The following is a 105,558-nucleotide window of genomic DNA, read 5'->3' as shown; positions in this document are numbered from 1 at the left end:
ACGTGTGAGCTCACACCTCAGTGGCACTCGGCACAGTCACCCTGCTGCGCAGCCACCACTGCTCTCTACTCTGAAGTCTTTGGGTCGCCCAGAAAAGAAACGGGCCTTTTCACGGCTCGCAGTGTCCGCTGTGTGGCTGGGCCGCCGCTTGTTTCTCCGCTCAGCAGCTGGTGGGCACACCAGCTGTTTCCACCCTTCAGCCAGCGTGAACGGAGCTGCGGTGTCCTGGAGTGTCGCACGCATCTCACATTCCTGCGAGCTCAGCATGACTATCCGCATCTTAGCCGGGTCAGGGTAAAGCTCACAGAGGACCTGGGACGTGGGTATAGGTCAGGTGACGGGAACGAATGGACAAGCCCTGGTGGGTGCATGGACGGTGCCCAGGGATGGAGTGGGCATGCATGCTTCATTTCCACCCAGTCCCAGGGGGTGGGTGATTTTCTGAGCCTCACAAGCTCCCACACCACCCATCTGGGACCTGGGGACGTGGCTGGAGGTGGGAGATCGTGGGTTGGGCTCTCAGGCATCTGGCCCAGGGCTCTCAGCTGGTGACAGCCAGGGCTGCCCTTCCTGTCCCCTCAGATGGGCGGCACTCTGCCTGCCAGTCCCTGGGGCAGAAGGAATAAGACACCACAGCCCCTATCATCGCCTGGGGCTGCTTCCTTAGCTGGAGAAGGCCTAGCAGTTTCTCTTCCGACACCTCCTCCTGAGTCACCCCTGAGTCATCGAAGGCTTACTTACCCCTTGTGCCGCAGTCAGTGGCCAGCCATGCGGACTTCACTCTCTGTACCACAGGAGCTCCGACTTGCAGTTCAGGGACCGGAGCAAACGGGCTTCCCTGAGCTCACCCCGCAGCAAGCAATGGACCCCAGAGCCCCGGGTCCTCCTTGTCTCCTGGGAACACATGTTCCTGGGGCTTTTTAGTCCCATGGGGACTCCTTGCCAGCACCAGCTCCAAGCCCCAGCCGGTTTGGGGCTCAGGGACCCCCTATGGTGGCTCTGGTGGTGTTTTGCCAGAGCCATATGAGTGGCTCCCTCCTTTTCTCCACCTGCACCCCTTTATTACCGTTCCTTGTGGACCCCTTAGGAAAGGCCTCACTGACCGGGCACATTGTGAGTGTTAGTGGTGAGCTCCTTTGCTATTCGACAGCCCAGCTGAGCTCTCACCCAGGGAACCAGGTGAGTCAGGACAGGCCCTTGAGAAGCCACTGCCCAGAGCTGTCCCTGCCCACAAGAGCCCATCCTGGCCCAGCCTGCTGTGGGGGCTGCAGGAGCTGCGGGGGGGAGGCACTGTCTGCTCTCGGAGCCGGCTGAGCCAGGGCGCAGGTGTGAAAACCCATTTCTCAGAACCCAGGAGGTCCAGAAATAATTACCCAGGACACTGAGGAGGCAGAGAGCCAAAAGGACATACCTCCAGGTCCCGAGTGCTGAGAAAGGGGTGCAGCAAGGCCAAGCACCCACAGTGCTGCCAGCCTCTTCTGTCCTCAGGGCTCCATCTTCCCTTCACGAGAAAGAAGACGCCCTGGAAGGAAGGGTGGCCATGTGGCACTATGCCCGAGGGTGCCAGGCTTCCTCTTAGGTCTGGACCAAAGACAAAACCTTTCCCAATTGGAAGGCCAGGTGGGATCCAATCTCACCCAAGAGTAGCTTGGGTCCCCTTTACTGGGTCACACTTCTGTTACCAGTGAGGCAACAAGACCTGGGTTCCTCAGTCAGGTGACCAAGTGCAGTCAAGCAAGAATTTATCATCAGCAGCAAAAACCCCTCAGGACAGTGAAACAGGGAAGAACTCAGAGAAGCAACAGGAGGGCCTAGGCGGGGCTGCTTGAGCTCCTTGGGAAGCCAGAGATGAGGGGTCCTTGGAGACAGGGTCGGGGGTCTGTCAAGGACTGGCTGCCACTGCCCACTGCTCTCCTGGTTTCAAGTCTGGTGGGGTCCCGTAAAGTTGAGGAGGTGCGTGCCTGTGGCGGAAGGAGTGAGGGAAAAAGGAAAGGCGGGGCCCTGCATGCCGCCAGAGGGGGAGTGTGCTGGGCCCTTCGTCCTGAGGGTTTCTTTCTCTCTCTTGCAGGTGGGGAAGCTTAGGGAGGCTTCCAGGGAGGGTTCAGTAGAATATGGACCAGTTCTTCAGGCGAGCCCTTTTGGAGTCCTGGTCTTAGCTGATTGGTCGGAGCCTGGCATGGGGTCATTAGTCAGTGAAGCTGGTCCTGAGACAGCTATGGGGCCGCTTGTCTGGTTTTGCTGCTTTTCTGGGCCTGGAGCTGAAGTGCAAGGGAGGCCTCACTGTTATCCCTAGGGGTCACTGTGTAAGGGAGTGAACCCAAGCGAAGGCCTCATGGGATCACGTGACTCCATGCTTCAGCCCCTTGTTCCTCCCCCAAGGGGGTCTACCGTAGGACTAGCGACAGGTCAGGGGAGGAAAGGTTACTCTGGGGCACAAGGGCCTTATTGTTCCAGTTTTGCCCCTTGCTAGGCACCCTGGTGACCTTCTGTACCTGGCCCACTGTCCTTGCTCTGCTCATGTCAAATTGCCTATCATACTTTGAGCACTTTACACGCATTGTTGTTCCCTTTTACAGACGAGGACATTGATGCACAGAGAGGTTAAGTCTCTTGCCTAAGGTCACACAGCTGTAGGTAAGCATGCCAGGGTCTGAATCCAGATCATCCTTATTTTCCAGACAGGCCACTGGGTCCATTGCTGCGGGCCCCCACCAGCCTAGCCGCGCCAGGCCGACCCCCAGAGAAACTTAATGAATGGGCAATGGTGGAAACGACGAGTGACAGCCTCGGTGAGGTGCAGCCAGCGCTCGGACCCTGGCCTGGTTTGCAGAAAGGGACAGGGCACGGATCCTCCTGGCTTCCCCTGCCTAGCGCCCCTCGGCCGGAGGGCGGAGCCACTGGTGGGCGGAGCTTTACCCAATGTACCAATGGCGGCGCTGGGCGGAGTTAGATAGCGGGGTGGGGCTAGTTGGAGCGGTGGGGTCTTCGGGTAACAGGCCAATGGCAATTTGGGGGCGGGGCGAAAGCGGGCGGGGGCGCGCGGAGGCGGTGGCGGCGGTGAACAAAGAGGCGGCGGGCACGGGCCACCGAGAGAAGCCGAGCGCAGCCGAGCGCAGCCGAGCTGGGCCGATCCGGGCCGGGCCGGGCCCAGGAGCGCGCGGGCTATGCGGGCTGCCAGGCCGGGGTCGACGGGCCCCTGAACCCGGCGCCCCGGACCAGCGAGGAGCCCAGCCGCGGCCGCGCGCCCGAGGCGGCCGGCCCGCCATGGCCGGGGTCAGCTACACGGCGCCCTGGTGGGTAACCCTCCTGCACCGGCTGCCGCACTTGAACCTGCGCTGGGAGACCACCAGCAGCCAGTTCCGACCCGAGGACACAGACTACCAGCAGGTGACGCGGGCCGGGTCGAGGGTCAGGGTCCCAGGTCATGGCCCTTTTTTTCAAAGGTCTAAAGACACCCCTCCCCCATCGAGGGTCACAGCCCTCCTCCTTGTGGGTTGCCTGCCCCCTCCACGAGGGTCGCTGTCTCCCTCCCTTTTGAGGGTCTTAAGACGCCCCACTTTTCATCACGAGTCATTGCGGCCCCCCCCCTTCTTGAGGGTCTTCTCCTGGGTCATGGCTCTCCTCTTTCAGGGTGGTAAGGACACTGGCTCCCCTATTGAGGGTCCACCGCCCTCCTGCCTGTTCTAGCCTCCTTCTGGTGCTGCTTAAGGCCCTCTTTTCTGGGGTCCTGTGGAGCCACCTCCCTCCCCTCTGTGGAGCCCGCTCTGCCAGCTGTCAGCTCCTGCCCAGGCCCCTGTCCATCACAGGGGCTGTGTGGGGGCTGGGAATGGGGTGGGGGGTAGGAGGTTGTTGCCAGACAGAGCCCCCTGCCCATAAGGCCCTGCAGACCTGCTTGGCTGCCAGGCTGCCAGGCTGTGGGAGGCACACACAGTGCAGTGTGCCTCTGGTGATACCTGGCCTGCCTGGGACTGTCTGCCAGGATCCCCTGAGGGACACAAGGGACACAAGGTAGGCCACCACCTGGAAGGCTGGAGGGGGCTGAGCCTGTGCAGAACCAGGGGTGGCCGGGCCCTTCATAGCCCTCTCCCCAGTGACTAGGCTGTCCCTGAGGAGCCCTCAGCCTGGGGTCATGCCCAACCCCAACGCCAGCCCTGTCACTGAGCCACCGCTGTTTGAGTGGCAGTGGAACCAGGCTGTGGGCTTTTCCCTTCCTGCCTGGGGGTTCAGATTCCAGCATCCTCACGACTTGGGCACCTGGTCACCTGGCCATTGGAACCCCTCAGGGCCTCTCTATCTGACAGTCGCTGCACAGCCACCAGGGTGGTGGGGAAACAGCTTTGCTTGTTGAGATGGCCTGGGAGTCCAGTGTTTCATGGCCCATGTCACACTGCTCACCTGTTCACAGCTCCTCTGTTCCCTGTGGTCTCCTTCATTCAGGGGAAGAGAGCCAGAAGCAGAGGGTGCTATGGGCACCCCAGCTCTGCAGGGGAGCCCCAGGCTCCCAGTCCCAGCGCTCACCTGGCGCCTGCACCCCCATCCCGCAGATCTGTGTCTGAGCAGATTAGAGAGGGGCAAGGGACTGGCCCAGGCACACCCAGAGACAGCAGGATTTTACAAAACCCCACATACGTGCGTTCTAGAGGCCAAGCCCTGGGGGGCAACCAGTGTGGGGGCACCAGCTCTGGGCTCCCCAGGACCTCCGTGTGCTGGCTCTGCCACCTCTGTCCCAGGGGCTCTGCTTCCACAGGCCGGAGGCTGGGGCACCCTTATGGAGGTTCCTTGTCAGCTCTGCAGCTCCAGGCAGCCCCGGGGGGCTCCAGGGGTGTCCAGCCGCACTGGGCACTCCTGCTGGCCCGTCCCTGCAGCCCACCACACTTGGGCTGGTGGCCTCACTCCTGCCCTCCAGGTGCCGTCCTTCTTGGGTCTCCTAGCTGGGGTTCCAGGACACCTGGTTGGGAGTGAGCAAGGGGCAGGCCCCTGAAGGCAGAGAGGCCTTGGGGTGGCGGCCAGGTGTCCCTCAGTGCAGCCTGTCCTCCTACAGGGCTCTTTGCTCCTGAGAGGAGCTTGGTTCCTGCCCGAGCCCTGTTTCCTCGTTGCTGTGGGAGGCTCTGACTCACTCTCTCTCCTGCCTCCTCTCTGAGGAGCAGAAAGAACCACTGAATAATTCACGGGGTGGAAACCGGCCTGTCTCCATCCCCCGCCACCAGTGCTCCTTGCGGGGGGATGTGGGGTGAGCCAGTCCTGGGCCTGTGGCCCACCTCTACCCTCTTTGCTGGTGCTTTTGAGCAAGCGTGTGACCTCTCTGAGGCATCATACCTCCTCCCAGACCCTGGGCTGGTGCACCTTGTCTCCAAGGTCACAGCGGAGATGCAAGGGCCCGGGCTCCTGCTCCCTGCTGGGCAGGCAGCAGAGGGAGCTCCCTCCCCGGGGGGTGGGCTCATGGGGCACCATGGGCCATGGCTAGGGCCCCTTCCGGTCTTCCCTGGTGAATCAGTCCTTGCTGTGGGGGGCTACTGCCCTGTCCCACTGGCGGGTGGTGGACTCTTCATCTCCTGCTATGTGGGCTGGGTGCTTCCAGCTCCTGAGCCATCCAGGGGAAGGGGGGCCCTGGTGCAGACTTGGGGTAGATGGGAGACCAGTCTCCAGCCTTCTTGTCTGTTTCCTGCCCCCCATCCACTGTTGGGAGCCCTGGTGAAACCCACTGGAAAGCCCCATGGGCCACCCTGTTTCAGGGCTGTGTGTGGACATTTATCACTAGCCCTTTGTCACACGAACCTGAAGATGAGGAGGACCGTGTTCATTATAGAGATGAGCAAGCTGAGGCTCAGAGGGAGAGGGGACTGGCCCAGAATCACAGAGTGAGTGGGGGTCAGGCCAGAACCCTGCTGTCGATCTCTGGCTCCTGATTCAGGAGCCAGACTCAGCTGGGCAGCAGGTGGCTGGGGGCCTCCTGGGTGAGGGCTGTCCTGAGGCCTCCCAGAGCCCTGCGGGCCCCTCTGCAGGGGTGCAGGTATATTTCACATCCTGAAGGTTGTGATTTCTCTTGGCTGAGGGTCTCAGGCTCCCAGATTCCCACCCAGGCCTCCATCCTGGAGAGGAGGGACTCCCTGGCCTTGGGTGCATCTCTTGGGGGCCTATGGAGTCTGTTGGACGGACAGATGGTGGGGGTGTGCGGTGCTGGTTCTGTGAGGCTGATGGGATCTGTGATGGGAGAAGGAGGCCAAGGAGTTTGGGGGGCTGCCTGTGCCGTATCCCCACCTGACGCCCAGGAGGGGCGGCTGGCCTGGCCCCCCTGGGGCTGAGCTGCCCCACCATGCCTGGAGCTCCCACACACAGGGAAGCAGAGAGGTGCTGCCTGCCTTTCCATGGGGGCCATGAGCCAGGCCGTGAACACCCAGCAGGCCAGTTCCTTCCTGGAGCCTGGCCTGGAGCGGGCACACCGGCCCACGCACCAGGACAGATGGCAGCAATCGCCTTGGGTTTTCCCCGTGGAGGGGCCTGTTTCTTATTAGAGATGTGAGTGCTCGCATGTTGCTGGCATGACCCCAAAGGTGAGAGGCTGAAGTAGCCATGCGGAAACCTTGGGGAAGAGGGTCCCAGGCAGCGGGAACAAGCACATGCCAAGGCCCTGAGGCAGGGAGGAGCCTGACCTCAGCCCAGGATTAGAGTTGCTCTGGTCTGAACATGCTGCCTTGGGAGGTGGTGAGTGCTTTGTGCCCGGAGGTGTGCGAGCCCAGGCTGCTGGCCACTTACAGGGGATGTGAGACCACAGCACCTTAGTTTGATGCTATGGGGGCCAGGTCAGCCTGTGCCCATCAGCGGGTGGCAGAGCAGCCCCGTCTGGTGGGTAAGGGTGGCCCCGTCGCCACTCTCACCTCTGATGGGAAGGACATCCGCGCTGGTACGGGTGCTCTTCTAGTTCACGAAAGGCGTGCACACGCAGGGGCCGTTTGGCAAACAGGAAAGAGCGTGGGGACAGGAACAGAGCCTCTCCGGCCAGAGTCCATCCGAGCGCCTGTGCTGGGCAGGGAGGGGCACTCAGCCCTAGAACCCCGCTGTGCGCCCTTCTGGTTGCCTGCATTTTATCGCCTGGTGTTCAGGCCTGCATCCCTGGTCCCGGTGCTTGACACCTGGCTTCAGGCGTCACCCTGTGTAGCGGTCCAGCTTCTGAGGCTGCAAGTAACAAAACGTGCCACACGGCAGAGCATACGGGGAGCTGGGTGGCAGCCTCCGCAGCAGCCCCTGCACGGACGGAGCTCGGGGCTGGGCTTCGGGGTGCAGGGCTCACCCGTGGGTGGGCAGGGAAGCCCCTGCAGGGCTGCATTGACTTTGGCTGTTTCCCTCTTGGCCAGTGTCAAAGTCCAGGGGCAGAATCCAATCGGCAGCGCTGAGGTCACATGCCTGCCTTTGGCCGGCGGGTAGCTGGCCTGCTGGTGGCCTCTGCCGCAAGTGCACACCTGAGGAGGGGCAGGCGTTGGTGCCCGACTCTGGGTCCTTGTCTGGCATTGTGGGCTGTGCATCACCAGGCTCTGTTGCTAGACTGTCGGCTCCTGGTTTTCAAGGGTCTAAAGATACAGTGACAAGTTCTAGGGGACATGCAGGAAGGGACATTGCTCCTTTGTCCCTGGCTAGGGGGTCTCGGTCAGGGTCTGGGTAGGCAGTTCTGACCCCCAGGCCATATCCACTCTGCCCAAGAGGCTTGTGTTATTTTTTTCATAAATGGTTTTCTGGGCAGCCACACACTGGCCCTGGGGGTAGGTGCCATCAGCCCCATGCCAGCCAGTGAGCGCCTGTGAGTGAAAGACGTGGCCAGGCTCCACCCCCGGCCAACCCCCTGCCCCCAGTGGTTTCTGGGCCCCCAGCCAGCAGCAGGACCTGACCTCCTCCCGCCACAGACACTCTGCTGAGTCCTCAGTTGGAGAAGAGGAACCGAATCTGCAGGCACAGACAGGTCATTGATATGGGAAGTGCCCCATGTGGCCCCTGAGGGATTGGGGCACGTGACGGAGGCAGAAGCAGGACCCTGGTAGCACCCAGTTGCACTGCCTCCTGAGGTCTGTGGGAGTCTTGCCCTTGGCTCTGCGCTGGGCCAGGACATGCAGCCCTCAGATACCTCTGGGGCTCCCCATAGCCTCAGGGTGGGCAGCACCCTCAGTGGGGTGAGGCTCCAAAGGGCACATACTAGGCACTGCCACCCAGAGCAGGGCGGACCACTTCCCAGAGGACGTCCCCAAGCTAAGATCCTAAGGAGGGGCATGGGCCTGCCCTGGGGACTCTCCGGGAGACAGGATGACAGGCCAATAAGATTGGGCCTGCTACCTGCCCAGCAGGCCTCCTGACGGGTCTGCAGCACGGCCGATGTCTGCTGAGGCAGTGGGGGTCCACGCCACCGACAGGATAGAAGGGCTACAGTGGGCTCCGTCAAGGCCGAGCCGCCAGCCCAGTGCCAGAGCTGGGGTGGGCTTGGTGCCAGCCAGCCATGAGGCCACTCTTGTTCTTGTCTGGAGCCAGGACAGGCCCCTGGGTGTAGGGTGTGCCCCCAGGGAGCAAGGTCAGGTAGAGCTGGGTGACCACCGTGGGCCCCCACGAGTCTCCTTTTCCACTGCCCTCCTCTGAGGGCCGTGCTGTCTGTGCGCCCCTCCTCTCCCCCACCCATAGAAGGGGCAGCGGGGCTGGGAGGGACAGGGGTGCCAAAGAGGCTGTTTCCTCCCAAAGCCACCACTGTGGCCAGGCCTGTCCTTCACCGGCCAAGGGCTCCCCAAAACCTAGGTGACCACTTCTGCCTTGGAGAAGGGTGGCTGCCACCGTGCACCTGCCTGGCTGCCCGCTCTGGCCCTGCACACCCCAAGCTGGGTTCCCAACCGCCACGAGGGGCTCTCAGTCCAGGCTGGGCCATACCCCCCCAGGTCACCTGTCCCTGGTAGAAGCAAGTCTGGTGGTACAGGTGGCCTCTGGCTGCATCTGTGGCCTGTGGCTGGGGTCCCCAGACGTGGCCAGTGGAAAGGCACTTGCACACAGTCCTAGTGAAGAGCAGAGGAATTTTTTGGGTGTCACACTGGGAGGGACATTAGATCAGTGGGACGGAAATAGACCAGGCTGGCTGCCGGGCTCTCTGATGTCCATTCACACTGTGAGCAGGCAGTGGGGGCAGGGGGAGCTGGGCCTCAGCACTTCCTACACACTGGCCCCAGGCTGTGGGGGTGGGGGGTGGGGGTGCTGGGCCCAGGGTCGGTCGATCTGCCCTGTATCTCAGGTGCAGGGTGGGGCGGGGAGGGCATCCACACGGTTCCTGGAGGGCAAGTCCAGTGTGGTGTGCGCCACCTGCTGGCCTGGACATGGGACCTCAGACCCTGGTGGGGGGGCTTGAACAGAAATTTGGGCCCCTCCCAGGCTCCTGCCCAGCCGGCCGCTGGCTGCGCTCTCTGAGGCAGGACCACGAGCTCACCGGCATGGAATTCACAAAACCCAAGCCCAGCTCAGTGGAAATCTGTTTTTAATTTCTGGCCGGGATCTGGCCGCCACAGCCAGGCGTGCTGGAGGGGCCGGGGGCTGCGGCTGCACATCCAGCTCAGCACCCAGCTTGGCCCAGTGGCCCGGGCCCTCAGCATGCACTCGGTCTGGCCCAGGAGGCGAGGGGGCCTTTTCTGGAGCTTTCCTTGGGAGGCCTGTGCCGCCCTGCCCCTGCCCCTGTCATTTAAGTGTGGGCTGTGGGGGTCTCTTCTGGCCTCAGGTCCCTGGCCTGGGAAGAGGGTGCCCCACTGCCTAAGCGGCCTGGGGACCAGTGAGTCTGTGGCTGAGGCTGGGTCTCAGTGAGGTGGGGCAGCTGTGGGGTGTGCACCTTCCCAGCAACGGCCCAGAAGCAGGGTTCAGCCCAGTGCCCCCTCCCGGACCCTCCTCCACACTCAGGCACCAGCCCAGACACAGGGGAGGGGGTCCCCCAAGGTATCTCCTGGACACCCTGTCCCGGTCTCGTCCTCTGAAGGAGGCAGTTCAGGGGCTGGGGTGGGATGCCCCTTCAGATACGATCCAGGGCCCACTGCTCCCCTGCCCTCCTGCCCTACCCTGCCCACCACCAGCCTCTAGCTCTGCCCCTGGCGCTGCGGGCCCAGGCCTGAGCCTGGCCTGCTCTCAGCTGCCGGCTGTCCCCACCCCTCACAGTGCCCTGCTGGCACCCACTGACCCCGGAGGACAGTTTAGGGGACACCACCTGGTGCTTCGGTGCCCTCCCGAGGGCTCCCCCCATCTCTAAGCCTCTAGGCCAGCCCAGCAGGGCTGTGTCTTTGGTGCCCCAGTGCCAGGCCCGGAGCTGAGTCCACATGCCACAGGTGCTGCTGTTCTCTTTCTCCAGCTGGCATGGGGCCAGGGCCCTTTTGTGGGCCACTCGGCCTTCCTGCCCCGGGGGGGCAGGGGTCACCACCTTGAGGATGGTGGCACACCCTGCCCTTTGCCTCCTGGTGGGCCTGCCTTCAGGGAAGGCTAGCGAGGGCCGAGCCCAGGTGGGCTGGCGTGCAGGCCCGGGGCCTTGCCAGCTCCCAGCCTGGCTGGGCTGCTGCTCCACTGGGCGGGGATCCTGCCTCCTCCCTGCCAGCTGTGTGCCCTCGAGGAAATCCCGGTGACTTCCACAGTGAGGCGGGCAATGGGGTCAAGCTGCTGAGCCCAGGCAGCAGGGTGTTGGTCAGGTCACTCGTGGCGCCCCCCAGCCTGGTGGCCTGGGGCATGTAGGGGTGGCCTGCGTGGCCACGCTGAGCCTGCCGTTGCGCACACTCGTGCACTGACCGGCCTCAGTCGGGGCGGCCAGCAGGGGATGGAGAGGAGGCGTGGCAGGAACTGGCAGGAGGCCCACAAATCCCTCTCGTTCTCCCATCTGTGGGGTGGAGCTGAGCCTCCCGCTGTGAAGCTTTTAGGCAGATTGGGTGGCTGGCCACAGCCCTTGTGGGGTGGGCCTGGGGCCTAGGCCCCTTGCAGTCAGAATGCCGGCAAGGCTGGGGCCGAGCCAGGAATCCCCCCACCCCTTTAGGGTGCCCCCCCCCTCGCGTCTCCCTGCCCAGGCTGAGAGGACCTGCTGGGGGCCGGGGCTTGTCAGATTGCCTGACCAGCCTGGGCCTGGGCCTGGGCTGGGGTGGAGAGAGGCTTCCGAGCTCCAGCTCCAGCTCTTCAGTGCTTCCCAAGTGGGTGGGCTTCGGGGGGTCTCCGGGCACCAGAGGGGGTTGCATGGGCACAGGCCAGGGCATTCTGCTGGGCACGCTCTGTGGCAGGGGCTGCAGGGCCCTGGAGGAGGACGGGTGGGCATTCAGGGCTGAGAAATGACCCGGGAGGCCAGGAAGGCTTCCCAGGAGTCGGGGGCTGGGGGCCCTGGGTCCTCACCACTCTGCCCTGACTGAGCCCAGTACACTCCTGGGGCTTGAGGTGGCTGGTTGCCAGCGCCGGGGCCGGCAGTCGGGACGTGGGCCTAAGCATCTCGCCTTGCCCCACCGAGTGCTGACATCCCTTCCGTCACAGACGGAAAATTCCGTTTGGTCAGAGCCCAGATGCTGATCAGACAGTTCCCATTCTCTTTCTGAATGGAATGGGCCCAGGCAGAAGCCCAGACGCCAGCCGGAGGGAAGGGGAGGTGGGCCCATGGGAATGCCTGCGGAAGCCGGGTCCCTGGGAGCCCGTGCTCCGGAGACTGGGGCAGAGGTCAGGTGTGGCACTGGGCCTGGGGGCTGGAGGAGGCGGCCTCCCAGCCTGATGCTGCCTCCCAGTGCCGGCGCCCCCAACCTGGGCTCCCCCGTGTGACCGGAAGGTCGCTGTTGCCTCCCTGTGTGGGCCCTGCAAGGCTGTCCTGGCACAGAGCCTGCAGCCCACCCAGTGGGGTTGCCATTTAACGTTCCTTGGGAAGGAGCCATCCTGGTCGTGACAGAGAGGAAGGGGCCCAGCCTCTTGGAGCTTGGGGTGGGGGTCAGGGGCCCCCGTGTTCCTGAGCACCCACTCTGTGCCAGGCCTTGGGCCCACAGAGCACCACCCCTGCCAATGAATGAGCCTGTGGAGGCCTTTCTGGCGCCCCATGGAGGAGGTGTGTGCGGACGGACACCCGAAGTGGGCTCCTGTCCTGGAAGCAGAGGATGGCTGCGCCCTGTGTGCAGGGCTGTGGAGGCCATGTCGGGCCCCGGGGCCTCCACCTGCCACTGCCTCCTGGGCTTGAGGTGCGCATGCCCTTGGGTGCCATGCTGTGATCCCAGGTCCCATCGTCATCCCCAAGGGCCTGGCCTGGGGGTACCGGCCCCACCCAGACTCGGCTCCCCGAGGCAGGGCTGCCTGGGAGTGTCCTGTGTGTGAGGCTGCCGGCCCCTTGTGCCCCTTCCAGTCTCTGGCGAGTGTCTGGTGCCCTGGGCTTGGGGCCCCTCCACCCACCACCCACAACCCCTGGAAGTTTGTAGCCACTGCTGGGGAGCTCATGGGGCAGCCCCTTCATGTACATGTGTGAACGTGGGTATGTGTGGGTGTAAATTTGTGTGCTGTGCATGTGTGGGTGTGAACATGTATGTGAATGCATGGTGGTGGGTGTGCATGTGTGTGGATGTGTGAGCATGCATGTATGAACATGTGGGTGTGGATATGCACACGCTCACCTTGCCTGTGAGCAGCCCTGGGCTGGGCCGCCAGCAGCAGGGCCCCCACCAGCCATCTGCCCCCCACCCAGGCCGCATGCCCGAGGCCCCTGACTCCTTCCAGAGGCTCCTTGGGGAGGGGCTGCTCCAGGCTTCCGCACACAGCCACTCATCTAATCTAGGCAACCATCCAGGAGAGTGATGTGTGTGCCTGCCTTCATTTTACACATGGAGAAACTGAGGCACAGAGTTTAAAGTAGCCGGCTCAAGGCCCCATGGAGAACCAGGCAGAGTAGCAGCTGAACGGTGGCACTCCCTGGGACTCCCTGGGAGCTGGGCACCCCGGGGTGGGAGCCTGGCAGGAGGCCCTCCCCAGGGCCTCTGTCCAGCCGTGAGCAAGGCAGTTCTCAGCCTCCTGCTGGGGACACCCAGGGAGTCTCTCCTCTTGATCTGAGCTCCTGGGCACAGGGCTCTGGCAAGGGCCATGGCATAGCACCGCAAACTGAGAGGGGCCCAAACTTGGCCTCATGGCTGCCAGGGCCCTTCGCCCGTGTGAGAGCCCGGGGATGGGGGGCGGGGGCGGGAAGCGCCCATCCCCTCTTGCACAGCCAGAGGGCTGACCGGAGGCCGAACAGGACTGCACGTGGACGAGCTGGGCTCAGGCCAGCAGCTGCCCACGCCCAGCTGGAGAGAGCTGCTCCCAGGTTTCTGGTTTTGTGTTTTAATTATAAAGGTAGTACATGTTCGTGGCTTTTTAAAAAAAATAGAAAAACAAACCAACAAAAAGAATCCAGCAACAGAAAACTAACCCATTCAAAGCTGTAGAAGAAGGTTCAGGAGCACTGCTCACCCGCCCACCTCCAGGCCGGGCCCTGGCGCCTCCCAGCTTACCTCGCCCCAGGCACTAGGGGCCAGCTGGGCCTGTGATGCTTATCTTGCCTCAGCTTTCTCATCTGGTCAATGGGAGTGGGTGGTCCTGGCGCCACCAAGGCGCCTGATCCAGATGGGTGAGCTCTCTGCCTCCTGGCACAGGTCGGTGGGAACTGCTCACCGCCAGGCTGAACTCCAAGCCCTGTGCCCCGACCTCACCCCCTTGCCCAGGAGGGCCCACGGAACCTGGATCCTGGGCAGGCAGGGCTTTGAAGGGGACTCAGGGGGTGCAGGTTTCTAGGGAGGGATGTGGGGGGCCTGATGGAGGGGTTGGGGAGGAGCCGCAGTGGCAAGGACTGGTGACAGACTGGGGGCTGGCAGGTGGCTTTGGTTCTGGAAGTGCAGATATTCCCTGGAGCCAAGGCCCCGGGTGGTGGACTGTGCCGCACTTTGCTTCTGATCTGTGGGGACAGGTCAGAGAGGCCCTGTGGCACCCCTGGTCGGAGTCCAGCCTGTGCACATGCACGCAGACCCAGGGAACCCACAAGAGGGCGCTCTTCCAAGTACCTTGATGTTTATTGACTCCCCAAGTTGGGCAGTGTTGGGTAGGGTAGAGCTGGTGCCAGATGCCAAGCCCCTTAAGGTACACGTGTCCCCCACCACAACTGGGTCCTGGCCCTTGTCTCAGGACCTCGAGGGAGCCTTGGGCTGAGAGGTGGCTCTGGTGCCAGCCCCATGAGGCCTGCTCCCTAGCCCCACCACTGGTGAGCCGAGGCAGTCAGCTCTCCTGTTGGTGCAAACCCGGGCCCAGATTGCTTAGTGAGCAGCGCGGGGCAGCCAGTGGGAAGGGCTGGAGCAGCGTGTGACTGCAGCCTCCCAGTGGTGCCCTGGCCTTCCCCTGGAGGATGCCTTCCTCCCACACTGCCTGGCAACCGTCTCCAGGGAGAGAGCTGCTGGGTGGGGGGGCGGCGGGGGGTGGGGTGGAGCTGAGATGTGGTCACAGTGCCTCTGGCCCAGCCTGTTGTCCCAGGGAGCCCGGAGGGGCACTAGGCCCCGGTGTTCCACCCCCAGCAGCTCCCCAGCTCAGGCCGACGGAAGGCTGGGTTGCTGAGTGCTCAGACATGGGGAGGGGGCTGTTTGAGGGTCCTCCTGGGGTCCAGGCCTTGGGGCCAGTGAGGGCAGATGAAAGGTGCTGGTGGTCCCACCACAACTGCGATGGGCCCTTGGGGTGGGCACCTCCACATGTCGACCTTCGAGTGTACTTCCTGTGCTGCTCCCAAGAGGTGCACGTGGCCCCTCTATCCCCCACCCTAAAGCCTGTGCTGAGGGTCCCAGAGGGCCAGTGGCGCGGGCACGTGCCCCCTTCCTCCATGCCTCCTCCGGAGCCGTTTATCTATGAAATGGGGTGAAGCAAACTGACCTGGGGCTGGGCTGGTGCCCTGTCTCACCAAGGGAGGCCCTGTGCTAGGTCTGACTCTCCACCCTATGAGCGCCCGCTGGGGCGGGGTGGGGGGGGAGGCCAGCCTCAGGGATGGGTTCCTCCCCGGACATGGCGGGGAGTTCTAGGCCCTTCAGGCTTCGGCGGCTAAGGGTCCTGGGAAGGTGGCCAGGCCCAGGGCAGCCTGAGCACAATGGTGAGGATGGGGGCTCCACTGCCAACAGCCCCAGCAGGGCCTCTACTGGGGTGGAGCCTACCTCTGCTCCAAGGCCACACCCCATGCATCCCCTCGAAGGGAGAACCCTGCTCAAACATATCCCACCTTGGGCTCTGGAGCCCAGGAGGTGACAGCTCCCATGGGGAGGGGCCCGGGGCAGGTAGAGAAGTAGACCATGTAGCCTCCCCCTCCTGGCCCCACACAGTGGAGCTTGGGTTGGGTCCTGGTGTGTCGTGGTGCAGGGTTGAGGACCAGACTCTGGGTGACCACAGGCACCGCACGCAGGTGTCAGGGAGCCATGACCCCAGAGGTGGGGAGGGCTCTTTGGGAGTGAGTGCCCAGTGCCTCATTCTGGAGCTCAGGTGGGACGTGCTGATCTGGGACCCCACCTCCAGCGCCGCTGCCCCGCCCACAGGCCCTTCTGCTGCTGGGCGCCGCCGCGCTGGCCTGCCTGGCCCTGGACCTCCTCTTCCTGCTCTTCTACTCCTTCTGGCTGTGCTGCCGCCAGCGCAAGAGCGAGGAGCACCTGGACGCTGACTGCTGCTGCACCGCCTGGTGCGTCATCATCGCCACGCTGGTGTGTAGGTGAGTGGGACGGGGCGGGGCCTGGCCTGTTGGCGGGGGCGGGGCCACGGCCTAATGGCTGCGTCCTCACTGCTCTTCGCCCTGTCCTAGCGCCGGCATTGCCGTGGGGTTCTATGGCAACGGGGAGACCAGCGACGGCGTCCATCGGGCCACTTACTCGCTCCGCCACGCGAACCGAACGGTGGCAGGGGTCCAGGACCGTGTGAGTGGCTGCCGAAATGGCAGGGGGCTCTCCCGCTGCTAAACTCCATGCCTGTGCGTGTGCCTGAGCTACTGGGAAGAGGCCGGGTGGAGCGACCGAGGGGTGGGCATGTGTGGGGTGGTCGAGCGCCGGCTCACCCGCCTGCCTGGCGCAGGTGTGGGACACGGCCGCCGCCCTGAACCGCACGGCGGAGCCCAGTCTGCAGAGCCTGGAGCGGCAGCTGGCCACACGGCCTGAGCCCCTGCGGGCGGTGCAGCGGCTGCAGGGGCTGCTGGACGCACTGCTGGGCTACACAGCTGCCATCCCGTTCTGGAGGAACCTGGCCGTGTCCCTGGAGATGCTAGCCGAGCAGGTGGACCTCTATGACTGGTACAGGTACTGTATGCTCCTTATGGTCTGCCCCACCTGGCCTTGCTGCCCCGGGGTTAGGTTTTACCTCCCAAGGGCCAGCTGGCTGCCAGCGCCCAGTGCCTGAGGTTCTATGGGTGGGTGGGTCTGGGCCTCCAGCAGTCACTGGGACTGATTCCAGCCCAAACAGCCCAGAACCACCCATGGGTGCCCCTCTGGGTCCCCAGCTGTTGCCTTGACTCTGCCGGCCGGAGTCCAGACACCTGACCTGCCCCAGCACCTGCACCCTCCCCCAGCCCCCCGGGGCCCACATGCCCTGTGCCCGCAGGTGGCTGGGCTACTTGGGCCTGCTTCTGCTCGACGTTGCCATCTGCCTGCTGGTGCTGGTGGGTCTCATCCGCAGCTCCAAGGGCATCCTGGTTGGGTGAGTCTGTGTCCTGGCCTCCCCTCCCCCATTGGTGGGTCAAGCTCAGGGTTTGCCCCGGGGGTGAGGGGAGAGCCATAGGCCCTGTGTGGGCAGAGCCGCACCTGTGCAGTGGGAGCTGGCCTGCAGCCTGCCTGGTGGCACGACTCCCGCCGTCTCCCCTCCGCACCTCATCTGGGGGTGCTGACTGCCTCTCGTTGTCCCAAGGGTCTGCCTGCTGGGCGTCCTGGCCCTGGTCATCAGCTGGGGTGCACTGGGCGTGGAGCTGGCTGCGTCTGTGGTGAGTGGCAGCTGGGGAGGGTGTCCTTGTCAGCAGGGCCTGTCATGGGGGTGGGGAGGGAGCCTCAGTCCTTGCCCCTCCTGACTCCCATGGGACACCGAGGGTCCGAGGGTGGGCCCTGCCCTGGGGCACACAGCCTGTCCTGCCATCCCTCCTCCCACCCTTCGAAGGGTACCTTCCCCAGTGAAAGTAGACCCTGGGGGCTCAGGCTCCACCCCTGAGAGGCGGGGGAGCCCAGCTTGGTTGCCCCGTCTTCCTTGCCCGCATCCATTCCAGGGTTCCAGCGACTTCTGTGTGGACCCCGACACCTATGTGACCAGGATGGTGGAGGAGCACTCGGTGCTGAGTGGGGGTGAGTGTGCACGCCTGTGGCTGGGCTGCGCAGGCCCTGCTGAGTGAGGCCGAGGCACCCAGGCGGGGCACCAGGGTCAGGGTCATGGGGAGGCCGCCAATGACGGGAGGGGCAGATGACATGGGGGGCAAGGACGGGTGCAAGTGGTGGGGAGAGGTGACAAACGGCTGCTTAGAGCAAGCAGCCAGGGCAGCTGCCAAAGATGGGCATTGAGTGAGAATAGAGAGGGCTGTGCCCCGTGTGTAAAGGCCCTGAGGCAGAGACACACAGGGGTGTTGGTGAGGCAGGAAACACCTGTGGCAAGAGGAGAGGGTGGGAGGCATCAGGGCCTGGGGTGCTCAGGACTTTGGACTTCACGGGTGGGGAGCGGGGGAGATGTGTGGGGAGCGAGTGTCTTCCTCAAGCTTCTCTGGGCGGTTGGAGCAGCAGGGGGTCAAGGAGGGAGCTGGCAGGAGACGGGACGGCTTGAGCCCACCGGCGAGAGAAGAGGACAGCGAAGTGGCCAGGCCAGAGGGCAGGCGGAGCTGACGGGACTTCCCCAGAAGTTCGGGTGTAGAGGGAGGCGGGTGGCTCCAGGCTGTGCGCTGAGTGCAGTACAGGGCGCAAGGGTGCTGACCAGCCCTCAGCGGACTGTCCCCCACTTTGCCCAAGAAAGCCCCAGGGGCGAGCACATGGGGCTGGGTTTAGCCCATTTTGTTAAGGAATCATTTCCACCTAAGCCCGAGGAGCTGCACCGTGGAGGCAGGGGAGCCTGCTGTGCCAGGGGCTGGCCAGGCTGGAGATGATTGTCCCCGCCATTGTCCCAGGCCTTGGTGCCCTCGGCTCTGCCCCCCCAGGCCCTTACTGGTCCTGCGTGAGGCCCGCACACCAGCCCCGTTTACAGCGGCTGACGTGAAGTGGGGTCTTCGTGATGTTTCCACACGGGCTTGGAGGGGCCCCAGACCTGAGGGGCTGGGTGTGGGTGGGGCCAGCCCTGCCCCACCCTCTGGCCCCTGTCCCCGTGCTCATCGTGCTCTGGGCCCCCAAGGGCCCCCAGCAAGGAAGCCGTGTGGAGCTGCAAAGCTAGTATCCTATTCAGGGGGGGTCTCTGACCTCCCGGGGGGACCCAGAGGCCAGAGAGCAAGGAGGGCAGGGGGCAGGTGGTCAGGGTCTCCTAGGGTTTCCAGAGTCAGAACTGTGAGTGGATCCCTGTCTTTAGATGCTGGGGGCTGAACTGACCCTGTTTCAGTGGGTGGGGACAGACAGGACAGCTGTGTCCTGCCCGGGCCCTCCGGGCCGCACCTCCTTCTCTTGGAGACGACACCCCAGCCTCACTCAGGGTGTTCTGCCCAGGCGGCCCATGAGTGGGGTGCTTCCTGGGGGTCTTCTGACCCTGCAACCACCCCCGGCCCCCCTGAGTACCCCATCTGCTGCTGACAAGGGAGGGCAGGTAGGAGGCTGCCCCCTGAGAGAGTTGTTCCCCACGGTGGGGACACAGAGAAGAAGGGCCTGGGCCCGGCCCAGCTCCCTGGGGGCCAAGTCCACCCCACATGTGACCGTAGACACACACATGTGCACACAGGCAGGCACACAGACACACCCACGTGGCCTGTGTGCACATGTGCATACAGATGTGCACATACCCACACAGGTGGGCACATGCAGGCCCACACATGTGCCATGTAGGTGCATGTGGACACACAGGTGTGTGCACACGTGTGCCTGTGGGAGCACGCACAGCCTCGCTCACGCTTGCTGCCCTCTCTCCGCAGACATCCTGCAGTACTACCTGGCCTGCTCGCCCCGCGCCTCCAACCCCTTCCAGCAGGTGAGAGCTCGGGCTGCTCCGGCCCCTGGGTCGCAGGGAGGGGCCCAGGTAGAAGCCCCCCACAGGCCCTGGCCCCTCATCTGGGGTGTCCACAGCCCCTTAGGCCCACTGTCAGGGCACAGAATGGTGGGGAGACACCACATTCAGGTCACTGACTGCCCCCCTGGGTTACGGCCCTGGTGCCCCCGTGCCCCCCAAATCCCTGGGGCCCCCTCTCATTTCCTGGGCTGCCCTTGGCCAGCCCTGCAAGGCAAAGCCAGTGGGTGGGCACGGAGGAGCCCAGGGGCACCTCGCAGTGCGGAGGTCCTGTGCCGACTCCAGAATAAGTGGGCAGGTGTGGCCATGGTGGGTTCGGAGGGAAACCCTCAGCCCGCTTGCTGCCCGTCGCTCCCCGTGGCTGCCTGGCCCTCGGGGTCCTGAGGACCATCTATCTGCTTGAAAGACCCTGCACCTCCAACAGTCTGCATCCTCTGGGTGTGTGGTGCCTGGGGGCCAGGATGCCCTGTGTGAGGCAGGGCCTGGGGGGGCATAGTGGGCTGCTGGCCTCACCACCCTCAGCTGGCCTTTCTGTGGAGCAGAAGCTGTCGGGCAGCCACAAGGCGCTGGTGGAGATGCAGGACATCGTGGCCGAGCTGCTGAAGACCGCGCCCCGGGAGGCCCCGGCCACCAAGGTGAGGGGCGGGCACGAGGTGGCCAGGTGGTGCCACTGCGCAGGGGCCTCCTGCCCATTCTTCCACACAGGTTCCTCTGTCCCTCTCCTCCATCCTTCCCTCTGTGTCTCTGGGGATGTTTGGTGCCTTCTTTAAAAAATTCTGCCCTTTGGGTTTTGTTTTTTTTTTAAGATTTTATTTCTTTAGTTTTAGAGAGAGGAGAAGGGAAGAAGAGAGGGAGAGAAATATCAGCGTGTGGTTGCCTATCACATGCCCCCTACTGGAGACATGGCCTGCAACCCAGGCCTGTGCCCTGACTGGGAATTGAACCTGTGACCCTTTGGTTCACAGACCGGTACTCAATCCACTGAGACACACCAGCCAGGGCTCTACCCTACATTTTAAAAGTTGCACAAACTTCTTATATTAAAAGAATAGGGAGACTGGGAGCAGGTGCAAGAGCAGAATGAAGACCTGCCTGGCTGTGATTCCTGCGCAGGTGCGCCCCCTGGGGGCGTCCTGGGGACCTGCGGCAGGGACTGTGCGCGCCCCGATGCTGGGCGTCTCTCTCTCTCCCACATGCACACACGGCACTGTTACTGCCACTGCCGCCGCCAGGCCCCCTGGAGGCCCACGCACTGCCCCGTGCTCTAGGTTAATGTTACTCCCTTTCATTTCTCATTTCTGCCAGGGCACCCTTGGTGCTTTGCAGCCTGAGTGGGCAGGTAGGTGTGTTGGCAGCTTGGGTGCCTCACAGTGCCACATGGGTGGCTTAGGCATATGTCTCTCATGCTTGGTGGCTGGAAGTCAGAGACGCAGGGGTGGACAGGGCAGGCTCCCTGAGGCCTCTCTCCCGGGCATGTGGCTGGCTGGCTGTCTCCTCCCTGTGTCCTATGTCCCGATCTCTTCCCCCGGGGGCCCCAGTGAGACCAGCTTAGGGCCCCACCCACATGGCCATATTTTACCTCCATCATGTCCTCACAGAGCCTTCTTCCACCTACGGGTGCGTGCCGAGGAGCTGGCGTGAGGGCTTCAGCAGGCGGGTTCTGGGGGGGCAACAGTCAGGCCATAGCAGTAAGTCACGTTCCAAGACCCAGTTCAGGTTGCAAGGGGTCCTTAGAAACCGCACCACGGTAGGTCAGGTCCAGTGGCTCATCCAGAGGGACCACTTCACCCCTGGGGTGTGTCTGCTCGGCTTCTTTCCTTGGAGATGTAGGTGGATGTGTCCGTGTGCCCGGGCACACACGGTGAACACACACCCAACAACACGGACATGTGAACACACAGGGCGTAGACACACCCAACAACACGCACACATGAACACACACGACACAAACACCCGTGATCGGGCTCACTCTACACAGTGTTTTCAGGAATCTTCTGTCGCTTTAAAAGTCATGGAAATTTTCCTTTGTCTTTAGCTATTTCTTAAAATATGGCGTTTAGAAGAACCAGGCCCGCCCTGGCTGGTGTGGCTCAGTTGGTGGGATAATAGTCCTGTCACCAAAGGGTTGTGGGTTCAGTTTCAGTTTCCAGTTGGGATATGTGCCTGGGTTTTGAGTTCGATCCCCCGTCGGGGTACGTACGGGAGGTGGCCAGTGCCTCTCACATAGGCGTTTCTCTGCATTCCTCCCTCCCTCCCTCCCTCCCTCCCTCCCTCCCTCTCTCTCTTAAAAAAAAAGGAATGAAAACAGTGTCTTCAGGTGAGGATAAAAAAAGACCCAGGCCCCGTGTCAGGAGACACGAGGGTACATCTGTCCCTTCTGTGACGATGAAGGGACCACATAGTGGTGTCTACTGGACAGGCATTTGTGGGTCCTGCTGTTCTCCTCTCACCTCATGTTCTCAGCTGTCCCCCTGAAGCCAGGCCAGACTCTGGGGGTGCTGTTCGTAAAAGCTGGGGATCCTCAAGGCCTGAGTGGAGATGGCAGGGTGGGGGGACGGAGACCTGGGAGAGTCCCAGGCACCAACCTGGTGCCGACCTGCCGTGGTGTGTGTCCCCAGGATCCTCTGCTTCGTGTCCAGGAGGTGCTGAACGGCACAGAGGTGAACCTGCAGCACCTCACGGCCCTGGTGGACTGCCGCAGCCTGCACCTGGTGAGACCGGCTTCCAGGGCTGGGGCTGCGGCGGAGAGAGGGCGGCGGCCGGGGGCCGTGGTGGGGACCCAGCCCAGCCTCCAGGCTGGAGCGAGGGACGGTCCAGACTTCTGTGAGCTGGGCTGCAACCCCAGCATGTCCGTCTCACCCTGCCGTCCCCCCTCTTCCCGTCCCTGTGGGCCCTGCCATCTCCGTCCCTGCCGGACTCAGGACTACGTGCAGGCCTTGACTGGCTTCTGCTATGATGGCGTTGAGGGCCTCATCTACCTGGCGCTGTTCTCCTTCGTCACCGCCCTCATGTTCAGCTCCATTGTCTGCAGCGTCCCACACACCTGGCAGCAGAGGAGGTGAGGGGCTCGGAGACGCCCTCGAGCTTCCCCGGCCATGGTGTGCTGGGTGCTTTGGGGACCTGCCTTCCGGACACCCCCTTCCTGGTCCCTGCCACCAAGCCCTGCAATCTCTGTGAAGCTGGCAGGTCCTAGAGGAGTCCCGTGTCACAGGCGGGACACTGAGCCTCAGGAGCTCCCAGCAGGGAGAAGCCCCTCTTGTGGGGCTGGCTCCCTGCCCACACCCTCCGCGCCTCCGGCTGGTCTCACGGCACCTCGTCCGTCCCCCGACCCTGTGCGGGTGTGCAGGGCTGTGGTGGGGTAGAGCAGCTGGCTGGCTGGGGAGGGCCCCAGGTGGCTGTGGCTCCCGCGGCCCGGCTGACCTGAGTCCTGAGTGACAGCTCTTCCCTTCGTCTGCATTTGTACTTCATTGTTCTCCGATGTGATGGAGATGCCGCTGCTGCCGATGGAGGCGGTGATGATGATGAGGATGGTGGTGGTGATGGTGGTGCTGACGGTGAATTCAGGGCCTGATCTTGTGCCTGGTGCTGCTCCCCACAGAGGCCCAGACGAGGACGGGGAGGAGGAGGCCGGCCCGGGGCCACGGCAGGCGCATGACAGCCTCTACCGCGTCCACATGCCCAGCCTGTACAGCTGCGGTAGCAGCTACGGCAGCGAGGCCAGCATCCCAGCCGCGGCCCACACCGTCAGCAACGCCCCGGTCACCGAGTACATGTGAGTCCCATGGAGGCTGGGGCAGCCCGGCAGGGGCAGGCGGAGCCAAGCCGGGCCGGCTGCAGGAGCTCTGTGCGGCCACCGGCACACCTGCCCGGCCACGGCTGAGAGGGCAGGCCTAGCCCGTGCGGTGAGCAGGACAGGGTGTTGGAGAAAGGGGCAGAGCCAGAGACGGGGGGGCTGCTGGGCAGAGGCCCACAGGAGGCCACGCGAGGGGAGAAGGGACCATCCCACAGTGGGGCCATGTTAGGTTTCGGCCTGCCCCCTGCAGGGGCCACCAGGGTGTGGGGTGGGCTTGGCCTTCTGTGCCCAGGCAAACCTGGGTGGAGGCCACAGGGAGGCCACTGGGTCAGACGCAGGGTCTGTGTCTACCTGGTTGTCGGGATGCTGTGGCCCAGGGCCAAGGCCGGGCACGAGGTGGACAGGCGGCCAGGTGAGGGCAGGCCCTGGTGGGGCTGAGGCGGACACCCTTGGGCCCACTCTGAGCCCGGGGTTACTGTGCCGGGTGCTTGCCAGGAGGTAGCACCCAGGGACAGTGAGAAGGCCCAGGGTGCACCGCCCCTGCCGGGGCTGTGGTTAGGGTGCCGGGCAGAGCAGGGTGACACAGGGTTTGCCTGGCTCCAGACCTGGGGCCTCCACAGACCATGACCATTCACAGCCCCTCTCTCCTTGCTCCTCAGGAGCCAGAATGCCAATTTCCAGAACCCCCGCTGTGAGAACACCCCCCTCATTGGGCGAGAGTCCCCACCACCCTCAGTAAGTCAGGGCTGGAGGGTGGGCGGGGGCGTCACCCTGCCTCCTGGGTGGTCTGCTGTGGTCCTCTGTGAACCTGCAGCCGGGTCAATGGGGCTGGGTGGGCTTGCAAGCTGGCCTTGAGGTACCCTGGGGCCTGAGTGGACAGCAGAGGCCAGTGGCCTGGCCACTAGTTCAGCCCCGAGGGTCCCTGGCTGCTTCTTTCCAGCCGACTTACTTCCTCCTCTTTTTCTTCTTCCGGCACCTTGAGCTGAACCCAGGCCTTGGCCCCTGGCTGCTCCAGACTGGCCTGGTGTCCCCTCAGCCATCAGGGCTGAAGCATGGGGAAGGGGGGACAGAGCGTTTTCGTGCCAAAGAGAAGGAGCGTACAGAGAGCCAGGGCCCCAGGAGGGCCTCCTGTAGGCGGTGGGCTGCAAAGGACAGGTTGGCCAAAGGGGCTGAAGGTCACCTTGCTTCAGAACAAGTGCTCTGGTGTGCAGTTGCCCCACGGTGCCCTGCAGCAGAGCCGGCCGGGACCTCCTGGACCCGGGGTGCCATGGGCTCCCCGGCTATCACCCAGCCTGCACTGTGCTCCAGCCCCCACAGCCGCCCCCGGCTGGGCCCTCACCCTGGCGTTGAGGCCACTCTCTCTTTCTCTCTCTCCTGCACCCCTCCCACCCTGGGCCCTCCTAGCGGTATCTGGCTGCCCTGGACTCTGGCAGCCACACGGGCTGGCAGTTTAAGCCCCTGGACAGTGCCCGAGCGCGGTGGTGGCCGTGCCCTCAGAGTGACAGGTACTGACCCACCTGGCCCCTGCCCTGTGCAGTGCCTGCCTGCCTCGCCTCCTCACCTCACGCCCTCTGCTCACTGCTGCCCGCAGCAGGGCTGGCCAGGGCCCAACAGAGGTGCCCCGGGGCCACCCCAGTCGGTGCTACGGGGCGGGCACAGGCCTGTGAGCCTCGTGGCTTCCAGCACAGCCACAGAGACCTCCGGGGCCGGCCCTGGGCCGTCACCCCCACATCAGGGGCAGCAAGACCTGCCCCCCAGCCCAGCTGCAGGCAGCCGCAGCTGCCCTAGTCACCTCCCAGCCAGGAGACCGTCTGTCCAGGCCCCCGGCGAGCCTGGCCCTTGCGGCACGGCCCTGCATGTCCAGAAGTGCACACAGGTGGCGCCGATGAGCGTGTGGGCTGCGCCCGGCCATCCCCATAGTGCTGTGCACCTGCATGGGCTCCCTCAGCGGTCTGGGCTGCTGCCCCTGCCCCCTCCGCATGTCCACGGAATGCCACGGCCCCTGGTGCCCGCTGCTGCTCCTCCTGTGTCCTTCCCGGCCCCCAGTGGGCAGGACAGACCCTCCCCACCAGGAGTTCCGGGAGGGCTCTCAAGGACAGGGGACCGTAGGGGGGTCTAGCATGTGGCTGGGGGGTCAGTCTGCCAGACTCCCTGACCGCTGCCGACCTGTGGCACAGGTCTCGGCCTTTGTCCCCATCCCTATGGGTGTGGGACCCTTTGCACATGGACCATAGCACTCGCCTCCTCCACATGTGTTCGTGGGCACACACGTGTACTCACACACAAGTCCCACACACACATGTGCACTGAGCAAAGCCCTTGTGCCCAGGTTGGAGGAGTTCAGTGAGATGTGCAGCCCTCCCCTCCCCCACTTGCCTGTCCCTGCATCTGGGACCTGGGAGGAGCCCACAGCTGGTCCCCCAGCTAAGTGGCTGCAGCATCGTCTCAACCTGAGGGCCCCACGCAGCTTCAGGGGCCCTCCTTTTCCGGGGTGATAGGCTCTGAGTCCTTGTGGACCACCTGACTCTTCCTGGAACATGCCCCACCCCCATCCTTGCACAGCACCCCACAGCGGGAGGAAGGCCTGTGTGTGGCCTTCAGGTCCTGGGCTTGGGGGGCCTTTGAACTCTGGCTTTTCTGGGTGGGCAGGGTGCTTATCTCATTGGGACAGGCCCTCAGGGCTTTCAGTCCCTGCACTGGGCCAGCTGGCCCCTCCCAAACCCTCCCCCAGGGCTGCCAGCCACGCGCCCTGCCCCCAGGAGTGCTTGCAGCTGGCTGAGGCTGTGCCCACCCCCTGCTCACCGACGCCTCCCTGTCTCCCCGCAGTACACGTCCAGCATGAGAGCCAAATACCTCGCCACGAGCCAGCCTCGCCCCGACTCCAGCGGCAGCGGCCACTAGACCACCAGGCCGGCCACCGCCCCACGTGCCAATCACCCTGTGGTCCCCAGGCCAGCACTGACGCTCCCACCTCCCTCTGGGCCGCCTGCCAGGCCCTCCCCTCCCCTTCCTGCAGGAGCCTGGAGTTCCCAGCAGGGACCCCAGCCACACGTCCCGGACACCTGCGAGCGCTGCCAGGGGACATCCCAGCCCCACGCCCTCTGTCCTCCCGGGGTTCAGGTTCACAGAGCCCTGCTCCAGACACCCCTGGCCTGCTCCTGCAGCACGGGGACCCTCAAATCTGCAGCTTCCACCTCGCCATGCCCTCCTTCCCTCTGCAGCCCTGGGTCGCTTCTGTGCCCTGGTGCCGGCACCTCCTTGCTCCGCTCTGTGGTGTGTCCCTTCTCTCCCACCCAGCGCAGGCCCCTCCCACCAGTGGCCAAAAGCCTCCCGAGGGGCGACCTTTTCTGCCTCCGCCCAGCATCGCTTTCTCCCTCAGCAGCCGCAGCACCAGGCCCTCCACACCGCAGGAGGCCCCAGGTGTCACGGCCAGTGTAAGCCGCCCACCCAGTGCTGGCCGCCTTCTTGGTGCCAAACCCCCTCCCTCTCTCCCCAGACTTGGCAGCTGGTTCCAGTTCCCTCTTGCACTAACCACACTCATCATCTCTAGGGCAGGCAGGCCACGGGGCTGCTGGTGAGCGCACTTCCTCCCGTCCCCCTTCCATCCAGGACAGGTGCAGTGTCCCGGAGCCCAGGCTTGGGGATTGGACCCGAGCCTCCTGTGAATGAGCCCCAGCCCCTGCCGCCCCTGGGGACTAACCACTAACCTCACCCCAGTCACCCACCGGGGTTCCCCGGCCAGGCTGGCGAGTGTAACCCCGAGTCCAGGACAGCCGGCCGGGAGTCAGGCCGGCACCGCCAGTTCTTCTTGGGTGCTGCTGTGGGGGGCACAGGCAGCCTGCCCAGGCCCCGGAGAGGCCTCCCCAGAATGGTGTCGCCCCAGGCAGACTGAGGGCTGCAGGACCGAGGTCCCTGTGGCCTTGGTCTCCCTACCTGTGAAGTGGGAGCAAGGCTCCCTTGGGTGCTTTTGGCTTCAGTGTACAATGTTTGCCATTTCCTGCCGTGGGCGGGCCAACCCCATGTCAGGACAGGAAGGCCCCTGCCAGCCCCAGCCCTGGCTTGGCCGGCCTCACACAGAGGGGCTGGTGCTGGCTGTGGCCTGTGAGGCCCCTGGCCGGGGTCCCACAGAGGGAGCCAGGCAGCTGGCTGGGCAGTTTACAGATCAGGGGGCGGCAGGGACGCTAACTCCCAGAGCGAGGGCAGCACCCCTTCCTGGGCCTGCTTCAGAGAGGCCGCCTCCCTCCCACTGGGACCTTCTTTCTTTGTGCTGGTGTCTGGGACCAAAAGGGCAGGGACCAAGCCACATCTGCCCCACCAGGGGTCAGCCTCTGCCCTGGGAAGGGAGGGGGCACTAGAGGACCCACCCTGGGCTCCTGGCATGGCCAGACCTTGCCCTCGCTGCACTGTGGGGCCCTCCAGGGGCCGGGCCACAGCCCGTCTGCCCACTGGTGCCCTGGGCTCCGCCCCATGGCCATGGTGGGAGCATTCAGACCTCCCGTCAGGAGAGCCCCGCAGTCTTGCGGTGCCCGCCATGTGCTCCCCACAGCCCTGGCAAGGCCGCCTCAGGTGAATGTGGGTCTCAAGGGCAGCAGCCCTGCCCACGACCTGTGACGACTTGGTGCCCCCTGTGCGGGCAGGCTGTGCCCACTTGCCTGTGAGGACCCCCTGTTTCTTCACTCACCGACGCTGGACACAGGAGGAGGAGGAATCCAGGGGGTTCAAAGATGAGCTTCAGCCATGGGGCGGGGTCCCGTATTGGTTTTCCTTTTGTTCTGTGTTGGGGCCTCTTCCTGGCCATCCCCCACCCTGCTAGCCTGCCCACACCCCTGCACCAGTCCCCCACCCCACTAACCTCTCCACACATCCCCACCCCTGCACCAGTGGGCCTTGGGCCCCTCTGGCCCTGCAGCATCCTGGGGGCTGGGTCCTCGACCATGTGGGGGGCAGGGAGCCTACAAAGCCCCCCACAGGGCTCAGGCCCCACAAGCCGGGTGAGCAGGAGGCGGGGTCCAGCTGGAACACCTGGCCAGCGGGCCCCGGCTGCTGCCCCAGGCGGGGGTAGTGAGCGGGAGGCCTGGTCGGAAGCCCCGGACCCTTCTCCCAGCCCCACCCACCCCATCTCACTATGCAATTCCCATCCAAGGACCTGCCCCTGCCCACCCCAGATCCTGCCCAGCCTAGGAGGAGAGTGGGTGGCAGCCCCCTGGGGTCCCGGTGGGGGCAGCCGGGGGAAGTTTTGGTTCAGCCATCACACGCTCATGTTTGCTACACACGGTCTCCAGATAATTTCGTTGAGACTCCACCCCTCCTGGCCCCCTCCCACCAGATTTAATGTCCGAGCTGACTGGGGACAGAGGCCTGAGCCACGGGTCACTGACCTCTGACCTCCCCAGGGCCATGGCTGGATATGCTGTCGCTGTGTTTGTTTTTTCTTTATTTTTCCCCCCAAACTGGACTTGGGGTTTAATTTTTATATCTTTGGGGCTTTATTTTTCTTGGCAAATACTAAAATCTCATCAATATAATTTCCGTGGTTTCTATTCAGCTTGGGTTTCATGTTTTAAAATAAACAAATTTTAAAAAAACAGGCCTCCCTTCCTGAGTTGTTCTGGCTCCCACCCAAATCCATGGGCAGGGTGGCCATGAGCGGGGACCCTGGGGCTGGGGAAGCACCGTGGGGGGGGCGGGGCATCGTCGGACGCAGGGTTTGGGGGCGGGGCTTCCGCTCCACCTGGCAGCTGCTCCCGCAGGGCGTGTGGCAGGGAGCTGCGCTCTTGAGGGCTGTACGAAAGCCTGCTTTGTGCTCTGGATCTGCAGCGGAGGGGACTGGGTGGCGGGGCGGAGACACCGCCACCACCTGGAGAGTTGAGAGGCCAGGTGGGAAAATGGTGGGTGCTGTCTCCCGGGACTGTGGGAGAGCCACGGCGCAGGGAAGGGCCTGAGGCTCTCAGGTCTGGAGCCCAGAGTAAGGCTGGGGGGAGCAGCTTCCTGCTCCGGGTGGCTGCTGAGCAGGGGGAGGGCGGGGCAGGAGTAAGGCCAGAGGCCTGGCCCAGGGAAGTCGTGGACATGACCCGAGGCCGAGGGAGGGGAGGGGAGAGCAGGTGAGGTCAAGGGCATGGCTGTCCTGGGACTTCAGCTAGGGGATGGTTTGAAGGCAGGGGATTGGAAGTCCACTGAACAGAGAGGAGGGAGGTAAAGTGGACCCTGCTGCCGTGGGGCGGTGCAGTCCAGGGAGTGGCCTGGAGTTGGGCCCGATTGGGGGCGGCGGCCTCCAAGGACCCGGTCAGGGTAGGGCTGGTGCACTGTCAGGGCCGCCGCGTGGTTCCCTGGGGGCTGGGGGCTGAGTCCACCAAGCTGCTGGTCTGGGCTTGGCTGTCAGTGCCGCGTCGGAGCAGGGAGTGAGAGGTCCATCGGCTGAGGTTGAGGACCCAGGGGTTCTGCTGGGCTGGGCCATTAGGAGAGATGGCGACCAGCCCTGTCCCAGGGCTGTGGCTCCAACAGTGGCAGGAATGGCCTCTGGACATTACACATGTTACTCAAACCAAATATTGGTAATGACCTTAAGATTCACACCCTGGCCCTGGCTGGTGTAGCTCAGTGGTTGAGTGCAGGCCTGCAAACCAGAGGATCGCGGGTTTGATTCCCAGTCAGGGCACATGCCTGGGTTGCAGGCCAGTTCCCAGCAGGGGACGCACAAGAGGCCACCATACATTGCTATTTCCTTCCCTCTCTCCTTCCCTTTTCCTCTAAAGATAAATAAAATATTTTTTTAAAAAAGATTCGCACCCTGGCTGGTGTGGCTTAGCAGACTGAGCACCGGCCTGAGAACCAAAGAGTAACAGGTTCGATTCCCAGGCAGGGCACAGGCCTGGGTTGAGGGCCAGTCCCCAATAGGGGGTGCGTGACAGGCAACGACACATCAATATGTCTATCCCTCTCTTTTTTCTTCCCTTCCCCTCTCTCTAAAAGTAAATAAAATCATTTAAAAAAAGAACTCTTTTAAAAATAAAACAAATAATAAAGGTCTTAGGAACCCGAGTTGAGGCAACAGGAGAGGAAGATGTAGGTCCCACTCTAAGGGTGGGAATGGACCTGAACTTCACTGATGAAATGGGGGGTGATGAGGAGAGAACCCCGGCCTCCAGAAGCAGCACAGCAACTGGCTGTCCACGCGAGGCTGAGTGGAGCAAGACTGACCTTTGAGGCCATTCCACACCCAGACAGCTATGTGAGAGAAAGAAAAAGCACATGTCCACAAATTTAACCAAAAAACAGAAGGGCTCTTTCTGAGAAGCTGAAAACCACCGTCCGAGAACAGCAGCCTGGATGACGCACTGCTGTGGTGTCACCCAGTGAGATGCCCGCTGCAGTGACAGCACTCAGCATGCCCACAGGGACACTGGGAAGCGGGGTGCTGCTGTAACGAACCCCGAAGCGTGGGGCTGGTGTTGGGATTGAGGACTGGAAGCATTCTCAGAGGTGTGCCAGAGGAAGCCCAGGTTGCCTGGAATAGCTTGTTCCTGGACACGTGGATGCTAACCGCCCACCGGTGAGGTCATCTTAGTGGACACACCTGCTGTCAGCATGCCGCAAGGGACTGTGGGTAGATCCACAGGCCGTAAAGGCGCCGCCTCCAGTGGGGCTGCGGAGGAAACGAGGAGCAAGGCTGGAGCCTGGAGAGACGGTGGAAAGGAGCCCAGCACAGTGGAGTCCGCCAGTCACCCAGAAAAGAACCTGTGCCGCCAGCAGGAGGCAATAAAATCAGAAGACTTGCATCGATCAGCACGGAGCTACCAGGAGAAAGCCTGGGGCAGCTGGGCAGCCATTTCCCGGTGCCTGGAAGGAAACAAAGGTCCCAGTGTCCAGTCCCAGGAAGGGCACAGGTGTGCGCCAGGTCAGCAGAAGCAAAAACAGAGAGGGAACAAACAACTCAGCGCGGCCTTGCGGACGGACCGGGGAGGCTCTGCTACGATGTCAGCAGAGTCCCTGCCAGCTGGGACACAGAAGGAGGAAACAAGAGGCCTCCTCGGGCCTCAGCATCTGCAGGCAGGGACCAGGCTCACAGGAGCCACCACACAGGAGCCACTGCTGGGGACAGGGAAGGAGGTCAGTGTGGAACCACAGCCCCTGGGGCGTTGGGGGGCAGGGAGCAGAACCTTGAGCCTCAGAGGATAATCCCGAGGCCTCCATCCCTAACTGCCCCTGCTCCCTGGATCCCAAAGTTGCTTGGACTGAGGACTCGATCTCTTTTCCTTCCCTGCTCTCCCTTTGGAAGGGGATTGTCCACACCAGTCACACACACCGTTGTGTCTGGGGATTAGGGCACCTGTTTTCTAAGTGCCGGAGGGAAAGGCACCTCCCTCGTACAAGGGGTTCTACCCAACCCTGGCTGACGTTACTCGATGGCCGGGTTTGGGACTTTGGCTCCTCTGAGATTTAGATGAGATTTCGTACTCTCAAATGCTGCCGTAACTTGAGACTTTGGGGATGCAGGGATAGGAGGGTGAATGTGTTTTGCTTATTGGATGGGTGGGGATCTTTGCGGGCCTGAGGGTGGCCTGTGGGAGAAGAGGTCCGAATCCCCAGAGCCTGTGAGCGTGTGACACGGGAAAGGACTTTGCAGATGTGAAAAGTGAAGGATCGTGAGACGGGAAGAGAATCTGGAACCGTCTGGGCAGGCGGATGCCGTGGCAAGAGTGCGAGTCGGAGAGGGGCAGGGAGCAGGCCAGGGGACCACCCTGGAGGCAGAGGCTGGAGCCCTGAGCCCCTGGAAGCCAGAGGAGGTGGGACTGGATTCCCTGCGGAGCCTCCAAGGAACTGGCCAACGCCTACAGTTCAACCCCGAGAGACTGACCCATTTCTGACCCGCGCCCACCCTCCGGAAGCCTGAGGCCATCACTCCTGCGGTACCGAGCTGCTCCCTGTTGGGACTGACTTGGTGCCACTGAACTGCACCCTTATGAATCAGCTACGGTGGCTCGTTTGTGTTATGTGGCCTTTATCACACCATAAAACACAAACAAGAACCTCCCGCACGAAGCAGACCCCTGGCCCGGGTGGCTTCCCTAGGAAGGAGCGTGCAGGGCGGCCTCACGGAGGCAGAGCTGCTTCCAGGGTGTCGTGCGGGTGTGATCACTTGGAAAATCAGTGTAACTCACTGTCTGAGCAGAAGAGCCACAGGACCACCTCATGGGCAGAAAATGTAAAATTCAGGGGAAAATAATGCAAAAAAAAAAAGCCAAAAATTTCAACAAAATTCAACATCCATTCACGATTGTAACTGTCGGTGAACTGGGACTTGTGAGGACATTTCTTCACCCTGATAAAGAGCAGCTGTTACACTCGGAAGCTGATTTCATACATCATAGTGAAAAACTAAATATTTTTCCCCAAGACTAGCAACAAAGCAAGATGTTCACGCCCACCCCTACTCAACACTGACTGGAGGTACTAGCCTGTGAAATAGGCCAAAAAAAAAAGTGTATACATTGGAAAGGAAGGTGTATATGGAAGTATGGAAGTATGTGTGTATATACGTATACATATACATACATACATACATATATACATATATATGTGTATATATATATATATATATATGTGTGTGTGTGTGTGTGTGTGTGTATATATATATATATATATATCCTAACCAGAATTAGAATGAGCGAATTTCCCGAGCTGGTGGGGTGCAAGACTGATACACAAGAATCAACTGTATTTCCACGTAGTAGCAACAAACAAATGTTAAATAAAAGGAAGACCAAAGCCCTTTGCGCAGTCTGTCCAAGCCTACACAGTAAGTACTGCGTGAAGCGGGAGCCCGGAAGCCAGCTGAGGACTTGAAGGGGGGGCACCAGCGCCGGTCCCTCCCTGCCAGCCCGGCCCACTCCGACTCCGGCGGGAGGTGCTGGTAAACGGAAGGGGCGGGCACAGGGGAGGTGTGGGCTCCTCCCTCCCAATCGTGATGGGGACCTTAAACTGCTCTGTAAGAAAGTATTTTTTTAAAGATTTATTTATTTATTTATTTATTTTTAAATTTTATTTAGTTATTTTTCAAGCACAGTTTTTTGTCTATTTCTCCCATCCCAGCCCCCCCCCCCCCGTTAAGATTTTATTTATTTATCTTTAGAGGAGAAGGGAAGGAGAGAGGGAGAGAAACATCAATGTATCGTTGCCTTTCGTGCGTCCCCTGCTGGGAAATGGCCTGCAGGGAACCAGCCTGCAACCCAGGCATGTGTCCTGAATGGGAATCGAACCGCAATTGTCTGGTTCTCAGGCCCAGGCTCAATGAGGGATGGGATATATATATATATATATATATATATATATATATATATATATATATATATATATATATATATATATATATATACATTTTATGGGGGCTGGGGGAGGAGACACACAGCCCCACCCCGAACACCGCATCGATAGAACAAAGGAGGAAATCTGGGCGATCATTTCAGTAGATGCACAGGAAGCATTTGAATTGCTTAGCCTTTTGGCTGAGATGAAGGGTGAAAGCATTTGGAGACGCCAGCCCTCCGAGCGGGGATGAGGCGATGCTGAACACCTGGGGGCAAGGCCCACGGCACACTCGTGCTCCCCCCTGCTGGGAGCCGATGGGGGCTGTCTGAGCCGTGAGTTAGAAGGCCATCTCGGCAGGGAATCCAAGCAGCCTTCGCCAAGGGCAGAAGTGTCCTTGGTCAGGTGTGAAGCGGGGGTTCGGAGGCTTAGGGACCACCGTGGACCCTTTGGGTCCATCTGTCCCTGTTCTCTCCCTGCTCTGTGACCCTAGCAACAGCCCTGTCCAGGCAAAACATCCAGGAGAAATAATCGAGAAGCTCCTCTGAGAGCTTCCTACTCCTGAGGTTAGGAGGGAGGAGAAACCTGCTCAGCTCTGTATCTGCTGTGGCTGGACCGGGAGCGCCGCCTGCAGGCAGGTCCTTTCTTCTCGTTCATTCATTCCCGATCTCATACTCCAAGGGGACCGCTGGCCCGGGGAAAGACTAAGGCCCCATCAATTCAGCATCCTTCTGGAGGTTACCAGCCAGCCAGCAGGACAACCACCACCAGAAAGGCAATGTTTGCAACATTGTTTTTTCTTTTAAAAACATTGTGGCAAAATGTGCACAAGATAAACAACATCTACTGTTTAAACCACTGGTTAAGTGTGGGTTCAGTGACAGGAAGCAAGTTCACCCTGTGGTGCAGCGGCCGCCACCTCCAGAAATTTCTCACCTTCCCAAGGTAGACTCTGTCTGCATGCAACACTCAGCCTGTCCCCCAGCCCCTGGAACCTACCATCTACTTGCCGTCTCTGTGGACTTGACTATGCCGGTAGTCACTACTTTGTATGACTCATATACTACCTTGTATGAGTGGGGTCGCACACCATCTGTCCTTTCTACACAAAATTTCATTTGAAACAATTTTGTTAGATTGTATCGCAACACACAATGTCCTCAGGGGGGTAGCAGGGGCCAGAGTCTCCTTTCTGTCCAGGCCCAGTGGTGTCTCTGGTCTAGAGGCCCCCAGTCTCAAGGCCCCATGTTGTTCAGCCATTCTCCCGCTGACTGGCACAGGTTTGCACCCCCACCCCCACCCCGTTGCTTATCTTGAAAAACACTGCCGTAGACCTGAGGTGCACAAGCATACTTGAGTCTCAGGAGTTTTTAACAAACTTTAAGATTTTATTTATTTTATTTTTTAGAGAGGGGAAGGGAGAAATACAGGGAGGGAAATCAATGTGTGGTTGCCTCTCCCACACCCCCTACTGGGGACCTGGCCTGCAATGCTGGCCTGAACCCTGACTGGGAATTGAACCGGCAATTCACAGGCCGCACTCAACCACTGAGCCACACCAGCCAGGGCTTACCAAACTTTTTATTTGGAATAAATTAAAACCTGAAAAAATGTTGTGAAGGGAGTTCAGAAAGCTCTCGGGGCCCCTCGTGTTAACATCTCACAGGTCACAGCCAAGAAAAGAAAGTCGGCCCTGGACGGGGAGGTTCACCTGTCTGTCCTGTTTCTGTCTCAGGACCCAGCCCCCATGGGCACTTCTTCAGTTGTTTTCAAAGGGTCATTACAAACACATAATAATGTTACAAACATGACATCACAGTGCTGAAAAACACTGACGACACTGTTGAGTGAGAAACAGTAAATGAGATCGTATATGAGCAGACATTATTGAAACTTTTTTTCATCTTCACCCAAGGACAGTTTTAGATTGCCTTTTTTTTTTTTTTTTTTAGACAGAGGTCAGTGTGTGAGAAACATCGATTGCCCCCCCCCATATGCATCCAGCCTGGAGATCAAACCTGCAACCCAGGCCTGTGCCCTGACTGGGGATGGAGCCCCACAGCCTTTTGCTTTATGGAATGATACTCTACCCAGCTGCGCCAGCCGGCTGGGCCGAAACGTTTTCTATGCAGTGTGTGGTAACAATGTTGGGAGGCAGGGAGCACAATTACCTTTACCTCCCTTTTGCCGATGGAGAGGGCGAACCCTGGAAATTCATGGAGGAAAGAAGAGCACCAGAAATGGTAAATCCATGAGGATGCTATTTTCTCCTATTAAGTTCTCCCAAATAAATGTGACTATTAGAAGCAAAAATGATCACATTGTCATGTCGGGTTTTCAGTGTATATTTTTCATTCTTTTTTTCCCATGTATGATGGTGGTAGGAATTAGTAGTTATCTTCAATTTCATTTGAAACAATTTTGTTAGATTGTATTTCGACAGCTGTCCTATCAGTGTGCATTTAAAAAAACAAAAACTGGTGAATTTTTAGGTCACCACTTTAACATTAAAGATGGAAGAAAATACACAACATTTTCAGCATACTACGCTTTATTATTTCAAGAGAAGTAAAAACACAACTGAAATGCATAAAGAAATTTGTGCAGTTTATGGAGAAGGAGCTGTGAGTGGTCTGACAAATTTCGTGTTGGGGATTCCTGTTGGTTGAAGTTGATAGCGATCAAATGGACGCAGATAGCCGACATACTCTAAATATCCAAATCGATCAAGTTATTAGCAAAAATGAAAAATGTGTCTTTTATGGAAAAAACCACATGGACTTTCTGGCCAACCCAATATATATTTTTTGCATCACGAGCGCATCCATCATTCCCCTGCACTAAAGAACGTGACACTAAACCGGGTTTATCTTCACCGGGGAACAGCAATGCCTTGGAGGGTCTCCCGGGCAAGGCCAAACCAACCTCCGCTGTTCCCAAGCTTCCATCATTGATTTGTCACTCTTAGCACGTTGTAGAAGAAAAGGGCTGGCGGAGCCCAGTTACCTACAAAAAGTGCAGCTGGAACTAAAAGTGAAACCTTTGATCTCCAGAAGAGGTTAATTTGCCTTTAGGAAACCGGTCCAACATCGACTCAAGAACTTGCTCCTTTTCCCCAACCAGGCTCTTTCTCCATTAAACTCTAACTTCCTGTTTCACGCCCCCACCCCCGCACCGAGTTCCGTTTTTAGGATGATTCAAACACCCCCAATCAGCACTTGTCTTCACGCCTAGCATTAAGCGAAGCACGACACAAATACGCGACGCCCTTCCAGAGAGTGCAAACAGAAGCCAAAGAGCGCCGCTTTCCAGTTTTAGCTGCACCTTGCAGCGCGGCCCCACCCCTGCGCTGGGCCCGCCCGCTACGCTGGGCCCGCCCTCCCACGTGACCCGCGCTGGCCCTCTCCCCGGGCGGACGCTCCGGCAGGTCGAACCACCGGGAACTGAGGACACGGGAACTGAGGAAGGCGGGATTAGCTACCACGCGGTGCGCTGGGGCGTGTTTGATTAAAGCAACTCTCATTTTTTGGGTATTGAGCCGGGAAGTCGTCTTTCCAGTAGCGTTGGCCATCTCTGGCTCGGCAGGAATTCCTTTAATGTTTTGGAATAGTCCATTCTTTTGCCCAGTCAGTAGACGAGTCTAAACACTGACATGTGAGAGGGGAACTTAGTAATATAAGGGAAGCTGCAATTTGGTGAAAGGCTAATACATCACAGCTAAAGCAGTTCGTTGAAGTTACAGGTTTTTCTAGTATTAATTTGTGAGTTATGTTTTTACCCAATTCCAACTATTGAGCTGACTTCTGGGACCTTACTATCCCTGTAGCGTCACAAATGGTTTAGCCCTTCGCCGCAGCGCCCGACGGGAGAAGGCCGCCACGTTGGGTAAAACCATTCTCTTCCAAGAGCAGGGGGCTGCAATTCGCATTGAGTTTGTGTACTGAAACGAGAAGCTCTGTAATTGCTGTCGAGTGCATACTCGTTGTGGAAGCGCCGTAGTAATCGCTGATAGACACGCCGATGCCCTCTGAGTTTCCCCGTTTGCGCTGGGAGGCATAGGGGCCTGGGCTCATTTACCCCGCCCTTGTGGGACGCCCCGCCGCACGCACATGGCCCGGTCGTAGGCGCGGTGCGGCCTGGGAGAGTCGGAAGCGCGGCGAGGCGGCAGCGGCGAGCCCATGCAGGACGCGGAGAACGTGGCGGCGCCCGAGGCGGGCGAGGAGCGGGCAGAGCCCGAACAGCAGCAGCCGGCCGCCGAGCCGCCGCAGGAGGAGCCGCTACGGCCCGCGGGACCCGGCGCGCAAGAGGCGGCGGACGGCGAGGACGAGGAGTCGGAGGCCGGGCCCGGGCCTGAAGTGCCGGCTGAGCCCGCGGCCAACGGAGAGGAGGCGGCCGGTGCGACCCCCGGCCCGTCCCCGCCCCCGCCCGAGGAGCTCCCCACTCCGGCCGCGGACGAGTCTCCAGGAGAGCAGGCCCGGGACGCGGCAGCCGAAGGCCGGTCTGACGGGCCGGGCGGGGAGCTTGGCGGCGCGGCTGAGAACGGTGACGCGGACGAGCCCTCCTTCAGCGACCCGGAGGACTTCGTGGACGACGTGAGCGAGGAAGGTGAGGCGGCGGGGCGCCCAACGTGGGCGGGGTCAGCAGGCACCTCGGGAGTCAGCGTCGGGGGGTGGCCCCCATTTTCCATCTGGCTCCTGCGCAGAGGCAAGGTTTGCTGGGAGATTCTGGACCCTCTCCTTTCCTCCTGTAAAGGAGGGGCAGGGTGAAGATGACCTGGCTACCCAGCCGTTCCTACCCCAGGTGTTTGGAGGCTGGGGCAACCACACTGGAGCCTGGCCGGGGGTTTCAGCAGAGCAGGACACACTGCACGCGCCGCCCGGGCTCCGGTGACAGTTGTCAGCTACAGGTGTGGGTGGCTGAGTGTCCAGCCACACCTGTCAAAGGTGAAACCGACCCAGTGCGGATTCCTCGGGGGGGTGGGCCGCTGTCCCTTGGACCTCGCAGTGGCAGAGCTCCCTGCAGGGAGAGAAGGCTCCCCACTGGGACAGTGCCAGGCATAATCTCCGAATCCCTGCCTGGGTGTCTGTCTGTAATTGGGAAGGCCGGCCACCGTCCTGTCGCAGATAATTGATTGTTCCAGGTTTCCTGTTGATTACAGCTTGCTTTACTCTTTTTTCTGCACGATTCGATCGACAGGTGTTATTTCTGCTTCCTGCCCCAGAGGGACAGTTCAGCTCCTAATCTCAGCAGATTTTGTTGGCTTCTGTTTAGTTTTTAGCGATTTAATCTACAGTCTCGAAGCATATCTGCAGCCCCCTGTGCATTGACCACGTTTCCGTGCACTGGGGGCGTGAGCATGGCTCCACTCCAGCAGCCAGCGCTGCACCAGGAAAACGTGGCCTTGCTGTGCCCAGGTGCAGACTGTCTGCTGAGGTGGTATGTGTGAGTTCACTGACAGTCAGAATCCTAACAAACCTCCAGTAAAATGTGAAAGCTTAGAAAACCGAAATAGAGTTATCAGCTCTTAAATGAGATTTTAAAGGGCTGCTTTGTGTTGTTCTTACTTACTGTGTCTTACTTTGTTTCATAAGATACAAATATTGCTGGGTGTGAAGCAGGGAAGGCTGCACAGCTCGCTGGTGCAGTGGGAGGGCAGTGGACCTTCACCACCGACAGGCCCCCATGAACCAGACCCCCACCCTGGGGCCACACTGCTGCAGCCTCTGCTGCCCAGATCTGGGTCTTTCTACCACACCGGCTTTTGTTACTTTAAAATCTGAGTGTTCGTTTTAGGGCCTGTTTTCATCCTTTCACTATTTATTCTACATCTCACTTTTTAAAAAGATTTTATTTGTTTTTAGAGAGAAGGAAAGGGACCTGGCCCACAACCCGAGCCTGTGCCCTGACTGTGAATGGAACTGGTGGCCTTTTGGTTGACAGGCCAGCCCTCAACGCACTGACCCTCACCAGCCGGTGCTTGACTTCTTTTTTAAGCATTTTTTGAGCATGCTGTATTCACACAAGATTTTTAACGCATAAACTGTGTCTAGATTTGCCCAGTGTGGCGGTCAGATTCTGTCATGAGCAGGCCTTGGGGAGCATGTGGTCCCCAGAGTGACATGAGACCCCAGTCCTGGAGACTGGCATTGAGCCGGCCTGCAGCTTTCCGAGGGTCCTTGGTTGTGTCTGGTGCTCATGAGTGTTTCGTGAGAACTGTCCTGTGTATAGGGAGCAGTGAGTGGTGCACAGGAGCCTCGTCTCTGGAACATACAGAGTGGTGTGCATTGCCACTCACTCCGGGGCCATCGCTGCAGCGTGGGCTGCAGGGCAGCCTGGGCCCCTCCTGCTGAGACACCAGCCACAGACCCACGCTCAGCCCCACTTCTCAGCTGCTGGTGGGCTCTGCCAGACTTGATGGAGGTGCTAACTCTTAGACGTGCCTTCCTTGGCTCATTAAGTATTGTTTATATATGTATTTACTTTTGAGAATTGCTTCTTTCTGTTTCTCTTGGAGCCAGATGGGGACTCTGAGCCAGGAGTAACCAGAAGTGTGGGCCGGAAACATGTTTCTCCGTGTGTGGGTGTCACCCTCGCTCCTTGCTGTGTGCGGCAGACTCCCATAAAGAACTGGCATTCCCACTTGGAACCCTTGTACGTTCAGATCAGGCTTCGCAGGCCACTTAATTGCACGGTCAGGGAGCGGCAGAAGGAACCCCAGGACCCCATGGAGCTTCGGGAGGGCAGCATCTTCAGGGTGTGGCTTGGACCTGACTCTTTCCCTTTTTTCTCTTTGGTCTCAGTTTTTGTTTCTTTGAAATTTAAGTGGCAGTTTTTTTTTCTTTTTGGAAAGAGTTTAATTTTTAGAGAAGGGAGGGAGAAAGGGAGAGAAATTTTGATGTGTGGTTGCCTCTTGTGTGCCCCGCTGCTGAGGACCCTGCCCACAACCCAGGCATGTGTCCTGACTGTGAATCGAACCAGCAACTCTTTGGTTTGCTGGTGGCGCTCAATCCACTGAGCCATACCAGCCAGGGCGTGAAATTTAAGTGGCAGTTCTTTTTTTAAGATAACGTTTTCAGTGTCACTTATAAAGGTTGAAATTAATTAGAAATCATTTCTAACAGGGCATGACTCTTTTAATTAAAGGGCTTCTTTTTTTTTTTTTTAAAATAGATTTTTATTTATTTATTTTTAGAGAGGGGAAGGGAGGGAGAAAGAGAAAAACATCAATGTGTGGTTGCCTCTCATGTGGCCCCCACTGGGGACCTGGCCCACAACCCAGGCATGTGCCCTGACCGGGAATCGAACCAGCAACCCTTTGGTTTGCAGCCCGCGCTCCATCCACTGAGCTATGCCAGCCAGGGTCAATGGACTTCTTTTTGAAAGACCTTTCAGCTTATGATGGAGCATCTCAGACACCAAAGTGGGGAGAAGAGGATGCAGCAAGGGGTGTTTTCTGATGTGTCCTGTTTGGCACATTGGAATTCTTAAAAGTGTGATAAAGAAGGTAGGGTGGCACTTGGTTCCAGAGCCCGGAGACGCGTGGTGCAGAGCCACTGGCCCCAGCCGGGCCTGTAGGTGGCTGGCGCTGGCTGGCGGCCTGGCCAGTCTTGCCAGTCTCACTTTGATGGTGGCTCTGAAGGCGTCTGTATTCTCTCCCAGCTCAGCGCCTTGGTGTGTGTCACCTCTTTCCAGACCAGCCAGTTTGAAAGGGAGGGCAAGACTTGCTCTATTTCCTCTGACGCTGTGACCTCCGAATGCCCGTCTCTGGCAGCTGAGTGGCATTTACCAGTTCTGGAGCCTTGTGGTCGAGGGACCAGAGTATGGGATCCACCCCAGGCAGGATGGCATCGGGCAGGTAGCCCGAAGCGCCCAGCAAACCAGCGGGCCCCGTCTGCTTCCCAGACATGTGCTGGCTGGTTCCTCTCGTTTTACACCTGCCTTTCCTTCTTCCTCCTGCTCCCACCTTCCAGCTTACGGAGACGAAGCAGGTCTAGGAGTTTCGAACACTCGAGTTGGGTACCTTAACTTTCAAAGCAGATACACAAGCATAACACACTTTGTCTTTGCATGTAGTTAAGAAAATAACAGCACATACCACTCACCGTGCTCCTAGCACCGTCCCAGTGTGTAGGGTGTGATACCTGTAAACAGCAGGGGGCTCCCAGTGGCCCCATGAGATGCTTTGTCCAGCGGGAGGACCCACCCATCGGTGGTCGCAGTGTTTGTGCACATGCTCCCCTGAGCTTGCAAGTTCTCTGGTCTCCTCGTGTACACACCCAGCTCGCCCCTCCCTGTCCTCAGACAGAAGGGATTTGGGGAAGAGACGCCTGGCAGCGGGCTGGGGAAGGCTTCCTGGGTCGTCCCAGCCGCCCTGGGCTCCTCTGGTTGCTGGTGCAAGGTCTCCCTCTTGATCTGTGTTCTGCGTTATTTGCAGTCTGTTTTGAATACTCTTCACGACCTTTCCTGGCTGCCAGGGCTTGTCCTGGGTCCTGATTGTTGACGAGAGTGGGAGGGGTCCAGTCTTCCTGACTCTCCCAGGTGTAGCTTTGCAGGCAGCCAGGACCAAGACCTCCGTCCTTCCCAGTGCAGGTGTTGGATGGCTCCCCTTCCTGCTCCTGGGAGGGGAGTTTGGGGCGCCGAGGTGCTGCGTGGGCTTGTGGTCGGGCCCTTCGGTCACTGGGCACGTCTCTCCCTGCACAGAACTGCTCGGGGATGTGCTCAAAGACCGGCCCCAGGAGGCAGATGGGATCGACTCGGTCATCGTCGTCGACAATGTCCCTCAGGTGGGGCCAGACCGGCTAGAGAAGCTCAAGAACGTCATCCACAAGATCTTCTCCAAGTTCGGGAAGATCACCAACGACTTCTACCCAGAGGAGGATGGAAAGACAAAAGGGTGAGTCGTGGGTGCTCTCACCGCCAGTGTCGTCGGTGTCTCTTGGTGTCAGACGCCTGCGGCAGTCACCACATGGCAGTGCTCTGTCGCTGGCCTCTCGCCTCACTGGGGCGCTGGGCAGCGCGGGCCCTTGTTCCAGGCTGGCGCACAGAGGCAGCAGCAGGTCTGCTGCTTGCTGGGGGTGCGGGATGCTGGCTACTGAGTGCTCAGGAGATCGGCGCTCAGTGTTCCACTCTGCTGTCAGGGTGGTGGGCACGAGGGACGTCCTGGGCAGACGGCCCGTGGATCTGGAAGCTGGCAGGGTTTCAGGCAAACTGTGCATGTGGGTTTATTGAATTTAAGATGACACCTGTCCCCCCCACACACATTTTGATCTCTGAATGGGGGCGTTCTCACAGTCTGGGTGAGAGCACCCGGGCACTGCCTAGTCAGCAGCTTTCTCCCAGAGCTGCCTGAGGTAGTGCCTCTTTTAAATGTGGTAGCGGGAGGTATTGTGCACCCCTGCAGTTTGCTTTTAAAGTTCCCCGCGGGTCCTCTGTGCTGCTAAGTGTGATTCTGCGCCTTCACCTTGCGCATGGGGGCGTCTGTCCCGCCACCGCCTTGCTTCCCTGCCAGTCGACTTGCAGTGAGTCGCAGCTGCAGGTGCGGCGTGTGTCCCCTTGGTGGCAGTGTGGTCGTTTCTTTGCTCTGGAGCCAGGTGTGGAGTCGGGGGTGGCGTGTAGCCCCGCAGTGCTGCTGGGCAGAGTCTGCCCATGATGAGTCGGTGACTGACTCACGCTGCACCGGCCGGGGCACTCGAGCATTTTGCATCTCGCTGCACTGTCCTGTCGGCCTTCCTCCCTTCGCGTTCCCTGGAGGTGCCAGCCTCCGAGAGGACAGCACTGGGAGGTGACCATGCGTTTTAACTCAGGTTTGCAAACCAGCTGGGTAGCTTTGATTTCTTTTTAGAAATTAAGTGACCAAGTGCAGGTAATGCGTATAACGTTTTCTGTTTGGAACTGGGTGGAAGGGTCCCTGGAGTTCTATTTTCTTTATAATGAAACGTTCTTGAATTTCTGTGGCTGTAATACAACATGGTGTATAACATTTGCGACTTTGTGACTGCTTTATTGGAATAATTGACACAGTAAACTGGCCCAGTTCTAAATATGCGGCTTTAGAGGTTTTGACGTGAAGTCGCACTGTAGTCCAGGTAAGGGCATTTTGATGGGTGCGCTTGTGATGGTGGGGTGGGAGACTCAGGGTTGCTGAGGGTGTCTTTCATGCTGAGGAAGCTTCGCTGCCGCCACCACCACCATGACTACTGTCTGCACCCGGCAGGGACGCGACCCAGTTGCCGGCCGTGACCCCAGTCATAAGTCCACACGTGTGCAAACGGCCCTCCTCCTCGCTGCAGGTACATCTTCCTGGAGTACGCATCCCCTGCCCACGCCACGGATGCTGTAAAGAACGCCGATGGCTACAAGCTCGACAAGCAGCACACGTTCAGAGTCAACCTCTTCACTGACTTTGACAAGTGAGTTCAGGCTCGGGCCGTGAGGTCCTGGACATCCCCCTGCTGAGTGACCAGGTTCCGGAGGCCATGTCCCGGCCTTCCGGGTGGTTCCATCCTCTGGTCAGACCCTGCAGGACCATTCACACCCCTGGCCCCTTGCACTGGCCAGTAGCGCAACCCCCACTAGCCTCCCCCACCAGATGTTACCAGTAGAAGCTCACCCTCTCCCCTGCCCCGGGATGGACAGGCAGGGGCTTGGAGTGGCGGGTCCCTGGACACCGTCCCTTTGTGATCACATTGCGGAGCTGCCATAGGAACTGACTGCGGTCATGTGGCTGAGCCAGTGCTCAGTGAGGGCTGGCTGCGGACTGACTGCCTGGGCGGGCGGGGACCGGGAGTGGCCGCCACTGTCCCTGTGTCACCAGCTTGTTTCCTCTTCTCCTCCAGGTACATGACCATCAGTGATGAGTGGGACATTCCAGAAAAGCAGCCTTTCAAAGACTTGGTACGTTGTGTCGGATGGACAGCTGGGTGTTGGAGAGAAGTGTGGGTCGGCTGCCCGGCTTGAGGTGGCAGAGTCCTTGGGAGTTGGAGAGGCCGATGGACTCGTCAGCCTCTGTGAGGAGGAGTCACAGGTAAGTTTTCTGAAGTGTAAATTTACGAAGGAAGTGGCGTCCTTTGCCCTCGGTTCTCTTTTAGGGAAACTTACGGTACTGGCTGGAGGAGGCGGAGTGCAGAGACCAGTACAGCGTGATCTTTGAGAGTGGGGACCGCACATCCATATTCTGGAATGATGTCAAGGACCCTGTCTCCATTGAGGAGAGAGCGGTGAGTGTTTGCTGCTACGTGGGGCAGGCGAGGGGTTCCATCCTCCCAGGTGTGGTCTGTGAGAACGGCTCTGGTCGTCCCCCAGCTGTGACATGAGTTGGGGGACGGGCAGGGGGCTCCTGGTGTGTGCTGGGTCGGAATGCCTGGGCTGGTCCTTGGGTGGGGCGGAGCGGGGCCATGGCTGTTGAGGTCACGTTGGCCTGGCTTTCTCCACAGCGGTGGACGGAGACTTATGTGCGCTGGTCTCCTAAGGGCACCTACTTGGCCACCTTCCATCAGCGTGGCATTGCGCTCTGGGGGGGTGAGAAGTTCAAGCAGATTCAGAGGTTCAGCCACCAGGGTGTTCAGCTCATCGACTTCTCACCTTGTGAAAGGTAGGCCTGTGGGGTCTGCTCCTCTCAGAGCCGGCCCGACCTCTGCGGCTCATCCTGCGCCTTCTCGGGGTGCTGGGGGTGCTGTCGTTTCACGCTCAGACTACACAGGGTGCGGAGAGCTCCTGTGTGCTCTCCCTGAGGGACTGTGTCGCTCCCCCACCGCCTCTCCCCCAGCGTTCGGGCCGAGTGTTCCAGGAGCCGTGTTCAGGGGTGAGGTGGAGGGGCAGCCCTCCCCCAGCAGGAGGCCCTGCGCAGCCACGCACCATCACCAGCTGCAGTGAGGGGACTGCTGGCTTACGTCCAGTTTTGTCCCTCTGTCCAGGGGCATTCTTTGTACTGTTTTCTCTTCGGCTCAGGATCTAGTGCAAGGGACGTTTCAGGGACGGTTGTTTCAGGGACGGTTTTCTTGTGACTAGACGCCCTCCAGTGTGTGCTGCTCCAAGCAGCCCTGCTCTGGGTGGGCCGACCAGGGGGAGCTTGACGTTCACGCCACACAGTGTCCTGTCTGCCCTGGCCTCAGTCCTGGCTCACCCGCCTTCAGAGCACGCACTGCTGCCGCCTCTGTGCCCCTGGGCTGCTTCGCGGGCTGCAGCTCCGCCTCTGGCCACGCAGGCCGTCCTCGGTGGGGCCCCCGGAAGGCCCCGCACAGGCCCCTGCAGCCTCCGCACGTGCTGTGTCTCCTGAACTTTCCAGTGTGTTTTCAGCTTTCCCCACGTCCCACGTTGCTCTGACTCCCGGCTGGTTGGTTCAGACCTGCGCCCAGGCCAGGGCGCGTGTGGCGTCCAGGCCCTCGTGTGTCAGAACACTCTCGCCTGCAGTTGCGTGCCCTCCCCGGCTGGGACCGGGTCAGCGGCCTGTGAGTCGTCTCACCTCCCTGACTTGGCCGAGGGCTTCCTTCGAGGCGTTTCGGCTTTCACCTTGGTCCTTGTGTTTTCTGTAGCCCTAGGTTCTATTTGACGGGGGTTTCCTAATTTGATGGAGTAGTTAGTTTTTACACTGTTATTTTGCATGTTTTCAGTAGGGAATAGTGCACGTCTTGTGTGGCAGCAGAACATGTAGTTGGGGCGGAGTGACATATGACTCGAGGCTGGGGCCACAAGCAGGGTCAGGATGCTGCCTCATCTTTCTCATCCCCATGACCCTGTCTCAGCCTCTAGGCGGTTGGGGCCACCACAGTGTGGGCCATTCTGCTCCTGTTCCATTGGGGTGTCCTCTTGGGAGATTGGCCAGGGAACCTGGGGCTGAGGCCGTGCCAGCAAGGCGTCATGGGCCTGTCCCCCAGCCTCCCAGGCCACAGGTCAGACGCCACCTGCAGAGGCGTGACCTCAGTGAGAGGGCGGGAGGCTGAGTGTCCCCTGTGTTGCAGATACCTGGTGACTTTCAGCCCCCTGATGGACACGCAGGACGACCCTCAGGCCATCATCATCTGGGACATCCTTACCGGACAGAAGAAGAGAGGCTTTCACTGCGAGAGCTCGGCCCACTGGCCGATCTTTAAGTAAGGAGGCGGGGCCGGGCTAGGCGCCTTCCTGTGGTGGCTTGTGGGCGGGGCCTGGCACTGTTGCTGTTCTTCACAGGTGGAGCCACGATGGCAAATTCTTCGCCAGAATGACGCTCGACACCCTCAGCATCTATGAAACGCCTGTGAGTGGCCTCGGTACTGAGACCTGAGTGGGGCTGGCATGGGGTGCAGGGTGCCCCCCCAACCTGGCAATGGGGGGTAGGGCTGCTTGTGCAGGATGGAGGCCGTGAGGCGCCCCGTCAGGGTCTTGCGTCCTGGGACAGTGTGGTGGCTGGGAAACAGAAGCTCTTTCCGTGTTTGTGGTTCACCCCCACTTCTTGAGGCCCCCTTGGCAAGCTCCCATTGGGATCTGGGGTTGCCTTCGGGCAAAAAAAATGACGTTGTTGAGACACGGGGCTAATGTGAGTGCACTGTGACCCCGTTTTCCCGGCAGTCTATGGGTCTTCTGGACAAGAAGAGTCTGAAGATCTCGGGCATAAAGTAAGTGATTGTCCTTCCACGAGTCCTGGGCTCCACACTGTCCTTGTTCCAGGCATGAATATGGCCCCAGGCTGCTGCTGGGTGCCACCTGGCCCGCTTGTCCCCTTCCCTGCACAGGCACCTCCTGAGGGCCCCATGGTGGAGCCGGGGCTCTGCCTAGTAGCTGGTGTTCTCTGTTACTCAGGTGACTGCACAGTGGGGTCAGGTGGCCTTTGGTAGGTCCAGCTCCTGTCTGTCAGGGGCCCCTTCCCTGACTCGGAAGCCCCTGGTTAGGCCAGTGTCTCCGCAGTGCAGTGTCCGCTCTGCAGGGGCAGCCATGTTTCCTGTTCCCTTGTTCTTGGGCAGCATCGGGGCCCATAGTGAGGATGAAAGCAGCGCCGGTCCGCCTGGATGGCTGCGTGCACCTCCGGGGCGCTCACAGGGCGGGGCGCTGCCCCGACTCCCCAGGCCTCCTCGCCCTGCTGCGGTGGGGTTTCCCCAGCACCCTCAGCAGCCTGGTGGCCGGTCCCTCTGCCTGGAGCGGTCTCACCTGCCGATAGCTGCAGTGAGGAGCGTGCCGGGTGCTGCCTGGAGGCCCGTGGTGCGGGGGTTGGCGTGGTCAGCAGCCCCTGCCCCCGCCCCGGCAGGGTGGGTTAGTGCCATGCTGTCCCAGGGTGGGGTGACTGACGCAGTCCTCACACGGCACCTGGCGGTTACCTCTGTACACCCAGTGCACTGTGACGTTGGGGTCCCTCGGCCTGACCTTGGGTGACACTGCGTCCTCGGCTCCGCAGAGACTTTTCCTGGTCTCCCGGGGGCAACATCATAGCCTTCTGGGTGCCTGAGGACAAAGACATCCCGGCGAGGGTCACCCTGATGCAGCTGCCTAGCAGGCAGGAGATCCGAGTTAGGAACCTGTTCAACGTCGTGGACTGCAAGCTGCACTGGCAGAAGAACGGGGACTACCTGTGCGTCAAAGTGGACAGGACGCCTAAGGGCACCCAGGTGCGTGGCGCCAGGGCCGCTCCAGGCCAGCTTCTGTGTGCAGGGTGCTGACGGGTTTGCGGTTTGTGTGGGGCGGTCGTTTTCAGACCCACTTGACGCCGGAAGTGGTGAGCTGGCATGTCACACTCTGGCTGAGGAGTGTCCTTTGAGCGGGTGGCACACGGTGCAGAGTCAGCAGGGAAAGCAGCTGCCTGTGGACAGCGCAGGTCTGAGCTGTGTGGGACACCTGGATGTGGGTTTTTTCCTAGAGCAGTAGCACCGGCCCTCTGAGTCCTGGGCTCCGTGTCTGCAGTCCAGCCAGCCTCAGGCGGGGAGAGGTGTGGAGGGCCGGCCGTGTGCAGTGGTGCACGCTGCTCACATCAGGCCTGGGCGCCCATGGGGCCTGGTGTCCGGCCATGGTGCTGCTGGGAAGCCCCGGCAGAAGGGCTCGGACCCGCCCACAGGCGGACCTTTCTGCCCTGGGGGAGTTCTGCGGATGGGCTGCAGTGCCGGCTGTGGGCGTCTGTGCAGGACCAGGGCCTGCAGGGCAGTTCCTTGAAGTCGAGCCTACCTGGTGTCTGTGCAGCTGCTCTGCAGAGCCTACGTCGCTGCGTCCCGCGCCCGTGGGCCCCGTGTCACGATGAGGGGCAGGATCCGAGTCCTTCTCGTATTAGCATTTTTCACGCTGTTGTCCTTCTTTCTTTTCCTTTTTTACCAGGGTGTTGTCACAAACTTTGAAATTTTCCGAATGAGGGAGAAACAGGTACCTGTCGACGTGGTCGAGATGAAAGGCAAGTCCACGGGGCCCTCCTGTGGTCAGGTCGTCCTTACGCACCGTGCACACCTGGCCTTGGAAACCCGTGGGGGTGCTGTGCGGGCAGAGCGCTGGGACTCAGCCCTTGTTCCCGGTGGGCGGCTGTTTGCAAGGTGGCCAAGTTCAGTCTCCTCACTCCCCCATCAGCCAGGGGAAGTAGGGGAGCAGTGGGGGGTGGGGGCGACTGCACAGGGCGGGGCCTGGCCTCCGAGCCCTGTCACCGCCTCAGTGCAGGCTCTGGGTCCAGGTGGCCTGTTTGGGCCCTGAACCGCTGTGCCACTGCCAGGGTTTGGTCCTAGGTGGCAGCGTTGGTTTGCGTGTTTTGTTTTGCTGGAGGGAGGAGAAAGAGCAGAGATATAGAGGAGGCCAGCCCTTCACGGGCCACAGGCTCTCTGTGCCACGGCCAGTGTAGGGGAAGGTCAGTCAGCGTAGGGAAGAGCAAGTGCTGGGGCCACAGAGCCCGGGGCAGGTGGCCTGGTGGGGCCTCCGCTGAGGGTGTCCCTGCCCTGCCTGGAGTGGCTGCTGTGGGGCCCCAGATGCCCTGCTCCTCCACCTGTGCTGAGTGCCCTTGAGTGGACGAGTGGGGGGACTGACCGGGACCCCTCTCCCGGCTGCAGAGACTATCATCGCCTTTGCCTGGGAGCCGAACGGGAGCAAGTTCGCGGTGCTGCACGGAGAGGCCCCACGCATATCCGTGTCCTTCTACCACGTGAAGAGCAACGGGAAGATCGAGCTCATCAGTGGGTGGCCTCACCATCCTGTGTTGCGTGGGGGGCGCCAGCCAGGGCAGCCACGGGAAGGCCGGGCTATTGTGGCTCATGTAGGCACATCCCATCCACAGAGAGGCGGGCCCCCTCCCCCCACGGCGGTGTCTGCACTTGAGCTTCCTGCCCTGTGGGTGGAGCTGCCATCTTGGGGACACACACCCCACCCCTGCTCTATGTAGGTGCCCACTCCTCACCCTGCCTCAGCCCTGCCTGGGAGGGGCTGGCCCATTCCCCCAGGGCAGACAGGGCTCCTCTTCTGGGTCCTCAGTGCTCAGCACACAGTAGGTCTTCGGTGAGTGCTGTGGTGCAGGGGGAGAGGTTGCTTGTGGCACCGCCCACCCTGGTCAGACCCCGGTCCCCTGGGGCTCCTCTGGGTCCGCATAGGCAGTGGGCAGGGACGGCTTTGAAAGGTGACATGAGTGTGGAATTCAGGAGAACATGGGAGTCAGAACCTGGTGGAACCTGGAGTCGGGCCTCCTTGTAAACGTGATTCCTCTGTCTAATTGTGTCACCGAGCAAAGTTCTCTGAACGTGAGATGTTGCTCAGAGTGGTGCCACAGCTTTCAACCCGTCCCTGTGTTCAGTGCAGGCCAGCACTTCAGTGCATGTCTGTGGCTAGTCGCTGGTGGTTCTCATAAGCACAGTGTGCAGGGGGGTGGCAAAAGCCCATTTGCAATGCCCATGAGGGCAGTGGGACCCCGTGGCCAGCCCCCCTGTCCTGGCTGCAGGCCGGCCCCAGAGCCCACAGTGTGAGCTCTCACAGGCGCTCCCCTCCCTTCCAGAAGCGTTCGATAAGCAGCAGGCGAACACCATCTTCTGGAGCCCCCAGGGCCAGTTTGTGGTGCTGGCTGGCCTCAGGAGGTGGGTGTCTGCTGTCCTGTCCTTGACCTTGTCTTCTGCACTGGGTTCCGAGTGATGTCACTGCTGAGTCCTCTAGAACCTAAGTGTTCTCTCACTGGAGGGTCACCCCAGCTTCGGTCGATGGGACAGACGTGGGGCGGGAGGACTGTGCTCCCCAGATGTGGGTCAGGACCAGGTGGAGGAAAGTGGGCACTTGCTGGGCTCACCTCGCAGGCCCTGGGAGAGGAGGTCAGGCAGGACCACCTCCAATGAACTTGTGTCCCAGGTCAAGCCCATGTCTTAAAGTGGACAGTGCCCTCAGGTGCCATCAGACAGGGCGAGCCTCCCTGGGGGGTGGAGGGCATGACCACAAGGGTGCAAACACAGCCCCTCCCTTGCCCGATGGCCCTGCCCAGCTGCTCCTCTCACAGCGTTGGGCAGTGAGGGCCCTGCAGCCGCCCAGCCCTGTTTGGTTGGAGATGCTTCCTGTAGTCTCGGGTCCTGTAGGCACAGAGAGCCTGTCCCTGGAGACAGTGTCACCACGGCCTCTCATTCCCACATCAACAGCGGGGGTGGTCAGCGGTGCCTGGGCCCTCCCCCAGGGCCGGGCCGGCATGGGGGTGGGAGAACCACCCACAGTGGGGCTCCCACCGAGGCCCGTCTGTCTGCGTCCGCAGCATGAACGGCGCTCTGGCGTTTGTGGACGCCTCGGACTGCACCGTCATGAACATCGCCGAGCACTACATGGCCTCCGACGTGGAGTGGGACCCGACTGGCCGCTACGTCATCACCTCTGTGTCCTGGTGGAGCCATAAGGTACGGGGCCCAGCCACCTCGCTCTTTGGAAGCCGGGCGCGGCCAGGCTCGAAGCTTCCTCGTTGCCTTGGAAGGAACCCCCAGTGCAGCACCGCCTGCTCGCCCCGTGGCCGCGGGCAGTGGGCAGGCAGGTGCTGCTGTTGCCCCTGTTCAGGGACTCTCCGTGCCCAGCCTAGGCCGCCTCAGTACGGGCGCTCCTCAGTGCGAGGGACACACGTCCCCATAACCACTGAGAGGATGGGCTTTGTAGCGCTGGTCTGGGGCGAGAGCCAAAACTCAAAATCCGAAGTGTGGTTTCCACTATGTGCGTGTTGATTTCCCACCATCGCAACCCCATCCTCCTGTGCTTGTGGCCCGAGCTCCTGAGGGAGCTTCAGCCTTGTGCACAGGTCGGGCCTTCCTGTGTCAGGCCGCGTGCGTCTCGGCCCACAGTGGCCAGGCTGCTCGGGTTCCCCATCTGCAGCCCGCCCTGCAGTTCCAGATGAATCCACACCGCGTGTTCTGCGCCAGAGCATGGAGTGTGTGTGTGGAGGGGAAGTGCTTCCTGGTTTGCTCATGTGGTCCTGGCGTGACACCTCCTCTCAAGCGGGGAGGTCAAAGTCACGGACAGGTGTTGTCCAGTGGAGTGAAGCTGCAGAGATACACTTGCTGACAATGTTTTGAGTCAAACCTTGGCACTGCAACCAGGACCGGCGGGCCCTGCCTGCGTCTGGGCTTTAGGGGAGGCCTCCCGCAGCGCTCATGGCAGCAGCCACCGCAGTGCTGGTCTGAGACGGGGGTCACAGCGGGGAAAGGAGGGCACTGCTTCCTTCTCCAAGAACTTCTTGTCACAGATGGCGTCAGCCGAGTGCGGCTGGGTTTGGTGGCCGCACTGCTTCCCGCTGTGGCTCCATGAGAGCCTGTGGGTGGTCAGCACTGTCGGAGCTGCTGCGTGTGCAGCGCCCTGGGGTCTAGGACCCTGGCGGTGGGTCTCCTTGGTTTACTGCTGTCCTCCGCTGGGTATGGCTGGGTGCTAAGGCGGAGGTCTTTGGGTGTTTCTCTGGTCCCGCTGTTGCCGCAGGTTACGGTCCCTGGCGTGGGCCAGGGCCAGTGCTGTGAGCGCCGCCTCCGACCTCTGTCCCTTGCAGGTGGACAATGCCTACTGGCTGTGGACCTTCCAGGGGCGCCTCCTGCAGAAGAACAACAAGGACCGCTTCTGCCAGCTACTGTGGCGGCCCCGGCCCCCGACGCTCCTCAGCCAGGAACAGATAAAGGTCTGGCAAAAAAAAAAAAAAAAAACACCCCCCACCCCAGCTTACGGTGACAACAGGGTGGTAATGAGTGAGCAGTGGAAAGGTGACATTTTGGTGGTTCTTTGAAGAGGTACTCGAACAACAGTAACCCAATGGAAAAGAACAGTTTGGGGACAGGCCCCAGGGATTTCAGGTAGTCTCAGGTCACGCTGGCCTCATTTCTAGGAAGTTTGTGTGAACGGGGCATTGGGACTAGAAGACCCCCCCTTTGGGTCTGCTGGGAGCCTGGGGACTTACCAGCAGGGCTCCCAGGAGGCTGTGTCATGTCATGTGGGTCACGTGTCCGTGGTCGGGCTCAAGGGGCTGGCCTGTGCGTGCAAGTCCTGAGTGGCCTGTCTTGGTTTCAGCAAATCCGAAAAGACCTGAAGAAGTACTCCAAGATCTTTGAACAGAAGGATCGTCTGAGCCAGTCCAAAGCCTCGAAGGTCAGCCTTGTCTCCGCCCTGGGGACGTGCCACAGAGAGTCCCTGCCACCCCTGGCAGAGAGGGGCGCGTCCGGTGGGGGCATGACTGTCCACAGAACGTGCTCATGCACAGGGAGGGGCTGTGGCAGCTGGGCCATAACTGGGCTCTTCAGACACAGCGCTGGGGGTGGGGCAGTGAGGGGAAGAAAAATGAGAAAGGCCCCCCGCCCCTGCCGGTTCCTCCGTGGTGGCCTTGCGGAAGGGGTGTCCTCAGGCCGTCCTGTGTGGGGTGGCTGCTGACAGGTTTCCGTGTTGGTTGCGAGACATGGTGAGGGTGAGAGTTAGGTGTCACCCTGTGACCCCTGCCCTGTGCCAGGAACTGGTGGAGAGGAGACGGACCATGATGGAGGACTTCCGGAAGTACCGGCAGATGGCCCAGGAGCGGTACCTGCAGCAGAAGAGCGAGCGCCTGGAGCTGCGCGGAGGTAACGTGTGAGCCTGCGCAGAGGGAGACTCGGGGCGTGTGCGAGACAGCGCTTTGCTTCCTGTGCGTCCGCGTGTGGGTTTCCCGGCGAGCATCCGTGCCATGTGACGGTTCTCCGCTGATGAGAGACGCCCCGCACTGCCTGCACACGGGTGTCCCTGGTGCCGGAGCCAGGGGCATCGCGCCACCCCACCGCCCACTGGAGCCCCTCCTACCTTTCCAGGCGTGGACACAGATGAGCTGGACAGCAACGTGGAGGACTGGGAGGAGGAGACCATCGAGTTTTTCGTCACTGAAGAAGTCATCCCTCTCGGCAGTCAGGAGTGACCGAGAGCACTGTGGTGAGGTGCCTTCCAGGGGGGTGGGGGGAGCAGGCGCCCTGTGGCTGACCCACAAGCTGGAACACGTCCTGTTTGAGGTGGTTCGAGGAAGCCGAGGTCTTATTCTCAAGGTTACAACATCCTCACATGTGAGCTGTGATGTCTGGGGCAGGACTGGCACCCCCTCACCGGGGGACTCGGGGGTGGAGGGAGCAGGGTCAGGTGAGAAGGCGAGAGCCTGTGACGGCTAGTCCCTGTGGCCAGGGCTCCAGCACTGCCCAGGTGACAGGGCAGGGCCCAGAGGGTCGCTCCTTCTCGGCGCAGGCGGCTGTGGGGATGAGGGGTCACTGAGTGTCCAGGCAGGACAGGTGACTCCTGTCGTCCTTGGCTATGGTGCTCCTCAACCTCAGACTGAGTGGCTGGGGGCTGCCTCCACCGCCAGGAGGGGCTGGTTTGGGGATGCCTGCCTGTGGGGCCCCCGGTGTGCCAGGCTGGGGCCCAGTGCCGGACACACAGCCGTGTTCCCTTGTTGCAGTGTCACCGAGTGCCGGAGCTGGGGTGTCCCTGCAGACGGCCTGTGCCGGCCCGAGTGCCCGTGCTTCCCGCTCCGCACTGACCGCCCCGGGAGGCCCCGTCTCCAGTCGTGCCTTCACCCCGGGCCCCGGGGGCGGTGTCCAGGCGCTGCTTGCGGTCTCTTGTTTGGTTTTTGAGTCACACCACCAGTGTTTGTTACTGAGACGCCTGTGTGGTACGGCGGCACAGCTGCCCCCTGCAACCACGAGGCCTGCCTGTGGCACCTGCTGTCCTGTGGGCGTGGGCCCCAGCCAGGGAGCAGCGCCCGGTGGTGTCCCTGCTCCAGGCACTGCAGCACCTGGTCCTCGCCTACAGGCAGTGCAGACGCCCGGGGGCCAAACGCAGAAATAAAAGCAGACCTGACTGAACACATCTATCCTCCTGTCTTTAAGCATGAGTGGGGCCTGGGTGGGGCGCCTTCCTCCCTGCCCCGTAGGGCTGGCTTCGGTGGGGCTTTTACACACACACACACACTCTCTCTCTCTCTCTCTCTCCCTCCCCTCCCCCTCTCCCCTGACCTGTCCCCAGAGCTCCCCCCACCCACCTCAGCTCCTGCCCCTGTCCTTGGGTTGCAGAGACTGTTGGGGCTGTGGGCTGTGGGCCACAGGCCCATCCCCCACAGCCCGCTGGCGCCAGGTCCCCTGAGCCCTAAGTGTCTGCTCCTGGCTGTGCCTGGCTGGTCAGCACGCTGCTGTGGCCACTCCTTTGCAGTTCTGCAGGCCTGGTGTGCCGAGACCTGGTGCTCCCAGCCTGGTGCCAGTGAGCAGGAGGGCACAGACTTCCAGCAGTGTCCTCAGACCCATGTCTCAAGCACAACCTGGCACCTGCTCCTTGTGACGTGGGACACTGAGCAGGAGACTCCTGAGATGCCGTTAGCGGGAGCTCTTCTGTGCTGCAGGGATGGGCTTCCTGGGGCTGGCCCCCTGGGGTGTGTGTAACCTGTGGGGGTGGGGTGGATGCTGGGTGCCAGGGGTCTGCTCACGTGGAGCCAGGGGGTCCAGGGCTGGGGACAGCGCCATCTTCCCTCCCTGCTCTTGGTCGCCTGGCGAGGAGTCCTGGGGCCCAACGTGAGGCAGCCCCCGCCCACCGAGCCACCACCCCTATGGTCTCAGCCACCTGGCCGGTGGGCCTCAGAGTGCTCTGGGCACTCTAGCAGCCCCAGCCTGAGGCTGCACTGCAGGGGTGCAGGCCTCTGCTGCCCTCGGCCCCACAGTGGGGACCTGTCTCCGACTCATATCCAAGTGTCACCAGGACGTCACCCGCTCTCGCGGGGTGTTGAGAAGTTGGGCTCAGGCCCTGGCAGGGTGGTGGTGTGGGCAAGGGGGCGGTGGCCACACTCTCACTGTCAGAACCAAAGGTCATTGCAAGGTTGCTTTAGAAATTCGTCTGGGCAAGTGATCACAGCTGAAAATGTTTCTTTGAGCATCACCCTCCTTCGTGGTGAAAAGCCCCGTGGCTGTGGCCCAGACAGGTCTCAGGCAGGCTCACCTGTAGAGCAGGCGAGGTGGTGAAAGGGGAGGTAGTGGGGAGGAGCCCAAGGGTTGCTATGGCGTCAGATTAGTGCAGAGACACACAGGCTGGACCGTGTCTGGGGCTGTAACTAGGTGCCAGGTGTGCAGCCAGCCGGAGCCCATCTGGCCCGGGCCACCCAGCTGTTCAGGGCTCACCCAAAGCACCTGGGCAGTGCTGGCGTCCCTGAGGCAGTTAAAGGACCTGTGGGACTCCTGGGGCCGCTGACGTCAGCGGGGCGGGGCTGCTGCCAGCCAGGCAGGCCTCCACGGGCTGGCTGCTGGCCGGTAGAGAGCCTGGAGCTGTGACCGGACCCTCCCTCCCCACCACCAGCCCCGCCCCAGCCTGGGACAGCCCCGCCAGTGAAGGAGATGGAACCCAGGGACCAGCAGCTTGTGGTGAGGGTCCCTCTGGTTGCGTGGTGGCCTCGGCAGGGCTCTGTGTGCCCAAGGCTGCCCTCCCTGCCCCGAGCTGCCTCCAGGCCCACTGCCCCCAGTGCCCAGTTTGTGCAGGACCCTCCCTGTCTTTTCTCAGGACGAAGTGACCCCTTCCCAGACACCTCCTTCACCCCCTGCCCCCGACTCTCCCTTCCCAGACGACTGACTCAGGCCTAGACCAGGACCCCTGGTGGGGTGGGGTAGGCCCCACCCCCTGGCCCCCTCTGGGCCCTGCGAGGCCTGACGAGACCCACCTGCTGGGTGACAGTGGGCGGGGCCTCGGCCTTGCCCCAAACCAGAGGCCGCTCCCAGGGAGGAGCTGTCGGCATCTCACAGAAGGGGTCCATCAGGGAGGGCAGGGGGCAGCAGGAAGGCCCTGGGGCCCTTGTGTCTACTCTGAGGGCAGTGGGGCAAGGGGAGGGGTGGGACACTCAGCAGCCGGTGGGCCATGGGTGAGCGAGTGCCCAGTCTCCCCAGGTGAGACTCAACGCCGTGATGACTAGTCACGGCACTCTGAGTGTCCCATGGGACTTGAGCTGCTGATTCAGAAGTGAGGGCCCAGAGCAGTGGGGGCTTCCCTGACCTTCAGCTCTCTGAGAGTTGGGGGGCGAAGCGGGGAAGGGAAGGGACGAGAAGCCGAGGCCTGGATGCAGCCTCAAGGTGTCTTCACAGGTGGCACTCCGGATCCGCCCACTCAGTGAGGCCGAACTGGAGCAGGGAGCCACTGTCATCGCCCACAAGGTGGGCGACCAGGTGAGGCCGGGGACCACGGGGCGTGGCCACAGAGTTCAAAGCCCAGCCTTCCCAGGCGTGCAAACTTCCCCTGCTGCACTCCTTCCCTCACACTTGTGAATTCACCTGTTTGCTCATCCACTAACTCGTGCCGTCACGGTTTAGTTCACAGAAATGTCTGGGTCATGCTCACCACGGGGGAGGCAAGGGCCTGCCCCCAGCTCGCTCTCCGGTGGGGGTCCGGCAGCCAGCAGAGGGATGTGCGGTGTCGGGAACAGGGAGGAGGGTGGTGGCAGCCAGGTGGCAGCCATGGGTGGCCTCTCTGATAAGATACCTTCGTGGAGCGGGGGGAGTGGGTAGCGTGGGCCCCCATGTGGGAGCCAGTGGAGTGCGCCACTGCGCAGTCAGCAGGCCTGGTGACGGCAGCAGGGTCGTGGGCTGAGGATCGGGGACCTGCACCTGCCTGGCTGCCAGGGATCCTCGAAGCTAAGCGCTCAGCGTTGTTAGGAAATGGTGGTGGTCACTTGCCAGAATAATTGCCAAATTCGGGTGAAACAAAACTTTGTCAGGTGAACTGGATCCCTCACTGGTCTTTAGAAAGGTGTGAGGGGCACGTCACAGCCACGGGCAGAGGACCCGGGGCGCGGGCCCAGGTCTGCAGGGAAGGATTGGCTGTGCCGTGACACGTCCCTGCGTCTCAGTGAGGGAACAGCTGTGGGGGAACCAGCTGCCCGAGGAAACCCTGGGAGTCGGGCGGGAGCCTGGAGCTGACCCACCAGGTGAAGCAGAGGGTGACAGACCGGACCCGGCACCTGTGTGAACCCGCCGGCAGTCAGCGGCCAGGCAGGGACACCACACGTGGCAGGAATGACAGGAAGAAGGGAGCGTCCTCCCACCTGACTTGCAAGGCTCATGTAATGAGCTGCTGGGATTGGTAGACTCACCTGTTCCAATGTGGGGACTGGCTGGCCTCCCTGGGAGCCCACTGCCCCTGGGTGACTTCTGGTCCAAACTGATGCTGGAGGCTCTGGCTGCACCCACGGGTGGGTCAAATGCCCTCTTTGCCACACACCTCGGAGGCAACCAAATCCCACCCTAAGGGAGTGTCATCTTGGTGATGGCCCGCTGGCCCGGGCTTGTGCCCAGTGCCCTTCCACTCAGGTGTGTTGCTGTGGGGAGCCCTCCACCACCAGGCCCGCCCCCTGGGGCTGGGCCGGGGGGGGGGTCGGGGGGTGGGGGGTCAGGTGGCCTGGCCAGCGCCCCGCCGACTCCTCTTCCAGCAAAGGCTGGGGGAGCTGCCCAGGGCCCTCCGTCCCTTGGGCCCGGGACTCAGCTGATGCGCCACAGGGATTTTTAAAACACGCAGCCTCTGCCCAGTCGGGGGGCAGCGCCCTCTCGTTCCTTGGACCTGCGAGTGAACCAATGACAGTGGCCGCTGGGTGCGAGGGCCCTGTCGTGAACTGCAAACCGATAGGCCATGTACCATCTTACTGTGCACGCGTAGCAAGGCTGCCTCTGATTGGCTAGGTATTTGTACCTGAATTTCTCCTGGATGTGTACAGGCGCCTGATGTTTTAGGGTTTTTTGGTTTGTCGGTTGGTTTGTTTATAGAGAGAGCAGAAAGAGAGGCAGACACTGATTGGTTGCCTCCCGGGGACCAAGCCCACATCCCAGGCTTGTGCCTTTACCAGGGACTGAACTGACAACCTTTTGCTTTGTGGGATGACGCCCAGCCTCCTGAGCCTCACCTGTCTGGGCAGCACCTGGTTTTTTTCAAAAACCATTTTTAGCCCTGGCTGGTGTGGCTCAGTGGACTGAGCACTGGCCTGCAGACCAAAGGGTCACCGGTTTGATTCCCAGTCAGGGCACACACCTGGGTTGCAGGCCAGGTCCCCAGTTGGGGGTGTCTGAGAGGCAACCACACACTGATGTTTCTTTCCCTCCCTTCCTATTTCTCTAAGTAAGTAAATTAAAAAAAAATTTTTTAAAGACTTTATTTACTTACTCTTAGAGGAATAGAGGGAGAAAGAGGGAGAGAAACATCAGTGTGTAGTTGCCTCTCAGACACCCCCAACTGGGGACCCGGCCTGCAACCCAGGTGTGTGCCCTGACGGGAAATCAAACCATGAGCTTCTCAGGCTGGAGCTCAATCTACTGAGCCACACCAGCCAGGGAGGCACCTGCTGTTTTGAGAAGTCACTTTAGAGAAAAAAGGGTAGCTATTTACTATAATTATTTTTTGGAAACCAATCAAAATTGCACATACTTTTTGCCAGACTGGCAGAACGTATATTTTTGGCGTTCTGCCCAATTTCAGCGATTTGTTTCTGTGTGCCACGAGGTGGAAAAGGTCGAGAGCATCGTCAGGAGAAGAAAGTTGCCTCGTGTCACTGAGAAGTTTCTGGCCAGAAGCCAGGGCAGCCTGGGGGCTGCTCCGCACCGCCTCCCTCCCGGGAGCCCCGGGCCGCCCTCACCCTCACCTCCTGGGCCTGTTTCCAAAGCCGTGGACTGAGGAGGGGGCAGGCCAGTGGCCAGGTGGCAGGGCTTTGGCCTGCGGTTGTGCCCCTGACACTGTGGGGTTCCTCCCCAGTGCCTGGCCAGCAGGGCTTCGGAGTCACCCTTCAGCCCCGAGTAAACAGCCTGATTGCTAATTGCCCTGCCCCCACCCCGGCCCCCCTGGGGAAGGCGCCTTTGCACCTCCCCTGGGGTCCCCAGAGGTCCTCGCTCCATAATGACGCGTTTACGTCAGGTAGGAGAGGCCCCCAGGGATGCAGAGCTCAGGGGGGTCCCTCTCCAGGTACCTGTGAACCCCATGCCTCGACTCCCCCTTTTCTTTGGGGGTGCCCAGCCCCTGAGCAAGAAGATGTAATCCCTGGAGATGGATGTGCTCAGGGTCACAGGGGGGAGAACTCAGGGGCCCAGGGGCCGGCCCAGCACTTCCTGGCTTACAAAGCCCCTGTCCTGACTCCAGGTGGCCCCTCTGCTGACCCCCCCTGCTCCTTGCTCTCAGATGGTGGTGCTCATGGACCCCGGCGAGGACCCCGAGGACACACTGCGCACACACCGGTCCCGGGAGAAGACCTTTACCTTTGACAGTGTTTTCGACCAGCATGCCACACAGGTACCCCCCCCACCCCTGCCCTGTCTCACCTCTCCACTGGGCCAGGCCTGCTCTGAGTGTCCTGGACCTGCCCTTGAGAGCACAAGACGGCTGTGAAACCGGGCCCACCCCGGACTGTGTGAGTCCAGAGCCAGAGGGAGCAGCGCTGGCTTTGGTGTCTGCCCTTCCCCCGGGGAAGCTGCTGCCTCTGCCCTCCATGAGCTGTGTGTCCAGCCAGGGGCTGTCGGGACAGCCACAGGAGCTGGAGAGCAGGACCCTGAGTGGGCACCAGGGAAGGCAGGGGAAGGGGGACGGTCACTTCTATCCAGTCCAGCCAAGTCTGCACACCCTCCTACATCAGCCCTGGGGGAGTCCTTTCTTGAATACCTCTAGGGACAGGGAGCTCACTACCGACACACTCCTACAGCTACCTACTGCTGCCTCAATTAAATTCTGCCAGTGGGAAGCTTCACTTCCAGGTCCTGGTTTTGTCCCATAAGGGCAGGTTTCCAGCCCCTGTTGAGATCTTCCAGAGCCTTTGCGTTCTTTCTGGTTCCTCTCGGTTCTCCCAGAAGCCCTGGCTAGGGCTCCCGGGTGTTTGGCATCGAGTGTGCCAGGCCTCAGGGTAGGAGTGTCACACGCGATCTCCTGTGGTCTCCCTCACAGCCCCGTGCTGGGCCGGCCTTGTCTCACCCTGTGCGGCTGGGTGCAGGTGAGGCCTCGGGGTGGCGTGGACACGGGGCTGCGTCCCTGGGAGAGGACAGTGGCCCGTGTCCCCTCCAATAGCCGAGCACCCGATGGCAGCTGGGTGTCCTGCACAGTGTCCTTCTTCTGTCTGCAGGGAGACGTGTACCATGCCACCACCCAGCACCTTGTGGCTGGCGTCCTGTGTGGATACAATGCAACGGTGTTTGCCTACGGCCCCTCAGGTACTGCCGGGCAGCTCCCCAGGAGGGCAGGGCAGGTGGCAGGGGACTCACCCCACAGCATGGGGCCCCACCTGTGTGCCGGCCCCACCCCGGCCCCCACATCCATCAGTCAACCCCTTTCTTGTAGCACCTGGGAAGGCAGGCAGCACAACCCCGTCCGATGAGAAAACCAAGCCTCAGAGAGGGACAGTAGCTTCCCCAAGGCCACACAGCCGCGGTCAGCAAACGTTCGCAGACTAAGCTGCTCTCTGAAAACTAGAATCACCGGGGGTCAGGGCTGGGCGGGCCCGACCCCTCACTGGACTGAGGGGGAAACGGAGGCGCTTTCAGTCAAAAAGCATTCCTGAGCACCTACTGTGTGCCGGGCTCTCACAAGACAGACAAGCAGCTGGGTCCTCACCTGTCAGCGCACAGGAAAGGGGTGGCCAAGGGCCGCCGAGCAAAAGACCCTCTCAAAGGGCCATGCAGTGATTCTGTCATCTGACAGCTCAGAGGAGAGTTAGGAGAGAGGACAGTGGCCCGTGTCCCCTCCTCGGACACCCTCCGAATCTCCTCTGTATCGGCCCAGGGCTCTTTCCCCCAGGCGGCCCTGAGACCGTTCAGCCCTTCCCCTTGTTTCCCAAATAGAAAGCGAGTGTGTCGGAGCAGTGGGCGGGCACGCGTGGTCTCGGGCACGGGCGAGTTCCCAGGGGCTCTGAGCCCTGCTCAGGTGCCCACACGATGGTCCCACAGGTGCCGGGAAGACCCACACGATGCTGGGCATGGACACAGAGCCCGGCATCTACCTGCGGACGCTGACCGACCTCTTCCAGGCCATCGAGGGGACGTGTGACAATGCGGACTACAGCGTGTCCATGTCTTACCTCGAGGTGAGCATGCCCGCCCACCTCAGGTGCCTCACCTGCTGGGCGGGCCCATGGCGTTTGCAGACCTCAGGCTCCAAGCTGCCGAGTCTCTGCGGGTGCCAGGGCTCGACGCGGGTGTACCCTGCACGGACCGGTGCGGCTGCTCCTTCCAGCTTCTCTGCACCACCCCAGGTTTACAACGAAGTCCTCCGGGACCTCCTGAACCCGTCCTCAGGGTTCCTGGACCTGCGGGAAGATGCCAGGGGCGCCGTCCAGATCGCGGGCATCACGGAGGTGTCCACATCCAATGCCCAGGAGGTGAGGGTCAGGGTGGCCACGCCCACCGGAGCCCACAGCATCCTCCTCATTCACGCCCACAGTGCAAGCCGATCCACAGCCCTGCGGTTGTTTCTTGGCTCAGAGAGGTACAACACCTGCTCCCCCACCCGGCTCTCCCAGCCTGCACTCTGGGAGGCCTCACTAACAGATCCAGGCCAGAACCCCCTTCTCTGGACTGCACCCTAGGCGGTCGAGACCAGTCTGAGTCCGCCTCCAGCCTGACCCCCTCTGGCCTGAGTGCTGCTTCTGCCACGAGGGCCAGCGGAGCAGGGAGCCTTTTTGCCACCCTGTCTCCTTTCTCCACCACCAGCCTTTCCCTGGGCCACCCGCAGGACCGTGGCCTTGCAGTGTGCCTCCCACCTGCTCAGAAACCCTATAGGGCTCCCCCTCGCCCCAGAATTAGCAGACTCCTCAGCACCCCGCCCCTGAGGCCCGAGCACCCCAGCCGCGCTGGTGGCTGGTGTCCAAGGGCTCTGCATTCTCCCTGTGGTGTCCAAGGGCTCTGCATTCTCCCTGTGGGGTTGGGGCAGGGGCATGAGCCATCCTGCCAATTCTGTGCCAAGGACTGGATCTGTCTTCCTGCTCCGTAGCCATAGCATGGTGTGCACACAGTAGGTGCTCAGCAGTGGCTCGTGGGCCTGATTTCCATAGCCGCTTGCTCACAGATGGGTTCCAGCCCACCTGCCCCTCCACATGCCTGCTTTGATGTCTCCGCAGTCTCCGCCCCCAGCTTGGTGGGGAAGAGATGGGTAATCCATCGGTGATGTCTGCCTCGGCAGAGGATGGGAAAGGTCCTGCTCCATGTCCCACCACGGGGACCAGCCACAGGTGCCCCGAGACGCTCGGGGGCCCACCTCCCTCTCTTTCTGGGCAACACTGGAGGGGGCACGCAGCCCCTTGGGCCCTGACCGCCCAGCCTTGCCGCTTCTGTCCCCAGATCATGCAGCTCCTCACCAGAGGCAACCGGCAGCGCACGCAGGAGCCCACGGCCACCAACCGGACGTCCTCACGCTCCCACGCCGTGCTTCAGGTCACCGTGCGCCAGCAGAGCCGCAGCCCCGAGGTGGCCGGGGAAGTGTGCGTCGGCAGGCTCTTCATGGTGGACCTGGCGGGCTCGGAGCGGGCGTCCCAGGTGCCCCTCTCATCCCTCCCTACTGTTCCTCACCCGTGGGTCTGTGAGCAGGACCCTGTCTGGCAGCACCTTCAGCACCCAGAACAGTGCCAGGCCCTGTGAGGTGCCCACTCACCCACCGCCTGCTGGTTGTGTGAATGAATCCTCAGCCAGCACTGCGTGGGCAGCCCGTGGGGGCCCCGTTCACGGAAGGCTCCTGCGTGGCGGGCCCTCTGAGGTCAGAGACCCGGACCCGCCCTTGGGCCCTGGAGCCTCAGGGACTCGGGGGAGACAGAGCGGGAGCAATACAGCATGGGGGGCCTGTGCTTTGAGGTTTGGGGTCCACACGGAGGCTGTGACAGCACAGAAGAGGGTGGTGGCAGTGGAGGCGCCTCAGGGCTGAGCCTGAGGGGTCATTAGGAGCTCAGAGGAGTGTGAGGAAGAGCGTGGCAGGTGGAGGGGACAGTGCGTGCAAAGCCTGGCTGCAGGGAGGTTGGATGGTGTACGCTTTCCAAGGCCAGACATGGCTGCGTCCTGACCCTGCCGGCCCCGAGCCCCTGATGTACCCACCCCTTGCTGTGCCTGTAGCTGGGACTGGGGCTTGTGCCCGCTGCCCTTGTGGCCTGAGCTTTTCGTGTGGGCAGGACCCAGCCCAGGACCGGGGCAGAGACACTGCTTGGCCGAGGTGGTGTCAGAGGACATCATCAGCGATACCTCTTTCCATCCTTCTGGGGTGCCAGGCACTTAGCAGTCGTAACCTGGCCTGTGCCCAACGCAGCATAAGGCAGGCGGCGTAGGGCCCCCCACCCCTCTAGTGGCTGCATAGCACTTCCTGTGGGGCTCTGTCCTGGACGTCGCCAGCCCGGGTTTCAGGGACAGGCAGTACACGCAGGGCCAGAGCCCCCAGGGAGACGGGTTCTGGCCCCCAGACCTCAGGCCCCTCGCCGGGGACCAGCCGTAGGGAGAGGGCGTGCAGCAGAGACCGCCTCCCCGCCAGCCCGACCTCTCCCCATTCAGACCCAGAACCGCGGCAAAAGGCTGCAGGAGGGCGCACACATCAACCGCTCGCTGCTGGCGCTGGGCAACTGCATCGCTGCGCTCAGCGAGAGGGGCGGCCGCGCGCAGTTCGTGAACTTCCGGGACAGCAAGCTCACACGCCTGCTGAAGGTATGTGTGGCGGGCCGGCCGGGCATATGCATGTGAGCACATGTGTGTGCACATATGCTCACCTGTGTGTGCAGAGGTGTGTGCCGTGTGCTGCTGCCGCCACTGACTGCATCTCTTAGGACTTAGCTGCTAGGAACGAGGCCGCGACCAGGGTCAGGGGACCCTACCAGGAGGGTTTCCCGGGAACCCTGCAGGCAGGAAACCCTGTAGAAACCACCTCCAGTCCCTGCCTGCGACCCCAGCCTCTGGCCCCTCTGAGTGTGGCACAGCCTGTGCTTCCGGGACAGGGGGCTCGTCGCCGTATCCAGGCAGCGTGTCCTGTTGTGGACAGCAGGCTGCGAGGAGAGTCCCCTTTCACCAGGCCGTCCCCTCTGTCCTGCAGCAAGGAGGGCTCTGCACAAACAGGCCCAGCCGCAGGCGTGTCCCTGCAACTTTGGCCTCCTGGCCGATCTGCTCGCACGCGGGTGGGAGTCAGATGGGTGGGCTGGGAGCAGGCGCCACCTCGCCCCGAGTGGCAGCTCCCTTGGAGCACGGGCCCTGGGTCCTGGCACCAGCTGCCCCTGTCAGGGTTTGGAGCAGGAACCCTGGGGGCTGGTACAGACAGGCCTGGCATGGGCTGGGAGCAGGCAGCACCACGGTGCGGGTGAGGGTGAGGGCCTGTTCCTGTCACCCCCATCCCATGCTGCCCCCACCCCCGGAGCAGGATGCCCTGGGAGGGAACAGCCGCACGGTGATGATTGCCCACATCAGCCCGGCCAGCACGCACTTCGAGGAGTCTCGGAGCACCCTGCTGTACGCGCACAGAGCCAGGAACATCAAGACCAGGGTGAGCCGCCACCTGCTTGCACACACACGCTCTCCTGCGCTCTTGCCCTCCAAAGGCTCTGGTGCAGGGAGTCCTTGCTCATCCCTTTCTGCCTCAGTGACTCCAGGAGTGCCTTGGCCAGGACCGCACCCCCAGCTGTGAGTCCTTACAGGGCCTCTGCTCCCCTCTGTGTCTGCCCCCTCCTCTCCGACAGGAGCACTGGCCCTGGTTCTTGGGCCCTGGTCCAGAATGTCCTCACCTCCTTGTAATCTGCAGAGATGCTTTTCCACATACAGCGCATTCACAGGGCTCAGGGGGCCAGTGCGTGGACTTACCCCTGAGCCTGGCTGGCTGCGAGTTCTCCGCGAGCATTCATGTGCTCTGCTCCGAGCAGCCCTGTCCCTGGGAGCAGGGTCCTAGGTCACCCTGGTTCACAGCCTGGGCAGCTGACATGTGGAGAGAGAAAGTGTCACCAGCTTCCACAGTGGAGCGGAGCAGGTACGGAGCCCAGTGCCCGGCTCCCAGTCCTCGCCTCGCACCACTGTGCTGGTCTGTCCACACCGTCCCCCTGCCCCTGCCCCTGGCCTTCAGTGAGATGGTACACTTGGCCCCCTTAGTTCCCGGCGCCTGGGGGCCGCTGCGTTGGGTGCCCTGCTCTGTGATGGGTGCGGTCGTTGGCATCACCTGTCCGCAAACACGAGGGAAGCCTCCCCGGTGTCCAGCTCAGAGCCGGGCACTGTGATAATGTGAGACAGAGGATGGGCTTCATGCTTGCCCAGACCCCACACTTGGCCACGGGGCACCGGCAGGCACAAGGCCTGGACTCACCAGGATGCAGGTGCCGCCCCAGCTGTGGAACGTGCCCGAGTGGGGGCCGCAGGGCACTGCTGGGGTGAAAGGCTCCCAGAGTGTGTCTCTGGAGACCCCCCCCACCCCGTGCCCGTCAGAGGGGAAGGGACAAGCCACTCTGCTGCCGTCGGAGTGGGCAGACCCAGCCCCGCCTATGCCGACGGCCACCTCCAGGACACCTTGTCGCTCGGGGGAGTCCTTGGGGAAGAGTAGCTGCATCTGAGATGATTCATGTAAAACCCAACGCTGGGCCTGCAGCACAGAAACCGCTCCTGTGCCTGCAGGTCCGCAGTGTGCACAGATCCGCGCAGGACGTGTGAGAGGCCCACGGCCGCACGGTGGTGGCGGGTTCCTCGGGGGTGGGGTTCTACAAGATGATGGGTTGTTTTCATTGTTTTTTTTAATTTTAATTTTTATTTATTTTTAGAGAGAGGGGACGGGAAGGAGAAAGAGAGGGAGAGAAACATCAGTGTGTGGTTGCCTCTTGCACGTTCCCTACTGGGTACCTGGCCCACAACCCAGGCACGTGCCCGGACTGGTTATCAAACCAGCGACCCTTTGGTTTGCAGGCCTGCACTCAGTCCACTGAGCCACACCAGCCAGGGCTGTTTTTGTTTTTCTGTTGTGGCAAAACACGCAGGACGTGAAATCCACCATTTTAACCACGTCCGGTGCGGCAGCTTCAGGCACACCCACACCGTCCTGCCGCCGGCACCACCGACCTCTCCAGAACTTGCCATCTTCCCACACGGAGGCTCTGCCCCACTAGACACCCTGCACCCCTCTGCCAGCCCCTGACCCCCCCACCTGCTTTCCATCTGCGAACCTGACCCTGCAGGCCCTCCTATGCGTGGACTCACCAGGGAGTGCCCTTCCGTGTCTGTCCTGTCACGTGATGTCCTCGAGGTTCTTCTGTGTTTGGTGTGTCAGAATCTCCTTCTCTTTGAGGCCGAGTTGCGCTGATTTGAATTTTCCCAACAAGACGGTCTTCATGTTTCTGGTGCAAACGTGTGGCGGCGGTTAGGACGTTTCCTTCACTGGGCAGCCCGCTGGCCTTGACCCCAGGCGTGTCCTGCCCCGCCAGGTCAAGCGCAACCTGCTGAACGTGTCCGACCACAGTGACCAGTACACGGGTGTCATCTCCGACCTGCGCAGGCAGATTGAGCACCTCAAGTCCAAAATGGAGAGGCAGGACCCGGGGAAGAGGAGTGAACCCGGGGCCCGGGACGCCCAAGGTAGAGCCGGGCACCGACCTGAGGCCGCCCCGGGGTGGGGAGGGGTTTGTTCGAGGGGCAGAAGGCGCCCCCATGGTGGGAGGTGAGGCGGGGAGGCCAATGACCAGGGGCCAGGTGCGTTCTGAGCGCAAGGTGAGGGCTGGCCCCGTGTGGAGAGCCACCAGGAGGCGCCCAGTCTACGGTGGGGTCAGACCGCCGGCAGCTCCGTGTCTGTTCGGTCTATGATGGTGACGCACACGTGGAGGGGTGTCCTGGGTGTGGCTTTGCCTGGAGAACTGGCAGGTGTTGAGGGAGGAGCCCAGGGGTGACCTCGGGGGTGCACTGTAGCCACCGAGGGCCCTGGACGCACTTACGGATCCTGCTCAGGGGAATCCAGACACTGACGGAGGAGGAGTGAGAGGACGGCACAGCAGACCCCCAGGGCCCCCGCCGATCCCCATTCTGGTGTCCACGCACCCACCCTGTCCTGAGTCTCTGAGCTGATTGCGGTGGGTCTCGAGCAGGATCCCAATGACCCCCACGCACCGAATGTGGTGGATGCGTCTCCGAAGCTGCTTCTGTCCCCTGAGCTTCCCGCCCTCTTTCTCTGGCTCCCCTTGGACTCCCGCGGGAGGCCCTGGGTCACACGTCCCGTGGAGTTCCTCACCTCCCGCCGAGTGTTCCTCTGCACTCTGTACTTCCTGTGCAATGGTAGTTGAGTCTAAAGTCTTGAGGTGGGCTTTTTAAAAATATCCTTATAAAAATGACATTGAGAGCACCCTGCATTTGGGGGGTGGACTCGGTGGGCGGAGGGAGCGGGAGGCTGGAGGCTGCAGGTGGGCCCGGGCCAGGCCTCGGGGCAGCCGTGCGGCAGGGGGCGCAGGCAGCAGAGGGCAGACCCTCAGAGGACAGGGGCTCAGGAATGAAGGCCCTCGGGTGGTGGCCAGAGGAGGGTCAGTGAGGATTCTGGAGATACCAGCGGGGACGGAAGAGCCGAGGTGGGGAGGAACCGGGAGCTGGGGTGGGAAACCGTCGTCCCTGGTGGTTTTCTGCTGCCGGGCGCTCCACGGAGCTGGGACGGGATGCGGGAGAGGATGACGCCCAGCACGGGGATGGCGGTTGGCATGTGGCCACCCTGCGTCACTGTGCCTCCCAGCTGACTGAGTGCAGCCAACACAGCACGCCTCGGAAGGCCCGGGGCACCTGGACCATCTGGTGGCAGGGGTCACTGGCGAAATGGTCCCCCTCCCCGCTGACCGCACAAGGTTGGCTTGCATCCTTCTCTCGGAAAATGTCCATGTGGCTGCGGTGAGAACATTGCAGCTGCTCTCTGAGCGGCTTCGGGGAGCACAGCAGTGTCGCTGCCCATGGGACCCCCAAACTCACTGAGCCACGGCCGCCCCCTGCCCCCTCCGCCCGCCGTCTGCTCCGTTTCTGTGGGTTCAGCATCTTTGGACGCCACTCAAAGGGAGATGGCACAGCGTCTGTCCCCGTCTGACGGCCTCCTCCCAGCACGGTGCCCCCCGAGGTCCCTCCGGGTTGTCAACAGGGGCAGGGGCTCCTTCTCTCTTGGGGCCAAGAAACACCAGTGTTTCGTTACATCGCATACACACGTTATATCTTCTATCACGTGTGTGACTTTCTTACCCAGTCGTGCCTCTGGGACACCCAGCTTGTGTCCCTGTCTTGGCTGTTGGGAGTGGCACTGCCCTGAGCCCAGGGCATGGCCACCACTCTGAGATAGTGACATCATTTCCTTCACACAGGCGCCCAGTGGTGGGATTGCTAGATCTTACGCTCGTCCTATTTTTAACTTTTCAAGGAGTCTCTGTACTGTTCTCCACGGTGGCTGCAGCGATTTGCATTCCTACCGCCAGTGCACCAGGGCTCCCGTCGCCGGGTCCTCGCCAGCACTTGTCCTTGCTTGTCTTTTTGCCGGTCGCCATCCCGACAGCCACCAGGCGACAGCTTGTGCTTGCCCTGTGGAGAATGACATCAGCACCTTTCCATGCACTTGTCATTTGCATGTATTCTTTGGAAAGATGTCTGTTGAGGTCCTTTGCCCATTTTTTACATTGGATTCTTTGGTTTTTGCTATTAAGTTGTATGCATTTCTTATATATTTTGAGTATTAATTCTTTGGCAGATATGCGGTTTGCAAATATTTTCTTGCATCCATCCATCCACCCATCCACCAATCCATCCATCCATCCATCTATCCATCCACCCATCTACCCACCCATCCACCAATCCATCCATCCATCCAACCACCCATCCACCCACCCATCCACCAATCCATCCATCCAACCATCCATCTACCCATCCATCCATCCGTCCATCCATCATCTATCTAATTATCCACCCACCCATTCATCCACCTACCCATCCAATCATCTATCCATCCATCCATGCATCCATCCATCCATCTACCTAATCATCTATCCATCCATCCAGTCATCCCCCCACCACCCCACCTCTCCATCACCTACCCACCCATGCACGTGTATGGAGCTCCTCTGTGGACCCGACCTAGTTTGGGGGCAAGCATGGAGTTCAGCCTGGCTCAGGCGGCTTTACTCTCGGTACAGCTAGCTCTCTGTGGCCCCCAGTTACGACGCCCACCCAGGACACAGAGGACGACAGCCGCCTGCAGATGAGCAGGATCCGGGCCCAGCTGGTGGGGGCCTTTGAGGAGCAGCTGGAGATGCGGCGCAACCTGCTGGAGCTGGAGAACACCAGCGTGGAGCTGCACGTGGCCGTGTCCCGCCACCTGCTGGCCATCGCGGAGTGAGTGTGCCACCCGCCGGCCCCGGGGCCGCCCACCCGAAGGGCCAGGGAGGCCAGGAAGGGCCAATGGGGCCACTGGCAGGAACTCCTCCTTTTGCTACTGTCCAGCCTCCTCCCCCACTGCCCGCAGGTCCCCACAGGGAAGTTTATTTTTGAATTTTTATTTTAGAGGGAGAGGAGGGGAGAAAGACATAGAAACATTGATTTGTTGCACTTATGTATGCATTCTTTGGTTGCTTCTTGTGTATGTGCCCTGACTGGGGATTGAACCTGCCACCTTGGTGTATCAGGTTGATGCTCCACCCAATTGAGCTACCTGGCCGAGGCTTCCCCTCTTCCAGGTGGACCCGTGGCCCAATCCTTCCCGTGCTGCCCACCCTGCAACGAGGCTAGAGCTGGTGGAGGAAGCCCCCGACCCTGACCCCACCGCTTTGGTCTCTCTCTCATAGGCTGGGTGCAGGGCCAGCCTCTCTGGCTGGTGTCAGCCATGAGCCAGAAGCAGACACTGAGGCTCAGAGGGGCGGGGTCAGCCAGAGGTTGCACGTCCACTGGCCAGGGCTCTTTCGACTGCCCGCACTCACTCCGTGTGCACCCTTCTGTGAACAGGCTGACCCGGGGCAGGGGACCGGCTGTGTGGCTTGTCACCCATATGGGACGTGTGGGAGGCTGAGGGCCTTGTGAGCAACAACACAGGGTCACCACACTGCCCTGGATGAGCTGGCTGCCCAGGCACGCTCCGCTTTCAGTCCCTTCTTCCCCTCCTCCTCCTCCTCCTCCTCCTCCTTTCTGGGTGTTTGCCAAATCACACAGGGCACCCGCATCCTGGGGATTCCACTAAAAGAGCCCCTGAACCCCCCTCGGTTTCCAGCCCATGTCCTGTGCTTCAGATGCAGTCTGTCGCTGTGGCAGGTTCTGCCCTGAGATCACAGGGCCCCAGGGGGCGCTGTTGTCACCCAAGTTTTACAGCTGAGGGACGGGGCTCAGGGAGGTGGCCCTGGGGAGGTGGCCTTGGGGAGGTCAGGTGGGAGGGGCGGGGCTGCTGCAGCGTCCTTAATCATCCGGTGAGCCTGCGCAAACCTTTGCCGCTTCTTTATTTTTTAAAATTTTTCCTTGTAACTTCTGTTTTTTACAAACATAGAAGAGATCATATAGCAGACCCAGTTCCCTCCCATTTTCATGCCCTCACCTCTGAGTCAACCAGCTGGTGCCCACAGGGACTCCCAGCCCAGGCGAAGCTTGCACTCTGACCCCGACCCCTGTCACGGCTGCAGCTGGGAGCGGGAGAAGACCCACCACCATGCCCAGGATGAGTCCCTCGAGAGGGAAGAGCGGCAGGAGGCAGAGGCGGCCGACGCAGATGGGGATGGGGACGAGGACGTGTCCGCGGAGCCCCACGAGGTGACCCTGGCCAGAGAGGAGGTCAACATGCTGCTGGCCGAGCAGCGGAAGACCGTGGCCCTCAAGGTGGGGAGAAGGCCCAGGCGGGCCCGTGTGATGCGGTGCTGATGAGTCACCAGCATTCACTGCGGTTGCCAGGCACGACCCGATCACTGTACCCCCATGTCGTAGGGCCGTGCATAGGGCCCTCTGTGGGAGAGAATACCGGGGTTCAGAGAGGTTGTCCCCAACCCCTAGAGAGGTCACAGGTCCAAGGGCAAATCCATGCCCCTGCATGCCAGAGTTACGGCCACATCAGGGGTTGCAGGGCCAGCATGCAGGGCAGGGGCCCAGCGGCAGCAGGACAGGAGTGGCCGTGGGGTGTCCCCTGAGACCTCTGCTGCCTCTGTGTGTGGATGACAGCAAGCTCCATGCAGGACTGGCAGAGCCGTAGCTGCACCAGCACCTCGCTCAGTCTCCCGAGTCCAGCCCTGAGAGTACAGCGGAGACCTCGGTGGGTGCCTGTGATGCTGACTGCAGCCCAGCCCACCAGTGAAACGCGTGCCAGTGTAGTTTCAGGCGGGGGGAGGATGCATCTGGTGACGTCACGTGGCCCATGGCAGGCGGCGTTTACTCCACTTGAAAGCTGTGCAGCCAAACCGAGAACCTCTCGGTATCATGGCATCTGCTGCCGCGGTTTGGACATGGTGCACTCTCCAGTCAGAAGTCTTCCAACACTTAGAGAGGGGGCTGTGCCTCTGGCTGAGACTGGTCCTGTGTGTTGGCTGGGAGCGTGACTGTCACAGGTGCTGGGACTTGGAGCAGTCTGCCCACCCCGTCCTCCCCCCTCCCCATGAGATAGGGAGCCATTCTGTCTGCCAGTCCCAGTCTTTTATTTATTTATTTATTTATTTTTATTGATTATGCCATTACAGTTCTATTCCCCCCTTCATTCCCCTCCACCCTACCCCCATCCCCACCATTACCCCCCTTTAGTTTATGACCATGTGTCTCAAGTTCTTTAGGTTCTGTATTTCCCATACTATTCTTGACCCCCCCATCTATTTTCTATCTACTGTCTATGCTACTTATTTTCTGTACCTTCTCCCCCCTTCTCCTCCTCCCACTCCCCTGTTGCTAACCCTCCTTGAGATCTTCATTTCTATGTTTCCACTCCTGATCTAGCTGTCCTTTTAGTTTGCTTTTGTTTTAGGTGTGGTTGTTAATAACTGTGAGTTTGTTGTCCTTTCACTGTTCATGTTTCTTTAACTTTTTTTCTTAGATAAGTCCCTTTAACATTTCATATAATAAGGGCTTGGTGATGATGAACTCCTTGAATCTGATCTTATCTGAGAAGCACTTTAATCTGTCCTTCCATTCTAAATGAAAGTTTTGCTGGATAGAGCAATCTTGGTTGTAGGTCTTTGGATTTCATGACTTGGAATACCTCTTTCCAGCCCCTGCTTGCCTGTAAGGTCTCTTTTGAGAAATCTGCTGACAGTCTGATGGGAACTCCTTTGTAGGTGACTGTCCCCTTAGCTCTTGCTGCTTTTAGGATTCTCTCCTTCATTTTAATCTTGGCTAATATAATGATGATGTGCCTTGGTGTGTGTCTTCTTGGGTCCAACTTCTTTGGGACTCTCTGAGCTTTCTGGATTTCCTGGAAGTCTATTTCCTTTGCCAGATTGGGGAAATTCTCCTTTATTATTTGTTCAAATAAGTTTTCCACTGGTGGCTGTGCCTTTCCCCCTTCTGGTACCCCTATAATTTGGATGTTGGAATGTTTAAAGATGTCCTGGAGGTTCCTAAGACTCTCCTCATTTTTTTGAATTCTTGCTTCTTCACTCTTTTCTGTTCGGCCATTATTTGCTTTCTTCTGGTCCACTTCATTGATTTGAGACCCAGTTTCCTTTTCATCGCTATTGATTTCCTGTGTAATTCCATTCATTTCAATTAGTTTCGCCTTCATATGTATATCTAATTTGTGGCTATAATCAACCAGTTCTGTGAGGATCCTGATCACCAGTGTTTTAAACTGTGCGTCTGAGAGTTTTGCTATCGCTTAGATTTATTGGCTCTGGGGCTTTGAGATCTTCTTGAGCCATTTTTGTTCTGTTTCACACCTGTTAAGTATGAGGAGTGGAGCCTTGGACTCCCAGGTTGCTGGGTTGTGATGCTATATGTGGGGGCGTGGTCAGAGCGGGAAAATGGCGGCCCCCTCTGCTGTTTCTTGCCGCTGGGTGAGGAGCAGAGCCTCAGGTGGTTCACCTGGGCCGGGCCACTTAGGTCGCTGGGTTATGACGCTGTATGTGGAGGCGGGGTCAGAGCAGGGAAATGGCAATATCCTCTGCTGCCGCTTGCCACTGGGGCCTGCTGGGTCCCGTCCAATCGCCCACTCCCTCGCTTGTCTATCCACTCATGGATGCGAGACCACAGTCAACCCGCAGCCCTGCTTCCTTGCTGTTTCCCTGCGGTCGCTCGCTGAGTTGCCCACCAGGTCCAACCCTGCGCCTGGATTCCGCGCGCCTGAGTCCGTCTGACGGAGTTTTCCTGTGCAACCCTGCTCCTCCAGCTGCTGGTTTCGCCCCTCTTACTGGTCAGGCTGAAGAATTTGTTGTTATCAGACTTCTGAAAAGTTCAATTTTCTGTGTTCTGGCTGTGTTTTCTGTTGCTAATATTTAGTTGTCTCTAAACTTGGTTGTGTGAGGAAGCATGGCGTCTCCATCTGTGCCTCCATCTTGGCGGAAGTCCAGTCCCAGTCTTTTGAAGGCGCAGTTCAGGGCCAGGCCCCCCAGGGACGTAAAGATGCACAGGACAGCCCCATGACTCAGGCTCACTGTCTGCTGGGAAGACCCACCAACATGCATGCCCCCACTCATGGGAGCGCAGTGCCAACATAGAACAGGCAGCAGGGAGTGGCAGAAGGGGCCTGGGAGTGCTTCAGGGGGAAGAAGGGGGGCAGGGTCTCACTGGGGAGCTGAATCAGCTCCTCCCAGAGTGGTTCCCCTCAGTCCCAGGGGACGAAGAGAGGATGGCTAGAGGATATCCCTTCGGCCGTACTGGAGGATATTGTCTGATGTATGCCTGGGGTCATGACCCTGGGCTGGGCAGGCTGGATGCTCTGAGCGTCACCATCGGGGCCATGTGGTCACGTGGTGTGGCACTCGGTTCACTGTGTCAGCCCGGCCTGGACGGAGCACCCAGGGACTCCGTCAAGCGCTGGGCTAGGGGCCACTGTGGGGACTTAGCAGGGAGAGGTTATCCTGGCACGGTGGGCGGGCCCCACCCAACCCAACCCAACCCAACCCAACCTGTGCAAGGGCCCTACCGGCAAAAACGGAGGTTCCCAGAGCGGAACCAGGTTCTGCCTCCAGGCGGCAGTATGCGCTCCTGCCTGCATCTCCAGCCTGCCAGCCGCCCTACACATTCCTGACACACCAGCCCCACCATCGTGGTTCTTTGGAACATGCAAACATGCACAGACACAGATACACATGTGCACACACATGCACACACATGCACACACCCCCTGTCAGGTGTGGACGTCTTTTAATGGCTCTGTGTCTCTAGAGCTGTGACGCACACATGGAGCAAGGTCACAGGTCACAGGCGGGTCTCCAGGGTTCCCAGCGGTTTCCCACAGGTGGGCGCCAGCAACAGCTCAGCAGGTTCGTGGTAGGAACATGGGTGGTCTTGGTCTCCTGCAGGAGACTAGGTGGGGAGGGTGACCCTGGGGGTGTGTTCTAAAATACAGCATTTTAGTAGAAAATAGAGTAAGCCTAACATATCAGAGGTGACTCCCTGAGCAGAGAGTTTGTCATTCATGGTCCCTGAGAGGAGGGTGTGCACCCTGCCAGGCAGAGCCACATGGGAAGTGCCAGAGCTGGTCAGGCAGCTGGGGCAGACAGTGGGGGGGTGGCACAGGACAGAGCCTTTCCATGGGAAGGAGCAGGTGAGGCAGGTGAGCAGGCTCAGGAGTGGCTGTTTGGAGCATTTCAGCGGGCTCTGGGACACAGGTCAGTCCCTCGATGTCCAGTACTGGCCCTGGGTGGCCCTGGGAGAGGTGGGTGGGGCGGCTCTGAGCTGGGGGTTTGCATATGAAAAGTGCGCTCTGGTGGGGGGAGGTTTCTGTCTCTAGGACTTAGCGGACCCAGGGTGGTCAGGCCCTCAGGCCAGCAGGGCCCAGGTGTCTGCACATCGGCACACAGAACATAAACGGTGGGGCTAACAGAGGCATGGCCACACATCTTCAGAGCCCGTCACCTGCATGTTTTTGTCGGTGTGGCTTGCACACCAGAGCCTGTCGAGACCAGCGGGCAGCAGAGACCCCGGCGTGCACCTGAGTGTGCTGTCTCTCCGCCAGGCTGGGTTGGAGCAGCGCCTGGCCAGCGCCCAGAGCAAGGCCGCGCAGCTGGAGCAGCTGCTGCCCACCCGGGCCCTCAGCGAGGACCAGCAGGAGGCGCTGCGGCTGCTGTGCCGGGCCCAGGAGCTGGAGCTGGAGAACACGGGGCTGCAGGCGGGCCTCCTGCGCAGGGACAGCCTGCTGTGCCAGAAGGACCAGGTCATCTGGCGCTGCCACCAGCACCGGCTGCTGTGCGAGCGCATCATCCAGGACCAGCGGCGGCTCCTTCAGGGTGCGGCCCGGCTGGGCTCTCAGCTCGGCTCTCCTCACTCACCCGTGTCCCACCATGCGTCCCACTGCCCCTTTCCCAGGGTCCAGAGACCGCGATTGGTTGTGCCTTCTGCTGGGGGCGGTCTGCGTTTCCTGCAGCCGGTGTCCCCAGGCCCTGCCCCCTGCGGGTCCCTCCTCCACTCAGTGAGCCTGTGCAGGTGTCCGCCCCTCCTTCCCTGTCATCTGGGCTCCTGCCCCACCTCTTCTTTCAACTTTCTGTTTTCACAGAAACATGCCTGCATGTCTGTGCATTGTGTGTGCATCTGTGCACATATGTGTCCCTGTGTGCATCTGTATGTGTGCATGTCTGTGCACAGATGTTTTACACACTGGTGTCTCTGCGTGCTCGTGTGTGCACATATTTCTGCATGTGTGTGCGTACATGTTTGTGCACGTGTGTGCGTGGGGGGGTTGTCACCTTCCAACCACAAAGTGGGCGGCTGACCTTGGTAACAAGTGCTCGTGGCCCCAGCCTGCCCTCCTGGCTCCTGCAGACGGTGGGCTCCCAGTGCCAGCGGCGTTGGCCGAGTACTACGGCCTGTACTCCCGGGATCGGGACGAGGGCTCGCTGGACCGCCTGCTGTGGCTGCACTCGGTGACGGCCAGCTCCCTGCCAGTGAGTGCCCGGGGCATGAGCATGGTGCAGGGTCAGCCCGTCCCCACCCACCTGGGGTGCCCCTGCTTGGTCATGGGGGGATTCTGTTGGTCCTGCAGCTTTGAGGGGCTTCAACAGCAGACACTTCTCCCGCCTCCCAGTTTTGCTCCAAGGCTGAGGCCTGCCCATGGCCCCAGCAGTCACTCGGGCTCAGAGGCCTCCTTGATGCCACAGTGGGCACTTGGTGGGGCGAGTGAACAGCTGCTGCCCAGCCTTCCCGTGGGGGTCTTCCTTCGGGCAGCAGTGGCTGGGAGAAACGGGACCTTCCCATGGCCTGTCGGGGACCTGGGCTGGACACAGCCACCTGCCCATGGCCCTGGTCCTGCCGCCTCCCTCAGCAACTCTGTCTGGTCCCAGGACGGCTCTGTTGGGACGGCGTCTCCACTGCCAGAGGAATCCAGCCGAGACCAGCTGGACGACTGGAGGGACCTCCCATGCAGTGCCCAGTTTGAGCTGCCGCCTGTGCTGCTGGACCTGGACAGGTAAGCTGGCCGCGCCTCACCTGCTCTTGGTTCCCGGTGAGGTGGCGGGGGCTGGAGGCCGGTGGCCGGGACCGGGGACCTCGGGGTCCTCCTGTGGTGTGTGTGCCCCTCGAACACAGCGAGGTGGGGCAGGGCACGCCCCCCCGGGCCACACCCACCTGGGCCCTGGCCGACGCCTGCGTTTCCCGCCTGCAGCGATGGTCACAGGTCCTCGAAAGCCACACCCTCGAGAAAGCCTGGCAAGCAAGGCGTCCTGGTCCCTGCACCGGCCCTCCGCATCCTGCTCACGCCACCATCACGCGAGGTGGGTGTGTGTGGGGTCAGGCGCCTGTCAGAGCTGCCCTGGACCAGGGCGGGTGGGAGAGAAGCTTCCAGAAGGCGGACTCTCTGTAAGGAGCCGTCACAGTGGCTGTCAGCAGCTGGACGATGTGCAGAGGACGCTCCTGTCTGTTCCTGTGGAGCGACCCTGTGTGCTGCAGCGCTGAGCAGCGAGGTTCCCGGGAGAGGCCCCATTGGTGCCTCTGGGCTCGACCCTGCGACCCCTGGGTGCGGTGACCCTGAGGCCTGAGAACTGTCCTGCCTCGCAGAACATCCCAGGCCAGCAACTGGCTTCCTCATGTGCAGCTTCCTTGGTCCTTGCCCCCTCCCACCAAAGCAGTCTTCCCCCCGAAATGAACCACTTGGGCTGAGTCACTGTCCGTGGTCTGCTGCTGGGGCCCTGCGTGACCGCCTGCCCCTGTTGCTTTCCTGCAGAAGTCCGGCTCCCTGAGTGTGAGGAGCCGGGTCTCCAAGCTCTGCTCACCGGCCGGCCCGGAGCTGGACACCCCCAGCGCGGCGGCCGCCGCCCTCAAGGAGATGGTCTTGGGCACCAAGAGCATCGCCCTCATTGCGGCCACCCGGCGCTCCAAGGCGCAGGACCTCGAGGGGGGTAGTGGCCTCTCCTCCCTCCACCGTCCAGAGGAGGCAGCCTCAGACTCCAGGGACCCGAGCCCAGCAGACAGGAGGTGGCCCCGCGCCAGTGTGGGCATGGGCAGCTCTGCGGAGAGGAAGGCCAGCAGGAAGCGGTCCCCCCTCCTCACCTGGGGCTTGCAGCCGGTGGGTGGTCGCTGGACTGGGTCCTTCGGTCCCAGGGCTCCAGAAAGATAGCAGAGAGGGAAGGGCAGACACAGCAGGGGCGCCGGGGTGGGGGCCCTGGCTGTGGGAGCTGGGAGTGAACCCTGCCTGCACCGTACGTCCCCTGAGCCACACAGCATCTGGTGGTGTCCAGTAGCAAAGGAGTTTGGGACCTGGTCTTCCTTAGCACTATTTCAGACATCGTCTGGGTCCTACGCAGGTTCTGTCTCTGAACGTTAGAAAGTGACCTCCCTTGGTTCTAAAGCACATCAGCTGACAGAGCTGGAGGTGGGCCAAGGGGTTCGGCGTGGGCCGCTGCTTTTCTGCCGTGTTGGCACAGGCCACACTGGCCCTAGTCCAGCTGTACCCAGAGGGCAACTGGCATGCATAGTCCCCCCTTCAGGGCCTCTTTGTGGTTTTCTGTCCCCTGCGGCATGGCCCCCACAGTTGTCCCTCAGTTGTGACAGTCACGCATCACATCTGCATCCCGAGCTGGAGCCATCTTCTCAGGGTGTCGGGCAGTGCTGACCTGCACAGAGGTCTCAACAGCGTTCTAGCAAAACTCAGAGGACTTGTGGTGGAGTGCCCCATTGATCGCCTGGTGGGGGTGGGTTCCTGGGGGCACTTGTTACTGTGGGGGGGTTCCCTCTTTCTGTGCCCTGGATGGAGGGTGAGTGGGCGGGCTGGTCCCTGGCGAGTGGGGGACCGCAGTCCTCTGGGCGCACCACGGTGTCTGCGCCTCCGGCCAGAAGTTCACAGCTGATTGCGTGGCAGTAGCAAAGGCGCGGTGGTGGTCGGGGTTTTCCAGGCAAAGGGGACAGAGAGAGAGAGAGAGAGAGAGAGAGAGTGTAAAGGAGGGAGATTTGTTGTGAACAGCCAGCTCCCGTGGTTCGGGAGGCTGACAAGCCTCACTCAGTGAGCCAGAGACTCGGGAGAACTGGCGTTTCAGCTCCAGTCCAGAGGCAGGAAGAGGCCAGCATCTCAGCTCCGGGCAGCCTGGGCTGGAGGAGTCTCTCTGACCCACAGGAGGGTCAGCCTTTTTGTTCTCTGGCCTTCAGCGGCTTGGGTGCAGCCCACCCATCGCAGAGGGCAGTCTGCTGCCCTCGGTCTGTGTATTTAAATGTTCCTTGTTGCGGTGGGGGCAGTGTGGAGAGGAGAAATGGGGGGCAGACAGCCCTTTCCACTGGGGGTTGGAGGACAGCGTCGGCAGCGGTGCTGCCCCTTATGGTCCCTGCAGCGGTCCGTACACAGTGGGCGTCTACACATTGCAGGGTGTGGCTGCATGTTTTACTTCTTCCCACCCACTCCCCACACCCTGGCTGCTGTGCGATTTTTTTCCCTGGCAGGCAGCAGAGAGGACTCAGCCTCCATCTCTGAAGCCCTTGACGGAGAGCCAGACGCCCCCTGCACCCCAGCAGCTGCCCTCGGGGCGGGGCTTCCTCCCCGCCGTCCCCTCGGCCTCCAAGGTGAAACCCGGTCTCAGCCTTCATGCAGGTACAGGGTCCGAAAGAGAGAACAGCACTCTGGCGTTGTCTGTTTTGTTTGGACTCCCCCTCCCCCGCCCCAACCCTGGTCTCCAAGCTCAACCTTGGGAAGGTGTGACCCATGTCTGCCCCTGGTGTGGGTGAATTTCAGGGTCGCAGGGCAGCGGGTGGGCTGAGGCCACTGGCACCCCAGAGAGTCATGTGTACAGTGTGCTCAGCTCCAGGCCTGCCCGGCCCCCCAGAAGGGTTTGGAATCATGATTACCCCGTGCCCTGCGGTGGGCCGCGCACATTCAGCCCGCACTCTGGGCTGCGGCGGCCTCTTCCAGTGCGGCTTTGAGTCTGGCTGCTGTGCTGTGGTTGCTACAAAAACAACACATGCGCGTTATGGTGACTTGGGCAGATAGACACAATTATAAACAAGAAACACTGGTACCCACCCCCACCCTTCAGAGATAGTGGCTGTGCGGTGACGTCCTCACCAAGAGTGAGCAGCGTCGGGAACCCCTGAGCCTGGTGCAGGATGTCCGGTTGCTCCCCATTCGCCCCTGTGGCTGCACAGACAGGTGGACGTCAGGGGTTCTGAAAGGGGACCCCCGACGGCCACTGACCCCAACAGTGGAGGACGAGAGTAGAGATGGAGAATTTAGAAATGCATGTGGCACTTGGATGGCCCCACACCTGGGTCCATGGCCTGCACTCTGCCCTTCTTTTTTAATTTTATTTTATTCATTTATTTTTAGAGAGAGGGGAAGGGAGGGAGAAACAGAGGGAAGTAAACACCAATGTGTGGCGTTGCCCCTCGAGCGCCCCCCTACTGGGGACCTGTCCCAAAACCCAGGCATGTGCCCGGACTGGGAATTGAACTGGCAACCTGTTGGTTTCCAGGCCGGCGCTTAACCCACTGAGCCACAGCCGCCTTTTAAAATTTTTTTTCATTCAGCCTTTCCATTGAAGATTTCTGTAACATTTGTAAAAGTGTCCAAATCAACTGGAGAAAGCAGATGGCCAGCCGGTCCTGGAACGGGCCTCTGTCACTGGTTCCGCCGTGGCGAGGGCTCCGGTGCATTCAGCACCTACTGTGTGCTGGGCGCCCTACAGGCATCCGTCCCTTTGTCCTTACGATGGTTCTGTGAGGCAGGGAGCGACCCGTCTCCCCACTGCACAGATGAGTGAACTGAGGCACTGAGGGGTGAAAGGACTTGCTCAAGGTCACACAGCTGGGACTTGAAGCCAGGTGGGCAGGCTCCAGATGGCCAGCTCCAAGCACACTTCAGCTGTCCCCTTGTCCCCTTGTCCCCTTGTCCCCTTGTCCCCTTGTCCCCTTGTCCCCTTGTCCCCTGTGTCTTGTTTTGTTGGTGTGTGTGTTCTTGGTGGGTCAAGGGCAAGTGCATCTTTTGGGCACTGGGGATCTGCTTCAAGGACAGTGGCAGCAGGTGGCACACTCGAGCTCTGTCCTGCTGGTGGGTATGCCCCCTGGACAGCCTGACTCCCACCCACACTCCCCAGGGCTTCCCACAAATCCGGACTCTGAGGATGAAACGCAGGTCAGCCTGTGACTTCTCGGCGTGGCTGCCACCATTGCTGCGGCAGCACCTGAAAACCAAGCCCCTGAAAACATGCGCCGTGCGCTTCACCCGCACGGGATGTGCCGCTTGCAGAAGCTCTCGCTGTTTCTCTCTCACACTCGGGAATGACAGGGAATCGCAGAGGCAGGGGTGTTGGGAGCGGGGCAGGGGTGCAGGGGCTCAGCACCCTTTCTCCCCTGGCAGGGCAGGTGCGATCCTGACCTCATGCTGGCTGCCTTCCCTCCTTGGAGGAGGTGATAAGACAGCGGCAGCCTGTGGGAGGGGAGCCTCCAGGTGCCTGTGAAATAATGGGAGGGCAGGTGTGGCACCTATAGGGGGCTCAGGAGGGGACTCGTCACCGATTAACCAGGAGCTCTAGTCGCCCGGGTCAGCCCTCCGCATTCTGCCCCATCTGGACATGAGCCCCTTGGACTGCATCCATCCTCTGGATGGTGGAGGAGGAATGCGTTTGACTGCAGCGTCTCATTGCGAAATGCCCAGAAATGCCCAGCTGGACAGTGGGAAGGGAAGTGGGAAGCCCGGGCCCCCTGCAGAGCAGGGCGCTTCCTCGTGATCTGGTCCCGGTCACACTGCGGGGGCTAGAAAACACCAACACGTCCCCCACCGCCTTCTCCCAGGCCGGGCTGGCAACCAGACTAACGGAGACGGACCAAGAGGAGAGAAGCAGCGTTTAATACATGCGTGAGCGGACGCCACATCGGCCGATAAACCCATGGAAGTTCATTTCTGGACGAAGGAGGAAGTGGGGGAAAGGGCGTTAGACCTCAGAAGTGAGAGCGGATGATTTGCAGGGAGTTGAGGAAGCGTGGATCCCGAGGGCGGGACACCCCCGCAGGTGACTCAGAAACCGGGGACAAGGGCCGCCTAGCCAGCAGGCCCTGGGCTGGCCCCCCTGTTGACCACACTGTACCCACATTATGCTGAGGCAGCGTCCTGCGGTCTCCCTCCTGAAGCAGCGTCTCCATCTGAATCTCTTGGCCAGGAGCGGGGAGCATCGAAGGTTCTTCCTGACTCTTGTTCCTTAATGAACAGCTCACAGTCAGTATCTCGGAAAGCAGCTCTGGGGGCGCAGAACTGGGGTCCCCTGAACTTGACCCATGAATGTTCCACAGCCCTCTGATAACAGAGGGTGAGTGCAGGCCACCGCTGGATGAATTAGGAGCGAGTCCCTGGGGTCAGCTGATGCCCTGTCCGGGTACAAGAGAAGTCAGCCTTTTCAGATAAAAAGGGGGGACAGGCAGGACCCCAGCAGGTGTCAGGAGAGGGCCCACGTCCTCGCTTACGCCAGGTGAGCCCTGCCCTGCGTGGAGCCTTGCCGCCTGGGAGGGCTCTGAGGAAAGGCAGAGCCCTCCTCCCCCCACGGGGACTGCACAGAGTCCCCGCCTTTGCATCTGCGTGTTCCTGTGACGGGCGAGTCGGCACGCAGGAGAGCCGGTCGAGGGTCCTTCAGGACTGGGAGGAGTGAGCGGAGGCCAGGGGCGTGGAAGCAACGTCCCCAGGTTGCACTGCACGCTGGTGTCCAGATGGCACGGCACCCCTCGTCCCTCCTGCTGCGGCTGCGGCCTCTGCTGGACGCAGAGCACAGTCACACTCCGCAGGTGTACAATGGGGGCCCGCAGGGGTTGGGGCGGTCCAGGTCTCCCCGTTCTCTGATGGGCGCCGGGCAGGCCTGGGCTGAGAGTAGAACTGCCCAGGGGGCCTGACCACCAGACTCACTGTGCGTGGGAGGCTCCCCGGGGGGCTGCCCGGGCCCAGGGCGTTGGGTCCATCTGATGTGCATTGCAGTTTGGGGCAGTGGTGTGGCAGGTCCCCCACTGTGCACTGTGCCCAACATGTGTCACATCTGGTTGTGTGGCCACAAGTGCCCTGCTGCCTTTGAGAGGGGACAGGGCCCTCACTGCCCCACCAGTGGCCAGGACAGGTAAACACGTCCCCTTATTTGTGAACCTGGTCAGACAGGCGCCTGTGTCCCAGAACGGTAGACCAGGAGCTGACGGATGAGGAGTGCCCCCAGGGCTGTCCTCCCACCCATGTGGCCCAGGCCTGCTGACCCGTCTCCCCGGGGGGCTGCGTCTTTGTGCTCACTGCCCCCCAGTGCTCCCTGCCCAGCCAGTTCTGAAGCCCGAGGCCAAACCCTTCCAAAGACAGGGGTGGAATTCCTCAGTGAGGCGCCCCTGCCCCCAGTAAGACACTAACTGACCATCCGGAGCAGCTGAGTCCTGCCTGGGCTGGGCTCGCCAGCAGCAGTTCCCAAGCCCCATCTACGGAGCAGCAGCGTGTTTTAAAGAAACTTGGAAAGTCAGGTGCAGGCGAAAGGCAGGAGTCCAGCCTCTCCGGGAGGGTCTGGAGTGCGTGTCGTCCTTCTAGTCTGGCTCATCGTCCTTCCCTCCCGGCCCCCGCGTGCAGGGGCCTTGTCAAGCCCGTTCTCCACTGAGCACCCGGGGCTCTGTCTAGCACCTGACACAGAGGAGACGGCTCAGTGCGTCTCCTTCAGGTGGAGGGACAGATGAGTGAGTGTGAGTGAGGGAGTCAGTCAGGGGTTGAATGAATGAATGAATTGGCGAATGAATGAATGAGTGAGTGAGTGAAAGAATCAGGATGAATGAATCAGTGAGTCGGTTGGAAATTATGTAAAAACAAACCCCCTTGCAGGTGTGTGGGCGCCAAGATGACTCCAGTCAGGAGCCCAGTATGTGGTGGGCTTTCCAAATGTCACTCCCCTAATCCCTCATCTAGCTCATCCCAGAATTCACGCCCAGCCCCTCAGCACCATAGTCCTCCTCCCTGGTCTCATGGCTTGGATGAGAGCAGGCACCACGGGCCCGAGGTCTGTCCCACCTGCCCTGGTGCCGCGGTGGGGGTGGGGAGGGAGCAGCACAGCACCAGGGGGCGCCCCTGCTGCCCTGGGACATGAAGCTCAGCGGGCCTCCTGGATCCTGGATCCTTGTGCCGAGCTCCACAGGAGATGTTTGGGCAGTGGGAGGTTGACGGCCACCTCGGGCGTGACCACTCGCCACACGCGCCCACATCCATCCTCAGAAGCCACGTATGGCCGTTTAACTGCACAGCGCAGGTCCAGAGCATGACGGATCCCAGCCGTCCTGGTCGCTGTATCCAAAAGCAAGGCTGCTTGCCTGTTTCATTCCTGATAATAAGTTCTGGCCAGTGGGCTCCCAGGAGCCTGCTCGGTTTCACACGGTCACCAGCAGCGTCAGGACTGTGGGTTCTCCCGCAGTATCGCCTGCGCCGGGGTCGCCCTGAACACTCAAGACAGCCTGTCTGCGTGCTCCTTGCCCTCCTCGCCAGCCTCCCCTTCCTCCTCCTCTTCCACTTCAGTGCCCCGAGGGGAGAAGGACACCAAAGTCTGCGGGGTGAACTCAGAGTCCTGGAGACGGCTGAGGTCCCGTTTCCCGCCCTGTCCATGAGGCTCGTGTCCTCCGGACCCTCCCCAGGGACAGGAAACTCCCGGCACCCGTGGGCCTATTTCCTCTGCCCCTGAGCCGGCCCACAGCAAGCCCTCGGGAGGATCGGTGTATCGCCAGGAAGCTTCCGGGGAACAGGAGGGAGGGAGGGCCGGTCCTCGGTCCCTCGCTGGGCCTGGAGGCCACCCCTCTCGGGCCTGTTCCCAATAGGACCTTCTTGTCATTGTGCCTCCTTATGAAGGGCTCTTGAGGGAGGGCTGTCAAAGGTGTTGACTGACCACAGCCTTGGGGCCGGGAGCTCCCAGACCAGAGAAGGTTATGCAACTGCTGGTGGTGCCCAGCAGTCGAACCGCGTGTTTTGGGGGGAGTGAGGGGGGTGTACCAGCAGCGTGTGTGTGTCCCCACTGTGGGCAAGGCGGCTGGGCGTCCCGTGGACAGGCCTGCTGCTACCAGAGCAGCAGTGGCCGAGACAGGTCAGGACTGAAGCTCCAGGTTGGGATGGTCAAGTCTCACAGGCCTGGAGGGTGGCTCGGGGCATGGGCAGGGCTGGCAGGGGGACAAGAGCCCGTGTGGGTCTGACCCAAGTCTGGTGGGTGGGATCAGTCAGGGCCAGGCACCCACCTGGGCAGGAGCCCCACCAGCAACCCTGGCGGGGACTTGGGCTTCACTGGAGTCAGCCTTGCCCACTGACCAACATCTCCCACCCTTCCAGGGTCTGCAGACAGCGGAAGCCGGCGCCACAGCCCGAGGCCCCCCAGCAGCCCTCGCAAGCGCCAGGGCGGCAGTGCCAGGGCACCGAGGAGACCAAAGTGAAGGTGGTGGTGGCAGAGCTGGGGAGGCCAGAGATGCAGGTCTGGGCATGTGGGGCTCCACCCTGAGGCTGGATTGGAGAGGTGGGGGCCCAGGCAGGGGCACTTTGGGGGACAGCCCTTTGCCCTGGAGGCAACCTCAGCAGCCACCTTCAGAAGGCCACCCACGGGGTGTCAGGACCCTTCCCAGGACCTCACAGAGGTCCTTGGGCTTCTGTGGCTGATTCCTGACTGTGGTGCTTGTCCGGAGGGGCGCCGCACCTCCTGGATCCTGCTCCAGGGGGAGCTCTATGGCCCTTGAGCTCTGGCTCAGGCTGGCTCAGGCCGGCTCAGGCCAAGGAAGCTGTTGGGGATACCCGAGGAGTCAGGGGAGAGGGAGGGAGACTGACCTTAAGGAGCCCCCTGCCCCCTTAACTGTGACTGCTGGTGGGCAGGTCTGGGGTCCTTGGGGCAGTGTGGAGGCCCAGGGAAGAGCTGATGCCACAACCAGCCTGGAGTCTGAAGGCCCTGGAGGCAGCGACCCTCTTCCGCATGGACTTTGGCCCTTTTGTCTAGCAGCCTTCGCCTGGTGGGGCGTGGCCCCCCACTCACACAGCGGCATGGGCTCTACTCAGTCCCTTCCGAACAATGGCTTCATAGCAACGTCCAGCCTGCTGTTTGACCAGGTGTCTGGGTTCCGTCACCCAGACAAGTGGATGTGTGAAATTAACTCTGGTCAGTCTGCAGAGCAACACTGGTCCCCACCCAGTATGTTCACAGGCTCCCGGAGGAGCCAGCACCAGGGGAAGACGTGTGTGCTCTCCTATTCCCACGAATAGGAGGGACGACCTACCATCCCCCAGTGAGCGCCGACATTGCTCTCAACGCCCAGCTGTGCAGAGAGGGACGCGTCGCTGACCACGGGGTGCAGGACGGCGTTGCCAGGCCTGGGAGAAAGTTGGGGCTCCAACCGCATTTGGGTGTCGTAAGCATCCGTCATTTCTTTCCTTGAGATAGCAGAAGGTGCGGGTTATGAAGGCCGGGCAGGAATCTGTGTGCACATACAGGTGTATGTGCACCTGTCTGTGTGTGCATAGGTGTGTGCACAGGCGTGTATGTGCAAGTCTGCGTGTGCACAGGCGCGAGCCTGTGTTCTGCCTTCCTGGGCGTGTCCCAGGAAGTGGCTGAGACTGGCCTCAGTGGGCATGCGGTGGGAGCAGCAAGAGGAGTGGGGAAGGGCTGTGTTCATGTTTGAGCTGTTTGGTGTTTACCTTGTACATGTATGAGCTAGTGCAAAACGATTAGCCCCAGCTGGTGTGGCTCAGTGGACTGAGCACTGGCCGGTGAACCACAGGGTCGCTGGTTCGATTCCCAGTCAGGGCATGTGCCTGTGTTGTGAGCCAGGTTCCCAGTAGAGGGGTGGGCGAGAGGCAACCACACATCGATGTTTCTGTCCCTCTCTTTCTCCCTCCCTTCCCCTCTGTCTAAAAATAAATGAATAAGGAAGATTTAAAAATGCATTCATTATTTTTAAAGCAGCCCCAGTTCTATTATCTGTGGCGTGGGCAGCGGTCCCAGATTCGCCAACGGAAAGAATGAAGGTTCACAACAGGATGTGTGATGTGATTTGGGGTCTGGATAAGGACACTTACGGAGATGTATACAAATGTGGTTGGCACAGTATTGCTGGGAGAATTCCCAGGAGGCGAGGGCGGAAGTGGTGCTGGGCTTTGAAGTCAAAGCCATGGCTTGGGGGAGGGAGGGCATGAGGCGGGGCTGGAATGCCCCTTCAGAAGGGCTTCTCCCCACGGCTCTGGAGCTGATGGGCCCCTAGTCGAAGGCTTTGGGGTTTCAGCGTGCCTTGCCCGGGGCCGTGTGTGGGCCCATGCTGTGCACACTGGTGCTTTGTGTCTGAGTGTGTCTCTGTGTGCTACATGTACATCTGTCTGTGCAAGTGCATGTGTATGCATCTGTGTGCATGCATGAGTGTGAACACCCGTGTCCACATCTGTGCGAACACGTTGTGGGCTGGGCGAGGTGCAGGCCAGCCCACGGGGGCCCCTTCTGGAGGGGGAGAGCTATGTTGTGCTCATGAATCCAGCAGGGCTGCCCTCCTGGACGGTCGGCTCCAGGCCCAGAGGGTCATCTTCCTCTTCCTCTGCTGAATGCCTGTCCCCGGAACCTCAGCATGTGACTCGATTGGGAAATCGTGTCTTTGCAGATGGAATTAGTGAACAATCCTGAGGTGAAACCACCCTGGGTTTAGGGTGGGCCTCCAATCTGGAGGTAAGTGTCCTCCTGAGAAGAGAGGACACAAATACACAGCCAGGCGATGGCCCTGGGGCTACAGGGGCAGGGAGAGCCAAAGCACACCCAGGGCCCCCACAAGCTGGCCAGGTGTGGGGAGGCCCTGCCCTCTTCGGGCCCTCTCTGTGCACACCTGCGGCCCAGGTGCGGCTCCTGTGCAAGGTGTGGGAAGCCTTCTATGCTGCAGCGCAGCCCCGGGGCATCCCTCCCCCACCCCATCCCACCCACCCCCACCATCCGATGGGGGCAGCCTCTCCACGCTGATGGACAACCCCAGGGACTGAGATCCATTTGCTCCTGGATCTGGTGCTTTCCAAGTACACTCCTGCACCCCACCTCAGGGTCTGCTTCAGGGCCTAGGCTGAGGCAGGACAGCTTCACGAGGACCCCCTGGGCCTGCCTGGGCCACCTGCTCCAAGGAGGCGGGTGGTGCTGGGGACACTGGGCCCGGGCCTCTTCACTAAGAGCTTTCTCTGCATTCTGAGAGGCCAAGCACTTGCCCGAGTGGAAAAGGAAGGTGAGCCAACGGTGCTTTATTTGGATTTCATGAAGGTCCAGCGGTTGTTTCTTGCTGCCCTGAGAGGAAGGAATGACACATCACTCTTCTCAGCTCGGTGCCCTTTCAGCCTTCGCTCCCTGCACGGGCAGCCGGAGCAGCTGCGAGACTAAGGAGGTGGTCTGTCTACCTGAGACGGGGCTGCCAGCAGGGGACGACCTGGCAGGTCCCCCAGCAGACAGGCTGCCTAGACCAGCACAGCTCACGCCCTTGTTGTCCTCCTCCTCCTCGGAGTACAGAGCCGCCCCCAGGAAAGGGGTGTCACCTGAGCCATTAAGCACAGAAGGGGACCGAAGCCCCTGTGAGGTCACGTAGGGTGGGTGAATGCCCCACATCACGGCCAGTGTGCCACCTCTCCTGTGTGAACCCACCCCGCCCTGCAGGCAAGACATGCCCTCTGAGATGGACTCAGGGCGCTGAGCCTGGGTGGGGCTGAGGGTGCCTGAGCTCAGGGTTGCTCATGAGGTTCCTGTCTGGTCCCCCAGATTTTTCCATCACCCGCGCAAAAGGCGAGCTGAATCTGCAATTCTCATACCAATTCTTCCTGTTTCTTCCTTCCTAGGACCCCCTGATCCAAGCGCCCAGAGACCTGGGACCTCCCAGCCAGTTCTATCAGCAGCTGACTATCCCTAGCCACGGCACTTCTGTCTTTTTTCTGTTGCAATGTTGGTTATGAAACCAGAAATTGCTGTCATCTGTAGGGGACATCGCAATAACTCAGACTGAAGCCCAGAGACCGGGCTAGGCTGTGGTCAGCCCTGGGGAGGCCTTTGCACAGGGAGCCAGGGGTCCTGACGGGGGTGGGTGCAGGCGCTGAAGCCAACAAGGTTCCTGCCGGGAAAGGCAGTCATCCTGGATCCACTGGCACTTGCAGGGGGTCTGGGCGTGAGCAGGGAGGTGAAAGTCACAGTGGTGGTGTCTCCAGGGAGGAGCTGGCCTGCTCACAAGCCCTCACAGCAGGTGCCTTCCGGGTCACAGGGACTGCAGTGCAGTGGACTTCCGGCTCTGGAGCCCAGAATTTGGCTTCTGGTCCAGACTCTATCACTTATACATCTGTGTACCTTTGGTTGGTTAACTTCCCTGAGCCTCTGCTGCCTCATCTGTGAGTATACTATGTAGCTATTCCAAAGGAGATGTGTGAGTTTTTTAATTGAGGTGAAATTGACATGACATATTACACCATTTTAAAGTGAGCAATTCACTATCATTTAGCACATTCACAATGTTATGCAAACACTGACTCTGTCTAGTGCCAAAACATTGCACCACCCCAAAAGGGAACCTGGTCCCCATTACCCAGCTGTTCTCCTTTTTCCTCCCCCACCCGAGTTCCCCTAGCTGGGGCCCTCACCCCCTCCTCAGCCTGGCCGGGGTCACCAAACAGTTTTGTGTAAAGGCTTTCCCGGTGTAGGATTCTGGCTCCTGGAGCCTGAACCTCCATTTAATTCAAACCTGCCTTTACCAACCCTCCCAGGTGCCGGAGACAGTGCATGCTACCCCGCAAAGAGCCTGGCTGAGAACTCTGGCTCTGGTTAGACACAGAACTCTGTTCTCCATGTCCCCCTCTTATGTGACCAGGAGCCCTTTTATCAGGGGGCGCCCATGTCCCTCTGTGCCCCATTTCAGGGTGGTCTGGGAACGGCTGGCCTTGCAGAGATGCTAACTGAGCACCTCCAACGCAGGCTTGCTGGACTACTTCTTCACCACGAGCTAAATCTCCACTGGAGAAGTTACATTTTACAATATTGTTTAATGGCAGTGTCATTTACATAGGACAAAATGAATCCTTGTCCGCCTGTAGTTTTATGAGTTTTGGCAAACCTGTAGCCACGGAGCCATCCTCACCATATTCACGGTGCAGATGGTCCCGTCGCCTCCAGTTTCCTCACTCCTTTCTTGGCCAAACCCTCGTCAACCCCCGTCCCTGGAAGGAAAGTGCCTGTTCCTTTTCCAGAACGTCATCTCAGTGGGATCACACGGTGTCTCCTGCTTTGAGTTCGGCTTCCTTCATGCAGCAGGACGTACCTGAGTTTTGTCTCTGTCGCTTTGTGCTTTGACAGCTTGCTCCTTGTGTTGGTGAGACGGATTCCGATGTCTGGATGCACCCAGCTTGCTTGTCTGTTCATTTGCCAGCTGAAGGTTTGGGGCCGTTTCCAGGTGGGGGCCATTGTGAATAAAGCCACTCAGAACAGTCGCATATGGGGTTTTGTGCAAGTGTATTTCTCTCAGGTCAATTTCTTAGGTCTTTATTTCTCTTAGGTAATGCTGAGGAATGAGTGTGTGGGCCACATGTTAGACTTAGGTTTAGCTATTTAAGAAACTGCTCACTGTTTCCCAAAGGGCTGAGCTATTTTGCCTTCCTCCCAGCTGTGTAGGGAGTGCCCGCTGCTGCACATCTTTGCCAGCATGTGGTGTTGTCTGGGTTTATAAATTTATACATGTATTTTAACCATTCTAACATACATGTGGCAGAAACCAACATTTAACAGGGAGTTACTATAGAAGAATTATAGGCTACATGTTGTCTCTCTTTAAAAAAAAAAGGAAGAACTGTTTGAGTCCTGACCCCAGCACCCCCGAACGTGACTTTCTTTGGAACCAGGATCTTTACAGATGAAATCAAGTTCAAGCGTGGTCATTAGGGTGGGCCCTAGTCCGGTATAACCGTACTTTTATTAAAAAAGGGAAAATTTGGGCACAGAGACAGAAACACACAGAGGGGAGTTAATGGAGTGAAGAAGATGGCCACCGACAAGCCAGGGAAGAGGCCTGGAAGCACTTCTCCCTCCCTCCCTCAGAAGGAGCCCACCCTGCCCACACCTTGACCTTGGGACTGCCAGCCTCCAGCACTGAGAGATTAAATTTCTGTCGTTTAAGTGACCCAGTCTGTGGAACTTCGTCGCAGGGGCCCTACTAAACTCATACATGACAAAACATCACAGCTGCTGTGTCTGTAGATTTCAAACCCTATTAGTAACATGACATGGCCTGTCACCTGCCACCCACTGTAACGACCAGAAGGTAACTGGTATCTTTGCATTTGAGTGCTCCTGCCCTTTGCCATCCAGAGCCTGCCTGTGGGGGAAACCTCTTTCCAGGCAGGGGAGTGAGTGGGGCTGAGGGGAAGGGGGATGGAGCCCTGGGAATGGGACTCGGGCTTTGAGAGGCTACCTGAGAAGGTGGTAGCTGGGGAGTAGGTGGGTACAGGGTATTGGGCTGGCTATTTTCATGCTAAGGGGGAGGATGGGTGCAAAGAAGAGGTTGGTACATTCTTCTTTTTTTAAAGATCTTATTTATTTTTAGAGAGGGGACTGGAGGAAAAAAGGGAGGGAGAGAAACATCAACGTGTGTTTGCCTCTCCCACACCACCTATTGAGGGCTTGGCCCCTGCAACCCAGGCATGTGCCCTGGCTGGGAATCGAACCAGTGACCTAGTGGTTCGCTGGCCTGTGCTCATCCCACTGAACCACACCGGCCAGGGCAGTACATTTCTTTTGTCGTTGTTGTCTCCACGGTTAGAAGTGAAGCTGCAGGAGGGCCTTCCTGGCTTCTTCTCTGCGGCCAGGCCTGCAGGGCCCAGCAACGGGAACTCTCCGTGCCTGAGCGCTATCTAGGGAAGGAGTGGAGAAGACACAGCATTCCTTCCATCAGAAGACAGCTGCCGCCCTGGCCAGCTTGCTCCGTGAATTGGGCGTCGCCCCGCAAAGAGAAAGGTTGACGGTTCGATTCCCGCAACTGTCTGGGTTTCAGTCGGTCCCCAGTGGTTGTCCAGAGGCAGGAACCACGCAGAACATCGCTAAGTGAAAAAGTTCTGTACCCAATGGCACCGAACTGAACACTTGAAAATGGTGTCGATGGTAACTTATGTGCATTAACCACACTTACAAAATAAGTGATGCTCAGAGCAACGGCCGGCCGCGCATCTTGCTAAGCACGCATAGGCACCGTTCATCCGGGCCTTACTGGGTCCCTGAACGGTGGCTCCCGGTGGCTGACTTGGAGACCACCGCAGAGAGGTTCGGTCGCTTCCCCGATACGCGCTCGCGGGCGGGTGCCGAAGACGGCAGGGGCTGCCTCAGTCGGTTAGTAGGACCGTGTTGGCTGCAGCCGCAGCCTGGTGTTAGCGGGCTGCACTGACAGCCTTGGGGGTCTCCCCCTAGCTCCCGGGAACCAGGCCTTGTGGGCGGAGCCAATGCCAGGGCCGGCAGGGCAGGATTGGTTGCTAGGGAAGGGGGCGGGGTCCATCTCGGGTCGTAAATACCGCGCCACATGGCAATGATTTGGGAGGTGGGGTGGGGAGCAGAGGACGCAGGCGCATTGAGGGTGGGCGCGCTGAGGGGCCGCGAGTTCTCGCGAGACAAGGGGTGGGAGGCGGGGCTGCGAGGCCGGGGGCGGGGCCGGCGGAGGGGCGGCCTCCGAGGGTCGCGAGGCGGCGGCGGCGGCCTGAGGGGAGGTGAGGTGAGGGGCGCGGGGACGCAGGGGCGCTGGGCGTGGGAGGAGGGGCGGGCTCGCGGCGGCCGGGCGGTCCCTGCCCCCTCCGCCCCCCGGAGGGTCGGGCGGCGCCCTGGCGGAGCCCCGCGCCGGCCGCTGTGTGACCTTGGCCCGGCGCGCGCCCTCTCTGAGCCGGCCGCCGTGGGAGCCGTGACTCGGCCCCCGCAGGGGACCCCGCTCTCCAGCGGGCCGCCGGGACGTGGCCCGCGAGCCTGGGCGCGCCGGGGCGCCGTCTGGCGCGGGGCGGAGCGAGCCGGCCGCGGCAGGATGCGCCGGACCGTTCCGTGCGGGGGCCGGACTGCGGGCGCAGCGGGGCAGGTGCGGCCCGCGGGGGGCGCGGCCGCACGTGCGGGGCCCGGGCCGCTTAGCAGATCCGCGAGGGACCCTTTCGGCTGCCGGGCGGGGGCTCCTGCAGGCCGGGCTCCGGGCTCCGACCGCCCCCTAGGCGGGCGCGCGCGGCGGCGCCGGGAAGTTTTCCGCGGTGGGGGCTGCAGGGGCTGCAGGGGCCGCAGGGGCCGCCCAGGTGGAAAGGGCCTGGGACGCTGTGCGAGCGGAGCCTCACCGGGTCGGCGGGGTGCGGGGGTGTGAGGGTCGCGGGGCCCCGGCGAGAGCGCGCAGATGCGGGCTGCGGGGGGTGGGGTCTGAGTGGGCCGTGGGCTCCGTGGGACCAGGACTTGGCGACGCGAGAACGGAGCTGGCCGCAGCGAGGAGTTTGGACCGGGCGCGGGCAGAATGCGTGTCATTTGTGGGCGGTGTCTGCTCGGGTGCTGTAGGCCCCGGCAGAGGGTGGAACAGTGTCCACGGTGGCCCCCCTGGGGACACACGCGTGGGAGGGCAGGCGAGCAGCAGGAGAGCAGCGCGTGGCGTGGCCGACCCTGGACGTGGGTGGTGGTCTGCATCCCGCTGCACGGTCACCGGACTGAGGTGGTTCTGGTCTCCCAAGGGCTCCAGGCCGAAGTGCAGTTTCTGGGAAGGAGACTGGTTATGTTTTTATTTTCTCTGGCCGTTTCTCAGGTCCTCTGGCCGTTTGCAGGGACCTGCGTGACTTCTGTGTCTTTAAGGCGCATGACATGGCTTCATGACGGCCACTCTCTCTACATTTCCGCAGAAACGCACCTTGTGGGCTGGCCACCACCTGCTATTGACGCCACTGACACAAATGCAGCTAGTTTGTCATCTAAAAAGAACTTAATCTTTGGCTTTGATCGTTAACATGGTTCCTCTCCAGAAAGTAGCAGTTAGGCAGTTTCACACCTACTTAGTGGGTGTGTGGTTGCAGCCAGGGCTGGTGGCTTTGCCAACAGATGGGCTGAACACAACTGATATAGCAACTCTGTACTTCCTGCAGTTAACCAAGGGGTGGGGGTTTCTGTAACTGCAGACAGGACTTTTGAAATGTCACAGCTCGGATGGAAAGCACCAGGCCCAGCTGCACTGGGGAGAGGAGTGCACTTCTGAGCAGGACCTGGGAGGGTGCTGGGCGCCCGGAGCACGACCGGCTGCCCTTTCCCTCCAGGCAGCAGAGTGGAGGGGCCTTCGAGCAGCCCAAAAAGGCAAAGACCCGAAAATGGTGGCATCAGGACCCCCAGTCAGGAGGCCCAGATAGAGCCCTCGCTGATGAGGCTCATGATTACTAACCCCCCCTCCCAGGGTTCAGGGCTTCCAGGGCCCTTTAGTCCCTCACCCCTTCCATAGGGGGAGATAGAGGCCAGAACACACTCACGGGCAGTGCAGGGTGTGCAGGGAGAAGCTCATGCATGCATGGAGATGAACGTCGCACACACATGCACAAGCAGGATGCTCTGAAAAGAGCAAAGTGCCAGAAGGAAGCCCTGGGTGTAAAGAGCAATGGCAGAAATGAACACTCGGGATGGGGAGAAGGGAAGGATGGGGAACTTAGGAAGAGGAGCAGAAAAGCAGGGAGAGGCAAAAAGAGAGGAAAGAGAAAGCTGCGGGATCAGATCAGGAGGTTGGAAGCTAAAGGATTATTTCAGTAAGAAAGACAATGAAAAAGGGAGACAAAGGAAGGAAGGAAGGAAGTGGGATGGAATCGCTAGCCAAATAACACAAGGTAACTTCCTGGAAGTGAACCTTTCCCGTTGAGGGGCGCAGAGGGGCTGGCAGCGCAGAGGAAAGTGTGGGTGTCCGTCACTCTCCTAGTGAGTTCAGCTCCCCGTTGGATAGAGTGTGGGCAGCAAGTGTAGGCAGCGAGGGTGCTGGGTTTCCTCAGAGGGTGCCTAGTGCAAGTTTGGGGAGCAAGGGCTTTATTTGGAAGTGCCTCTGAAGCTGTGGGTCCCAGAGCTTGGGGAGCCGGGCACACCCTCTGAGGCACGTGGTTGGGGGGTGTCTCAGAACTCAGGGACAGAGAAAGCTGTGCTGGTTTCTACAAGAAGCTTAAAGCGGGTCAGCACAGAGGAAAGAGGATGACCGGGACTCCCCCACAGCAACAGTGGGAGCTGGAAGACAAGAGAAATGGCTTTCAAAGTTCTGAAGGGACATTTTTGAATCTTGAACTCTACACTGAGGCAAAGGAGAGTGGAGTGAAAATATTTTCAGATATGCTCCCAAAATTCACCCCTGGGGACCTTCTAAGGAAGTGACTGGCAGGCATACTCTGTCAGAACGAGGCGGTCAATCTAGACAGAGCTGGAGTGGACAGAGCTTCCCTTGGAAGAGAGGGGAAAGGTTCTGGGTGAGCCCCAGAGGCCAGGCTGCCTGCCAGGCACTGGGCGCAGACGCCAGACCCCTCGTGACCTGAGCTTGCCAGAGGTCCCTGGAAAGGATTTGGGGGGGCGTGAAATTGACGGGGCACCTGCACTGGGACGTGTGGAGAAGAGGTTCAGGCGTTGGGGCCAGGTTGGTGACGAGTACATAGAAAACAAAGCAAGCGGAAATCGGGACTGTGGTTCCTTCCCGGGAGAATGAAGCCTTGTGTGGGAGCACAACACTCATGACAGGGTGCTGCCAGGTCGGCTGTGACAGCCCGCACGTGGTGGTGGGCATGCGGGTCACTGAGCGTGGCTCTGGTGGAAGCGATGGCACGCCTGTCTGGAGAAGGCGTGCAGGTGGCAAGGGCAGGGCCCAGCAGGGTCCAGAGGGGTAAGGGACCACCATCCAGCAGCAGAGCAGGCACGCCATAGGCGACGCTCCAACTGACCAGCTGCTACTGCTCCAGGGCTGCTACTCGGGCAGGGAGGGAACAGCTAGAGCTTCCAGAGATTCAGCAGCAAAGAAGGGACGTGCGGGGTGGAGGTGCGTCATGGGAGCAGGGTGGGGCACTGCTGTTTTGGTGATGAACTCCCCAGAATGACTTAATCCAGAACACACAGGCTTAACCTCCATAAAACTAAGGACAGAGGCACGGCACACTTCCCACCCGGAAGCAGAGGCCCTGACCCTGACTGTGTGTGTGGGGGCGGTGGGTAGGGTGGGGGATCACTCACCAGCTCTTTCTTATCAGTCAGAGTGTACTTGTCCTTATTTCCTCTTCATCGTTGTCATTGTTCCCTGTTTCCTGTCTCCTGGCTATGGGCACATGTCAGAGGTTCAGCACTTTCTTTAGCTTTTTTTTTTTCTTCTCATTTGTTATAAAGGGATTTTTACATACTTGCAAAAGTCAAGAAAATAGTATTGTGAACCCTTCTTTGCCCATTCGCCAGTTTCATAAATGATGGAACCAGCGCTGGCTGGCTGTGATCCTCCGTTTTGCTGTTGCTGTTGGTAGCATAAGAACACTTTATTGAGCACCCGCTGTATGCCAGACACCATTCTAGCCATGAGGTGGCAGCCGTGAAGGACAGGGCAGGTGCTCCCCTTCTACACATTTCTATTCAACGCGGGTGGACAGTGAGTGGATAAACCAGTGAGCACACAGTGTCGGAGGGGCCTGGTGAAGCAGTGGTGCCGTGGGGGGAGGCTGGGAGTGACCAGGGCAGCCCTCATGCAGTAGGCGAGCTTTGAGCACAGATCAGAAGCAAGTAAGGGGTCAGGCCCCAGGGTTCCTCTGCATGAGTGGCCCAGGAGAGGACGGTGACGACTGGGCCGGGCAGTGGGGCACGGTTGGTGGTGTTGAGGAACAGCAAGGCCATTGTGGGGACAGAGGAAGAGGCGAGAGCAGAGGATTCCACTCATGGGCTTGTCACAGGCCGTTGTAAGGGCTGCACGTGGGGAGCCGTGGGCTCTGATGACTAGAGCAGAAGCAGAGGGGCTGGTCCTGGGGCTGCAGGGATCAGGGGACAGTGTGCACCAGGGCCGGGCAGCGGTGGGGCTGAGGGCTTAGGGGCTGGGTGTATTTCTAAGGATGTATTTCTAAAGAAAGCATCAGGCAGGTTCTTGAACTAATCGTGGTGAAATTAATTATCATTATTTTACCTTGAAATAATTTCTTTGAATTGACTTAAGTCTGAGAATTGAGTTATTTGGAGTCCAGAGTCCAATACCACACATCAGATATTTGAGTCTTGGCAGGAGTATGAGGGATTTAGTAGATACAGTGCCTGTCCTCTGAGAAGGTGTAATCTAATTCCAGAATGGGGGACCAGTACACGTGCGCTAATGTCCCAGCTACTGAGTTGTCGCCAGGGCCTTAGAGACTGGGGGGAGCGGACAGCCAGCGGTGCTGTGGGCCCCTGCTCTGCAGGGAAGTCGCTTCACTTCTGAGGCTGAGTTTGGGCTCAGTTCTTGTCCAGGCCTTCTAGGCTGTGCGTCACCTTCCATTCCGTCAATGCGACCATTTATTACTTGCTTTTATTTGGATGCACTGCCGGGGTTGAGGCTGCAGGGTGAACAGAACAGAAGTGAAGTAGTTTTGTAAGCAAACAAACCCGTGTGCTGGCGGCAGCATGCACAGATCTGCCTCACAGTGGGGGGTTAATTCGGCCCCAAAGCATCAGCTGCAGGGTTAGACGGCACAGGCACAGAGGGCAAACATGGAGGCCGCTCACGGGAACTTTCCAGAGCTCTGTGGCCCGCCCTGACCCGAGCCGTGGGGGATCAGTGCAGCCATGCCGAAGCAGCCTGCACTCCTGAGCGCAGCTCCAGTCACTGGACGTCGTGCTCACAAGTCGGTCAGCTGGACAAGAAGAGGTGGCCTCTCAGAGGTAGTTCGTGTGAGGATCAAATAAATTAATATATGCAGCACCTTGTAGCAGCACTTTTGAAAGTATATTAACTGTTTTGTAAAATCTGTTTGAAACTCACATCTTTTGGCTTCTGGTAGCTGTCTGTTGGCAGAAAGCATGAGAATAATGAAATCACATGGTCTATTCAGTGAGACAGATGCTGGGGGTCCGGTGAAGGCAGAAGGGTCAAGGCCAGCGGTACAGCGCCGTGAAAGTACTCTGCTCTGCAGCAGTATCCACTGGCGTCTCTCATTTTCACCCTCGGCAGCTCGGGGAGCACAGGCCTCCCCTGCCCCTGTGCTGTAGGAGGGGGCTGGAAACACAGGCATAAGCTGTGTCCCAGGCCACCGGCAGAGGCCAGCCCCGACTCCAGAATGCCCTCTCCTTCCTCAATCCCACCCACGTGTGGCATGCGTTGATGTGTGAGGCAGGGCCTGCTCCTTGTCACGGCTGACCAGTCCCCCAGCGAGTGAGCCACCTGGGCAGGTTTGTTCGCTTGCATTGATGGGCTGTGGGCTTGTTTCCAGTTTGTAGCTGTTTCAAATAATGCTGCAGTGCACTCCCTGGCACGGGTTGGAGTGTGGTCAGCTCCATTCATGGGTCACGTCTTCGCTGCTACCTGAAATGCCTTGCCATGCCCGAGGCACCGAGGTGTCCCCCTGTTTTACCTCCTAGGGTTTCGCTGTGCCGCGTTCCCCGTTCAGCTCTGTGACCCTGCCGAGCCAGCCACTGTGGGCGGAGGGAGGTCCGTGTCCAGGTGTGTTGTTTGGCATGTGGGCGTCTGGTTGTCCCAGTGCTGTCCGAGGGAGAAGATGCCACCGTGGCTCCCTGCGTCACCTCTGCTCCCTCCACAAGCCCAGCTGACAGTTTTCACGGGTGGGGGGAGCTGCTGCTGGGCTCTCTGCTCTGTTCCATCCATCACTCCTCTGCTCTTTTGCCAGCTGCACACTGTCGATCCCCATACGTACCAGTGAGCCTCGAAGTCAGGGAGCATCCGTCTTCCCACTCTGTCCTTCTCCTTCAGTGCTGCACCGGCTGTTGGGCGACTTTGGCCTCCATGTAACGTGGGGATAGTGTATGACCACTCCTGGGCAGCCTGAGGCTCAGTCACGTTTGCTCACATAAGATCAAGCATCACATTCCCTTGACCTTTAGGTACTGGAGTCGCCCGCTCTGCTGAAGAGCGTGGGAAGTGCTCTTCCACGGGCCTCACGGGGCGACTATCATCATGGCACCCTGAATGTCAGGGGCTGAGCCCAACAGGCATCCACAGGCCACCCTGTCTTCCCCAGTTTTGCCTGCTACTGGTGGGAAGGCTCCTTCAGACGGGCAGCCTTGCGTGGGCAGCCAGCGTGGGGGCCAGCCTCCCACCTCCCATGTAATGGGTGTGACCGCCCTGCCCGAGCCAGCAAACAGCTCTGCCTGCAAGCCCAGGTGCTTGGGTGCGAACCCGACTGAATTCCTTTGTCAGTAGCAGTGACGAGGGCATTGGACTGAGCCCTGGAGGAAAACTAGCCCCAGAGATGCAGCTTCTGGCTGAGGCCACTGCCAGTGGGAAATCATTTCAAACTTGTGGGCTTTTGTTGACTGTGTTTGAAATAGTGGGAGATTTGAGTTTGGAAACCGTGCCCTTATTTTCTGGATGAAAAATTACTGTATGAGGCCATCGCTGTCCCCGACATGCTGTAAGACGGTCATGGCTTCAGGTGTCTCCTGGCTCCCTGCCGTGCCTCTCTCCTCCCTAGAAAGCAGTGGGGTGCTGCCGAGATCTCTGACTTCAGCTGCCCTGCCCAGACACTTCCCTAGCTAACCCCCCACCCCTTTGAAGAGGAGAACTTGTGGGGCTGCCATCAGGTTGGCCCCCTCTCTGCAGCTCTCGGACTCTGAGCCTGGGGCCATGCAGCTCCAAGGCCCCACAGTGCTGCACTCTGCAAGGCTGCTCCGCTGCCGGCTCGTTTCCACAACTGCTGTTTATGTGGCGTGTTTGAGGTTGGAAGTGACAGCACAGAGGACCGCCCCTGTGCCTTGATGTTAAAAATGGACATCGCCTCAGCACAGCACCGGGGTGCTCCATGCCTAGACTTGGAAAGGCCTGGAAGCTCTGCCCAAAGCAGGCCAGGCCCCTGGCCGCTCTCCAGGGGGGACGGGACCCTGGGGCAGCCTCGCCGACCTCCCAGGCCCAGGTTTGGGCTGGCTGGAGGGGAAGTCCTGGCTTGTTTTCATGCCCCCCCTCATGACTGTTTAGAACGGTGACGCTTGCGTCACATACTGATTGCAGGTGGAGTCGGCCTGCAACTTTGCTGAAGGTTTCCGGTGAGTGTGGCTTCTGCAGTGGGCTCTGGGTTTAGCCTTCATTTTGATTTTGTCACATTAAGGCCTTTATTTAATTTCTTTTTGAACACTGTTCATTCAACAGTGTCTGTTGGAAATGTCACCAAGTTCCCTTTACAGCTTTGACTCATTATCCCCATTTTTTTTACTGAAAAAAAAACCCCACCGAACATAAAATACTCTATCTTAACCCTTTTTCAGTGTCCAGTTCAGGGGTAGCACGCTCATCTCCAGAACTTCCCTGTCTTCCCAAACTGAGCCTCTGTCCTCAGGAAACCCTCACCCTGCATCCCCAACCCCCGGTGCCCACTCTGCCTCCTGTCTCAGTGACTGTGACCCCTCCGGGCCCTCACGTGAGCAGCGTCACACAGTGTGTGTCCTCCTGTGTCTGGCTTATGTCCCTGCGCACATTGTCCCCAGGCTCATCCACATCGCAGGCTGTGTCAGTTCCTTTTTGAGGCCCAACAGTGTCCCGCCATGTGGATAAGCCACCTGTGTGTGTTTATTCTTCCCGTTTTTGCCGCTTTGTGTGGGCGGCACCACGGTGAGCACGGTGGCGTTGCCGGTGGTGCGCCTTGACGCGCCATGTTTGGTGTCTGAGGGGCCTGCAGGCCATGCTCCACCAGGGTGACGCCATTGTGCTCCCAGTGACATGCTCAAGGGCTATGACTTCAAGCTGCCGCCCACAGCTGTTGTCTGTCTGTCTCTCTTTAAAAAGAAGTTGTTGTGATGAGTGTGAGGTGGCATCTCACTGTGCTTTGGATCCGCACTCTGCTCACGCAGATGTTTAGTGACAGTGAGTGTCTTTTCCTGTTGGTTAGTGGCAGTGTGGGCTGGACTTCTGGCTGGTGGCTTGGGGTTTGGACCCTGTCAGGGAAAGGGCCTGAACTAAATGAGTCACTGGGGACTGTGGGTACACTGACCCCAGTGGGTGACTTCTTTTGAACAGTGTCTGTGTGACTTATGTTGTCCGCCGTTGGGGGTGGGGGGGCAGGAAGCAGAGTGTCAACACCCTGTGTCCGCTCTGGCAGGGAAGGCACCGCGCCCACTGCCTGCTTCCATGGGTGGGGCAGAGGTCAGCTCCCAGCTCGGCTCTCTGACTCTGTGGGTGAGGTCTTCCCACTGGTGTTCGGCTTCGGAAGGACATGTGTTGCCAGAAAGATGTTTCTGTTGTCAGGTAGTTGCCACGTCAGGAAGAGTTCCCAAGGCCCCTTCTCCCACACTCCCGACACTGATAGGAAATGGGGGTCCCTGGACCACCGACCCCCAGGCGGATCGTCTGATGGAAGGGTTTGCAGAGCTCCCTGAGCCACCACGCTCGCAGCCATGGCTCATCGTGGCATGTGGCCCCGGTCAGCCTCAGCCAGGGGCAGCGGTGTGGGGCGGAGGGCAGGAGGCACCTCATGCAGATCTGCCGATGGCCCCTCCCAGTGCAGGCGAGCACAGAGCTGACCCGTCCCAGCAGGGACAAGGGACCCTGTGCATGCGGCACCACTCACGGGGGACGGCTCCTGAGCCTCCACAGCCAGAGTCTTTCCTGGAGCTTCATCATATTGATATCGACCCCCACACAGATGACCTTGGTCTGCATCCCTTTCAGACCGGTGCGACCCGAAGCCCCCACCCTGAACTGCACTCCTGGACTCCGTGGCAGGGCCCCAAGCCCTTAGGCCCCCAGATCAGCAACACCGGTCCCCTCAGGCAGGACACCTGAGGGCCCAGAGCTGCTTCACGAGGAGCCCAGGGTAGGGAGGCCTCTGGGCAGGGACACGGCCGCCCCTTCCAGTCCTCTGGCTGGGCTCTCCTCACCAGCTGTTTTTTTTTCCTGTGCGGTTGGCTGTTTGGGGCTGGTGGCTTCTGCAGTGCCCTGTCTGGGATGCATGGGAGACAATAGGGGCCTAGCAAACTCCCTGGTGCTGCCCCACAGGTCCCGAGACCTCCACATTTGCTTGGTGACTGTGCCTGTCTGTAGTTTTTAGCTGTAGGAGGGTGGGTCTTGGGGCAACAAGGCTGCTCTGTGTGTCTGGAACCTGAGTCGAACCAGGTCAGGCATCCCGGGTATCGCTGTCTCTGAGCCAGCATCCCCACCAGGGTCCCCAACAACTTAGTCCACATGCTAAGTTGGGGCGGTGGCGGCCTGTCTCCTGTGTTTATGGGGATTAAGTGGACATGGCAAAAGGGGTGGGGTTTTGGGAGGGAGGGGGCATCTTCCCACTTCTCTAAACTGTAGCTGCACTGAGCTTTACCTTCTCTCCGCCTCACCACCTCGCCATTCGTGTGCTCTGATCCTCGCGCCTCTTCACCATCTGCGCTCTGCCCAGTGACAGCTCTGTCAGGCTTCCTCTCCTCAGGGCAGTGACAAAGGACCTCTAGTCACCTTGTCAGTCACACTCATCCTTTCGGGCCCTTATGAGCAGCATTGGTCACAGTGCACAGAGAGGCCTGGGCTCCTGGTCGGGCAGCCTGACTAGACCCAGCGCATGGAGGATGGAGGGGGTGGCAGACGGCCTTGTGGAAGGAACACACCTGAGCGCCAGCCAGCCAGCATCACCCACTGGACCCTGAGCCCACAGAGGGGCCCTTGGGCAGGCCCAGCCTTTAACTCGGCTTTCCATTGCCTTTCCAGGTTCCAGGAGTGCGGCGCCAGCCTGTCCATGCGGCCGGAGTGAGGACCCAGGCGCAGGATGGCCAAGGCGCGGCTGTTCCGCCTGGGGCTGGTCCTGGGCTCCGCGTTCATGGTCCTCCTGATCATCGTGTATTGGGACAGTGTGGGCACGGCGCACTTCGCCCCACATATGGCCTTCTCCAGGCTGCACACCCCAGGGCCCCACCCGAGCCCCGAGCAGGTTGCGGGGAGGGAGCTGGCACCCGACGTGGACGCGTTTTTGGAGAACCTGCTCGGTGCTGGCACAAAGCAGAATGTCCAGCTGGGCAAAAAGACGGAGCCGCCCCCGCTGCCAACATCCAGCAGGCCCCCGCTGGGCAGCGTGGAGGAGAGCGTGAGGGGCTATGACTGGTCCAGCCGTGACGCCCAGCAGGGCCCGGACTCCGACGGGCGGCAGGCCGAGCGCAGGGGCGTGCTGAGGGACTTCTGTGCCAACGCCAGCTTCGAGTTCCCCACCAAGGAGCGCTCCTTCGACGACATCCCCAACTACGAGCTGAACCACCTCATTGTGGACGACCGCCACGGCATCATCTACTGCTACGTGCCCAAGGTGGCCTGCACCAACTGGAAACGCGTGATGATCGTCCTCAGCGGGAGCCTGCTGCACCGCGGCGCCCCCTACCAAGACCCGCTGGACATCCCCCGCCAGTACGTGCACAACTCCAGCACCCACCTGACCTTCAACAAGTTCTGGCGCCGCTATGGGAAGTTCTCCCGACACCTCATGAAGGTCAAGCTGCAGAAGTACACCAAGTTCCTCTTCGTGCGGGACCCCTTCGTGCGCCTCATCTCGGCCTTCCGCAGCAAGTTCGAGCTGGAGAACGAGGAGTTCTACCGCAGGTTTGCCGTGCCCATGCTCAGGGCCTACGCCAACCTCACCAGCCTGCCCGCGTCCGTCAGCGAGGCCTTCAGCGCGGGCCTCAAGGTCACCTTCTCCCACTTCATCCAGTACCTGCTGGACCCCCGCACCGAGAAGCTGGCGCCCTTCAACGAGCACTGGCGGCAGGTGCACCGGCTCTGCCACCCCTGCCAGATCGAGTACGACTTTGTGGGCAAGCTGGAGACCCTGGACCAGGACGCCGCCCAGCTGCTGCGGCTGCTCAAGGTGGATGGGCAGCTCCACTTCCCCCCGAGCTACCGGAACAGAACTGCCAGCAGCTGGGAGGAGGACTGGTTCTCCAAAATCCCGCTGGCCTGGCGGCGCCAGCTGTACAAGCTCTACGAGGCCGACTTTGTGCTCTTCGGCTACCCCAAGCCCGAGCACCTGCTCCGGGACTGAGGTGCATGGGTGAGCTCCCGGCACCAGAGACCCACAGACCGGGCCGAGTTGTGACTCAGCGCGGTGATGGCTGCTGGGCCTCGACCAGTGTCCCGAGAAGGGAGCCAGGGGCTGCCACGCACTGGTGTTTGTGGCCTCAAGGCCCTCCCAGTGTGACTCATGGCAGACAAATCCTCAGCACTCCTGTCCCCAGGGCCTGAACTTGCTGGGGTGGGCCACAGCCACACTCCAGTCTGTGAAATCACCTGCGGTCTGGCAGCCAGACTTACTGCTTACCCCATTGCTTGTACTCTTTGAGTACTGTGTTAATACTGTTTTTTAAGATTAATATATTTCAGATATTTAATATGAGACAAGCGGAGGAGATGATGGAGTAAATCCTACACCTGCTCGCGGCGCCTGCTCATGTGGTTATTCAGGTGCACACAGTAGGGCTCTGAGGTGTGTGACAGCCAGAGTTCACACTCAGAAACGTGACTGAGGCAAGGGAGGACCCCTGCATGCGACCAGGCCCTCCAGTGCTTGTGAACGTGCAGCAGACACACCCTCCATGAGCGAGCGCTCCTTCATCGGGGCCGTGTCTCGTGGGGCAGCAGTCAGACCAGGGCTTTATACTGCCCCACGGTCCCAGCCCCGGAGGTGGGACCTTAGCTCCAGCACCTCCCTCTGTGTCAGAGCCACAGACCGAAGGCTTGCAGAGACAGTGATGGGCGGGCAGGAGTCTGCAGTGCCTGTGCCCCGCCGTCAGCAAGGTGAGGCTCTGTCTGGCTCTTGTGGCAGGCCTGGCTGGCCGGGTCCAGCCCTCGGAGCCGTCACTGACCCTGGGGTAGTCCCAGTTGGTGGCCTTGACTCGGTTAAGGTGTCTGCTAGTCCAGAAGGCTTTTAAAACATCTGGCTCCAGTTCCTTTGCAGTTGGCCATATGACCGTGGAGAAGTGTCATTTTGTGATGGTGGGGCATCGCATCTGACCTTGACTTCCTGATCTCGGGCACTGGGACCTTGATGCCCGGTCCCTGGAGAGTGGGTCACAGGCTTGGAAGCCCTCCCTCAGGTCTCCTTGGTGTGAGTGCCCTTGCTCTGGCCAGTTTGTTGGAGCCCATGGCCTCTGGTTGTGAGTTGGCTAGTGGAGTGCAGGGGGCCAGGGCCCAGCCCAGGGGCAGCCGTGGGCAGGAGGGGGGGAACACAGGCCAGAGGGGACTGGTGACGGGAGGCATGAGGGTCTGTGGCAGAGAGGAGGGGCTGCCTTGTCTTTGGCCTGGTTTTGGTATGAGGAGCAGGGCCGAGGTGTTCAGAGA

At 60.5% G+C, this 105,558-nt stretch overlaps 4 protein-coding genes across 8 annotated transcripts; all 4 read left to right on the top strand.

Moving 5' to 3' along the window:
• Positions 1 to 3,046: 3,046 nt before the first annotated feature.
• TTYH3 (tweety family member 3) lies at positions 3,047 to 28,521 on the top strand. Of its 2 annotated transcripts, XM_037137910.2 has the most exons (15): positions 3,047 to 3,387; positions 15,531 to 15,700; positions 15,791 to 15,902; positions 16,057 to 16,277; positions 16,579 to 16,674; positions 16,882 to 16,954; positions 17,231 to 17,306; positions 19,058 to 19,113; positions 19,692 to 19,784; positions 21,768 to 21,860; positions 22,071 to 22,207; positions 22,748 to 22,921; positions 23,602 to 23,677; positions 24,347 to 24,447; positions 25,769 to 28,521. In XM_037137910.2, the coding sequence occupies exons 1-15, from the start codon at positions 3,265 to 3,267 to the stop codon at positions 25,782 to 25,784; spliced, it is 1,617 nt and encodes a 538-aa protein (XP_036993805.1). In that variant the 5' UTR covers positions 3,047 to 3,264; the 3' UTR covers positions 25,785 to 28,521. The 2 variants fall into 2 exon arrangements, with proteins under 2 accessions (XP_036993805.1, XP_036993806.1); XM_037137911.2 differs by lacking the exon at positions 24,347 to 24,447 and having other exon boundaries at positions 3,048 to 3,387.
• Positions 28,522 to 36,740: 8,219 nt separating this feature from the next.
• Positions 36,741 to 54,477, top strand: EIF3B (eukaryotic translation initiation factor 3 subunit B). Its single transcript, XM_037137908.2, has 19 exons — positions 36,741 to 37,849; positions 41,945 to 42,137; positions 43,534 to 43,653; positions 44,080 to 44,137; positions 44,332 to 44,460; positions 44,677 to 44,834; positions 46,201 to 46,332; positions 46,412 to 46,478; positions 46,790 to 46,836; positions 47,610 to 47,820; positions 48,518 to 48,590; positions 49,231 to 49,353; positions 50,163 to 50,241; positions 50,898 to 51,036; positions 52,164 to 52,289; positions 52,676 to 52,753; positions 53,109 to 53,217; positions 53,440 to 53,557; positions 54,072 to 54,477. Exons 1-18 carry the CDS (start codon positions 37,423 to 37,425, stop codon positions 53,541 to 53,543), a joined length of 2,373 nt encoding a protein of 790 aa, XP_036993803.2. The 5' UTR covers positions 36,741 to 37,422; the 3' UTR covers positions 53,544 to 53,557; positions 54,072 to 54,477.
• A 1,491-nt stretch (positions 54,478 to 55,968) lies between these two features.
• On the top strand, positions 55,969 to 85,812 carry LOC119043810 (kinesin-like protein KIF19). The gene is made up of 19 exons (XM_053656998.1): positions 55,969 to 56,016; positions 56,728 to 56,808; positions 59,798 to 59,908; positions 60,729 to 60,816; positions 61,549 to 61,685; positions 61,854 to 61,979; positions 62,938 to 63,132; positions 64,129 to 64,278; positions 64,982 to 65,104; positions 67,017 to 67,167; positions 69,756 to 69,933; positions 71,205 to 71,397; positions 75,674 to 75,944; positions 76,477 to 76,598; positions 76,995 to 77,119; positions 77,315 to 77,423; positions 77,873 to 78,214; positions 79,579 to 79,726; positions 85,439 to 85,812. Exons 1-19 carry the CDS (start codon positions 55,990 to 55,992, stop codon positions 85,537 to 85,539), a joined length of 2,778 nt encoding a protein of 925 aa, XP_053512973.1. The 5' UTR covers positions 55,969 to 55,989; the 3' UTR covers positions 85,540 to 85,812.
• A 6,944-nt stretch (positions 85,813 to 92,756) lies between these two features.
• On the top strand, positions 92,757 to 104,659 carry CHST12 (carbohydrate sulfotransferase 12). Of its 4 annotated transcripts, none has more exons than XM_037137905.2 (2): positions 92,757 to 92,830; positions 102,946 to 104,659. In XM_037137905.2, exon 2 carries the CDS (start codon positions 103,004 to 103,006, stop codon positions 104,261 to 104,263), a length of 1,260 nt encoding a protein of 419 aa, XP_036993800.2. In that variant the 5' UTR covers positions 92,757 to 92,830; positions 102,946 to 103,003; the 3' UTR covers positions 104,264 to 104,659. The 4 variants fall into 4 exon arrangements, with proteins under 4 accessions (XP_036993800.2, XP_053512980.1, XP_053512981.1 ...); XM_053657005.1 differs by having other exon boundaries at positions 92,778 to 92,835; XM_053657006.1 differs by lacking the exon at positions 92,757 to 92,830 and adding an exon at positions 96,292 to 100,301.
• Positions 104,660 to 105,558: the final 899 nt, after the last annotated feature.

The sequence above is a fragment of the Artibeus jamaicensis genome, unplaced genomic scaffold, assembly GCF_021234435.1.
Source record: "Artibeus jamaicensis isolate MK-2021 breed Jamaican fruit bat unplaced genomic scaffold, CSHL_Jam_final scaffold_3151, whole genome shotgun sequence".
NCBI classification, from domain to species: Eukaryota; Metazoa; Chordata; class Mammalia; order Chiroptera; family Phyllostomidae; genus Artibeus; species Artibeus jamaicensis.
Note: the sequence above shows the minus strand (reverse complement) of the source record. Positions and strands in the feature narration are given on the sequence as shown.

Excerpts from the sequence above, each read along its gene's own strand:
- CHST12 (XM_037137905.2), top strand. The coding sequence starts at position 103,004 with ATGGCCAAGGCGCGGCTGTTCCGCCTGGGGCTGGTCCTGGGCTCCGCG.
- TTYH3 (XM_037137910.2), top strand. The coding sequence starts at position 3,265 with ATGGCCGGGGTCAGCTACACGGCGCCCTGGTGGGTAACCCTCCTGCAC. Across the intron at positions 17,307-19,057 it reads GCACTCGGTGCTGAGTGGGG|ACATCCTGCAGTACTACCTG; the intron begins GTGAGTGTGCAC and ends CTCTCTCCGCAG. Across the intron at positions 22,208-22,747 it reads CACACCTGGCAGCAGAGGAG|AGGCCCAGACGAGGACGGGG; the intron begins GTGAGGGGCTCG and ends TGCTCCCCACAG.
- EIF3B (XM_037137908.2), top strand. The coding sequence starts at position 37,423 with ATGCAGGACGCGGAGAACGTGGCGGCGCCCGAGGCGGGCGAGGAGCGG. Across the intron at positions 44,835-46,200 it reads GACTTCTCACCTTGTGAAAG|ATACCTGGTGACTTTCAGCC; the intron begins GTAGGCCTGTGG and ends CCTGTGTTGCAG. Across the intron at positions 46,837-47,609 it reads CTGAAGATCTCGGGCATAAA|AGACTTTTCCTGGTCTCCCG; the intron begins GTAAGTGATTGT and ends TCGGCTCCGCAG.
- LOC119043810 (XM_053656998.1), top strand. The coding sequence starts at position 55,990 with ATGGAACCCAGGGACCAGCAGCTTGTG. Across the intron at positions 61,980-62,937 it reads CCACATCCAATGCCCAGGAG|ATCATGCAGCTCCTCACCAG; the intron begins GTGAGGGTCAGG and ends TTCTGTCCCCAG. Across the intron at positions 64,279-64,981 it reads AGCTCACACGCCTGCTGAAG|GATGCCCTGGGAGGGAACAG; the intron begins GTATGTGTGGCG and ends CCCCCGGAGCAG.